Here is a 144,179-nt window from a genome sequence, read left to right on the forward strand (position 1 = left end):
TTGGGACTTTTAATTTATAAAACTAGTTGTTTGGCGTTTGCTTTTGTTTTTAGACAAAAGCTCGCTGTTACCCAGCGTTGAGTACAGTGGCATGATCATATAGCTTACTGCAACCCCAGACTTCTGGGCTCCAGCAATCCTCCCACCTTTGCCTCCTTACATGGTAGGATTACAGGCGTGAGCCACTGTGCTAATCCCGTTTTGGGGTTTGTTTGGTCTCTGATTTTGCAGAAGTTCCCTCAGTGTCTCATGCACAGGCCTCCTGTACCTTAAGTGATATGAACTGCAAATGTTTATGTATTATTGGCTTAGCAACCAGAAGACTCATCTGGTCCTTACCAGAAAGCACAAACAACTTCCTTTTCTCCCAGAAAAAGATGCTGCATTCTTTTTCTAGAAGTACCATCTAGTGGCCAAAGTTCAAAGTATTATTTAATAACAGGTGGAGACATTGTTTTAACATAGTTTAAAGGCTAATTCCAAGAAATTTTGGAGGCTTTGGAATTAATAATTACATGTTAGACAAAACTTGATGTCACATACTAGTAGAAGGGGTAAAGGTTTGAGATGAGTTAGAAGTTGGTCCTTGTTAAAAATTCTTAGCTACGGGCAGTGCCTGTGGCTCAGTGAGTAGGGGGCCAGCGCCATATACTGAAGGTGGTGGGTTCAAACCCAGCCCCAGCCAAACTGCAACAAAAAATAGTCTGGCGGGCGGCGCCTGTGGCTCAGTGAGCAGGGCGCCGGCCCCATATACCAAGGGTGGCGGGTTCAAACCCAGCCCCGGCCAAACTGCAACAAAAAAATAGCCGGGCGTTGTGGCAGGCGCCTGTAGTCCCAGCTACTCGGGAGGCTGAGGCAGGAGAATCGCTTAAGTCCAGGAGTTGGAGGTTGCTGTGAGCTGTGTGACACCACTGCACTCTACCGAGGGCAATAAAGTGAAACTCTGTCTCTACAAAAAAAAAAAAAAAAAAAATAGTCTGGCGTTGTGGCAGGCACCTGTAGTCCCAGCTACTCAGGAGGCTGAGGCAAGAGAATCGGTTAAGCCCAAGAGTTTGAGGTTGCTGTGAGCTGTGATGCCAATGCACTCTACCAAGGGTGACAAAGTGAGGCTGTCTCTTAAAAAAAGGAAAAAAAGCTATGTGGCATTGGACAGCCCCTTCTCCTATTTGCTAATGTAAATTGGGGATGCTCATCTCCTAGGATGATGTGAGAACATATAGCATACTTCCTTTCCTATTGAAACTGTACAGACCACTTTAAAGATGATAGATTGAAGATGGTGGTTCTTACCTGTAATCCTAGCACTCTGGGAGCTGAGACAGCTGGATTGCCTGAACTCAGGAGTTTGAGAGCCTAAGCTAGAGTGACACCCGGCTATTTTTAGAGAGGTGGGCCCCTGTAGCCAGCTACTTGGGAGGCTGAGGCAAGAGAATCACTTGAGCCCAAGAGTTGGAGGTTGCTGTGAGCTTCATGATTGCCAGGGCACTCTACTGAGGGCGACAAAGTGAGACTGTCTCAAAAAAGATGGTAGTTTTAGACGATCTTTTGGGGGAATAATTTCTCCACGATGGTGGCTGAGTATCAGTGCCTTCAGCACATTCTCTTCTCGAGTGAGGCTGCTTTGGGCAGTAATACTCAAGCACATCTTGCCTTCTTGCTTCAGGAAACCCAAAGTGAGTAAATTAGAAAGCTTGAAAATTCAGGTATGTAAGGAGTACAGAAGACTTTCAGAAATGGTTGGCTCTTACAGCACCCAAGAAGAGTACATCCTGGGGGCACAAACACCAATGTCTTAAATCCCTCAGCAGTAGTAATGTGGACTCTGATTCTCACCAGCTTGGCTTAGTGAAGAGCCAGCTACCTTTTAGGTTCCTTCAAAGCCAAAGGCAGTGTTGGGGGCACTTCTGACTAGTCCTATCTGAGCTCGTATTGGCGTTTGAGAGACTCCTCCTGTGCAGCTCTCTCTTCCCTCCTCCTCCTCCTCCCCCTCAGTAACACATTATCTGTCTGCAGAGAAAATCTTATCTCGTAGAGAATGGGGTTTTTAGCTTTTCCTACTGTAACTCATCAATAACTAGATAATGTTCTTTCAATTTTTTCCCTATTTGAGTGGATTAGAGAATAATTACTATGCTCATCCAGTATATTCCCTCGCTTTTCCAGAGGCTTCATGTGATGATAAAGATTAGCCATCAGGAGACACCAATTATGATATATAAAGCTCAAATTTCCAAATTTTGGAAGAGTTTGTGATGTTATACCAAATTTAACACAAGTAATTTGGGACAGGCTGAGAATAGTTTCAGGCAAAATGGGAATTAACACCAAGAATGTTTTTAATGAAAAGTGGATTCCACTTTTCATTATTGTGCTACTTCACCCCAAAGTTCTCCAAGAGCCCATAGTAGGTGGTGAGGAAGGGAGCTCAGATCTCTGGAGCTGTGGCAAGGAAGGGTGTGACTGAAAGGAGGATCAGGAGGGTCTGGTCTCCCGAGCACTATCAACTAAGCGGACTGTGGGTTGAACAAGCTCTGCGGCGTGAGAGCTGGCAGCTCAGCATTTCACTTGATTCCGTGTCCCATGAAAACAATGTTATATTCCAAAGTGATTTACCATCAATTCTTAATATTAGAAAACCTTAAATGAACCAATAAAAATTCTATTCCTTTTTTTTTTTTTGTCTGTGACAAGAGTCTCACTTTGTTGCCCTGGGTAACATGCCACGGCATCACAGCTCACAGCAACCTCAAAGACTTGGGCTCAAGCGATCCTCTTGCCTCAGCATCCCGAGTAGCTAGGACTACAGGTGCCTGCACCACGTCAGCTATTTTTATTTTAGAGACATGGTCTCCCTCTTGCTCAGGCTGGTCTTAAACTCCAGAGTTCAAGCAATCTACCCACCTCAGCCACCAGGCCTGGCCTAAAATTCCTATACCTCTAACTCTGCTCAATTTGCAGTTATTGAACTACAAATATTCTGCCGAGTGTGGTGGCTCATGCCTATAATCCTGGCAATCTGTGAGGCCAAGGAGGGTGGGCTGCTTGAGCTCAGGAATTCAAGACTAGTCTGAGGAGCTGGGCACCGTGGCTCACGCCTGTATTCCCAACACTCTGGGACATCGAGGCATGTGGATTGCTTGAGTTCATGAGTTTGAGACCAGCCTGAGCAAGGGCAAGAACCCGTCTCTAAAAAATAGCTGGGTGTTGTGGGAGGCACCTGTAGTTCCAGCTATTTGAGAGGCTGAGTCAAGCGGATGACTTGAGCCCAAGTGTCTGAGGTTGATATGAGCTGTGATGCCATGGCACAATACCCAGGGTGACAAGAGTAAGCGAGAGACTCTGTTGGCATGTTATCCAGGGTGATAGAATGACCAACAGAGACTCTGTTTCAAAATCAAAAAACCAAATGAAATTATCTGACCTTAATCTCAATTTTATCCCAAACTTTCTATGTCCTCATCTGTTAAATGGGGGAGAGGTGGGGAAATTAACAAATAATTAAATTGTTTATAGATACTATGTGTATGAACATAAATTGTTGTCAATTTCCTGGTGCTCCCACAATTTACAACTAAGATCAAGATTTTATATTTATCTATGAAGCCAATCCCTTGTCATCTTCATACAAAATACAGACAACCTCTGTAAATTGACCACCCAAGGGACTGTCGGTGGAGGAGGTAACGGGAATAACTTTTATCAAGAAAATCCTAACAGTTTGACATAAAACTAGGGTACTAAATTCAGTTATTACATGTCTGAAAATTAGGCCAACTTAAGGAGATGGTCAGGGTAGGGAGGTGGTCAACTATGAAGTTCTAACTGTAGTTTCATTCTTTCTCTCTTCCATTCCTCGTACTTACACGTGAATTTGGAGTGTAAGATCATAAAACAGTCGGCCCTACTACAATTTCAAAAGTCAGATGTTGACTGGAGAACACTGTTGCTCTGCTTAACTTGAACTAAGTCAGTGGGCTAAAAATACATGTTATCTACATAGAGGTCTGAGCGTCCCCTAACAGTCTCATTAAGCCCATTAAGATGAGAATTTACTGCTTAAACAGGAGGAGTCACCGTCCACCATTGAGAAAATAACCATAAAAGAAAAATTGTTCCTATGTCTAAACCCTACATTTCTCCATCACATTCAAATCTGTTTCATGTTTTATTTTCAGTAAGCATATTCTTAGGATTTCTACTGTTTCCCTTAGTTGAAAAGGTAATGCCTAAGCAATCAGGAACTTGTACCTCTCCACAAGCAGAAAAAAGTTACAAAAACGAAGGTGAAGGACAACTTTTTATTGCTACCAGAGGCTTTTATCATCAGTACATGATCTGACTGTAATACCTTATTCACAGACTGCAAAGGGAGCTCAGGATTCAGAAGTCAATTAAGAGAAATAAAGGTAAGGAGGCAAGGTAAATAACTTTTATCGAGAAAATCCTAGCAGTTTAACATAAAACTAGGGTACTAAATTCAGTTTTTACATGTTATAGACTCAAATCATGGAGCTGCCCCAACATCTAGACAGTCTCTCTCACTGATTATAAATGAGTGAAAACTGAGCAGTTACAAAAATCTAATTTTAGTGGTTACAGACATTTCTTTGGTGAGCACCTGGATATTAACTTTATCACAAATTCTTTTATACAAATGTCAAAAATGCATTTGAAAAATCTAAGAACACCCTAATTACATGCCACTTTTAAAGACTTCATTTTAAGACAGACAAAAATAAAAACAGTAATTGTTTATAAACTGTGGAAATTGAAATGAGACAAACAAAAATCAACGTGGTAATATGAGACCTTTTTCTATTACCACCTCTGATTCATACTGGATAATTCCAAAGTATTCTTTTCAGATTCACTGGAATTTGAATCATGGATTACACCTGGCTGTCACATTGCCCTAATCTGTTCGTTAAATTGCTAAAAAATAATTTTGGGGGTCAGTGGAAGTCAATATAGATCAACATGCATAAAATTCATTAAGTACTCAATGAAGAAGCAAGCAAAAAAGAGGAAAATTATATCAGGACACGGGGGACAAGTTTGCTAGCTATGAATTTTGGAACTTTAAAAAAAACATTAAATGTGAATTTTTAACATGGGGCATGCTACATTACATTTCAGCAGAAAAAAGTGCAGCTGAAATAAACTTTATTTTTTAGAAAATGTTGCATCTTTTGGATTTTTTAATATAATTTTTTTTGGTCTTTAAGTGCTTAAATGATGTTGGATTATAATTATCTGGACAAGTAAATAAGGGGTTTTTTGGGTTTTTTTTCCCGGTTCACTTCCAATCAGCCTGGTAAGGTATATGTCCTTCTATGACCTTTCCTGGTTTTCCTTGTTCTCATCCCCAGGGTAGTCTACCTTTGTGTGCGTTTGATGGTAACACTTCTGTCGTACTGTTGAAACTACATGACAGAAACAGGCTGCAAAGGTGGACAAGGGGAAGCATGTCCCTCTTGTCTTGATAAATCAGTGCCACACACAGAACCCACATTTTCTGAAGCACTGTCTTCATTATAGAGCCGTTTGATTCCATCATAGAAGTCATCCACTTCCATCTCCTCCACTTTGCGTTTAGCAGAGGTATGCTTGCACCCACTGGCAGCTGGGAGATGATGGTAGAAGGCTGCTGTACCTCTGACTGGCACTTCTGGCTTGCTGTTGTCCTTGGAGATATTGGGGCCTGGGACAGAGGAGGAATGTAATCTAAACACTCCTTTGTCACAGGTCACCAAGGTGTGCTTGAGGGGACGGTAGACATAAACGGAATTTAGAGGCAAGGAAGACTGCAGAGTGGAAAGGTGATGTGCCACCAGCTCCCGACAATGGATCAACTGGGAGCTATCCATCTGGGCCAGGAAAAAAAACACACCACAAAGTTGATTGTTAATTAACTTTTAGTAGGCTGTTCTTCGTCTGTGCTGGTCACTTTTCCTCCCTGTGCCCTCGACCCTGTTCCTTCTTTTCTCTCCCCACATCTTCAAACTCATTGCTTTTTCTGGACTGTCATCTTCTTAGAAATTATGTACAAATCTTTATTTCTAATATAAATCTGTCTGGAACTTAAATTCTGTATTTGCAATTGTTTGCTGGACACTTACAGGACAGCAGAAACTTTTCTATTTTGTTCATTGCTATGTATCCAATGTCTGCTTTTTCAGTCTATTCCCTTAACTTTACCCTTGTTCATACTGCTTCTACCTATTAAAATTATATTACCTATTTAGCCATCACTTCCAGGAAGCCTATCTTGACCATTTAATTATCAGGAATCACTTTTTTCCAGTTTTGGGTATTTTGTAAGTATTTTGAACTTTCCCAGACCAAGTCACTGGGAATCACGTCAGAAGTAATTTTGCCACAATCTCACCAGACAGATGCAAAAATTTCCTACACTAGAAGCAGAAATCCAGAAGGGATATATGGCCCCAATGGCCTTGTCACAGGTCTCATTACAAAGATACAAGACCTGGTGTTCCTACCTGACACAGGTAAACTTAGCCACAACAGAAATAAGTCCTGAAGAACCAGGAGCCATCCATGTTTGAGCCACATGGGTTGGTTATTAGTCCAAGTTGGTTTTAGAGTAAAAGAACTGCTAGAACCAGTCCCAAAGTCTCTACTAAGTTTTGCCACCTTACTTGTTGTTTACTATCTTGCCCATTGCAACTCAAATACTATATGGGACTGAGACTTAAGAAAAAAAATCACCATAGTCTCAGTGTGTAGATCATAGATTTCTCAATAAATGTTTGTGGAATGTAACTATTAATATATGTATGTGAGAGAATGCAAAAGTGGTTTTCAAACTATGTTTAAATAGCTACGGAAGGGAAAAGGCCATGTTCTGCACCCTGGCATGTCTCTGACCTAAATACATATTACCAAGTATAGTTCTCCTCTTCCACACTGTTACTTTTTGGAGGACTGTTTGTATACAAAATTTGTTAAGTGAAAAAGGGACAAAGAAAGGGTTCTACTTCTAAATGAAACTGAAAATGAAACTAGAATTTTTAAGGTTTGCATGGTAGAAAGTACTGGTTCTTTTTAGTTTTCTTCACTATTAAGTAGCTCTATGTGGCTTTAAGAAAGTCTCAAGTTCCCTGAACTGGACCTACGGAGGAACTGAATAATAGGGTTTCCATGAAGATTCTGTCAAATCCCAAGTTTATAATATAATACTTCTTCAGTTAAGGAGAAAAAAAATTTCAGTGAACACTTTCTTCTAGCATCAGAAAAATTACAAAAGATTCTCCAGTGTTCATCAGAACAGGTTCTCCAAACTACAGAATACACATGCTATTTACAACATTCTTTTTACTTATGCTTCAATATCTGTCATTTCTTTTGACACTAACACGTCATTAGCCAATTTTTTCTGTACTAACTTGAGAAAAGTCACAGAGACCAAATTAGGAGACACTCAGATGTCATTTGTTCCAACAATAGCAAAAAATGTAATATGTGTGTACTTCAAAAATCTTAAAGTAATTTAAGAAAAAGGCCAGAATTTTTTTAAAACCATCTAAATTTTACAAGGAAAAAAGGGACATCTAGCCTACAAGCTGATCATAAATTTTAAGTATATACTTCCCTCACATTTACTCTTGTCTATTTTTTCACCCAGGCTGAGGCACAGTAGTACAATCATAGCTCACTGCAGCCTTGAACTTCTGGACTCAAACGATCCTCCTGCCTCAGCCTTCCAAGTAGCTGGGACTACAGGCCAGAAGTCTGAGACGAGCCTGGGCAACAAACATAGTGAGACCTTGTCTCTACAGAAATAAAGTTAGCTGGGCTGCTGGCTAACTTTATTTCTTTAGAGACAAGGTCTCACTATGTTGCCCAGGCTGCTCTCAGACTTCTGCCTCAAGCGATCCTCCTGCGTCAGCCTCCTAAAGTACTAGGGTTACAGGTGTGAGCCAGCATGTCCAGCCCTTGTCTACTCCTAAGAATCAGTTGCCACGACAAGATTAACAATTTTCTTAGTTTTATAACTATTCTGGTAACCCTATGTATTCCACTAGAAAAATTTTAAATGGGCATTATTTAATTAGACTGACACCTACCTGTGCTTTCTGCAGCAATTCAATTGTAAGAGGAAGCCAATCTGGAATAAGTTTCTCCATTTCCAAACTAACCATGGCCAGAGCAAGCATGGATCCTTTGAATTGCAGAAGTCGGCTGCAGGCCACACAGTGAAGCAGCTGCTTGGTGAGGACTGCCAAGTGCTGAGACGGGCTCAGTGTGGGCAAACTGAGAAGGAACTGAGGCCTAGTTGACACTGCAATGGCATGAAACTGAAAATCACAAAAACATCATTTTTATTTAAATGTCTAGGAAATTCTATATAGAAATTGATAAAATCTATTTTAATTATATCAAAATAGATATAATCGATTTTGAAGTTTATCACATTTTAACTTTAGTAACTTGGCATATTCTAATTTCTCCTTGGCTAATCTCAATAGTTTTCCTTTTCCTAAAAATCAGTATAAAATAAATGAGTATGCAACCTATTTTTCAAATTACTGAAAACAAGACTACATATTCAAATAAGAAACTAAAAAAGACATAGGTATATTTACAATGTGAAGAAAATCCAATGGTGTTGCTGTGTGAAGATCCCAATTCAACTTATCCAGAATAATTCTCTCCATTCTCAGAATTTCAGATGAGGAACATCCACAGAAACTGTCTCTTGCTAATACCTTCAGTAGTGGAATTCTCTATCCAAAACAAAGGAAAACAGAGACAAAGAGAAGACAAAGAAATAAACTCATTTCAATTTTGGTTTTAGCAAACCAAAGGCACATTCATAAACTGAGAGAAATTCTCACAGAACATAACCAATCTTGAAAGAATTACCTCATCTTCCTCAACAGTCTTGGCAGCTAAGAAAAAACAGCTGATTGCAATACAACTCAAGTATTTTGGATGGGCCTAAAATTTGAAGAGGGGGGGAAAAAGAAACTTTAGTGGTTTTTCAACTTTTTATCACTTTTAAAAATTAGATATGCACGTAAGACAAGTATGTATATAATTCTATGGAATTCAATTAATTTGATGCCCACTGCTGCTCTCTAGATCTGAGCTAATTTTTAACATTATAACTCTAAGCCATATGATAGTCTACAGTAATATTCCATTGCTTGTATTCCACTAAAGCCAACATTAGTTGAATATCCAGAGAAAAACTTGATTTTAGAAAACAAATTTTTATTAAACAGTATTTCCAAAATTTAAAAATATATAATTTCGTATTTGTAAACATGATTTTTTAATTCTAGTTTCATTTTCTTTACCTAACAAAATGATCAATAAGATAACATACAATGTTAGGGTAATTAAAGAGAAAAAAGAGAATATAAAAATAAAGCTATCAGTGTGCTTCAAATACTCTAAAAAAATTATAAGATGCTAGATGAGTAAATACTTCCTAATTATTAAGTCTCCACACAAATCAATATATTCATGTTCCATGATAAGAATGAAAAGGATGGGGGTGGCGCCTGTGGCTCAGTGAGTAGGGCGTGGGCCCCATATGCCAAGGGTGGCAGGTTCAAACCCAGCCCCGGCCGAACTGCAACAAAAAAAAATAGCCGGGCGTTGTGGCGGGCGCCTGTAGTCCCAGCTACTCGGGAGACTGAGGCAAGAGAATCGCTTAAGCCCAGGAGCTGGAGGTTGCTGTGAGCTGTGTGATGCCACGGCACTCTACCGAGGGCCATAAAGTGAGACTCTGTCTCTACAAAAAAAAAAAAAAGAATGAAAAGGATGGCTTGACACCTGTAGCTCAAGTGCCAGCCATATACACCAGAGCTAGCAGGTTCAAATCCAGCCCGGGCCTGCCAAACAACTACAACCAAAAAAAAAAAAAAAAAGCCAGGAGTAGCGGGCACCTGTAGTCCCAGCTACTTGGGAGGCTAAGAAAAGAGGATCACCTGAGCCCAAGAGTTTGAGGATGCTGTGAGCTATGATGTAACAGCACTCTACCAAGGGCAACAAAGAGAGACTGTTTCGAAAAAACTTCACTGTCAGGGCGGTGCCTGTGGCTCAAGGAGTAGGGCACAGCACCATATACCAGAGATGACGGGTTCAAACCCAGCCCTGGCCCAAAAAAAAAAAAAAATTCACTAAGATCAATGCTTTAACAAAAAGGTAAATTACAGTATATAATTAGAAACATTTCCAAAAATTTTAAACAATAGTTCTGCTTCTCCACGAAAAGTTTTCCACTTCTTTCCACATTACAGAATGTTACTATAGCCTCTGGTTTAACATATAAACACTCAAACAACAGGTTATGTATAAACAGTATCTTAAAATACGTACCTTTACAGTAGCTAAAAACCTGTCCAAAAGACTGCTAGCCAAAGCAAATGTTTCTGGGTAAAGGTTGAACTGGTACTTGAGCTTGGCCAACCACTGAATTACTTCATCTCTCTGGGATGGAGAAACATTCTATAAGGAAACAATTTTTTTAAAGTTAAAAGTTTCAGGTTATTATCAAGAGTTATGTTTATAATTTTCTCTCATAAAAGGTTAACAAATACTACAAAAATGTATTTATATGTTAAAAATGTAAGTTTACTCAAAACCATCAAATTTGAGCTAGATGAAGGTAAAGCTTTAGATACTGGTTATTATTGCATTTAATATCAATATGCAACATCCTCTTACTCTTGATTATAATCTTCATTATGCCATCTCACCAAATATATACAGCTCAATTACACTGAGATGTTTGTGGAGATTACAGTATTTCAAGTTAAGTAATACTATTATCAACTGATAATAATTTTGGAATTAAATTTTCCCAATTCTTAAGAAAATATAAATTTCTTTTTAAGACAGCAAACAGACCAGGCGTGGTGACTCACGCCTATAATCCTAGCACTCTGGGTGAGCGAGGTGGGGGGACTGCTTTTGCCAGTGGCTCTCAACCTATGTTTGGGAGTCACCACCACATGAGGAACTGTATTAAAGGGTCGTGGTATTAGGAAGGTTGAGAACCACTGGCTTATGCTCACAAGTTCAAGACCAGCCTGAGCCAGAGCAAGATCCCTTCTCTACTAAAAATAGAAAAACTGAGGGCTCAAGCCCAAAAGTTGGAGGTTGCTGTGAGCTATGATGATGCCATGGCACTCTACTGAGGGTAACAAAGTGAAACTCTGTCTTAAAAAAAAAAAAAAATTAAAAAAGACAGCAAACAGTTATTAACTTATCTTAGGAAATATAAATGGACTCTGATAACAGAATGAGAGCACATTAAAAAAACCAAAATCAATAGTAGTAAATGAAAGATATCAAGGTTAAAAGATGAATTATAAATTTAAAGATGGTAAAAAATATTGAAGAAGAAATTATCCAGAACTAAATTACTATTTGAAAAGAGTTCCACAAACACAAAACATTGTTTTAATCTTCTTATATATTACTTTTAACCAGTGAGTACAGGCTTAATTTTTAGAAGGTACACACTTTAAAACAATAATGACAATATCTTTACTTTTTAAAAAAACATTCTTATTATGGGTACATAATAGTTGTATATCCTCATAGGGTACCATGTGATGTTTTGATACGTATGATGTGCATTAACCAAATCAGGGTAACTGGGGTATCCATTACCTCAGTCATTTATCATTTCTTTGTGTTAGAAATATCCCAATTTCACTCATTTAGTTATTTTAAAATATACCTTATTGTTGGTAATAGTCACTTTGCTGTACTATCAAATATTGTTCATTCTATTTTTGTACCCATTAACCATCTCCACTTTACCCCCCGACCCTTCCCAGCCTCTCGAACCATATTTTCTGTTTCCATGACATCAACTCAATTGTTTTAATATTTACTCCCACATGAGTGAGAACATGCAAGATTTGTCCTTCTTTGCTTGTGTTTACGTAACACAATGTTTTCCAGTTCCATCCATGTTGTTGAAAATGGCAGGATTTCATTATTTTTGTGGTTATATAATATTCCATTGTGTGTGTCAAAAATTTATTCATTTGTTAATGGATACTTGTATTGTTTCCAAATCTTGGCTATTTTGCTGGGAATAGTCATGGAGGTACAGATATCTTTCTGATATACTAGTTTCTCTTTTGGGGGGTAGTATATCTAGAAGCAGGATTAATAGGTCACACAGGAGTTCTATTTTTAGCTTTTTAAGGAACATCCATCCTGTTCTCCAGTGGTTGTACTAATTTACCTTCATTACCAATAGTGTAAAAGGGTTCCCTTTTCTCCACATCCTAACCGACATTTACCTCTTGAGTTTCAGAGACATAATTAAAAAAAAAAAACTAGTAATCTACTAAAGCCAAATTAAACAGATCCTCTAGAGTATTATCTAGTAGGTAAACACAACAAAGTACAGAAATGACTATGATTAGTGAGGGTTCCAATACAAGTGATTTCAAGCACTGCAATCTTTACCATCATAACCATTTTTGATGGAAATTTCTTCAAAAATCTATTACAGTCACGAGTCCCTTGATGACAGGAAGATGTGTTATATGATTTCATCATTTCATGAACACAAGAGTGCACTTAAACCTTGACAGTATAGCCAACTGCACACTTAGGCTAAATGGTATTGGCTATTGCTCCTAACCTATAAACCTGTATGTATGTTACTGTACTGAGTAGTGATAGACAATTACAACACGATGGTATTTGTATATCTAAACATAGAAAAGGTACAGTAAACAGTATAGTATAAAAGATAAAAGTGATGCACCTGTACATGACACATGGATGGAACTTGCAGTACTGAAGGTTGCTTGGTGGGGGAGCGGTGAGTGAATGTGAAGCCTAGGACATTACTCCACACTACTACGGATTTTAAAAACAACGTACAATTAGGTGATACTAAATTTATTTCTTTTAATTTCTTTCTTCAATAATAAATTAACCTTAACTTATAACTTTTTGGCTCTTTTGTAATAACACTTAGCTTAAAACACAAACACATTAGCTGGGCATTGTGGTGGGCCCCTGTAGTCCCAACTACATAAGAGCTGAGGCAAGAGGCTCACTTGAGTCCAAGAGTTTGAAGATGCTGTGAGCTGTGACACCATGGCATTCAACTCAGGGTAACAGAGTAAGACTCTGTCTCAAAAACCCACAAACACATTGTATAGCTATACAAAAATATTTCTTTATATCCTGATTCTATAAGCTTTTTCTATTTTTTTTTTTTTAAACTTCCGCAACTTTTTTGTTAAAGACTAAGACAAAAACATACATAACAGCCTTGGCCCACAGGGTCAGAATCATCAATATCTCTGTCTTCTACCTTCATTTCTTGACCTACTGGAAGGTCTTTAAAGGCAATAGCATGCATGGAGCTGTCATCTCCTGTCACAATGACTTCCAGGACTATTTCCTGAAGGATTTCTCTGAAGTTGTTTACAATTAACTTTTTTTGTTTTTCTTTTTAAAAGATGACATCTCGGGTGGCGCCTGTGGCTCAGTGAGTAGGGCGCCGGCCCCATATGCCGAGGGTGGCGGGTTCAAACCCAACCCCGGTCAAACTGCAACAAAAAAATAGCCGGGCGTTGTGGCGGGCGCCTGTAGTCCCAGCTGCTCGGGAGGCTGAGGCAAGAGAATCACTTAAGCCCAAGAGTTAGAGGTTGCTGTGAGCCGTGTGACGCCACGGCACTCTACTCGAGGGCGGTACAGTGAGACTCTGTCTCTACAAAAAAAAAAATAAAAAAAAAAAAAAGAATAGAAGATGATGTCTCATTATATATCCTCCTCTTAGCTATTTAAAACTATATATTATATATAATTAACAGTCATCCTGCAAGTGGTGTTGAACACTGCAACGGCAACATTCCCATGAACACGAATAATCCATTGTGACATCACAATGACTATGGGGATAGGAATTTTTCAGCTCTGTTATAATCAATCATATGGGTCTTAACTGTGGTCCATCATTGACCAAATTGCCATTATGCAGTGTATGAATGTACTTACTTATCTCACTCCTTATTAAGCAGAGCCTATAGCTTCCTGATTACTAAGGTCATGAAATTCTTTCACCATACAAAGATGCATTAAGAGCCACTAAAGTATAAAGGGATGAATACAGCAACATATCTCCTCAAACAGGTATCTTAGTTGACTTCTTTTCTCCTTTGACTTTTATAATCTCTGCTACTATAACTGATAATCTCTCTTTTGCTCTTAATTCTTCTTTTTTCACTTCCTATCACTTTACTTTTTAGCTTCGGCAAGACAAAGTGTTCTTTTGCGTTTGCCAAACCAACTAATCATGCTGATATATTTTTCCATCTAGCTCTAAACTCAGTTACAACTAATGTTTTTAAAGGTTAACTGCCTTACATGCACACTATTCTATCTAGTCAACTCCCTTTGCCAAATAAAGAATGACACTACAACGCATAAGAAATACTAGCAGGAAAATAAGATAAACACAATTTACGATCTCTTAAATAAATATCTCACTATTAAGCTGGTGAATGAAAAAGGAAAATCCCTGTCTAAACTCCAAAACTAAAAATCTTACGGTAAGGAGACGATCAGAAAACGTCAATAAAACATTGTAAGCATTAAACAGATACATACACAGGTTTCTAGGGAGCACACCAGAAAGGCAGGTGGCCCAGTAAAGTGAAAGCTTCTCAGAAAAGACAACTAACTTGTACATGTGCTGCCGAAGCAAGCACAAGACAACTAACTTGTACCTTAAAACCTAAAAAGTAAAGGGAGGGGATATTGTTTGTGGTGAAAGAAAAAAAAGCCACCTTTTTGGGCTGCCGAAGCAAGCACAAAACAACTAACTTGTACCTTAAAACCTAAAAAGTAAAGGGAGGGGGTATTATTTGTGGTGAAAGAAAAAAAAAGCCACCTTTTTAAGCTGTGAACTTTACTCTGAAGGATAGAAATGATGGCAACCTAAAGGCAATAACTTGTAGTTAAGGTCCTCAGACTTGCAAATAAAAACATGGTGGGAGAAAAGAATACATTTTATGAGTCAAAAAGGGAACAAGAACTTCAGACAGTTCATGTGACTAAAGATATGAGCTTGATGGGTTCTGGGTGCAGCGTAGCGAGAGAATTTACAAAGTCTCAGGATACACAAAAATTGAGAAATGTAAAATCCACATGGACGGAAAAAAATGAAGCCCTTCCAGCAATACCAATAAGCCCAGCAAGTTGAAACTTGCACAGGTGAATCAGAAAGTATGCCGCCAACTGTGTTTTTGGGAAGTGAAACAGACCATAACATAGTCTGTCTTGAAACTTACGTAGTGACCTACATATCCTATACACTATACTGTCCAGTATGACAGAGGAAACTGGAGTCAGGCTATTAAAGCCAGGAGTTGAATCCTCCCTCTCACTCTGGAGTCTGAAAAAGACAGCAAACACCACTGTGTGGAATTATGACTTCTCTAGGAGGCCGGAGGAAGCAGTCACAGACTTCCATTTAGGACTGAGATCAAGCAACTCCTAGCACTAGTTCATTAGTTCTATAATATCCTGTATTTCCATAGAGCCCTGAAGTGCTACTTTAAGATTTTCTTCTGGCCTAGGGTCCAGAAAGGTCTCTGGGAATTAAGGTGAAGGCAGACATGAAATTAAATCCTACCAAGACGAACTTTTTTTTTGCTGCCAAAAGAGGAGGTAGCAGTGACGGAGGAGCCCAAAATGAACTTTTATATAAAATGCCAGAATAAGGAAAAGTAATGTTAAGTAAGCCAGCCAAACAAATGAACAAGAAAGTAAATTCACACAAAGAAAGGTGGTGATAGAATTGATGAAACTGGAGAGGCTTTTGGGGATTTGAAAAGAACAATGATTCCAGAGTAGCTATGAGAAACAAGAATACCACTAACTCCGCCTTCAGGTCTGAGATACAATTTCTTCTGTATCTCAGGTCTGAGATACAGAAGAAAAAATCTGAGTAATAGATTACACTGAAGTCATTATTTGATGTGGCCTAAAACAAGGAACACAAACATATAAGTGTAATTAAGAATCATACAAGACAGCACGTAACAGAAGGGAACACAGTTACATGGAAATAATGCTGTCGTTGTTATGATAACTAAATGTAAAGCACACATACAAAATATAAAAGGCACTCAAATACTAGTTTTCTTCTCCCTTCACACCTCTAATGTCAAAAAATACAAATTATATACCAATAATATATATGAATAATTCTTTTAAACATTATACAGTTAGTCCTGAAAGATCATGACAGTATTTTTTTTTTTGCAGTTTTTGGCCCGGGTCGGGTATGAACCCGCCAACTCCGGCATTTGGGGCCAATGTCCTACTCCTTTGAGCCAGAGGCACCGCCCATGACAGTATTTTTGAACTTTAATATATATTATATTCAAATTTTAGAATACAACCAAGAAAGCATTCGCTCCATAGCCAGTCACCATCACTAGCCAAAACAAGCAATAACAAGCCCCAAAGGTAACAGAACAGTGAAGTAATACTTAGTCTAAGATGACTTTCCCAAATCTAATTCAAATGTATACTGAACAGTAATATGCATATTATCAGGATAGTGTTACAAAGAGTTAGTTCTGTGCCTAAGCAATTCTATTTATCTAAAATAAAGAATGAAAGAAGAGAGAGAGTGTGCCCCCCAAATAGTAATTCTTGATTTCATCAAGGAAACTTTTTCCTCATATGAATTGCTCAATAAGGTTAAGAGAATTCAGAAATTTGGTTGCACAAATAATCCCAAAGAGAATGCATAATAGATTAACACAGGCTACATGTTGTGCTACATTTACTGGTATATTTTACATGCTACTAGTCTCTTTATTAAAACACAAATCCTCCCTAGCTTAAAACTCTAAAAAAGTTTAACATTACCTAAAAGACTGAGTACAATCTCCCAGGCACAGCACAGAAAGGTTATGACTTATCTTCAGCCTCACACATCTTCCACCACTTTGTCTTAAACCTCATACTGGTAAAATAATTTCCATTTACGATTCTTTCTTGTGCTATGCTACTTTACACTACTGCTCCTCTGTTCACGTTGTTCCTTCTAGTTGGAACGCACGTCCTTTTCTATTTCACCTGCCTTATATCCTTCAAGAGCTGTTTCAAGGCTCATTGCCCACCTCTTTTACTGATAATTCAAGCTAGTACCTTCCTGTGCTCCTCTATCATCTCTTGCCATACTTGTTAAAATTAAATTTGAGAACTAAAACCTGTTAAAAATTAAATTTATGGGGCGGCGCCTGCGGCTCAGTCGGTAAGGCGCCGGCCCCATATACCGAGGGTGGTGGGTCAAACCCGGCCCCGGCCAAACTGCAACCAAAAAATAGCCAGGCCTTGTGGCGGGCGCCTGTAGTCCCAGCTACTCGGGAGGCTGAGGCAAGAGAATCGCTTAAGCCCAGGAGTTGGAGGTTGCTGTGAGCTGTGTGATGCCATGGCACTCTACCGAGGGCCATAAAGTGAAACTCTGTCTCTAAAAAAAAAAAAATTAAATTTATGGCCATCATGAAGTAGGTAGGAGAGCTACCATACACTACCCCTAAGAGTAACTAGGAAAGCTATAAACAACTACCTGTTTTTAAAGGTACCAGAACTGCTAGGACAACCTTGGAGAAGAAGCCAAGATTTTAGAGAGGAGGTAATAAGATGAGTCAACATTCTGTGACAGCTTTTCCTTCAGGGTATTTGCCCATCCTGTGAGTAGGGCAAGAGACTACAGTTGAGTCCAACAACAAAACTTTTAGGACCTTATAGGGCTAGAGACAAAATTTGGAGAGTTGAGGAGCCAAGAACCTACTTGAGAGGGGTAAAGTCAGAGATCTGCAAGTGACAACCAGCTCATTTGCCCTTGATATTTTTGAATAAAATTCTGAAGGTGGACAGGACGGGGACCTAAGAAGGTAAGCAGAAAACCCCCTGAAGGACTGGGCACGGCAGATCATGCCTATAATCCTAGCACTTGGGAAGCCGAGGCGGGTGGATTGCCCAAACTCACAGGATCGAGATCAACCTGAGCCAGAGCAAGACCTCATCTCTAAAAATAGCCGGGCACGGTGGTGAGTGCCTGTAGTCCCAGCTCCTTGGGACTAGGAGCTGTGAGGTTGCTGTGAGCTATGACGCTAAAGCGCTCTACTGACGGCGACAAAGTGACATCTAATGATCTGTCTCAAAAAAAAAAAGAAAGAAAGAAAGAAAGAAAACTCCTGAAAACCAACAATGAATTCAGGGGACAGTTCAACACCTCTCAGAAATAAGAGGTCTTAGTTAACACTACAAGCTCTCAGTTGGAACCATTGGCTCTCCTTTAGGAACTGCTGAGGAAATCAGAGGTGAGGAAGCCATACCCAACTGCAACTCAGTCCCTCCTTGGAGTAAAGTGCTTAGTCCACCACCCATTATGCCCAGCAGAGAGAAGAATGAACCCTCTATGAAAAAGGTATCATCATCTAGAGTCTCTACAATTTTTCATACACAATGTTCAGCAATAAATCAAACATTACTGAATCAAACATTATCAAAAAAGTGAAAATAAAAAGGAGAAAAATATATCTAGATCTTTATCAGAAAAAAAACCTAATACAAAGAAAATAAATGAAAACATGAAGAATTTCACTAGAAAAAATGAAGCCTATTAAGAAAGAAAAATCCAGGCTCAGTGAGTAGGGCGCCGGCCCCATATGCCGAGGGTGGCGGGTTCGAACCCGGCCCCGGCCAAACTGCAACCAAAAAATAGCCGGGCGTTATGGCGGGTGCCTGTAGTCCCAGCTACTCCGGAGGCTGAGGCAAGAGAATCTCTTAAGCCCAGGAGTTGGAGGTTGCTGTGAGCCGTGTGACGCCACACGGCACTCTACCCGAGGGCGGTACAGTGAGACTCTGTCTCTACAAAAAAAAAAAAAAAAAAAAGAAAGAAAAATCCAAAGGGTGGCTCGACACCCGTAACACAGTGGTTACAGCGCCGGCCACATACACCGAAGTTGGTGGGTTCGAACCCGGCCTTTAAGATTCCTTAGAGTTCTAAAATTCTAATAAAAATTATTATTATTATTATTATTTTTTTTTTATTGTTGGGGATTCATTGAGGGTACAATAAGCCAGGTTACACTGATTGCAATTGTTAGGTAAAGTCCCTCTTGCAATCATGTCTTGCCCCCATAAAAAAATTATTTTTATATAAACAGTTTGTGGCAGGGTTTTACCTTTGTAAATCAAAAGCACTTGAGCAAAATAAATTGAGAATATCTGAAAGTGTGTCACTTTGACTAGTTTTCAATTTTTTCCCCAAATATTTTTATAAAATGAATATGATTTTGAAAATACTATTACATAAAAGAGCTTTTCTACAAACGCCAAGAACACAGTAAGGTACCTGAATGAACAAATGTTTACTTACTGTGTACCTATTTCATGGCAGTAAACAAAAATGACATAACCCTACCCTTTCAGGGAAAACTCCCAAATCACCACATTGTAATACTGCATAACCTAAAACACCACAGGAGGAACCGAAGTATTTGTCATTTATTCATTCATGCATATAAAAAGTTTCTTGGCCACTATTTTCTATCTCAATCATATTAAGTACTAGGAATTAATAATATGTATAAAAGACATCTTATACAGTGAGCTTTTTTTTTTTTTTTGAGACAGAGCCTCAAGCTGTCACCCTGGGTAGAGTGCTGTACCATCATAGCTCACAGCAACCTCCAAGTAGCTGGGATTACAGGCGCCAGCCACAATGCTATTTTTTGGTTGCAGCTGTCATTGTTGTTTGGCGGGCCCAGGCTAGATTCGCACCCGCCAGCTCAAGTGTATGGGGCTGGGGCCTTAGCTGCTTGAGCCACAGGCGCGGAGCCTACCGTGAACTTTTGGAAGCAGATAAGCTTAATAATTATTTGTAAAAAAAAAAAAAAAAACAAACCTGTAATTTACACAATAAAAGTATAAAAATTTCTAAAGGAAAAGGCATATAACCAACAGTTATGGAGAGGTCAGCTAACTACAGCTGACTCCAACATTGGTATTACCTGAACAACTTGCTTGACCTCTTTATAAATATTAATAAAAGGAAGAGCAATTTTTTGGTTCACTAAAGACAATGGTGTGAAGATGTTCAGCCTCTGTAGCTAACTATATATCTAAAATTAAGAAGGTTTATGTGTTCACTTAGGTAGTGCATATACTAAAACTGGAATGCTAAAGCAGCTATGATTAGCAAATATAAAATAAAAAGGAAAGCTTACTACTGTATTAGGCTATGAGGAAAGAGAACAAACTTATCTTCCTAAAGCTGTAACGCAGGTAACAACAAAATGTAACATGTAAACAAAAAGTTAAGGCTCAGTGCCTGTAGCTCAGTGACTAGGGCACCAGCCACATACACAGGAGCTGACAGGTTTGAATCCAGCCTGGACCTGCCAAACAACAATGACAACTACAGCCAAAAAATAGCCAGGCGCTGTGGAAGGTGCCTGTAGTCCCAGTTACTTGGGAGGCTGAGGCAAGAGAATCACTTAAGCCCAAGAGTTTGAGGTTGCTGTGAGCTGTGATGCCACAGCACTTTACTGGGGGTTACTGGAGGTGACAAAGTAAGACTCTGTCTCAAAAAAAAAAAGTTAATTCTTTTTTCAGAAAGAGACAGGATGTTCCCCCAAACAGAGTATATCCTTTAATGGTACATATTTCTCCAATGCAGTACCAAGATACTCTAATATATGGCAGTAGAACACTAATTTCTAATAAAACTTTCCTATCTTAATAGAGAAATCATTACCTGATTTGTAGGCATTTTCGGCACATTCACCTTCCACATCTGGGCTTCCCTAGTGATTGCCTTTTCCAACAGGAAAGATAATCTCTGGTTTTCCAAAGGTCCTGGAAACTTCATGATATCCTTTGGATCTGCCTGCCACCCAGCTTGATGTAGCTACCTATAAAATCAAATATGTTTGTTTAATTATAGAATAAGTATCACATTTTATATATATATATAAAATGTTAGTACTTTTAAGCAATACACAACAAAAATAAGAATGTTATAAAGCAGTATAGGATTTTATAGGTCTTTAAAATATTGTATATTAAAATATTACAGTAATAATTAGTTATCTAAACCATGATATCCACTAAAACTGGAATGCTACAGCAGATATGATTAGCAAAAATAAAATAAAAAGGAAAGCTTACTACTGTATTAGGCTATGAGGAAAGAGAACAAATCTATCTTCCTAAAGCTGTTACGCAGGTAACAACAAATTCAGTTAGAAAGAGAAAAACAAGCCCATATAACTGATAGAATCTTTGGACTCTGATCAAAAAATATTACTGTGTCAAATTATCAAAAATTTTTGTCGGGCGGCGCCTATGGCTCGGTCGGTAAGGCGCCAGCCCCATATACCGAGGGTGGCGGGTTCAAACCCGGCCCCGGCCAAACTGCAACCAAGATAGCCAGGCATTGTGGTGGGCGCCTGTAGTCCCAGCTACTCAGGAGGCTGAGGCAGGAGAATCGCCTAAGCCCAGGAGCTGGAGGTTGCTGTGAGCTGTGTGAGGCCACGGCACTCTACCAAAGGCCATAAAGTGAGACTCTGTCTCTAAAAAAAAAAAAAGAAAGTGGCTTTCTCCCTAACCAATTATAAATCCCTTTGAAGTCAATTATCATCTTTTCACTATTCACTGTGCCCACAGAAAGTACTTTAGTACTTTGATAAAACATCAATAGTTCCAGTTTCAGCCACTGGGGTTCAAAACAAAAACATGCAACCCCAAAACAAAACAAACCCACAATGTCTAATCTCTCTTTCACAAGCCAATCCTTCCAATGTTTGAAAGCTGCTGTCATGCTTACCAGTTCATCTTTTTCATAGCTGAAAAACTGTTTAACAGTTCCTCACAAGACATTATGGCTCTTCTAAATTAGAACCAGTTTTACTATAAAAGTAGTCTGAAGTCATCAGGTATTTTTTTAAGGATGCAACTATCAATCAGGTAAAATGTACTGTCAAAACAAAACCTCTTAAGACTTTCTCAGGTACCCTGTTAGCCCAACTCCCCCTACACTTGCCCCACAATATTTTGAGCAGGTGTTTGGTGCTTTTGGTATACCCGTGTTTAGAACCTTAAATATATTCTTCCCCCCACAAAAAAACTCACCTTGTTAAATTCTACCCCTACTGCTGACATGTTCTGAGATCCGATTTTGTTGCCTTGGTACTTTTCTCAGATCGTTCACAGTGTGTTAAACAGACTCTCTATAATTTCATTTAATGCAGGCATAAATATTAACCTTAGAAATGGAATGTAAACTATATGACCATCATTCAAGAAGTATTTGGAAGAAACACCTATCCTGGATAGAGATTTCATAGGTTCTAAGGTTTCTTCCAAACTCTTGTCAAAAACCTCAAAGTTAAGTAATTTTTTCACACCTTTAAGTACGCCCAATTAGGTCTACCAGCTGTCTCAACACACCCCAATTACTGGCTGTCACGAGTGATTACTTTTCCTTTTCGAGGTTTCCTTTGAAGATCATTTTTTGGAAGTATAGATGGGATCAGAGGAAGAAATGTACGGCAGAATCATGTAAAGAGGGGCGGCACCTGTGGCTCAAAGGAGTAGGGCACTGGCCCCATATACCGGAGGTGGCGGGTTCAAACCCAGCCCATGCCAAAAAAAATAAACTGGAAAAAAAAAAAAATCATGATCTATGTGTATATGACTTAATTAAAAAAAAAAAATCATGTCAAGAGGAGTAAGGCCAGGTTCAAAGGATTTCTGTTCAATCTCCCACAAATAAGGCCTAAGCTTAGTAAGACCTTCAAATATTTAGATGCTATAACTCAATATTTAAAACATAGGAATTTGGTTCAGTGCCAATAGCTCAGTGTTTAGGGTGCCGACCACATATACCAAGGCAGGCGGGTTCCAGCCTCACCCAGGCCTGCTAAACAACAATGACAACTACAACAAAAAAATAGCCAGGCATTTTGGCAGGCACCTATAGTCCCAGCTACTTGGGAGGCTGAAGCAAAAGAATCTCTTATGCTTTGGTCAGAGACATCACAAGGGAAATCTGAAAATACTTTGAAATGAGTAAAAAATGAAAACATAATAACATAATCAAAACTTATGGGATGCAATAAAAGCAGCAATTAGAGGGAAATTAACACCTGATCCTGGGGCTTTGGGACCACATTCTGCATCCCGGAGTCCAGCCCCTTGACCAAACCCAAATTTCACAGACAAATACCTTTATTAAAAGGATTTGTTCCGTAAAGTTTCCATTGGTCAAAACGCTGCACTCAAGGATCCAGAAGGCCACATGAGGCCCCAAGTTCACAAGTTCCCTACCCCTGTATCTTCTACCATAAATTAATAAAACAAAAGAGCAAACTGTACCTGAAGTAAAACAGAAGCAAGCAAATAATATTAGAAAGGAAATTAATGAAGTAGAGAATCAAAAACAATAGAGAAAAATCACTGAAGCCATAAACTGGTTCTCAGAAAATATCAAAATTGGCAAACCTTTAGCTTAAAGTGATCAAAAAAAAAAAAGATTAATTACTAAAATCAAGATTAAATAGGGGACATTACTACCTACCTTACAGAAGTTTAGAAAAATTACAAAGGAATTATATACAAATAAACCAGATGATTTAGATGTAATGGACCAATTCCTAGAAATACAAACTACTGAAGCTGACATAAAAAGAAATAGAAAAGTGGAGCAGTCAAATAATAACTAAAAAGATTCAATTAGTAATTGAAAACCTGTCAAAGAACACTCCATGTCCAGGTGGCATCCTGATTAATTTTACCAAACATTTGCAGGAAAATTAATATTCTTTATAAATTCTTCCAGAAAAACAGAAGAGGAAATCTTCTCAACCCGTTCTATAATGCCAGTTATCATCTTCCCACCGTTACCAGATAGGCACTGCCAGAAAACTTTGGACTATTATCTCTTCTTAGTATCAATGCAAAATTCCTCAACAAAATCTCCTCAGCAAATTGAATCCAGGAATATAAAAAGAAGTGCACACTATAACCAAGTGGGATCTGTTCCAGGAATGCAAGGTTGTTCTAACATTCAGAATCAATTAATTTCATACATCGCATCAATAGGAAAAAAAAGTATCATTCTTTGCTCACACTAGGGAAATGTACCTAAAAACAGGAAATAAAATTTTCTTAAAGAAAAGGAACATAAGTAATGCAAGTAAAAACACAAAAGACAGGCCGGCCCCATATACCAAGGGTGGTGGGTTCAAACCCGGCCCCGGCCAAACTGCAACCAAAAAATAGCCGGGCGTTGTGGTGGGCGCCTGTAGTCCCAGCTACTCGGGAGGCTGAGGCAAGAGAATCGCTTAAGCCCAGGAGTTAGAGGTTGCTGTGAGCTGTGTAAGGCCATGGCACTCTACAGAGGGCAATAAAGTGAAACTCTGTCTCTACAAAAAAAAAGAAAAAAAACACAAGACAGACATGGGATAACTATGAGGATGTTCCAGATAAAATGAGGCTATAGGCTTGGTGCCTGTGGCTCAAGCGGCTAAGGCACCAACCACATACACCTGAGCTGGCGGGTGTGAATCCAGCCCGGGCCTGCCAAACAACAATGACAACTACAACCAAAAAATAGCCGGGCATTGTGGCAGATGCCTGTAGTCCCAGCTACTTGGGAAGCAGAGGCAGGAGAATCACTTGAGCCCAGTAGTTGGAGGCTGCTGTGAGCTGTGATGCCATGGCACTCTACCCAGGGCAACAGCTTGAGGCTCTGTCTCAAAGAAAAAAAAAAACAAAAAACGAGGCTATAGAGAAATGTAAGTATAATACCTGACCCTCAACTGGATCCTCTATTGGGGAGACATTAATGCTATAAAGGTCACCATTGGGTCAAATGGCATAATTGGAATGCTAAATTTATTAAAATTGAAATTTAAAATCAATGCTAAATTTATTAAAATTGAAAATTTTGATACTTAAACTAGAGTATATTCCTATTTTTAGGAAACAGTGAAAATTTTAGAGCATCATAATGCATCCCCATCAATATACATGGGGAGAAAAAGCAAAAGGGGTAAATGTTAATAAGCCTATTTTCTAATATGTAAAACAGTGAGTTAGATGAGTAATAAATTTTGCTACGAAATACATTTAAAATACAATTTTATTATTTCTTTTTTTTTGAGACAAAGTCTCAAGCTATTCTCTTGCCTCAGTTTTTCTTTTCTTTTTTTTTTTTTTTTAGAGACAGAGTCTCACTTTGTCACCCTCGGTAGAGTGCTGTGGCATCACAGCTCACAGTAACCTCTAGCTCTTGAGCTTAGGCAATTCTCCTACCTCAGCCTCCCGAGTAGCTGGAACTACAGGTGCCCGCCACAATGCCCAGCTATTTTTTTGTTGCAGTTTGGCTGGGGCCAGGTTTGAACCCACCACCCTCAGGGTATGGGGTCGGTGCCCTACTCACTGAGCCACAGGCGCCGCCCAGTTTTTCTATTTTTAGTAGAGATGGGGTCATGCTTTTTGCTTAGGCTGGTCTCGAACTTGTGAGCTCAAGCAATCCACTCGCCTCAGTCTCCCAGAGCACTAGGATTACAGGGTGAGCCACCACATCCAGCCATAATTTTCTTGTTTTAGTAACAGAACTGTACAGTTCTATTTTGTTCTTGTATGCTCACTATTGGTCACATCCAGAACTTTTGATGCTTCTTTAGAGAAGTCTCTAGGAACTAAAAAACAAAGACTGATTGGCATATTCCACATACATCTAATTTTAATAGTTTTATATTTCTCTAGTGCTTCTTTACTCCTTTCTCCATGCTTATCAAATAGCATGATGTCTGAGAGTTAACAGTTTATAAAATACTTACTGTACAGCATAAATTGCTATTTACAGATATACATACAGGGCCTCCTGCTCTTCGAAGTAAAAATGTTGCACTGTGCTGGGTGATATAACAACCTTATCAACACATAATTATTGTGTTTATCATCATCATCATGCTAACTGTATTAATAATCCTGTGCTGGTGCTGACTGCTAGATCTTAGTTCCTCTTCTGAAAGGAGAGATTCAATGTGACCATATAAAACTTCATGTTCTACTATTTCGTCCTTGACTTTATGCACCAGCAGGAACAAAATACAGGTACTTCTAGTTCAAAAACAGTGTGCTCTTTCCCAATCTCCCTGCCTTTCCACACACTGTTCTTTCAACTTGAACTGTCCTGTAGCTCACACTCTCCTTCTTAAAACTGCCATCCCATCAATCTGTGAACAGGACGCTCTGGGATAACAGTTGTGCCCACCTTCCTGCATCTGTACTTGGACAAAATTCTACTTTTACCTTCACTGCACTATGAAAATTTGTAGACCTGCCTTTCCTACTAAAGACAAGTTTCTTGACAGCAAGCAATATGCAGAGTTTAGCACTATGCCTACTAAGTATAATAGCTGACACCTGTTAAGCATTTAACAGGTAAAAGCATTGAGAGCTTACTATTTCCCAGCTATCGTCCCGAGTGCCATGCCATATTAATTCATGTAATCTTCACCCCACCTTATTAAGTTGTATTAGGAAACCCATTTTAAAGATGAAGAAACATACACAAGATGAATGCTCATCTTTAATATTTTATACCATCAATAAAACATGAACACACTCTTAGCTTCAGATCTTAAGCGACATTCTAGATTGCCATTCTACCTACCAGCATGCCACACCACCCTTTGAACTCGTATCTGTAACAGCACATCATCTCTAGTGCACCTTCCCAACAAAAGCTGATTCTATTACTCTGCCCTTCATCAGGATTAAGAAACTTCTCCCAGGGTGGCGCCTGTGGCTCAAAGGAGTAAGGCACCAGCCCCATATGCCAGGGAGGTGGCGGGTTCAAACCCAGCTTTCAAAGGAGTAAGGCACCAGCCCCATATGCCAGAGGTGGCGGGTTCAAACCCAGCCCCGGCCAAAAACTGCAAAAAAAAAAAAAAAAAAAAAAGAAAAGAAAAAGAAAAAGAAAAAAAACTTCTCCCAGTCCAGGAGCTCAAAATCTCTCATCCCTGAAGTCCCAGAATACCATCTAAAGTTTGTCCAATTCTTTCCTAATTTATATGCCGGTTCGTTTCTATTTCTTCTGGAAAAGCCAGAAGCAGGTAACACTGTTGTCCTTTCAACAAACTCGTTGTCTAGGCCACACGGCGCACGATCAGACTGAATTCCGGCCCGGGGATTCCGTGTTACCTAAGGGAAAAGTTACCCACCCGTGTGGAACCTCAAAGTTTCCACGTCTGTAAAGTGACGCCCCTCCTAAATGCCAAGGAACCGCACACCACTTAACAAAGTGCCTGGCAGACGATCAGCCCGGCCAGCGGCGCTGTTACTTGTCGCGCTCTGCTGCTCCAAAGTTGGGTGGCTCTGCACGTACAGAACCAAATCTAAACAGGTCACCTGGACATTCAGAGCCCTTCAGGGCCTGCACCCACCCCACTCCCTCCCCCCACCGCCCACTACTCGGGGACAGCCAAAAGGGTCCGCGCGGAGCCCCCCGCCCAGCAGGGGCGCCCTGCCCGCCCTTCAGAATTCCGGTACTTATGTGCCCTTCCGGGTGCACCCCCCGCCCACGATAACGCCCGCCGGGCCCCCCAGCGTCGCTGGAAACTGCCCCGCTGCCGCAGCCCCGCGGGAGCGGCCACGTCCGGGGTGGGTGTGTCCTCTTCTTTGTGTATTAACACGGCTCGCAAAGGCGACGGCGCGCAGCGCAGAGGAGGTGACTGGCCGCTGCTACCAAAAAGTTACTCGCCGACGGGAAAATCGGCCTGAAAAGAACCGACGCGGCCGTCTGCAAACTGGGCAGGAGCCGGGCGGTTTCTGGCAGAAAAGGACGAAGGTGGGGGGTCGTCCCCTAAGTCTCCCGCGGAGGGGACGAGCGCGCAGCGCGCGACCCCGGGCGCTTCTAGCCCGGCGGCGCGCGGAGAGGAGGGGACACCGCGCCCAGCCCCCCGCCCCCTCACCTTCTCCTCTTCCTCCTCCTCCTCCTCCTCCTCCCCCGCAGAGCTGTAGGCCTCACAGTGGTGACGCGGGGTCATCCGGCGACCCGCTACCGCCTCATTCTCCTCTGCGCGGCGGCGGGGCACGCGGACGAGGACGGGGCGGACCGAGGACGGAGAAGAGGAGGAACCGGACGGGGGTCGCAGGCGCTGACGCTCGAGCCGGACACACGGCTGCAGCCGCTGGGTCAGTCAGCGAATTAGTTCCATGATGACCCCGGGCCTCAGGCCGCCGCCGCCACCGCCGGTGCCGCTCCTCCGACCGCAGCCGCTCGAGCCCGGGTGGGGAGGGGGCTCCCTCTCGCCATAGGGCGGCGGGGGCCGGGGAGAGGCGGGGGGTGAGACCGGCTCTGCCCCTGCCCGGGGGACGCGCCTCCTAGGGGAAATGGTGAAAGGAAAAGAAGGGGGGGAAAGGGGGAAAAAAAAAGGAAGGGGAAAGGGGGGAAAAATAAGAAAAAGCGAGACAGAGGCGCTGCCGCGTCCGCTCGCGGGGAAGGCTGGGGAGGGAGGGGAAGGGAAGAAGAAGCGCCGGTCTCCTCGGCTCCGCCCTCGCGGACCGATCCAAGAGCTCTCGTCCCTTGTAAACAACACTGAGCTGGAGTGTCCACCTTCCCCTTTTTATTTCCCCCCGCTTTGAGGTCCAACAAATGTACAGAGAAGTCCTCCCAAATGCTGGGCTCATGGAGACCGGCTGTAGAAATCTTTGGTACTGGGGTGGAAGGAGGGAAAGCATTGTGGACTAAGAAAAGCCAAAGATGTGTGGACTCATTTTCCTTGCAGAGGCGGACGGTTTGCTTCACCTCTTGGTGACGTAAGAGCCCCTTGGTGGCTGGAAGAGGCGTGCGGTGCCTGGAGAGTGCGCTGCGCATGCGCCCCTGGGAAGACGGACGCAGCTGGGCGCTGCGCCTGGGGGCAGGGCTCTAGCGATCTGCTCCTCTGGTCAGACCTTGAGCTACCTGGTTTTAGCCAACCTAGCGTGTCTACAGGGCTTGTAGAAGGATTTGTTGTGAAGGAGCTGGTGATCTATTGTGTAGAGATCTTCGATTCTTTGTTGACCTGGCGAAAAAGCATGTGTTCTCTTCTTAGCGTTGACATCTAAATAGAATTCCGGGTTTTTTCGCTCCAGGTCATGTTAGTGGAGGGAGATTCTAAAGCATTTTAGAAATCGGAAAATTGCAATAAAAAAAAAAAATCGGAAAATTGGTGGGAATCATATCCTGGGTGGTTAAAACGTCATTTTAAACCAGACCTGCGGATGGCCGGGAACCTGCTTGGTAACGCGCCAGGGGAATTCTATGCACTTAGCACATCTGAGGATTTCAGAGTAGGTTTATTATACTACTGTGAGGTGACAGAAACGTGTTTTGTTTGCTGTTCTGGTAGTCCAAATGGTAAATTTTTTGTTCATCTTTTAATTGTTTAAAAGTATGTGTTATAGAAAAGTTTTGAAAGAGGGGGCTGGGGCTCAGACTCAACCGTTTATAGTAGTCTCGTTTGTTTTTTCCATTTCTGCCTTTATGTGCCTGGTTTCACAGTGAGCGAAAAATATGTTTGGAGGGTAGTCAGCGATCACACTCTAGCAAACTGGGAGAAACCAAGACGGAAATAACTCTTGCCTTCATGGAGTTTACAGTCCAAGCAGAGAATAGCCATTGAGCTAATTATCACTGTCTAAAATCACCCATGGGGCAGAGCCTGTGGCTCAAGTCGGTAAGGCGCCGGCCCCATATACCAAGGGTGGCGGGTTCAAACCCGCCCGGCCGAACTGCAACAAAAAAATAGCCGGGCGTTGTGGCGGGCGCCTGTAGTCCCAGCTGCTCGGGAGGCTGAGGCAGGAGAATCGCTTAAGCCCAGGAGTTGGAGGTTGCTGTGAGCTGTGTGAGGCCACGGCACTCTACCGAGGGCCAGAAAGTGAGACTCTGTCTCTACAAAAAATAAAATAAAATAAATAAATAAATAAATAAAATAAAATCACCCAGGACAGTGATTTGTTTACTTGTGCATGTGTCTCTTCCCTAGAATGTAGGTCACCGAAGGCAGGGAGGGGTCTTGCATGTTTCTATCACCCTGTATCTCTGCATATAAAAGACTAAATATTTGATTACTGACTGAATAAACAATTACCAGTATCAAAAGCACTAAGATGGAAAATTACAGGCTGCTATGGAAACACTCCTAGCCTAGTTTGGGATATCAGAAAAGGTTTTAATGAAGATGTGACATTTAAGATGAGATTTGAAATCACTGGGCAAAGAATGATACCAGTGGAAGCAGTGTGTGCAGACTCCGAAGCTGAGACATTCTGAAAACCTCTGAAAACTGAGGCTGGCCCTCAGACAACTGCAGGAGGGTGAGTTGAGGCCAGAGGGAAGGCAGGGGACAGATTTTGTAGGACAGTAGGGAATAGGAAGCCCCCGAAGCATGTCAAGTGGGTTTTCACTCCATGTAACCTTTCTCAGTATTACTACATGGTCTTCATTCAATATAGCCAACATTTTTCTACATACTACTTTGAAATTGTAGCATTTCTGCATAATAGTGTTGAAAGTATAACAATTCCATTGTTGAACCATAAAAATGCTTCTAATTTTCACTCCTATAAGAATAATATAAATTCCAGTTTGGCACCAGCCACATACACTGAGGCTGGTGGGTTGGACCCAGCCTGGGCCTGCTAAAGCAACAATGGCAACTGCAACAAAAAAATAGCCAGGCGTTGTGGTGGGTACCTGGAGTCCCAGCTACTTGGGAGGCTAAGGCAAGAGAATCACTTAAGCCCAAGAGTTTGAGGTTACTATGAGCTGTGAAGCCAGAGCACTGTACCAAGGGCAACATAGTGAGACTCTGTCTCAAAAAATAATAATAGTAATAATAATAATACAAATTCCACTCCTAGGCACTATATACTCAAGAGAAATGAAAAAATATACATCTCTACTAAAAACTTGTACACAAATGTCACACCAGCATTATTCATAATAGCCAAAAGGTGGAACTGCCCAAATGTCCATCAACTGATGAATGCATAGGCCAAATGGGATATATCTATACCATGGGATCTTATGCAGCCATGAAGAGAAAGCACTAATATGTGGATGACCTTTGAAAACATTAGGTTAGCCCGTAATCCTAGCACTGCGGGAGGCCAAGGCGGATGGATTGCTTGAGCTCACAAGTTCCAGACCAGTTTGAGCAAAAGCAAGACCACTGTCTCTACTAAAAATAGAAAAACTGGGCTTGGTGCCCTAGCTCATTGGTTAGGGCACTGGCCACAAACCCTGAAGCAGGCGGGTTCCAGCCCGGGTCTGCTAAACAATGACAACTGCAACAAAAAAATAGCCGGGCACTGTGGTGGGCACCTGTAGTCCCAACTTCTTGGGAGGCAGAGGTAAGAGAATCGCTTAAACCCAAGAGTTTCAGGTTGCTGTGAGCTGTGATGCCTACTGAGGGTGATATAGTGAGACTCTCTCAAAAAAAAAAAGAAAGAAGGACCCTGAGGGCAGAGCTTGCCGGGGCAGTTCTCTTACAATGGCTCCCCACGGCCCATAGCTGAGCGCTATTAGCTCCATCCGGCTCAGCAGCTCAGTCTGGGGCCCTAGACAATGCCCAAAGTTCTCCGCACTCCTGCTCAAACTCTCCCCAAGGCAGTTCAACTGCATGCCAAGTCCAAAAACACCGTAACAGTTCACAGGCCCTTTTTGGATATGTGCCATACTGGTTTTTGCCATAGCAATTAGTGGGAATCTTTCCAACTTCTTAATTCATCTGGGGCAGAAGACATACCATTATGTGCCCGAATTCCAAAAAGGCATACTTTTTTGATGCACCAGAGATGGACCATCTCCCAGCACCTACAGCTACTCCAAACCAAACAGTCGTGGCTGCTAAGTCCAGCTAGTGAGGAAAGATCCTCTCAGACACCCTCTCCTTGGTGAAGTTTTTCTTTAAACTTCTCCAGTTCTCAATTACATTTTTTGGAGTGTAGTTCTTTTGGACATGGCATCCTCTACAGGAAAGCAAAATGACCAGAGCCAGCAGGAAAGGTGATGGAGGGGCACAAACCCCCATGTCTGGATGATACCTCATTGAAGCCTACTCACCTATTTGACAAACAGAAATTAAATGTTGCTCAGAATGTGAAAAAAAAAAGAAAGAAAGAAAACATTACACTAAGTGAAAGAAGCTAGTGACAAAAGACCACATGTAAGATTTCATTTACATGACCATCAAGAATAGTCAAATCTGTAGTGACAAAGTGGGTTAGTGGTTGCTCAGGGCTGGCAGTGGGCGTGGGTTTGGGGGCTGATACTATAGGGCAGGGGTCCTCAAACTTTTTAAACAGGGGGCCAGTTCACTGTCCCTCAGAACGTTGGAGGGCCGGACTATAGTTTAAAAAAAAAACTATGAACAAATTCCTATGCACGCTGCACATATCTTATTTTGAAGTAAAAAAACAAAACGGGAACAAATACAATCACACCGCCTCATGTGGCCCGCGGGCCACAGTTTGAGGACCCCTGCTATAGGGCATCTGATTTCTTTGTCTTATTTATTATTTATTTTTTTTTTTAGAGACAGAGTCTCACTTTGTCACCCTTCATAGAGTGCACACACCTCACAGCAACCTCCAGCTCTTGGGCTTAGGGGATTCTCTCACCTCAGCCTCCCGAGTAGCTGGGACTATGGGCGCCCGCCACAATGCCTGGCTATTTTTTGTTGCAGTTTGACTGGGCCGGGTTTGAACCTACCACCCTCAATATATGGGGCCTGGCGCCCTACTCACTGAGCTACTGGCACTGCCCAAGGCATCTGATTTCTTTTTCAGGTGAGGAAAATGTTCTAAGATTGATAGTGATGATGGTTGCACAACTCCATATTCAAGAGTACCCCTTATCTGAAATGCTTGGGATCAGTAGTGTTTTAGATTTTAGAATTTTGGGGGGTTTTGGAATATTTGCAATATATGCTTACTGGTTTGAGTATCCCTAATCTGAAAATCCAAATACTCCAATGAGCATTTTCTTTGAGTGCCATGTTATCACTCAGAAAGTTTTGGATTTTGAAGCATTTTGGAGTTTTGGATTAAGGATACTCAACTTGTACTAAATGCCATTGAACTGTACACTAAATGGATTAACTATTAATTGTGTGGTATGTGAATTACATACATGTATTAATAAAGCTGTTACTCAAAAATTGAAATAAAGGACTCAATTAAATCTTCATGTATAAACTCTTTGGGGTTATTGCTGGGTCCAACAGTATTTACATTTTTATGGCTTTTGAAGAATACCCATTTGCCAAATTGCTTGGCAATTAAAATGTAACCAGGAGTCTTTAAGAGCTCCCATTTAATTATATACTTACCCTTTTTGAAGATAAGGTTTATTAAAACTGCCTTACTGTCTGTAAGATTGCCAATGACAGTTTAATCTATAATACTATAAATATAATTATAAGTAATTAATAGGCAAGTAAGGGTAGTTCCAGTTACCTGAACAAAAAATATGGACCTTCTTGTTCTTAACTATTTAGTTTTTAAGACCTTACTTTAACTCAACATCACTTTTTTTTTTTTTTTTGAGACAGAGCCTCAAGCTGTCACCCTGGGTAGAGTGCTGTGGCATCACAGCTCACAGCAACCTCCAACTCCTGCGCTTAAGCGATTCTCTTGCCTCAGCCTCCCAAGTGGCTGGGACTACAGGTGCCCACCACAGTGCCCAGCTATTTTTTGGTTGTAGTTGTCATTGTTTAGTAGGCCCCTGGGTCGGATTTGAACCCACCAGCTCTGGTGTATGTGGCTGGCACCTTAGCTGCTTGAGCTACAGGCACCAAGCCTCAACATGGCTTTTATCTTAATAACTGTGATATTGTTTAAATTGCTTTTACAATGAACAGTAGTTATCAAAAAAAGGAAAAGTTTATGAAATCTGAGAAAATAAGAGAACATTAATATCCATGAATTGTTAAGGAATTTATATTTTTAGAAATGTTTCCATTTACCCTAAGAAGTAAAATTAGACTACCATTCTACATTGGTGTTTGAGAATAATAAGTAATATATAATGATGACTCGCTATGTACCAGGCATTATACCAAGTACTTTCATTGCATTCTCTTATTTTTATTTCCACAGCACTCCTATGTAACTGGTATTTTTATTGTCTCCATTTTCCAGAAGATAAACTGTAAATAAAGTAACTCCCCAAGTCTGGTCAATTTAGAGAGGCCCAGCCAAGATTCAAACCCAGCTTGACCTACTCCAAAATACAGTGTGCTTTCCGCCACTGCTCTCTACTGCCTCCTGCTGGAGATATTTCTGGCTTGCATTACATTTTAGAACAAAAATAGTCACCTTATGGTTATTTTTGGCATACCTTTAATCTTAGAACAAATATATATGTATTTTAAATGTAGCAAGTAGTTATAATTTGTGTGTTTAAAGAGTTGACTTTTACTGGAAAAGAGTTTTAGACTTGTTTTATTTATTTATTTATTTTTTTGTAGAGACAGAGTCTCACTTTCTGGCCCTCGGTAGAGTGCCGTGGCCTCACACAGCTCACAGCAACCTCCAACTCCTGGGCCCAAGCGATTCTCCTGCCTCAGCCTCCCGAGCAGCTGGGACCACAGGCGCCCACCACAACGCCCGGCCATTTTTTGGTTGCAGTTTGGCCAGGGCCGGGTTTGAACCTGCCACCTTCAGTATATGGGGCCAGCACCCTACCGACTGAGCCACAAGCGCCACCCTTAGACTTGTTTTATTTCAGGACTGGAATATTAAGCCTGGAAATAAAAACATGCCTAGATTCAGATACAAAGTGGTGGGGTGTAAGGAAGCCTCTGGAAACAGCTGTTGTGATACAGGCTCAGGAAGTGTAAAGTGATACCCCTTCAGAAATACAGGGCTACCACTGAGGGGAGGCAAGGTGATGAACACATGGCTTGCTGTCATGAACTCTTTCAAAAAATACAATTGGAAATGTGTAGTTTACATTGTTATGACTAAAGAAGACAAGGTTATTTAATGTTTAATGACAGAAATTTCTAGTCTCCTTTGTCCTAAATGGAATGTTTATATAATAGTCCCACCAGACAATTTATGAAGATACTATCATGTAGGAGAAATATGAAAGCCTGCAGCAACAGAGGAAATTATTTACTGTCCTTATAATCACTTATTTGCCATCTGCCTACACTTAGGCATTCTGTAAGCTCCTAACTGCTCTACTGCAGCAGAACTTTAGAGTAAACCTCCCAGACTAATTGTGAAGACATCTAGAGGGCAGGGTGTGGTGGCTCAACCTGTAATTCCAGCACACTGGGAGGCCAAGGCAGGAGGACCACTTGATCTCAGGGGTTCAAGACCAGCCTGAGCAAGAGTGAGACCCTGTCTCTACTAAAAAATAGAAAAATTAGCTGGGTGTTGTGGACTACACCTGTAGACCCAGCTACTCAGGAGGCTGAGGCAGGAGCCTTGCTTGAACCCAGCAGTTTGAGGTGCTCTGAGCTAAGCTGACCCCACAGCACTCTAACCTGGGCAATAAACAGAGTGAGATAAAAATAAAAAAAAATAAAAAATAAAAAGACATTGAAGGAAAAGGAGTCCCCATTCACCAAAATAATATAAAGAGCTATAAGTGAGGAGAAAGTGCTCCAAAAACATCAAAAATTCTAAAATAAGAAACATCAGCTGTTTGCAGACTTTGTCCAGCTCTGAATGTGAACTGGCTTTGGGTTTCTCATGTTTAGAAAATTCTCACCAGGAGGTTTGGTTTGGTTTCATGCTTTATTAAGAGGAGCCACAGAAATTGAATAGCAACCACCTACTTGAAATTTGTGTCTGACAAGCCTTCAGTAGAAACATTTTGTTTTATTTTGGGTTGGGTGGAAAAATACCCCATGAAAACAACAAGATTATTTTACTCTTTTTGAGAATGGTTTTGACTCCTTAAAGGACGAAGTTATAACAAATTTAGTTTAAAGATATCTTTATTTTTTTTTTGTTTTAGGCCCCACCCCCCTCCCTCCATCCCTCTTTCTGCTTCCTCCCCCCCCCCCCATAACCTTGTTTAAAGATATCTTTATTGTGATCTAGGGTCAGGTAACATTTTATTCCATAGAAGTGTCTCAAAAGAGCTCAGCGGAGAGGTTGTCTGCCTAGACAGGGAGGGACTGAAGAAAGCAGATGGCTGGTTTCAAAGTTACTTTCCTGTGAAGGCGGGACAAAGAGAACAAAGGAACAATAGCTGATTGGTTGATATCAGTGTACTTCAGGTTGAGGATTAAAGAGGCACATTCTTAGAGTCCCAGCTACACTGGAGGATGCCTTCAGCCCAAGACTTTGAGGCCAGCCTGGAGAACATAACAGATCTTAAAAGATCTCCCCATCTCCTAAAAAACAAACCAAAAAAATAGGGGGCTGGTGCAGTGGTTCACACCTGTAAAGCCAGCACTTCCAGAGGTGGAGGCTGGAGCTTTGCTTGAGCCCAGGAGTTTGAGACCAGATGGAACAAGAGCAAGACCCTGTTTCTTTAAAAAATAGAAAAATTAGAATTGGCCAGCGTGGTTATGCACACCTGCAGTCCTAGCTGCTCAGGAAGCTGAGGCAGAAGGATTGCTGGAGAAGTTTGAGCTTGTGTGAGCTGTGACGATACTCTTGGCTAGAGTGAGATCGTGTCTGTCTGTCTGTCTCTCTCTCTCTCTCACACACACACACACACACACACATACACACACAGAGAGAAAGAAAGAAAAGAAAACCAAGCAGGGAGGTTTATTATCATGCTGATTGAAACTAACCCATTTGGGAGATTGGCTGTTTTCATGACTCCTGATTTCTCAAATGGTCAGATAGCAGTTTAGGTTTGGTGACAGAGAACTTGAGCAGGGATGACTCTATTTTGATTTCCAGTCTTATCTGTTAGGGCTTTAATGTAGGAGTTTATTCCAAAACAATATCTCTTATAATTTTTATTTAACAGAATCATGAACCAAATTTAGTAAATTTTATAAAAATCTTTTTTATAAATATCTTATGTAATCAGACTATCAACACACTTTATTTCTCATCAAGTGTTTATTGGGGGAGATAAGTAGAGAAAGGTAAAACTCTTCCAAAGTTTATTGTTAGTGTCCTCACAACACATGTGTACAATACCACTTATTCTCAATAAAGGAAAAGAATTACATCTAGGGAATTATCACAACATAAATTATCTACAATCAGGGTTTCTGAGACTTTATTTTGGAAAAAGCAGGCCGCTTTTATTACTGAATGGTGACTTATCCAGTATTTGAGTCTGAATTACATATGGGACTAAGCACAACAAGAGATTCTAAGGTGAATAAAATATAGTCCTGCTTGTAAAAAATGCATTCTTTAATTCAGCAATATTTACTAGCTATCTGACCTTGGACAAGTTACTCAGCTTCTCTATAACTTGACCTCAGATTCCTGTTCTGTAAAATGGGGGCAATAATAATAATATATCTCGGGCGGCGCCTGTGGCTCAGTCGGTAAGGCACCGGCCCCATATACCGAGGGTGGTGGGTTCAAACCTGGCCCCGGCCAAAACTGCAACCAAAAAATAGCTGGGCGTTGTGGCGGGCGCCTGTGGTCCCAGCTACTCGGGAGGCTGAGGCAAGAGAATCGCTTAAGCCCAGGAGTTGGAGGTTGCTGTGAGCTGTGTGAGGCCACGGCACTCTGCCGAGGGCCATAAAGTGAGACTCTGTCTCTACAAAAAAAATAAATAAATAAAAATAATATATCTCCTAGAGTTTTTATGAGGATTAAATGGAATATTTGCCAAAGGTTTAGAACACTGTATGACACATAGGGAAAACATTAATTTTTAGCTTAGCAATTATAAGAGGCCTTGAATGGTCCACTCTCTAGTGCTCATGATTTTGCAAGGGAAATAAACACACGAATATTGTTTCTGTAAGTATTGCAGTAGTCACATGTAAAACGCTCTGGGGAAACAGAAAGGAGAAAATCCATGTTGGTCAGGAAAGGCATTATAGGTTTGAGTTGAGCCTGGTATTAGTGCAACAAATTATCTCAAAATTCACTTGCCTAAAACAACAAATGCTTATTATCTCACGGTTTCTGAGGCTCAAGAAACTGTACTCGAGCTGGGTCATTCTGGCTCAGGGTCTTTCATGAGGTTACAATGAAGATGTTGGCTGGGACTGAGGTCGTGAAGGGGCCAGAGAATCTGCTTCCAAGTTCAGTGACTGCTGGCGGGAGGCCACTTCATAGGGCTGCCCAAGACCAGGCAGCTGGCTTCCCACATAAGTAACAGGGGCAGGAAAGCGGAAGGAGAGAGAGATAGGAGCTGCAACTTCTGCTGTGTTCAACAGAAGCAGCTTGCCAAGTCCAGACTATACTAACAAAGAGGGAATTAGATGCAAAGGGAGGAGGGAGGAGTAGCAAAGAATTTGTGAAGCTACTTTTATTTTATTTAGAGACAGAGTTTCACTCTTGCCCTCAGTAGAGTGCTGTAGCATCACAGCTCACAGCAACCTCCAACTCCTAGGCTTAGGCAATTCTCTTGCCTCAGCCTCCCAAGTAGCTGGGACTACAGGCACCCGCCACAACGCCTAGCTATTGTTTGGCCAGGGCTGGGTTTGAACCCGCCACCCTCGGTATATGGGGCTGGCACCCTACTCACTGAGCCACTTTGTCACCCTTGGTAACAACCTCAAACTCTTGGACTCAAGTGATCCTCTTGCCTCAACCTCCTGAGTGGCTGGGAATACAGGCACCCACCACGATACCTGGCTAGTTCTTAAATTTTTTAGTAGAGATGGGGTCTCGCTCTTGCTCAGGCTGGTCTCGAAATCCTGAGCTCAAGCCATCCACCCTCCTCAGCCTCCCAGAATGCTAGGATTACAGGGTGAGCCACTGTGCCTGGCTATGTGGATCTATTTTTTTTTAGACTACCACAGGTATGGAAGGAAAGGTAAGGTTTATGTAAGACAGGAACAAATTTTTTTTCTTTTTTTTTTTAGAGACAGAGTCTCACTTTGTCACCCTTGGTAGAGTGCCGTAGCATCACCACTCACAGCAACCTCCAGCTCTTGGGCTTAGAGAATTCTCTTGCCTCAGCCTCCTGAGTAGCTGGGACTACAGGCGCCCATCACAATGCCTGGCTATTTTTACCTCTTTTTCTTTCTTTCTCCCTTTCTCCCTTCCTTCCTCCCTACCAATTCCCTCCCTCTCTCCCTTCCTTCCTTCTTCTTTCCACAGACAGGATCTTGCTATGTCGCCCAAATTGGAGTTGTGCAGTGACTATTCACAGGTGCAATCCTAGCACACTCAGTCCCAATCTTCTTCCTGAGTAGCTGGGTCCAGAGGTGTGCACTGCACCACACTCAGCTTATTCCTATTTTAAAGATGAGGAAACGGACTTAAAGAGGTAAAGTAACTTTCCCAGTATGTACAGTGGTACATGATAGATCTAGGTTCTAAATCCACATCTCTGACTACAGAATTCATCGTTTTTATCACTATTGTGTTAGTCGAGGTTCTCTAAAGAAACAGAACTGACAAGTGGGTGGGTGGGTGTGGGTGTGGGTGTGGAGAAAGAGATTTATTTGAAGGAACCGGCTCAGTCAGTTGTGGAGGCTTGGTAAATCCCAGATCTGCAGAGTAGGCTGGTAGGCTGGAGATCCGGGGTGGGGTGGGTTACAGTCTGGAGTCCATAGGTCATCTGCTGACAGAATTCCTTCCTGTGCAGGGAAGATCAGTCTTTGTTCAGTTAGGATCTTCAGCTGATTGGATGAGGCCCACCTACATGGACCACACTGATTTAAATGTTAATCTCATCCATTAAAAAAAAAACAACTTCACAGAAGTTCTAGAATATGTTTTACCAAATATCTGGGCCCCCTGGCCCAGCCAAGTTGACAGATAAAATTGCTATCATGGCTCGGCACCTGTGGCTCAAGCGGCTAAGGCACCAGCCACATACACCTGAGCTGGTGGTTTCGAATCCAGCCCGGGCCTGCCAAACAACAATGACGGCTGCAACCAAAAAATAGTCCCAGCTACTTAGAAGGTGGAGGCAGGGGAATCGCTTGAGCCCAGGAGTTGGAGATTGCTGTGAGCTATGATGCTACGTCCCTCTACCCAAGGCAACAGCTTAAGGCTCTGTCTCAAAAAAAAAAAAAAATTGCAATCACGCTAACCTCTACGATAGTGACAATTTGGAGTTCAGATTGCAAAGGGCCTTGAATGCCTGTGTTGTTCTAAAGCAACTCCATCTTGGATGCTAATCCACAGGCTGACTTCCCATTAATCTCAGTCCTTGGAATGCCTCTAATATTCCTTCTGAGGCAGGTTCACCCTTCCCTGTGGTGTAGAAGCCCTGAGTCCTGGTGACTGGTGGCTGTCCCAAGCAGGGCTTCTGTTTGTAAATCTCCATTTGTCAGCCTCTTTCTTTAGCTTCTTTGCTTCCTTGGCCCAGAACAATGTCATCCTGAACAGTTTCTTGGTTTTAGGAAAATTAACCAGTGGGTCCCTCTGAGAGACACGACCTTGGTGGGATTGACATCTGACATTGGTGGGATTAGGCAGTCTACCTGGGAATATTTGCCTAAAGTGCTTGATCTTCAATCCCGTTTTGACAAATGACATATCAGGCTTTATATACATTATATATTTCCCTTCAATACTTTTCCTTCCTAGTCCACGTACTTTTTAATCATTAGCGTTTTTCATACCATTCATATATTTTAAAATAATGACTTAGATTTCAGAAATAATTTTCTCTTTATTTATTCTCCCCTGTTTGGACTTTTTTCCTCTTAACTTTTTCTTTCTCTTTGGGGCCTTATTTCAACGCTTCTTTAACCCAGGCTTTCCACCTCAGTGAAATGCGGATTTAGCAAGGAAGACAGAAATGTAGGTGGGAGCTGAAGGGTCCAGTTTGGAGACCAGCTGCACTAGGTGAGTCCAAAGTTATAAATATTGTTCAAGCTTCGTTTCTTTGCAGAGGGTGCATAAAAGAAAAGCTATTAATATTTCGACTTTGCTACAGAGCTATTTCTCTCTGTAGCTAACACAGGAAAACTTAACATTTTTCTTGAATACTCAGAATTTAAAGTCACTTTGATCCCAAGCCTGCTGTTTTGGACAGGAGTCTGTGGTGTAGAAGGACAAGAACCAGATAATTGGGGGTGGGTTAGAGAATGTCATGAGATTGCCCGAACATCCTACTTGGAGAGAGCGGGGGAAGTAAGATGTGGAAAACCGGAAGAGAAAAAGGTACGACATGCTGGAAAGAAAAGCAGAGCTGGACTCAGAATAAATGAGGACTGAGACCTCCTGGTAAAAAAAGCACAAAAGAAGGAAAGAGGATCTGGGAGCTCGTTCTGTGGACGGAATATCTCATCCTTACCTTCCTCTCTGACGAACAGCATGATAGAATTTGTTAGTTTCTTTCTCTTTTTTTTGTATTTAATTTTAATTTTCTTTTTTTCCTCTTACTAAGTCATATACACATAGACCATGAATACATTTATGCATTTGTGGGGTACAATGTGTTGATTTTTTATACAGTTTGTTAGTTTCAAATCACTAGGTAGTTTGGTGAATTGTATTAGATGAGCAGAATTTGTTGGTGAGTGAAGACCTTAAACCATGCAAGGGAGATGGTAGTTTCCTTAAAAAGGTGCTGCTCTGTGTCAGCTCAACACCTCCCTGTGTTATGCTGATAACCCACCAGCTCAGTCCAGCATGGTCTCCATCTTCAATGAGGCTGGAAGAGGGCTCCGTAAAGAGCATGGAGGGACAAACAAAGGTTCTACAAAACCAGGGTTTTTTTTTTTTTTTTTTTTTACTAACATCTACACAAATATGTCATTGACGTAAAGGAGATTTTGATCATTTATCTTTCTATCTTCAATAAAATTAAACTTAAGCCATCTTGGAAAAATAGTTTTTCCTATTTTATCTTGAAAGATTTGCAGGGAAGGTGTTCTATAAATTCTCTAAGTAATCTATCTCCAAAGGAATATTATTGTTCTTTTAATTGCATTCAGGAAGGTATTCTTAACATTTACTCATTTGAACTATAGGGTAGAAGAAATTGAGATTCAAAGATCTAAACCATACAAAACAACTCTTTGGATCAACCCATGTAGAAAATGATTAGTTAATTCTGACTTGAACTTTATATCAATAACCACTTATATTTTGGGGAAAAAATTATACATATTCCCAAATTCACTAAATTATAAGATAATTTTCATTCCAGAATTAAAAATGTCTTCTGAACACTTGAGGATAAAGTTGGGTAAGGAGGAAAAAATAATGATGGAGAAATATGATGAGCAAAATCAATCATTAAGGGCGGAAACTACAATATTCTATGGCAGTGATTTTCAACTCGTGTGCAGTAACAGGATCTTAGGTGTGCCAGGAAAAATTTTTAAAGGTCACTAATTAAATTATTTTTGAAAGAAGTTCAAAGCATGGTAAGTATATTCTTTTTTGCACTCTTTTTTAAATCAACATAATTTAAGTATGCCACAGAAGTTTAACTATGGGTTCAAGTGTGCCATGAGATAAAAATTGTTGGAAGAAACTGTGCTATGAAATCTCCTTCTCACATATCAGATATGTTCTATTATTCTTCTTGGAGAGGGCCACTAATCAATTGTTATAGGTTTGTTAAAACTTGGCCTCTTAACTGCTATCAGAAATTTATAATATGCATTTAAACAGGTAATAAATATTAAATAACTGATTTGAATGCCAAGTCAGTTTTTTTCACCCAGAGAATCATTGCATAGAACATAAAAAAAACTTCCTCTGACAGCTACTCTGATATGCATTATAATATATGCTTCATTTTCCTTACTAGAGAAAGTTACAGTTAAGGTCACAGAAACTTGAGCTTGTCCATATGAAAACAAACAAACAAAAAACCAACTGCGTTAGTAACAGCATTGCTCTTATACTTACACATAGTATATTGCTATTTGTTTTATCTTTCAAATATATTACTGTTTTGCTCCTAAAATTGTTCAAAAGCAGGCGGTTGTTCACTAAGTTCTCATTAGTCACTGAATTAAAACAATTTATAAAAATGAGAATGTGGGGCGGCGCCTGTGGCTCAGTTGGTAAGGCACCAGCCCCATATACCTAGGGGGGCGGTTCAAGCCCGGCCCCGGCTGAACTGCAACCAAAAAATAGCCGGGCGTTGTGGTGGGCGCCTGTAGTCCCAGCTACTCGGAAGGCTGAGGCAAGAGAATCGCTTAAGCCCAGGAGTTGGAGGTTGCTGTGAGCTGTGTGATGCCATGGCACTCTACCGAGGGCCATAAAGTGAGACTCTGTCTCTACAAAAAAAAAAAATGAGAATGTGAAATCGCATATATTGGCTTTCATAAGTTTGATACATGTTAAGCAAAAGAACCCAGAAAAAATGTAATTTCCTAAACTGACAAAGCTAGAATCCTTTAACATAGTGTTAAAATTATCCCCAGTGTTTGGAGTTAAAGGCCAACATTAGGAAAGATTTTTTTTTTTTTCAGTAGAGATTCTTTTTTGCATCAAGAGTCAAGCAATTTACATTAAAAAATTTAGAAAAGTTTGCGTTGCAATCCAATTGTATAATTCATCCTCATGGTCCCTAGCAGCTGGAGGGGAGGGGTACAACTCGGGCAGTCAGTGTTCCAACAACTGGACTTGCTGGCTCTGAGCCCCTGTGTCAGCGCCAGCGCCCCAATCTCGCAGTCCTTCCTGCCCTCACAGCTCTCCATTTCCTTGGCAGATCCTGGGAGAGTGAACGCGATATTCTATCTCTGTGTTTTGTGCCTGTTGCTTTGGCCCAGCTGCTTCCTGGCACTCTTCAGATGAGTACTGACCTTGGCATGCCCCTCAGGGGTCACTGCCTCACAGTTTGTACTTGCCAATCATCACAGGCCCCTGTCCGATTGGGTCCCTTGGGGTCAACACCTGTGTTACTCTGGGTGATGAAGAGTAGGGTGAAGTGGGCTCCTCTCTCTGCTGGTGTTGCTAAACAGTGGCCTTGCTTCCTATGTTTACAGAGCTCTCGGTGTCACATTTTATGTTGACACATTTCCTTATCATTCTTAGCTCTTAAGCTCTTGTCAAATTCTGTGGTACTGAGTCCAACATCATTTAATGTGCTACTACTTTATCAATCCCTGTAAGGTCCCTGCCCACTTCAGATCACCCCAAAGAAATGAGGGGGTAACACTGTCCCTCCCCTGCACCTTTCCAAAGGAGCCTCCTGTGAGTTCCAAAGAATTCTCTCTCTCTCTCTCTCTTTCCTTAGAGGCTCCACTGGCCTGCTCCAACTTGCTCTAGAAATAAAGTGCAACAAATCTCCAATGTTAAGTGTAATGTTTACTTTTTTTTGGAGACAGAGTCTCACTTGGTCGGCCTGGATAGGGTGCTGTGGCATCATAGCTCACAGCAACCTCAAATTCAGGGGGTTGAGCAATTCTCTTGCCTCAGCCTCTTGAATATCTGGGACTACAGGCACCCACCACAACACCTGGCTAGTTTTTTTTTTTTTTTTGGGGGGGGGGGTTTGGCTAGGGCTAGGTTTGAACCTGCCACCTCTGGCATATGGGACCGGCGCCCTACTCCTTGAGCCACAGGCGCTGCCCTTTTGTTTTGTTTTTAGAGACAGGGTCTCTTTCTTGTTCAGGCTGGTCTTCAACTCCTGAGCTCAAGCCATCCACCCAGCTAGGTCTCCCAGAATGCTAAGATTACAGGCGTGAGCCACTGTGCCCAATTTGTAATGTTTACTTTTTAAAAGAGAAATTCAGTTTCTGTCACTAAAGAAGGAGAAACATAAAATTCTATTCAATAAGTAATGAAAAGATACATTTAACATGTTAAGAAAGAGGTAAGGAAAGTCATTGTACATGAAGATTACATTTAAAATTAGTCTGAATTATTCAGTTTCTAAGGTTTTTTTTGTTTGTTTTTTTTTGCAGAGACAGAGTCTCACTTTGCTGCCTGTAGAGTGCCATAACGTCACACAGCTCACAGCAACCTCCAGCTTTTGGGCTTACACGATTCTCTTGCCTCAGCCTCCCGAGTAGCTGGGACTACAGGCACCCGCCACAACGCCTGGCTATTTTTTGGTTGCAGTTTGGCTGAGGCCGAGTTTGAACCCGCTACCCTCGGTATATGGAGCCAGCGCCCTACTCACTGAGCCACAGGCGCCACCCCAGTTTCTAAGTTTTATCTTCCTTATCAGAAACATTTTTTATTTGGTTATTCTACTCGTTTCTTCAGCATTAACTGGGTTTGTGGGATCTCTTATGCACAGTCGATTGCTTTTTTTCTCAAGCCTCTTTTCTGAGTAGGACCTGCAGAGAAGCTGCAGGGAGGAATTATTTCCAGGGATGATGTATCCTGGCCAAAGCAATATCATTCCAATATCATTCCAATGAAATTATGCCTTTCAGTAGAATCCCCTTTTCTTTTTCTCCCAAGAGTATACATTTTTAAGAGTAAAATTTAAGTACCATTCTGTTTTTAAGAGCCAGCATGCAATAAATTCTCCTTCAAAGGAATTCTCCACTTAAACACAATATTGCAGTGTGTGGTTCAGACTGGTGCCAATCAGTGAATTTTGCAGGACATGTTTACTGGGGAAAGCTGGAGTTGTGTGGCCCTTTCTTGTTCAATAAGCAAATATTCAAATAGTTACTGCCTCAAGCTGAATTAAAATATCCAGCTGTCCTCAAAATCAGGAGATAACATTACAAATACGACTATGCCTACCGGGAAATGTGCAGGGATCGTAATTTTAAGAGAAAATTGGGAATAACTATGAAAATATTTTGTGTAACAAGGTTAGAAATTTCTGTATACATCTGGAATGAAATTACCCATGAAGTCACAAGGCATCTAATTTAAGGATATTTTTTATCTATTCCAATGTCAGATTGAGTTTGTGCTCGATATTCTTCAGGATTTGACTAAGCCAGAAGGAAGCAAATGTTCAAAACCCCATAGCCTAGTCTTCCATTTTCCAGCGGTCTGGTGTGCAATTTTTCTGACACAGTAGGATCGAACGCTCCCTACTGCTTTTCTAATGGCTCTGCCATTGCCTGCGTATGTGTGTTTCCCTAAATTCATGTGCCGAAGCCTAATCCCCAGTGCAATGGTATTCGCAGGTGGGGACTTGGGGAGATGATTAGGCCAAGAGAACAGAGCCCTCATGAATGGCATTAGTGCTCCATTATTTTTAAAATATTTTTTGAAACAATGTCTCACTCACTCTGTCACCTAGTCTGGAGAGCAGTAGCATCTTCACAGCTTACTGCAACTTCACACTCCTGGTTTCAAGTGATCCTCCTGCCTCAGACCCCTGAGTCGCTGGGAATGTTGGCATGTATCACCGTGCTCAGTTAATTTTTCTATTTGTTGTAGAGACAGGAGGTCTCGCTCTTCCTCAGACCAATCTCAAATCCCTGACCACAAGCAGTATTCCTGTCTCAGCCTCTCAGAATGCTAGGGTAACAGGCACAAGCCACCATGCCTGGCCTGGATTAGGACTCTTCTAAGGAATGTGAGAGAAATGATCTCTCTCTCTCCCCCTCTCTTTCTCCCTCTCTCTCTCTCCCTCTCTTTCTCCTTCTCTCTCCCTCTCTCTCTTTCCCCCACTCTCTCCCGGCCATGTGCAGATGCAGCAGGAAGCCGGCTGTCTACTACCCAGGAAAAGACCCTCCCTAGACATTAGATCAGCCAGTTCCTCAATCATGGGCTTCTCAGCCTCCAGAACTGTACAAAGTAAATGTTTGTAGTTCAAGCCACCCATTCCATGATAATTTTGTTACACTACCCTGAACGGACCAGGACAAACTAGAATTTTAGCCATTAGATTTTACTGGGTTTTATATTTTTAGAGCCCCACCTTCCACAAATGATTTCTTCCTCAAGGGAAAAATGATAACACCATCAATACCAAGAACACCCCCCACCGAGACTGTTTTGTGCACGTATCCTCCCTGTTTCCTCTCACCTTGGACCTCCTTGCCACCGTCCCTGTCCTCACGGCAAGCCCTCACTTCATTCTGATGTTGGAATAAAGTGCTCTCCTTCATTCTAAGATCCTATTAAGACAGAGTGGACCTCTCCCCCACCCCACCCCCGGTCCCAATGCTGTTGATTGCTCTTGCTCCAGGTTTACTGTGCAGCGATGGCCCTGTTATCTCTCTGGACACGTTCCGGGTGCTCTTCACTTTTCCCTGGGTCCCAGTATATATGTAGGGACTCACCCGAGAGGCCTGCATCATTCTAGCCTGGGCATGCACCAGTCACTGGGATACTGTCAAGGCTGTTGAAACAAGAGACTCAAAAATATAAAGATCCTCAAACGGAGATTCTGTAGAGAATCCAGCTCCTTCCGTCTTGTTCCTTTCCCATCCTTAGGAAGTTGGCTTCACTTTTGTGCATGAAAATATCTCAACCCCGCATCCTCATTCCAGCTCACTGAAAGGAGAAAAAGAGTGATCAGAGCTCCTGACCCAGAAGTTGTATATGTCGCTGGCACATACATTCGGTCCCTTTACTGTGCAATCTTTAGCTGTATTTGGATCCAGGTTTTTTTTTTTTTTTTTTTTTCTGTAGAGACAGAGTCTCACTTTATCGCCTTCTGTAGAGTGCTGTGGTGTCACACAACTCACAGCAACCTCCAACTCCTGGGTTTAGGCGATTCTCTTGCCTCAGCCTCTCGAGTAGCTGGGACTACAGGCGCCTGCCACAATGCCCGGCTATATTTTTGTTGCAGTTTGGCTGGGGCCAGGTTTGAACCTGTCACCCTCGGTATATGGGGCTGGCGCCCTACCCACTGAGCCACAGGTGCCACCCTGGATCCAGCTTTTTAGTGGTATAACATGAGATAAAGATATTGAAAGATAATCAGCAAACTCAACCACCTACTAAAATTATGCAGAGTTCTTAAAAATAATGGTTTTTTTGAGACAGTCTCACTCTGTGGCCCTGGGTAGAGTGCTATGTCATCATAGCTCACAGCAACTTCAAACTCTTGGGCTCAAGTGATCCTCTTGCTTCAGTCTCCCAAGTAGCTGGGACTACAGGAGCCCACCACACCTGGCTCATTTTCCCCTTTTCCTTTTTAGTGGAAATGGGGTCCTGCTCTTGTTCAGGCTGGTCTTGAACTCCTGAGCTCAAGCAATCTGCCTGTCTCAACCTCTCTGAGTGCTAGGATTAGAGGCATGAGCCACTGAGCCTGGCTTAAAAAAATATATATATGTATTTTTAAGACAGAGACTTACTATGTCACCCTTGGTAAAGTGCCCAGGCATCATAGCTCACAGCAAACTCACTCTTGGGCTTAAGCAATTCCCAAGTAGCTGGGACTACAGGCATGCACCACAATGCCCAGCTTTTTTTTTTTTTGTTGTTATTGTCATTGTTGTTTGGCAGGCCCAGGCCTGGTTCAAACCCACCAACCCCAGTGCATGTGCCAGCACCCTAACCACTGAGCTACGGGTGCTGAGCCTTCACAGTAATTTTTTAAAAAGCAATGAGGTAGCATTTGGTGCTTTGGTGCAGCTCTTCCATCCTAGTTCCTGTGAAATTTCTATTAGTATTTAGAGCAAAGGTATGGACATAGTAGATAAAAAAGAAAGACTTTTTAATCTGATCTCTATGCTATTGGTATCCCTGTGTTGAGTGTCCCTCCAAAATGTGTAACCTGCGTTGACACTCTAACATACTAAAGATCTAACTAACACCAGCTAGACAAGGAAGCTGAATGCAATCTCCATATTATTAACAATAATTTTTAATTTCTGATTGCCCTTCACATTACTCTACGTCAGTGGTTCTCAACCTTCTTAATGCCGCGACCCTTTAATACATTCCTTATATTGTGGTGACCCCAACCATAAAATTATTTTTGTTGCTACTTCATAACTGTAATTTTGCTACTGTTATGAATTGTAATGTAAAAATCTGATATGCAGGATGTATTTAGGCGACCCCTGTGAAAGGGTCGTTCAACCCCCAAAGGGTTCACGACCCACAGGTTGAGACCCGCTGCTTCATGTAGCCAGGGCATCTTTCTGTGGGGGCCTCATCACCCTCGAGGCTTGTTCAGCCTCAGCCTACTGTTGCTTTGATTCCACCTTCTGAGCTTGAACTGTCTACTTGGATTCCACAGGAAGCCCTGCAGCCTCGAGCGTGTTCCACAGGATGTGTGCTTCCTTCCTTCACTGCTCCGAAATCGGGGACTGGTAAGGGCACAATTGTCTTAACTAGGAATCTCTGCTGACGGGAACAAAAACTTCCCCAACTCAGCACTCCGGGTGTAGGCAGGAAGGGCACTTGGAGAAGGGATTCCGGGCACATCAGAGCACCCAATTTCAGAGCGTAGAATCCTGTGTCATAGGAAGCAGTCATCCGACAGCTGCCCTTTCTGCCATCGGATGATCTCCCAGCTCTGCTTTCCCGGGTATGTCCATTTGTTCCGTCTCTTCTAGTCCATTCTTTCTGATTTGTCCGACGTTTTTGAGGTTTGCTTCCCCATACATTTCACTTCCCCAAGGCTTTGGTTGGCATCATGTTTGTCCCAATGCACCAGCGCCTCAGAGCTTCTCTGTGCAACATAAACAGCCTCTGTGTCTTTATCTTAGTTTAAATTCTCAAAATAGAACATTTAATTGACTTATTCTAAATCAGGTGTCTATCCCTAGTTCCATCAGTTGTGACCACGATGTTGGGGTCACCTGAGACTAGCGTGACCGTGGGGGCTACACACAGAAGGCAGATTCTTTTACAAAGCATTGGAGGTGGGAGCCAGATGGTTGATATACCTAATACAGACATAATCTTTTTCGTATTTTTAACCTTATTCCAAATTTGGGATGATTGTAGTCAGTCCTGGAATAGTAGTATGTGAGTTAAACATCTGGTCAGTTACAAAAATACCTTGTTTGGTACCAAAGGGCACCACAAGCCAGTTGTTCTTATGACCAGGTAATCAGCTGCCTCTTACTCTCACATTCACGCTCCAGGAGTGGGGGCTGCAGACCTTCTGTGCAGGTGTCAGGGTCTGGAGATACGCTGCGTCCAGACCTCTGGTTTCTGTCTTATTTTGGACACAGCTGCTTCACATTTCCTTTGGAAGTCTTCTGTGTTTTCCATCACATCTTATTGAATCACAAGTAGGTATCTTTTTTTTTTTTTTGAGACAGAGTCTCACTATGTGGCCCTCAGTAGAGTGCTATGGCATCACAGCTCACAGCAACCTCAAACTCCTAGGCTTAAGAAATTTTCTTGCCTCAGCCTCCCAAGTAACTGGGACTACAGGCACCTACCACAGTGCCTGGCTATTTTTTGTTGCAGTTGTCATTGTTGTTTAGCAGGCCCCGGCTGAGTTCGAACCTGCCAGCCTCGGTGTATGTGACTGATGCTGTAACTACTGTGCTATGGGCATGGAGCCAACAAGTAAATATCATTTAGAAATACAAAAATATAGATTACAACTTTATCTACAGCAGGAGTAGATTGAGGTTTTGTGGTGCTTGAAGCTTATATAACTTAGGAGACTTTTAAAGAGAAAAGAATATAAAATTATCAAGATAAAATTAGGTGTGAAATTGACTCATTAGAAATAAAACATAACAGATATGTGGCATCGCAGCTCTCAGCAACCTCAAACTCTGGGCTCAAGGGATTCTCTTGCCTCAGCCTCCCAAGTCGCTGGAACGACAGGCACCAGTCACAACACCAGGCTATTTTTAGAGATGAAGTCTCACTCTGGCTCAAGCTGGTCTTGAACTCGTGAGCTCAGGCAATCCATCCAACTTGAGCTCCAGAGTGCTAGGATTATAGGCGTGAGCCACTTCGCCAGGCCCACAACAGATATCTTTTTAAAAAGTACCTCTTAAGGGTGGTACCTGTGGCTCAGTGAGTAGGGCGCTGGCCCCATATACTAAGGGTGACAGGACCCAGCCCCAGCCAAACTACAACAAAAAAATAGCCAGGCATTGTGGCGGGCACCTGTAGTCCCAGCTAGTCTGGAGGCTGAGGCAAGAGAATCGCCTAAGCCCAAGAGCTGAAGGTTGCTGTGAGCTGTGACGCCATGGCACTCTACCAAGGGCCACACAGTGAGACTCTTTGTCTCTTAAAAATAAAAAAGTGCCTCTTAAATTTGGGCATAAAGATAACATGACAATGTTATTAAAATACAGATTCCTGGGTCCACCCTAGACCTACTGAAAGAGAGGTTATGAGGTGAGGCCTTGGAATCTGCCTTGTAGTATACAGCCCTAGGATGTCTGAATACATTTCAAGATAAACTAAGAGCTTGGGGCAATTAAAAGATGTTAACAATATTCTCTCTCTCTCTCTCTGGTACATCGGTCCATTTACGTGAAATTTCAATTGTCACTGTGTGAAAGAAGAAATACAAATTGTATATACAAAGTCTAAGTGGAATGTGTCATGAAGTTACTACACATAGTCTTACTTACTTAAGATTATAGGCGTGAGGTTTCTTTATAACCGGAAAGAATAAGCCGATACAGGGAAGGAAAATCAGAAGCCTTAAAAGTTGTGGATTTCATAATATTTCAGTACATTTTCATCATTTGGGAGAAAAAAATGCCCAGTGAATACTGTTTTTCTATGCCACAAAATAAGAAACATATGAATACTAAATGCAGCTTAAGATAAAAAGGAGATTCGTTCTTAGAAATTACTCCAAATACTACAATTGTTGCATTCTATAACATATTCTGCATGTTTCTTAACATGCTTATGGTATTTGTCAGGAAAAAAAAGAATTTCAACACACTCTTTTTTTTTTCTTTTGAGACAAAGTCTTACTTTGTTGCCCAGGCTAGAGTGCAGTGGTGTCAGCCTAGTTTACAGCAAACTCAAACTCCTGACTTCAAGCAACCCTCCTGCTTAGCCTCTCAAGTAGCTAGGACTACAGGTGCCTGCCACCACATCCAGCTAATTTTTTTATTTTTAGTAGATGGGGTCTAGCTCTTCTTGCTCAGGTTGGTCTCCAACTCGTGAACTCAGGTGATTCACCTGCCTCAGCCTCCCAGAGTGCTGGGATTACAGTCCTAGCAAATTCATTTTCATGATTTAATTGGCTTATATTAGTAATTAATGAATGGGTAACATTTCACCTAAAATTAGAAAGGTGCTTCCATGAGCTGAACAGAGGGGCAAGCTTTATAGCTAAAAAAGGGCTGAGGGAAGCAGAATCAAGGAATAAAAAGGGAATCAGGTTTTTACAAAGTTACTTTCCTTACACAGTTGAAACACAGGAGACTTCCCTACCATTCTGACTCAGGTAACCTGGCCCAGAAGCTTTTGGTTTCTGTAATCTCCTATCTTTCAAAAAACTGGCCTGTTTTAATTTGATTATGTGGCATCTAGCCTGAGCGATTTCATTCTGGTTTGGTCTGGTTTGTTGGAGCTCATGTAGGAACTTGGTCCAAAACAATAGCCTTCCAAAAATGTAATTTAACACACACACAGATTTAATAATAGTGTAAATAAACTTTGAGTCAAGAATACTTTTTTGAGTGAATTAATGATTTTATCACATTAACTTATTGAAACACACATATATGAAGAGATGACCCACATATTAACTTACAATAGAAAATAAATCAATTAATAGAGTTTACTAAATTAAAATACTGAACTAATTTGACAGCCTAAACTGTAACGCACAAGCAAAATCTCTATGGAATTCATATTTACGTATTAAAACATCGCTGAGTTAGGGGAAAAAGTAAACCTGATTTTATAACCTTAGGAAAATATTGTTCAGTAAATTTAGGGGACTTCCAGAGATCGCAAATGGAGGAGGATGGAAAACATAGGATTTTCACACTTTTTTGGTAATTGGAGTTCAAACAAACTCTTGGGTCAAAAGCTGCCTAATTTCTGTCCAAAAGACTGGTTCCTCTCAACGAACCGAGGGTCCAGGTCTTCCTAGACCCAGAAATTGAAGGGTAGAATTTTCACCTCAGGGTTGAGAATCAGAAATCAGATTCTAAGGGGTGGGGGAGGTGTGAGTCAGCCAAGGATACAGAGTTCTCTAGAACCAAGCTTTCTTGGGACATGAATCATGTTTATTTTAGACACAAAACTTTCTAACTCCAAATGGGGAAGAGAAAAATCGTTCTTACTTTATAAAGAATGTCACTCAGCCAGGATGTTAGGGAACAACTGAGTCGACCAAGCCCTGAGGCCCTGCAGCTCGATCACAAACTTTCCCTTTTTCAACTGCTATTGATGCCTGCTTGTCCCTGTGCCAAGATCAAGTTCTCAGTCCTGCCATGGTGCTTACGGACAACGGCATGTCTGAGGTGAGGCTGCATTCTCCATTGAGTTTGTACCCCTTCTCTAGCTAAGTCCGTATGTCCCTGGAGGACCCTTGGGACTGCAGCCCTGGTGGAGGCCTTCTCCAGAACCTGTCATTAGACAACACCGTTGCCCTCTGCTTCCTGGAAAGGTTCCTGCTTGGGTTTCCCAGCTGTAACATGACTTGTAACTTTATTATTTAATTGCCAATTTGAGCACACACAGATGGACTATTTAAACCATAATAACCCTAAGCTACACTGGGTGGGGTTGTGTTTATCTGTGCGCTTGGATTTTAGCATAGTGTTGTAAAGTTAAATTCAAGGCTTTCAAACAAAAATTTCCAAATATAGTGGCAATTCCTGCCAAGTCCCTTTTGGACAGTACCCATATATTTGCCACTATCACTTTTAAAATTGGTTTCCAATGGAGTAATATGATCTGTCTTCCAAAACAGAAACCCGAGTGTGTGGTAGCCTTCCTATAGAGCAGGGTTTATTTCTCAGCTTCAGACTTCTTTGTTTAAGGGTCATCCTGTCATCCGATTGGCAGCACCCCTCTTTTCCTTTATGCCTGAAGCTTGCTAAGTGCTCTGGCAGCCCAGCCAGCAGCCAGCCGTTTGGTTTTGTTTCCACTTTCACACAGGGAGCTGATCGCTGGCCTTGTCCTTTTGGTGAAAAGCTTTGAGTTCATTTTCCCTTTAGGAGTTCTTTCATCATTTCCAACTTCTGAATCTGGAGCTCTCAGCAGGCTAGAAGCAAAAACTTGCTCACTCCTTAATTTCTACTTTTTGTTATGTTCTCTGAGTTACTCCATATCCTTCCATTTGTACTATAGTAGAACTTCTGTAAATTGTCCACCCAAGGAACTATAACAAATTGGTCAGCATATGGAGGTGGTTGACATGAGGCCATTTCTGGTCTATAAAAATTAAGTCAACTTAAAAAGGGAGTCAGTGTAGGCAGGTGGTCAACTGTGGAGGTTCTACTGTATTTTCTCCCTAAAGTCTCCTTCAATTCAGGAAATGGCAACTCTATTCTTCAGTTGCTCAGGCCAGAAACCCTGAATTTATCTGCTGACCTGCAAGAAATAATAATGGCAAATGTATGTAGGTAAAGAATTCAATTAAGCCAAATGCGAGGACTGTAACACAGGGAACACTTCCAAACTAAGTTTGGAAGATGCTCTGAGTTGGCTGTAAGGGCCAGATGAGGAGGCAGGCGTAGCAAGGCAGCCTCAGCCAGGTCGTATAGAAATACCACTGGCCAGCAGAAATAAGCTAATGGATGACTGGCTAGAGGCTACAGCATTTCTCAGAACAGAAATTATCAGACTGTGATTAACCCAGTTCCTGGGATTCTTTACATAAGCAAGAGGTGACCAGGAATTTTAGGGGAGTAATTGTGGTCTCGGGCCCATTCTCCTGTGGCCATTGTAATTTAGTTAATATTTATTTGTCCAATTTTATTCTCATCTCCCTCCTTTTGATCAAAAGCACTGATGATCGATGAATTATTTTGGAATCCCTCTGTACTAGGAAGGCTCATTCCCAGAGAGTAATGTCCCCACTGAGGGATAGGAGATAGCTGGGACTGGTGAAGTTATAGGGCCAGTGGCAACCTAGGGACAGGCTTGAAGTCAGTTAGGCCTTAAATTATATTGCTTTAGTCATACGTTGAGTCGACTCTAGTCATTAGGCAAGCATGACTTCAGTTTCTGTTGCTGATTTCAAACAGGTAGAAACACAAATCATGGCCAGAAAAGGTGGTTCTTACAATCCTACCACTCTGAGAGCCGAAGTGGGAGCATTGCTTGACGTGAGGAGTTCCAGACCAGCTCCGAGCAAGAGCAAGATCCATCTCTACTAAAAACGGAAAAAATTACCTCACAGTTCTGTTTCCACAGGCATAGTGCAGTGGTGTTATTGTAGCTCACTGTAACCTCAAACTCCTGGACTCAGATAAATTGCTGCTTCAGCCTCCCCAGTAGCTGGGACTGCAGGTGCACACGACCACACCATCTAATTCTTCTATTTTTAGTAGAAATTGGGTCTCACTCTTACTCAGGTGGCTCAAACTCCTTGTTTCAAGCGATGCTCCTCCCTCAGCCTCCCTCTCAGCCATATTTACCTTTTTTAAATGAAAAACATGAATCCATAAATCTAAACCTTTAACTTTAGCTGTGCAAGGATTGGTTAGAAGTGCATGACATGGTCTCTTCCATCAAGCTTGAAAGGAATCCTTTATTTGGGGAAATGTCCCCAGTACACAAAATCTTCAGGTTGTAGTTCACGACTCAGCTGATCTTCATCTCCTGGGAGCAGGCTATAAAAAGAATCTTTGACTAATTTATCAGTTTTAGAAAGAAGTGTAATAAGTCTTTGGCAATAGTAAAGGATTTTTCCCTTTAATAATGTTGGTTTATATATCCTTTCATCCAGACACCTGGGTCTCCCTGCTTATTGTTTCAAAAGGAAAAAGTTAGGTTTTCCAAAGAGGATAGATCTTAGGCTGAGAGACACCAGTGGAAGAGCCTTGGCCCATATAATATCAAAAGCTCGAGTTAGTTTTGCAAGTTGGGTTTTGATTATGTCATTGGTTAGCTCCACCAACCTCAAGGAATGGGGATGCACAGTGGAAATGATGAAATATTGGCTATATGATGCAAATAGATCAAATTACTTGGCAATAATAGGCAGTAAAATGCATACCTAGGTCACCATGGACCTCAGAAGGAAGGCCCCAAGAAGGACTGATCTGTTCTAGTAAAACTTTTCATATAACCTGGGTGGTGTCTCTGTGGCATGGGAATGCTTTAATCCAACACAGAAACATGTAGTTCATAACTAAAACACACTTATATCTTAGATATGACAGCAGTGAGACAAAATCCAGTTGCCATATCTCACCAGGCTCTCATGGTAAAGAAAAATGTCTCTGAGATTCATGGAGCAGATCCCAGGGTTGGGTCTGGGGTAAATAGTGCAATGAAACAGACATTTGAGCAACTAACTTTAGGGGATGGTTTCCAATGACATCATTTTCCCCATGTTGTCATTTTATCTGGATTCCAATGAGTTAACTCATGAACATACTGTGTTATCAAAAGGTACCTGATGTCCTGGGGGAAGGATTGTTCAATCATTTTGTCCATACCATAACATGTGTCAGTGGAGAATACCCCTTCCTGGCTTTTCCAAAGGTTTGGTTCCTTTTGGGGAACCTTTTCTTGTGCTCTTTCAACAGGGTTCTAAATGGTGTGTGTACTTGCAGAGACATTCCATGGATGGGGCTCAGGCAGGAAATGTCCTTTAGTGCCATATTTTTTGCCACAATACCAGTGAAATGATTGCCCCTATATGGAGATGTTTAGAATATCCATGAATTTTTATAACAGTCAATGATTCAGGCTTTGCATAGACTCTAAGATTTGCTGGCCGTTCTTGATGGGTTGCTCTGAGGAGGTCGAAACTCCACGTTGCTCCAAATCACAAGCTGCTCCAAATGTGTGTCTGCTATCAGTGTAGACGTTTGCAGTTTTATTTTCTGCCAACAGACATGTTTCAGTTAGGGCAATCAGTTCTGCTTGCTGAGCTGATTTTATTTCTGGAAGAGGGCTGTCTTCAGTGATTTCAGCAAAGCAGAAAATAGCTTAACCTACATGGTATTTTCCCATATCAGCCCTAAGATCTGAGCCATCTGTAAATAAGACAAGATCACATCAGCATTGTCTATAGGGGTCTCTTGTAGGTCCAGTATGGGTTTAAGAAGTGGATCAGTCAAGACTGTGAGTCACGGGATGCGTTGCTGGACGGTGAGAGCAGCAGTGTTAAGGTTTTTGCAACAAGAAATGGTAATGTGAGGGGAAGGCACAGGAGGACTTCATATGAAGTGGGTGTGCTAAAGAAAAATCTGGCTGTGGGGAGAATTTAGCAGCGTTTCCACTGAGTGAGCTGCAGTAGCCTGCAGGTCTTTATGGTCCTCATTGTTTTCAGTTAGGACACCCAGAGGATTTTCCTTATCTTCATATAAAAACAAGGTGAAAAAGGAGGCTGTAGGGGCGGCACCTGTGGCTCAAGGAGTAGGGCGCCGGTCCCATATGCCGGAGGTGGCAGGTTCAAACCTACCCCCGGCCAAAAACCACAAAAAAAAAAAAAAAAAAAAGGAGGCTGTAATTAGGGTGCCCAGGATGGGAGCAATCATAAGACTATCTTTAATGCTGTGCATAGCTGATAGTCCTTCCAGGGTCTACACAAGAGGATTTGGTTTAGCTGTCTTTAGCAGGACATATTGAGGCTGAGCCATTAAAGAAAAATTGGATTAAAAAAAAAAAAAAGAAAAGAAAAATTGGGTATCCAATTCTGACAATACTTGGCCAGACCTAGAAAGTCTTGGAGTTATTTTTTAGTAGAAGGTTTAGGGAAGGCCAGAATGCAGAATCCCTTGATTCTGTCCAGATTTATTAGCAGCTTTTCTTTGGAAATTAAATGTGCCAGGTATTTTACTTGGCTTTGGCAGAATTGAAGTTTTTCTTTAGAAGTCTTATTTCTCTGTAGGACTGATCGCTTTAGGAAGTATATAGACTGTCATGTCTAGAAGCCAGGAAGTTTGGGGAACAGAGAAGGAGGTTATCTAGATCCAGCTCGTATCAGAGTGTAACCCCTGACAAGTCCAGACCAGCAAGGTCAGATTTCAACATTTAGGAAAAGTAAGTTGGACTCTCAGTGTGTCTTTGGGGCATGACAATCCAGGCGAAAGTGTATAGGTATTAACTGTCTTTATCCACCAGAATGCTAAAAAAGCACTGCCTGGATCAACAATAGCAAAGGCCCTACTCACTGTGGGTACTGCTGATAAGCAGGTATGGGACTCAGGCACCACAGAATGTCTTGGAATTACCATACTGTGCTTTGCTCTCATATTTTGTACAAAACACCACCCTTTCCATTTGGTTTCGTGACCGGACAGATTGGTATATTGCAGGAACTAGTTCAAAAGGATAATTAGGCCCCTTTTTATAGAATTCTGAATTATGGGCTTTATTCCCTTGATTGTACCTAGTTTTAGGGGGTATGGGCTTAATATGTATTAGGTAAAGATTTAGATGGCTTTACTTCAACTTCAATGGAAGTGGCTGAAATTATTTTTCCAAGGTCTGTGGATTATGACTGTGAATAATCTGGTAGTGTCTTTAATGAGTTGTTAATATCCCTTGGTTCTGAAATGTTTCACTGAATTTATATAGTAATACTTCTCAATGTCTCTGGGTTGAGTTTGAATCCCTATGCCTTTGTGTTCCATATTCAGAAACATTTCTCCCTTTTGGGAGAAGGAAATCCATGCATTATAAATCAGAAAAAAAAAAATCTCGATTTATAAGGTGTATGAGAGTCAAAGAAATAAGCAAAAAGAAATGAAGACCAGTAAGTGGCCTGGGTTATAATTTCAAGGTTGAGACTTATGAGACTCATAGGTTGGTTAGACACCCTCACCATTTGAATGGTTGGTTTTGTTACCCTGGGGAAGGGGGAAGTTTAAGGTGGTGGGGCTGAGAACACAGAGAGGGGACCAGTGTCAGTGAAGGCCCAAGTCTGCTCTCCATTTATTAACATTTAGTAACATATTTCTCCGACGGTGTTAGTTAAGGAGGAAATGGAAAACCTCTGTTTTGATACTGGGAGCAGTTTAGGTTGTTTTTATCTTTTTCACTCAGTCTTTTCAGCTCCTTTTTTATTATTTTTGAGACAGAGCCTCAAGCTGTCGCCCTGGGTAGAGTACCTTGGTATCACAGCTCACAGCAACCTCCAACTCCTGGGCTCAAGCGATTCTCCTGCCTCCACCTCCCAAGTAGCTGGGCCTACAGATGCCAGCCACAACGCCTGGCTATATATATATATTTTTTTTGGGGGGGGGGGGGGGAGGGGTGCAGCTGTCGTTGTTTGGTAGCCCAGGCTGAATTCAAACCTGCCAGCTCAGGTGTATGTGGCTGGCACCTTAGCCGCTTGAGCCATAGGCGCAGAGCCCTTTTCAGCACTTTCAACTAGTTAAACTTGGTTGGCTTTTAGTCCTGTTGTTACAAATTCCAAATGAGTAATACCCCTGATGTCTAAAAAGGTCAGCAACATTGTTTTGACTCTTGATTCGGACTGACGGGGCTCTTTTGGTCTTGGAGAATTGGCGGACTTCACTGTGGTCTTGGCTGCTTGCTCAGGGTCGTATTGGACCATCACCAGTGATAACATGGCCCAAAACATTGTCTTGCCTCTCCGAAAGGTCTTGGCAAACCTCGACTCTCCTTTGTTTTTGTTCATCTGTGAGCTCCTTCAGGACCATTTTTACACACGTCTTTCTCATGGTAAGATTTTCAGTTAAGATTTTCCTGTTTCTCTATTGATTTTTACTTGGTCTGCTACATTTCCCATAGTCAGCTGATGATTTTAATGTACCATTTGATGACTTTTTGTAATGTTTTCATCATTTCTACTCCTTACTGACTGCCTTGACCTTTCTTCATCAGTGACGCTTTCTCTTCCTTCAGAAAAACATTTAATCCCTCTGTACACTGCTGTATCTTCACGGCATCATTCCCATAAAGTTGGACTAACGTGTCCCTGATTTCACTTCAACTCTTGCCAAGCTTAGCAAGAAATTGAATGTTTGTTGCTCTAATTCAAACTCTGACATTCTTGAGACCTCACACAAAAACAGGCAGCAACAATAACGAACGCCACTCAGCAAGACAATGCCACACGTTGATATGACCATAGCTGTGAGACACGGATATACCGAAGTTGTGACACCTTACCAAGCTGTTTGAGCAGCGCTGCCAACCTGAGGGCTCAGTGGCAAGCTCAGCAGCTTCACTGTCAGACCTCATATTCACACAGTGGAATACATTTAGTATTCAACACTATTATTTAATTTTATGTAATTTAATATTATTTAGTGTATAAACAATACTATTTAGAAATACTGTCATTTGTGACAACATGGATGAACCTGGAGGATAGTATGTGAAGTGAAATAAGCCATAATGCACATGATCTGTGGAACTGATTAAAGATACACAGGTGACCCTTAAACAACATGGATTTGGACTGTGCGGGTCCACTTATACATCGATGTTTTCAACCAAATGCAAATCCCAAATATAGTATTCTTGGGATATACTGAAACCCATGTACAAAGAGGGCCGACTTCTTATCATATAAGTGGTTTCTATTGTCCAACTATGGGACCTGAGTATGCACAGATTTGGGTATACTTTGGAGTCCTGGAACCAATCCCCCATGAATGTCAAGGGATAACTGTACTGTATAATTATGATTAGATAGAAGGGAAAAAGTTGAGAATGGGCAAATGAACAGAGACAGAAAATAGACAAGTGATCACCTGGCTAATTTTTATGCCTCTGAACTTAAAAGAGTTTAATCCAAGAGCAGCAGATATGTAAAGTAAAATATTACAATATACTCTGATAAGTGATAACACGGGAAGATTATTTAGCCCACGAGTTTTGGATTTGCCTTGATCTTAGTACATTTTCTAGCCTTGTTCGGTAATAGCCCTGGAATGAGAATTACATAACCTCTCTCAGTTTCTGTCTCTACATTTGCAAAATGGAGATAATAATAGTACCTATTTATTAAGGTCCTTAGCAGAATTAGATGAGTGTGAAGTAGTTAGAGCACGCCTGGCATTCCATAATTATGTGTCCCTCCCTCGGTAAAAGGAATCTGCACACATTCTATACATACTCTTCAGTGGGAGTGTGGAAGATAGAGAGAATCATCTTGTATCTTAGTCCATTTTCTGTTGCTGGTAATAAGACACCTCAAAGTGGGTAATTTATAAAGAAAAGGAGTTTAGTTTTCACAGTTATAGAGGCTGAGAGGCCTAAGGTCGAGGGGCTGAATCTGATGAGGGCCTTGTTGCTAATGGGGCCTCTCTGCAGAGTCCTGAGCTGGCGCCGGGTGAGGGGCCGAGTGAGCGAGCTCAGGCCTCTTCTAAATCACTAATGCCACCCCTGTGATGCCACACTCATCCATCAATTCTCTGATCCAGGAGGGCTCTTGACCTAATCACCTTCTTTTATTAAAGGCCCCACCTCTCAGTGCTGCCACGTTGGGAATTAAGTTTCAGCAGGAGTTTTGAACAAACCATAGCACTAGATCAGGTGTTCAGGAAAAACTTAGGTGAATCTAGATTTTAATTCTTGTGAGAAAGTTGAATTTGAATAGGGTCTTCAAAGATGTGAAGGAATTTTCCAGGTTGTTTTGATTTGGTTAGAATGGGAAGAACATGGAGAAATTCCACGAGGCTGGAACAGTAACACAGGCAAATTGTGAAGGTAATTGTGCCTATGCAAAGGTACTAGGAACTCCCCAAAGGCTTTGACACTGTGCAGGAGATTTCTGTTATCTGAAAAATTGGGTTTGTTCAGCTGGCCAGTAACAAACACAGGTCTCGGGTAGTAGGAGTGTTCCTGCTTCTAACAAGGAGAACACCAAGAGTATTCTCTGAAGCAGTGTCTCCCCCAGGGAAAGCGGCATATAGTTTTAGTTTTTTATTTTATTTTTTATTTTTTGCAGTTTTTGGCCGGGGCTGGGTTTGAACCTGCCACTTCTGGCATATGAGGTGCAGGGGAGTGGTTCTAGGTGTGACGGGTCATCATGCTAGCACGTGGGTCTCATGTATGGTGATGAAAGTTCACCTCTGTAAGCTAAGTGGCAGAGTCTGTCAAGGGCTAGTTTTAGCTGGCTGGGTGCCTGCAGGCCTCATAGAGTTTTGAAAAACAAGTTATAAAATGAGAAGCTGCAAAACAGGGTGGTTGCTCAAGATGGTTGAATTTCTATGGTCCCTTGAGACCCTCCCTTCCTGCTCACATTTCTAGAGCTGCAGGCCCACGAAACATTATCTGCATATTAAAAAAGTACACAGACTCAGATACATGTTATGATTCTTATAGATACTATTCTAATTAGTATAATATTAATTTTTAAGGCATTTCTGAAATTCTAGTGACTTTTTAGCACTTTATGTTCTATCATTTAATGAGTCTTAAAATAATTACTATAAACCCTATGCCAGATATCAATTTTTTTTTAAATATTTTGAGACAGGGTCTCACTCTGTCACCATGCATAGAGTGTCATGGAGTCATTGTAGCTCACAACACCCCAAACTCCTGGGCTCAAGTAATTCTCCTGCCTCAGCCTCCTAAAGCAGCTGGGACTATAAGTGCCCACCACCACACCCAGAAATTTTTCTATTTTTAGTAGAGATGGAGATCTTGCTCTTGCTCAGGCCGGTCTTGAACTCCTGAGCTCAAGGGATCCTCCTGCCTCTGCCCCCCAGAGTTCTGGGATTACAGGTGTGAGTTCCTGTGCCCAGCAGCTTCTCTTTTATAAATTACTTTTGCTGTCCACTTTTTGAAATTTTAGTATTTTTAGGCCAATATATTAATATTAACACTTAGTTATATTTATTTCTAGAAAGGGTAATTTTTAAGCCATAACTACCTCCCTCTGGCCACCCTCCCTTTCTACTTGACTTTCTCTGCTACCAATCCACACCCTTTCACGTGAATGCCAGCTAAGGGTAACATTGCACTAAGAAAACACAAAACTGGGAACGTAAGTGGGCTGTTACAAAGCAATTCAAATATATGGTGGGCTCGGTGCCTGTATCTCAGCGGCCATAGAGCCAGCCACATACACCAGAGCTGGTGGGACTGAACCCAGCCCAGGCCTGCTAAACAACAATGAATGACAACTACAACCAAAAAATAGCCGGGCGTTGTGGCCGGCGCCTGTAGTCCCAGCTACTTGGGAGGCTGAGGCAAGAGAATCGCTTAAGCCCAAGAGTTGGAGGTTGCTGTGAGCTGTGACGCCACAGTACTCCACTGAGGGCGACATAATGAGACTCTGTCTCAAAAAAAACCCCCCAAAACCAAAAATACGGTGTACTTTTAAAAAACAAATTAGTTATTTGTAGATCATTCTTATCTTTCTTCCTCTCCATTAGTTTGATAGATCTAATTCTCTCGATGGTTTTTACTTTAGGTAGTTTGAGGCTATCGTAGTTATGTTATACGTGGTGTTACCAGCAAAATGAATTTTCCATCATTATATCGTCTCCTTTACCTCTAATATATCTTTTTAAATCTTACAGTCTACTTTATCATAGTGATGTCAGTCTTCTTTTGGTTGGTATTTGCAAAGTCTAACATTCTTTGTCCTTTCATTTTCAACCTTTCAGTAGCCTTATGCTTTAGGTGTGTCTTCTGCTGTGAGTCAGGATCCTGGCAGGAAATTAACTCAAGACGTTAATCACAGAAGGAATTCTTTAGAGAAGTGTGGGTAGCATTAGAGGAACCAATACAAGGTGATAAAATGTCCAGCCAGGAGTAAAAGTAGGAAAAGGCTTTATACCCAGAGCCCTCAGAGGTCTGGGGTATAAAGAGGAGAGAATACTCTGGAAACCCGGAAGAACGGGAGAGAGGGCCCCTGGCAGGAGTTGTGGTCTTAAGTAGAGACGACACAGCTACTGAAAGTTAGCAGCCGGCCAAGAGGGAAAACAGGGGGGAAACACCCTACTTTCTCCTCCTACCCTGGTCCGCTTCCACCTTTGGCCAAACCCAGTGCAGAGGAATTAAAGGGCAAAGGGGCTCAGGAGAGACAGGCACAGGAGGCGAAGAGCCAGCACATGGGTAAAATGCTCAAGGCTGGGTTTTGTCCTTGCTATCCAGTCTGATCATTTTTTAATTTTTTTTCTTTTTTGTTTTTTTCTTTGAGACAGAGTCTCACTCTGTCATCCTCAATAGAGTGCCGTGGAGCCACAGCTCAACAGCAACCTCAAACTCTTGGGCTCAAGTGATCCCCTTGCCTCAGCCTCCCGAGTAGCTGGGATTATAGGCACCCACCACAACACCCGGTTAATTTTTTTTTCTTTCTATTTTTAGTAGAGACAGGGTCTCACTCTTGCTCAGGCTATGTGCCTGGCCCATTAAAAAAATTTTTTAATGGAGCACTTTATCTGTTTACTCACATTATTAGGGGTAGGCACAGTGTCTCATGACTATAATCCTAGCACTCTGGGAGGCTGAAGGCGGAGGATCCCTTGAGCTTAGGAGGTGGAGATCAGCCTGACCAAAAGTTAAGACCCTGCCTCTATTAAAAATAGGAAAAAATAGCTGGGAGTTATGGTGGGCGCCTGTAGCCCCAGCTACTCAGGAGGCTGAGGAAAGGGGATCGCTTGAGCCTAAGAGTTTCAGGTTGCCGTGAGCTGGGATCACACCATGACACTCAGCCCAGATCAACAGAGTGAGACTCCATCTGAAAAAAAAAAGAAAGGTTATCAATGTAGTTTTACAATCTTTTTTCTCCTGTCACGACTGCTTTTTTGGTTATTTGAGCAACTTTTCTCCTTCCATTTATTCCATCTATATTCCATTTCTGTTATTTTAGTGGTTGCTTTAGGAATTTCTCATGCGCTATCTTTAACTTCCTCCTATCTTTGAAACCCTTTTACTCTCATTACCTCTCCTCTCACTTATAGGCAAAAACTGTTCTATGTATATTTAATACAGGAAGATGTTATTATTTGTTGTTTTATGTAGTCAGTAGAATATTTACCTACTTTCCTGGCTCATCATAATTCTTGTATTTTACAACTTTCCGTCTCAAATAACCTTCCCTTTTTCAATCTCTTGGAATGTCATCTGTTGAGACCTGTTAGTGATAAACTCTTTAGCCTTTTCTTGTTTCTGAAAATGTCTTTGTTTTATGCTCATTATTGAGTGACATTTTTGCCAGATATATAATTCTAGGTCGACATCTTCACAGACATTATTCGCAGCCTTAGGGATTTTATATATTTGTTGAGAAGTCTGCTGTCAGCCTACTTGTCACTCCTTAGAAGGATAGATTTAAAAATATTTTCTTTGATTCTGGAGTGCAGCAGTTTCACTATAATACATGTGGATTTCTTCTTTTATATTCTGGTTGGGATTCATGGATTATTCTAGAATTCTTGACTGATGTCTTTCTTTTGGTTCATAAAAATAATCTGGTCTTATTTCTTCAAATATTGCTTCTGCCTCATTTGTGCTTACTCTTCTCCCTTTTGGAATTCTGAACAAGTATACATTAGAGCTTTCCTCCATCCTCCATATTATCTAACCTCTTTCATATCTCCCATCACCAGAACTCTGCATTCTACATACTTTTCTCAGATCTTCCCATTCATGATTTTTTCCTTTAGCTGTGGCTCATCTTCTGTTTAGCTTGTTTATTGAATTTTAAATTATAATGCTTATATTTTTCATCTTTAGAAATTCGAGTTGATTTCATTTCAAATCCACTTAGACATTTTTATAGTCTTTTCCTTCAGTTCATGTTTTTGAACCATCATTTTATCCATTACACTGTTATGGACTGGATGTGTATATCCCCCCACCAATCCCCAAGGCCAGATTTAGTGTTGAAATCCTGATCCCTAATGTTATTAGGAGGCAGGGCCTTTGGGAGGTGATTAGATCATGAGAGTAGAGCCATCATGGGCTCCAAGAGAGCTATCGCACTCTCTTCCTACCATGTGAAGATACAAGTTGTCAGCCTACAAGCTGGCACAGGCCCTCACCAAAAGAAGCCAACCATGCATTGCAGACGCACTAAGCATGCTTCTTTTTTATGTTAAATAATTCCAACATTTGAAGGCTTTGGGGTCTGATTCTTCTGTTGGTTGTTTCTATGGCTCTTTATAATTTTTTTGTATTTTGTGATTCTCGTGCTGCTATTCTTTGGAATTTTATCTGGGAAAAAACTTTGAAGCCTGAGTTGAAAATGGGATCTTCCAAAAAGAATCTGCGTGTGCTTCTGCATAGTATGGTCCAAAGATGGTGACAACAGTATTTTCTACCCCACGTACTCTTCTTGGAGGACTTGACACTCCTGCCATTGAGGAATGGGGACTATGTACCTACTCCTTGGATCTGGAGGGTCTACGACTAGGACAGAATGAGTATATTTGACTTCCAAGCCTGGGAGATAAAGGCAATACAGTTTCTTCCTGATTCTCTTGGGAGAATTTGCACTTGGAACCAGCCCTGGTGTGAGAAAGCCCATGCAGCCACATGGATGTCCCATGTAGGTGTTCCCCCCAAGAGCCTCAGTTGACATCCTGGTCATATGGGTGAGCCAACTTTTAGATGACCCCAGCTTCCACTGCCTCTCACCCCTGTCTGTAAGCCTTCTCGGATGTTCCCCAGATACCGTGAAGCAGAGACAAGTCATTGGTATAGTACTCCTCCCTAATTCTTGACCCACAGAATCCATGAGTGTAAGAGCAGAGCTATGGTTTTATGTTGCTGAGTTTGGAGACCTGGGGGTTACTACTGAGCATCACTACTATCCACTCTTCTGCCAGTTACCTGGGGAAAGACCGACCTAAGACTGCTTCAAATTAAGTTCTAGGTTTAAGGGGTTTGGAACAACAATAGTAGGCTCAAAACCAATGGATCAGCTTCAGTTTCTGGGCCAACCTACTGAAAGTCCTTGTGTGATTTCATAGGCCCTCCATCTCCTGAAGCATTGTGAGTGTTGAAGGGTGAAAGTTCTTCAATGGGCTGAACAGACTGTTGCTCCACAACTAGAGATAAAAGGTTTTCAAGGGAAATCTCAGGTTATGGTCATTTACTGAGAGAAACTCATTCCTACACAAGTGTGAACAGTTAATCACGTGACAGAGAATAACTCACTGATAGGAAGGCTTTCATGGTTTTGGGACGAGTAGGACAGGAGTAGGGAGAGGAGCCTAAGGTTCTCTTGTCTAGCTGGGCCTCTGTCTGCACTGTTTGGTGGTAAATATGGAGGAGACTTGATCACAGCATGGCCTCTAGACCCCATGGTGCCACCAGGGTTGCTGAAGCAGAGTTTTTGAAGCCAGTTTTGTTACTGTCTTATTCAGTTGCAAGAGACACCAACAGCTAATAGAAAAGGTCATTTCCACAGAGCCAGTGAGCTGCTCTCTGCGGAATGCAGGCAGAATAACTTCCTTGGTTCATCATGGCTTATCCATGAGAATGGCCGCCCTACATTTTTTTATGAGTCAGCAGCACTTAGTTATTAGGTCCTATCTTATTTTGTCTTGCATCCTGCCTCCTTCCACATGGCATTTCAGGCTGCTTGGAGGAAATACAGTTTATCAACATGAACCATTCTGGTTTTCCAAAGGAGTTTTGGGTCTTGCTGCTCATCACAGGGAGGGAGCAGAAGGCTGAGGCTGACCCACTAACCCAGTGGTTGGAATTCACACTGTCAATCTGCCAGTGTCTCAGAGGGAGGCCTGGGGTCTGTCAGCAGCAGAAACCAGCATTTGGGCGAATCAGATCATGTCAGTCCAGTAATTTACTTTGTTTACCCTGTTTCACTGAGTCATTTTTAAAAGGGCACTTAGTAAGCCAAATACATCTTTCTATAAATGGAGGAACATTTGGAGTAATTTTTGAATTCATCATTGTGAAGTCTTCTCAAAGTTGTCCGAAGGCTTTCTTCGTAATTTAATTTGGGGGTGGGGTGGGGGGAGCGTCTCATTTTGTTACCCAGGCTAGAGTGAAGTGGCGTGATCATAGCTCACCATAAGCTTGAACTTCTGGGGTCAAGCCATCCTCCTGCCTCAGTCTCCCAAGTAGCTGGAACTTCATGTGTGCACTGCTACAACCAGCTAATTTTTTTTTCTTTTTGTAAAACAAGGTCTCAATATATCACCCAGTCTGGTCTAGAGCTCCTGGCCTCAAGCAATCCTCCCTCCTTAGCCTCTTAAAGTGCTGGGATTATAGCTATGAGCCACTCTGACTGACCCTAACTTTTAAATTTTTAAAATTACACATGAAATACATTCTTATTGCAAAAGACAACACCATGGCATACAGCTGCAACATACATATCAAGGTCCACCTTCATAAGGTTTTTTTTTTTTTTTTTGGCTGGGGCTGGGTTTGAACCCACCACCTCCAGCATATGGGGCTGATGCCTTAATTCTTTGAGCCATAGGCACCACCCAACCTTCATAAGGTTTTTATGCCCCCTTTTCCAGCATGCAGGCCCTCCGTGGTTCTAGGAAGTGTGGAGGAAGCAGCTCTGGCTCCAGGCCCCTCCTCCCGTCTCTTTCTGCATCCTCCCTGTGTCCCTCAGCAGAGGCTCTGCCACGCTGCACGATAAACAAACCTTCACATCTCTCTAAACTCGCTCGTGCTTCAGGGTGCTCAGCTTTTCAGGGCAGCTCCCTTCCAAGCTGCAACTGGGGGATTCAGGTTGCTTTCATCTTAACATCTACTCTGTGTGGAACATAAAGCTTTCAGGGGCTGGACATGGTGGCTCACGCCTGTAATCCCAGCACTCTGCAAGGCCAAGGCAGGTGGCTCACTTGAGGTCACAAGTTTGAGGTCACAGCCTGAGAAAGTAGAAGACACCCGTCTCTAAAAATAGCTGGGCCTTGTGATGCGTCTCTGTAGTTCCAGCTACTTGGGAGACTGAGGCAAAAGGATCACTTGAGCCCAGGAGTTTGAGGTTGCTGTGAGCTATGATGCCACAGCAGTCTATCCAGGGTGACAGAGTGAGACTCAGTCTCAAAAACAAAAAAAACCCAGAAAACAAAAAACAACTTTCCAGGGCATGGGAGCAAGGAAGAGAGAGAAAGAGAGCTCACACTTGCCCTCAGTTGCCTTCAGCTGGAAATGACCCACATCACTCCTGTCTTCACCTCTCTGGCTAGAGCTCATCACGTGGCCCCAGTTTAACTCCCAGGGAGGCGCGACGATGTCTTCCCACACCCCAGGAAGAGAGGAGAAGCTGTCATGGTGACCACTGGTAAGTTTCTACCCTGTTGCCCCTCTTCCTGATGCCCTAACCCAGCACCCATGCACTCCTCAGTGATGACCCCAGTGTCATGCGCTTATCGTTTGTGAATATACCTGTACCCATTCCTGAGGACTAACCACAGCAGTGAGTTGTCTGAGACAAGTTAGAGGCGCAGAAAGGAAAAAGTTCGGACAGTGCGGGGTAAAGTATGGAAAGGAACTAATTTTTTCAATAGATAAGATCCTCGTGCTTGGAAATGGAGACGTTAACCTGTCTACCATCTGGCCCTGCCGTGGGATGGTAGATGGGGTAATGGAGCTCTCCATCTGCTCCTGCCACTGTGGAACAAGGGTGCTGCTGCCGTCCTCACCCACGAGCAGCTTTTGTTTTTTCCCTGAGCTTTATTGAGTTACAACTAACAAATAAAAAGTGTACATATGTTTAAGGTATACAATTTGATGATTTGATACACATAAATGTAAAATGATTTCCACCATAAAGTTAATTGACTTATTCATTATCTCACATAATTACCCTTTTATTTTAGGGTTAAGAACACTTGAGATTTAAAATATTACCAAATTTGGCTCAGTGCCTGTAGCTCAGCGGCTAGAGCGCCAGCTACATACACCAAAGGTGGTGGGTTTGAGCCCAGCCAATGACAACTACAACCAAAAAATAGACAGGCGTTGTGGCAGGCGCCTGTAGTCCCAGCTGCTTGAGGGGCTGAGGCAAGAGAATCACTTAAGCCCAAGACTTGGAGGTTGCTGTGAGCTGTGATGCCAGGGCACTCTACCGAGGGCCACATACTGAGACTCAAAAAAAAAAAATCTTACCAAATTTTAAGAATACTATGCATTAATGAGTAATTACTATTAACCATGCTGTGCATTAGATCTCTAGAATTTATTCATCCTGCGTAATTGAATTTTTCTATCCTTTGCCCAACACCTCCCTCCATTACCCCCTGATAACCACCCTTCTACTCTCTATTTCACAAAATTTGATTATTTATTTATTTATTTATTTGTTTGTTTTGAGACAGTCTCACTCTGTCACCCTTGGTAGAGTGCTGTGGTGTCACAGCTCACAGCTCAAACTCTTGGGCTCAAGCGATCCTCTTGCCTCAGCCTCCCGAGTAGCTGGGACTACAGGCACCCAGCTATTTTTAGAGGTGGGTCTTACTCTTGCTCAAGCTGGTCTTAACTCCTGAGCTAAGGCAATCCACCCACCTCGGCCTCCCACAGAAGTTCGACTTTTCAGCTCTCAGTATAAGTCATATACGTATTTGTCTTTTTGCGACTGGCTGACTTCACTCAGCATCAGGTACTCCAGGTTCACATGTGTATTAATAGTTGCAAATGGCAGGATTTCTGTCTTTCCTGAATACTATTCCATCTGTGCATGTTTATTAATGTATATTTATACACACCCACATATAGTCCACATTTGTCAATGGACATTTACCTTTATCTCAGCTATTATGAATAATGCTGCAATGACCGTGGGAATGCAGATATCTCTTCAAGATAGTGATTTCATTTCCTTTGGCTATACTCCCAGGAGAGTGGGATTGCTCAATCATATGGTACTTCTATTTTCAATGTTTTGAGGAACCTCCATACTGTTTCCCATAATGGCTGTACTAATTTACATTCCCGCCAACACTGTACAAAGGTTCCCTTCTCTTCACACACTTGTCAACACGTTATCTTTTGAATCTTAACATCTAAAGAGGGGGATCTGATTTCTACTTACTCCCTGAGAGAATAAATAATATAGGGAATTTCTTGACATACGTGGGGCCAGGTGTGGTAGCTCATGCCTGTAATCGTAGCACTCTGGGAGGATCACTTGAGCTCAGGAATTCAAGACCACCCTAGGGAAAGTGAAATCCTGTTTCTACCGAAAATAGAAGAATTAGCCAGACACTGTGGCAGGTGCCTGTAGTCCCAGCTACTGGAGAGGCTGAGGCAGGAGGATCACTTGAGTCTAGGCTTTGGAGATTGCTATGAGCTGGGCTAATGCCACAGTACTCTAGCCTGGGCAACAGAGTGAGACTCTGTCTCAGGAAAAAAAAAAAAAAAGGACGGTGCCTGTGGCTCAAGGAGTAGGGCACCAGCCCCATATACTGGACGTGGCGGGTTCAAACCTGGCCCTGGCCAAAAACTGCAAAATAATAATAATAATAATAAAAATAATAAAAAGACTCATCTTTCAAGGTTGATGAACTTTCTGTTTACTTGCATCCAACGTATCCCAGGCCTCTTCATCCCACCCCAGCTTCCTCTCCATGTCATGTATTTAGTGATTTATACTCAGAGCGTGTACTCGCACACACACACACAAGCAGAGTCAATTTCCGAAATTCTCTCTTTAAACCAGGGGCTTTACAAGACCTCTCTCCTTTTTTCCATCAAGTCCGAATGTCTTCAGCTCTGGTGGAGCCAGTTGATTATTTATGAGGTAAATGGTAAATACCTGGCATAACTTGTGGTTATAAAAGCATTTATTAATTCATAACTTAATCTAGATGTAATTTATGAGCAAATGTTTTAATTGGACCATTAACTCTATGAGAGTGTTTGGGTCTATATATCCTGTGCAAAAACATAGTTGCACTTTCTTCATTGGTCCCTGCCCCCTAATTTTCTATGATTTAATGCCTTCAGTTACATAGTTTCAATACCATGATATGTTGAGCAACCTATCACCATCTCTCCAAAAAAAACCAAATAAATAAACAAACAAACAAATAAATAAAGCTTCTTGGGCATAATCCAGCCTCTTCTGCTCTGAGGACATGAATGGTTTGATGGCTGTGGACAGGGTGAAAGTGGTAAGTACATAGTTTCTTCAAGTCTAGGAGAAAGTTTGATGAAACCTAAAGGTTTAAGAGGCATTCAGAGGGGCTGCGTGCACTCTTGCTAAAGGTTACTTTGGTAGTAACCTTATCAGATTCCACCCCTCAGATCCCTCTGCCTGCCTTCACTGTACGTCCATATCGGATGGGGACAGTTTGGTCATGAGTGTCAGGTAGATAGGCAAAAATGAGCTCACCTTATCACCTCTCCTCTCTCTATAGCAGTGTGTGCCAATCAAGTGTTCTAAGATTCCAGAAGCATGTTCTCTAAACATCAGAACTTCCAGACTCCTATCTCTGGCAAGAACGTGCTTTGGATAGTTCTCATACACAACGGCTTAATATAGAAAATAAAGGCATGAAAAATGTTGTTAACGTGAAGTAAACCGACCATTTATTCTTCTCTCCGAACACTGTAGGCTTTGAGAGGCCTGGTGACTTCACTTGCACACCCAGAAAGAGAGAGGTAACTCCAGGACCGCTGGGTTCTCACAGTCTTTCTACCTCAAGGTCGCACTTCCTTCCTCTGTTATAACTGATATGCAGAGAACATTATAGAAACAGCTGGGATGTGACAGGGTAGGACAGAAAACAGCACAGTGTTGCTTAGTGAGAGTACAAAATCAAATCTGAATGTAGATGGCTCTTCAAAGAAATTGCTTTGTAAATTGGATAAGTAGTTCTCAATATGTCATCTAAATAAATGAGCCAATTCATTAAAACCTACCATATGCTAGGCACCGTGATAAATCCCAGGACACAAAGAACGCATGAAGTAAATTTCCTACTATGAGATGTTAAAAAGAGGAGCAATGTGGAGCTCTGTGGTAGGTCCCCAGTGCAGGTCAGGGGGGCTGTGCTTGAGCTGCTCAAGGGCCTTGGCAAACAGCTCACACCTGTGACTTTCTCCAGACGCTTGACCTTGGCTGAGTGGAACCACCTCAATGGAGACTCTTGAGATGTTACACTCTCTACTCTCCAAGGTGACAAGGACCAATGGAGACTCTTGAGACGTTACACTCTCTACTCTCCAAGGTGACAAGGACCAATGGAGACTCTTGAGACGTTACACTCTCTACTCTCCAAGGTGACCAAGGACTGACTCATTTCCTCTCTTGTACACTCTTTCCCTCCCACACCACACTTCAGCTGTGTGTATCTTGTTCAGCTCTTTCCTATCTTGCTCCTTCCCTTCCTTACAGATTTTAGTAAAGAGAGTACATTCCGTGACGCACGAACAGTAGAACCCACTTCTCAGGCTCTGCTCCTGTGACACCCAACCCCAGATGCCAAACAGTGTTGTTGGAGGTTACAGAACGGTCTCGGAGACACATTGACTAGGGAAGGGTCTGTAACATCATACAGGCCTATAAAATTTTTTTTTTTTTTTGAGACAGAGTCTCACTTTGTCACCCTCAGTAGAGTGCTGTGGCATCACAGCTCACAGCAACCTCAAACTCTTGGGCTTAAGCGATTCTCTTGCCTCAGACTCCCAAGTAGCTGGGACTACAGGTGCCCGCCACAACGCCTGGCTATTTTTTGTTGCAGTTGTCATTGTAGTTTAGCAGGCCCAGGCTGGGTAGAACCCACCAGCCTCGGTGTATGTGGCCGGCACCATAACCACTGTGCTATGGGTGCCGAGCCTCTATTTTTAATTCTAAAGACGGAATAATCTAGTTGTTCAATGTGATCTTTTGGTTAATATTTGAGGGGACTAGACTAACATCACAGGATGGCACATACGTACGACACATGAATCATCCGTGTTTATAGCACTTTCCCACAGTTGTGTGTTTGAAAACCATTTCCGTCAAAAAAGTCTCCCCAAACTCCTTACAGTATGGGGAATAAAAACTACAGGGTGTCCTAAAAGTTGTCATACACAGTGAAAACGGGAAACCATAGCTAAAGGCACCTTTACTTATAAAATATTCAGTATAAAATTTTACAAAATATTTACCATAATATTCTCCACATGTTGGCCACCTCTTTCTACGCACACACACACTCACACATGAAATCTTCTCTGCACTCATGGTGAACACATTCTGAGGCATCTGTTGTTACACACAGATGCAGGTTTTTTCATTTTTCCCATGTACGGAGACTTTTGAGACACCCTGTATGTGAGAGGCAACTGGTAGCCTTATAGTGCAAGCAGTCCTACTTAAACGTTCTAAGACGTTGGGAGACTCAGCTACTGTGTTCCTTATTCATGTGTCTTGACAAATTAGTGACTACAGAATCATGTACAACATCAATGCAAACTTTCTTACTGCCAGAGGGACTCACTGTCACACGCTGTCCCTCTCTAAGCAATCACATTCTCCCTCCAGCTCCTTTAGTAGTGAAGGCATAAATATGCATGCTTACCATCTTACATATTAATACAGGGTGACAAAAAACTCGTGTGCAATTTTAAATAGCTTAACATAGTAAATTGCACATGAACTTTATGGACACTCTGTATCCTAGAAAAAATGTCAGAGTCAGGTTCGAACCCAGCCTGGGCCAGCTAAACAACAATGACAACTGCAACACAAAAATAGTCGGGTGTTGTGGCGGCCACCTGTAGTCCCAGCTACTCAGGAGGCTGAGGCAAGAGAATCGCTTAAAACCAAGAGTTTGAGGTTGCTATGAGCTATGATGCCATGGCCCTCTCCCAGAGGCAAGAAAGTGAGACTCTGTCTCAAAAAAAAAAAAAATTAGAGTTATTTCCTAAAGGTGCCTCTGCTCCCAAACTATTAGACAGATGTTGATTATTTAAAGAAAGAGGCAGATCCTAGGGCAGTAACCTAGAATCAACAGAAGTTGCAAATAAGTAGAACAATATCTGACCTTCAGTGTGGCCAGCTGCTGCTCTGAGAGCTTTGCAATATTGTTTGAAAGTCGCAATAACCACATGAGCAGATAATATCATCTTCATCTTGCATATGCAGAAACTGAGGTGTAAGCTACTTACCCAAAGCCTCCCACCTATTGACTGAAGAAGTTAAACCTAGGAAGTCTGGTTAGAGTCCACAGTCTAACCCAGGGGTGTCCAACCTGCAGCCCATGAGCCTTATGCTGATTTTGTGAGAACTTTTTTTGTTTATCCGTGGTATTGGGTATCATATATGGACCTTTTTTGTTTGTTTGTTTGTTTGTGTTTTTGTATTTAATGTGTGGGCCAAGGGAACTCATATTCTTCCAGTGTGTAGCAGAGGAAAAAAAAAGGTTGGATACCCCCGACTAACCAGTATGGGAAATAGATTCAAAGCTTAAGATCTTCTGGATATAGATTACACCGCCGACTGAGTGAGTGGAGGGCCTGAGAGAATAATTTATAACCTCATCTTGGTTACTGTACCATAATCACAGATGGCTTTTTAGATTAAGTAGGTCAGTGTCTAGGACTCTGCTGCATCTTAAAGGAAAAAGGGAGATCAAAACATTGGGTAGTACTTATGAAAATGTGTGTAAATAGCAATATTTCCTTTTAGAAAATAGTTCTTTTTTTTTTTTTTGTGGTTTTTTGGCCAGGGCTGGGTTTGAACCTGCCACCTCCGGCATATGGGACCGGCGCCCTACTCCTTGAGCCACAGGCGCCACCCATAGAAAATAGTTCTTACTGGGTGTTTACATATTGCATCTTAAGAGGACACACACTGCAAATTTTAGAAAACTCTCATTTTTGAAAATTCCCTTAGAGTGCATTAAAAATTGAACTTGTTCATTCTTTAGAGTTGGAAGTCATCTCACGAATGTAGCCTCTATAGGATTTTGCATGTCTCACCTCTGGTTTATAAAGTTATTTATTATGCAAAGAACACAGTATGATGGGTAGGATGTGAAAACACAGAGATAGTGGTTACAAAGTGGTCTCGAAAACATAAGATCGCCAGGTTGGAATGGAAACAAAAGGGTGGCGCCTGTGGCTCAATGAGTAGGGCGCCGGCCCCATATGCCAAGGGTGGTGGGTTCAAACCCAGCCCCGGCCAAACTGCAACAAAAAAATAGCCAGGCGTTGTGGCGGGTGCCTGTAGTCCCAGCTACTTGGGAGGCTGAGGCAAGAGAATCGCGTAAGCCCAAGAGTTAGAGGTTGCTGTGAGCCGTGTGACGCCACGGCACTCTACCCGAGGGCGGTACAGTGAGACTCTGTCTCTACAAAAAAAAAAAAAAAAAGGAAAGGCCAAGTGCTACATTTTAGGAGAAAAGGATTATGTTGTCAGCAGCAAGGTGACAGCCTGACCTACTGTGTCGCTTTTTTCTTTTAGTTGACTCAAGGTTGCTGCTACCAGCAAATCAATCCTCTAAAATAAGAAATTATGGGGCCAGGCATGGTGGTTCACAACTGTAACCCTAGCACTCTGGGAGGCTGAGGCGGGTGGACTGCCTGAGCTCAGTTCCTGAGCAAGAGTGAGACCCCCACCTTTACAAACAGCTGGGCGTTGAGGTGGGCACCTGTAGTCCCAGCTACTTGAGAGGCTGAGGCAAGAGAACCGCTTGAGCCCAAGAGTTTGAGGTTGCTGTGAGCTGTGACACCACAGCACTCTACCAAGGGTGACAAGTGAGACTCTGTCTCCATAAAATAAAAAAAAAAAGGAATTATTTCTAGTAAACATGTCTTATTAATATTTAGAAAGGTTAATAGTATCGGAGCATTAAAGCTCAAACCCGGGTTACTTTTCTAGCTGTTTAGCGTGGAGGAAAAGACTGATATGTGACAGATTGGATTTTGCTTGGGTGAAAGGTGAGAAATAGGTCTGGAGAATGGAGTCTTGCGTGGAGGATGGCAGGCCCAGGTGCAGCGACAACTGTGGGCTCTGAGACTGTTAAGACACAAGATGGGAGAGATCTGAAAAGGAAGAGAGCTCTCAAAACACATTTGATACGTGCATTATTTGCCACAGACATGTTTGGGAACCAGCCAATTAATAATGATGTTCCACTTACCTGCCCCCACCCGGTGACCCACGGGGATAAGCCCAACCCCTCTCACCCCACATTGCTCCACTACCATTTCCATTTTGCATAAGGTAGTTCATGGACTCTGCCCCTCAGCTGCAGCTCATTGTCCCGAGTGACTATTTTACCCCAGTTGGGTAAATCAGAGCACTTTCCCTACAAGGTGGATGAGGAACAGAGGGAAGGAGGAAAAAAGAAAAGAAGGAAGATTGATTCAATTTCCCTGTGAGGTAAACCAGTAATCTGCAAACTCAGGAGCTGGGGGTGGCCTTTTTCTGCCAAGCACACAGGGAAACAGGGTAAGCTGGGGTTGGTGGACAGAAGAATGTGGCAGTTCCGCAGAGAGAAACACAGATTAGAGGTGCAGAGGAAGTCAGGGGTGCTCTTTCAGAGGCCCAAGCCTTCCTTATGCTTCCTTCTACCAGCTACCCCTGTAGTCGAATCATAGATTCTCCTTGTTTGCTTAACTTAATTCAACTGGATTTGGTTTTTGTAACTAAAAGGTTCCTATCTGGTTACACTGTTTTTTTCTTATCTTCCTAATGCTATGTAGTTCAATTGTTTTTCTCCTTTTGAACCAGGAGGAAAAAGCAACAAATTCTTTGACTATACAGATCTCTTGGGCTTGTGGTCTCTGTATGGGTTATGAAACATAAAAAGCATGTCAGCTGTTATCTCCCCTTGCCTGTGGTATTTGAAGCATCATTGTTACACATATTTAAATTGAGAAATAACAGTTTGAAATTTAGATAATGGTCCAGCTGCGGTGGCTCGCCTGTAAACCCAGCACTCTGGGAGGCTTAGGTGGGTGGATTGCTTGAGCTCGGGAGTTCCAGACTACCCTGAGCAGGATCAAGACCCATCTCTACTAGAAATACAAAAATTAGTAAGGTGTGGTGGCAGGCTCCTGTAGTCTCAGCTACTTGGGAGGTTGAAACAGGAGGATCACTTGAGCCCAGGAGTTTGAGGTTGCTGTGAGCTAGGCTGACACCATGGCATTTTAGCCTGGGCAACAGAGTGAGACTCTGTCTCCCAAAAAAAAAAAAAAAATTGAGGTAATGATTTTTGCCATAATGGTCCTCACTGGGTAGAGTTTCAATGGGACCATTATAGAATATGCGAAAGCATGGAGCTGGGTGCCTTCCTCAGAAAAAGTTAATCAGGCTCCAATGGACACGACGGAGGCTCACTCAAGTTATTTTTAAAAAACAGTGAGGTTTGGGGAAGGAAATACAGACAAAAGGGACTTTCAGCTGAGCGTTAAGGCCTGGCACCGCAACTCTAAACTCTGAATTTTCCCGACGGCCATTCAGCATTGAGTAGCTGAAAGTGGCTGGTCCCCAGGGCCACAGCGACTGGTCCCCTCTGCGTCTCTCTTGCTGCTTCTGCCTCTGTCGCTCACCGTTTCTTCCACCTCTTTTCTCTCCCTCACTTTTTTCACCCATTGGGCTTCCTTTTTTGTAGCTTCAGCTTATTATAACCTGTATGCATCATAGCCCTGACCACCCCCATTTCCTCTTTAGGTATTTTCCTCCCTCCCAGCTCCTATGCCACCTACACCTGGCTTTGTTTTTTTTTTTTGGTTACTTCCTCTTTTAAATTTTTGAGAGAAGAAGTCTGATTTCTCTAGTTAGTACCTGTTTTGGAAGCACTCCTGCATTAATGTTATCATAATATCCTGGTTTCTACAAGCCATATTGGATGTCCTCATTCCAAAGTCCTGGCTGGGTGGTGATGGGGATGGAGGCTTTATGAAGGTCTGTGTGGTTTCCTGGTAGATCGAGGCACCCGGAGCTGAGCCGTGCCCCAGAGGAGGGGCTGTGGATATGAGTTTCTTGCTTGATACAGCTCTCAATGTATCTCCTTTCTTCTTTTTCTTTCTTTCCTTTTTGGTATGCAGCATAGAGACATGGAGAAACATTTTTCTAGGAGAGGAAAGAAAGGTCCAATCTTTCACATGTATGTACTCTTCCTGTGCATGCAGACTTCCCAGGGGGCCACTTGTGGCTTGGTATTTTTTCAGTGTTCTTGTGTAGCAGTTCTCAAAATGTAGCCTAGGAGTGTCTGGGGAGACCCTTTCTGGAATCTGATTTGTTCCAGAAATGAGACTACATCTAAGTAACAATTGCAATCGGAATCACCTAATTAAGTTTACAATAATACTTGTTTATTCTCCAAAATCCATCCAACTTCTGCCTAGGCCAAACAGGCAAATTCAATGGGAATGTGATAGGTATCGCTGCCCCTGCCTCTTGTCAAATCTTTAATGGTGGAGCTGATCTCTAAGGTTTCATGAGGGATAAAATGGCATTTGGTTTCCAATTCTGGTAAGGACAGAAATTCCCAGGGGCTACCACTTGACCCATTTTTGCCATAATGGTCCTCACTGGGTAGAGTTTCAATGGGACCATTATAGAATATGTAACAGAATGACCCCCCCAACCCCCCGAGTAATCCACCTGGGTGAGGACAGCTGGGTTCTGTATCAACCCATTCAGTTATGGGCCGAGGGCTGTTGTCATATACGGGAAGAGCAGACTCTGGAGGCCAGAGAATGACAGAGCACCTGCAGCATCTGATACTGTTCTTTGGATGGGACCATTTCTGAGTTCTGTTTTGTTTTGTTTTGTTTTTCTGAGACAGAGTCTCACTATGTCACCCTAGGTAAAATACCGTGGCATCACAGCTCGCAGCAGCCTCAAACTCTCGGGCTCAAGTGATTCTCTTGCCTCAGCCTCCCAGTAGCTGGGACTACAGGCGCCCGCCACAATACCCGGCCACTTTTTTTTGCAGTTGTCATTGTTGTTTTAGCTGGCCCAGACTGGGTTTGAACCTGCCACTTTGGTGTATGCAGCTAGCACCATAACCATTATGCTACTGGTGCTGAGCCAAGAGTTCTGTTTTTAACATGTTGGGAAGTTGATGATAACCAGCAGGATGTTAGATTAGTGAGTCTGAAATTCAAGGAAGATAGTTCTAGGTCCTTCTCTATATCCTTATGGCCCTGTGCTTAGCTCTATCACAGTATTTATTGTGTTTTATTTGAATGACCTAGTTATGTGCTTGCTTTTTTTTTCCTTTTGACCAAAGTATAAAGGGGCTGTATCTTTTTTTAAGTGTCACACAGTAGTAGTACGTGGCACACAGTAGTTGCAGTATAAGTGTTCATTAAGCTGAAGTGAATGTTTTTCTCCTCATCAGTGTTCATGTATGATTTCAAAAACCCTTCCAGATGTGGTATAGTAACAAATGATATATAACCAAGACAGTGTCAGATGCATTTTGGACACTAGCCCTATGCCTAGCAAATCTTAATCAGTAGGGACAATAGCTCTTCTCAGATCAAGTTGGAATAGTTAGAGTGTAATTAACTTAAAGTATGCTAAAAATATTTTTCTTATTTTAGGATATGATATGATGAAAATATGTTTAATTGCCTTCCACCCCAAGTAGTGCTAAGTCATTTACGGACACTGTATACAGTGCCTAGAACTTAAAAATTGATTGCTAGTGGTGGTGCCTGTGGCTCAAAGAGTGGGGTGCTGGCCCCATATACCGGAGGTATTGGGTTCAAACCCAGTCCTGGCCAAAAACTGCAACAACAGCAACAATTAAAAAAAAAAGATTTAAAAAATTGACTGCTAATATTTATACAGAATTTATATTATTTCGTGAGAACAAAAAATAGTGAATTATCGGTAGTGAAACACTGTTGTTTCTTTTTTTTCAAATAGGGAATTGATTATCACAACAAACTCATATATGAAAAGGAATACATCGCTTGGTCTGAAATAGAATATGTTGATATATTTTAGAATCACTGAAACCTCAGGCACATTAAATAACAGGAGTTTGACCCAGTACCTGTGACACTGGTTGGGATAAGATCAGACATTACCATGATTCAGTGGCTTCCAAGAACACAGTCCTATGTAGTTATGGAGAAATAAAGCAGTAACTACTAGGCTTACATGAATGTTTTTCACCATGCCACACTGTACAATACACCCCCAATTTTATGCTTTTCAAGTGACTGTTACCTTAGTTCTTTGTTTTGTTTTTTAAAATGGAATCACAGGAAGGGTTAACGTTATTTGGAGCCAGAATTGTCCTGTACAGCTGTCTGGTTTCCCTGGCATGTTGCAGATCTAAATTTGGGTCACAAACAGCTTGGAGAAGTCCGAGCTCAAGGGCTGTAGGGGAAATTAAATTGTGTCTGTGAGAGGCAGCACATGGCTGTCCTCCATAATGACCCACTTTGTTCACCTCTCAGGACAACATGGAAAAAAGACAGCCGGGTGGCAACAGCCAAAGCCATTTAGTTGTAGAAATGGGTGATAAGGAGGTGCAGAGTACAGATCTGCAAACCTGGGTGATATAAAAACAAAAGCAAAGAGAAAGAAATCGGTCATTGCTGAAGTGTCCTTGTGAGAAATCAACAGGCAATATTCTTATTCAAATGTTTTATGAACATACCATTCATCGAATTATACTGATGTTGATCCTTGGGCTTTGCAACAAGCAAACAATGTGAAATTTTGTTTATATTGTTTGTGTCTAGGTTGGTTCACTCAGTTACTTAATAAGGACAAGGTTCAGTTTTCATGTTGGCCAGCTGGCTTTAGACAGAGAAAGATCTCTTCTTTTGCTGTATCCTGTACACTGACCAGTCCAGGTTTCTCCCAAACACAGGTTGTTTAATCACAGTTTGGAATGATCTATCATAATTATTGGAAGAACAACTCAAAGCCATTTTTCTCTACTTACCCTTACCACGCCCTTATTACCTCTTCCCTGTGCTGAAGCTCTCCAACTGTGTTATTTCATTTAATCCTCCTGAAGCTGCCATTTTCAGGTGGAGAAACAGGCTTTGAAAAGTTAAGTAGCTTGGAGTGTAGTCACACAGATAAACAATAAAGCTGAGATTTGAGACCCAGATAATAATTTACATTTTGGCATTTTATGGTTTACTAATTGCATTTGCATGGTTTCTTTCACAGTAATCTTCCCAGACAATCAGGCAAGATAATCAGGAGTTATTATTCTATTTTCACAAATGTGAGAAGGGAGGCTCGGAGAGGTCATTCAGCAGGTGTCAGAGCCGGCAATGAAATCTAAGTGTGATACTAGGTTTCAGGATCTTTCAACTGTTAGCTCAGTTCAGGCATATGTGCATTTGTTGTGAAGTTAAAGTCTGTATAGTACAAAATGAAGTGTAGATTTCATAATTGCCTAGATGATTCATACCCAACCATTTTGTTTTTGTTTAATGAAATTAAGACCCTAAATGAAATGTTCCCAACGAAGCATATAGAATGCTTTCAGTATTAGACCCATGTACAGTATCTCTCTTGTGTTTTTAGAAAGCTTGTGTTCTCCGTTACTTATTCCATTATGTTTTCTAACTGGTGGAACGAAACTTTTTGACAAGTGAAGTATATGAAAAACATTGCTTTCTTCTCTCAAAATTATTACCTAACAGACTGGGCATGGTACTCACACCTATAATCCCAGCACTTTGGGAGTCTGAGGTGGGAGGATCAATGGAGGCCAGGAGTTTGAGACACCCTGTCACTTTTCTTTTTTTTCCCACAGTTTATTTTATTGTGTTTTTTTTTTTTTTTTTTTTTTTTTTGTAGAGACAGAGTCTCACTGTACCGCCCTCGGGTAGAGTGCCGTGGCGTCACACGGCTCACAGCAACCTCTAACTCTTGGGCTTACTCAATTCTCTTGCCTCAGCCTCCCAAGCAGCTGGGACTACAGGCACCTGCCACAATGCTGGGCTATTTTTTTGTTGCAGTTTGGCCAGGGCTGGGTTTGAACCCACCACCCTCGGCATATGGGGCCGGCGCCCTACCCACTGAGCCACAATCGTGGTTTTTTTGTTTTTTGAGAGAGTCTCGCTTTGTCACCCCAGCTAGAGTACAGTGCGTCATCATAATTCATTGTGACTTTGACCTCGAGCTTAAGTGATCCTCCTGCCTTAGCCCTTCCCAAGTAGCTGGCACTAAAGGCACATGACACCACAGCTAGCTAATTTTTCTAGGTTTTGTAGAGATAGGGCCTCACTGTGTTGCCCAGGTTGGTCTCAAACTCCTGGGCTCAAGTGATCCACCCACCTTAGCCTCCCAAAGTTCTAGAATTACAGGTGTGAGCCACCATGCCTAGCCAAGACCCTATCTCTCTCTCTTTTAATTAAATCATAGCTGTGTACATTAATGCAATCATGGGAAGACCCTGTCTCTTAAAAAAAACAATTATTGGATAACAAATGCATTTGCCATTTTTCTTCTTAAAATTTTTTGATTAAAATCATAACTGTATACATTTGTGGGGTACAATGTGATGATCTGATATGCAATGTGGTGTGATTAAATCAAACTGATGAACGTTGCCATCACCTCACTTATTTTTTGTGGTAAGACGTTTAAAATTTCCTCTTAGTTATTTTGAAATATACCCTTGTATTGTGCACATTAGGGGAGATCTCACCTAATGCCCTTTCCCTTCCCCTCCCTTCTCCCTCCCTACTCCCTTTTGCTAGACTATATTTGTGTTTTATCATTCATATAAGTGTGCAGGTGTTTATATATTGGTTTCATAATGGTATTGACTACATTGGATACTTTTTCCCCATTCTTGAGATACTTTACTAAGAAGAATGTGTTCCAACTCCATCCAGGTAAACATAAAAGATGTAAAGTCTCCATCTATTTCATGGCTGAATACTATTCCGTGGTATACATATACCATATTTGTTAATACATTCATTGTTTGATGGGTGTTTGAATTGCTTCCATGATAGTCATATTCTTTTCAATGTAGTATTGTTTAGTAATCATTTTAATTTTAACTAAGAATAATATATTTGACTAGTAAGAAATGACTTTCACTCTTTTTTTTAGAAGTAAGACTTAAATTTTTATCTTTACTGTTTGTTGAAAGTGCACAAATACACAATTTTTGGCTTTAAAAGCATCAGAATTTGGCTCGGCACCTGTAGCTCATCGGCTAGGGTGCCAGCCACATAGACTGGAGCTGGTGAGTTTGAATCCAGCCCAGACCTGCCAAACAACAATGACAACTACAACCAAAAAATAGCTGGGTGTTGTGGCGGGCACCTGTAGTCCCAGCTACTTGGGAGGCTGAAGCAAGAGAATCACGTAAGCCTAAGAGTTTAGGGTTGAGAAGACCTGTGATGCCACGGTACTCTACCCAGGGCGACAGCTTGAGGCTATGTCTCAAAAAAAAAAAGCATTAGAATTTGTCTTGAAATTGTCTTAACAGGTGAATGTTTTATATTTTAAAACAAAACTGGTTTTAAATTGGTGGTGATGGTAGGAGGATGACAATCTGTTGTAGACAGAAAAGATAATTTTTTTTTTTTGTAGAGACAGAGTCTCACCTTATGGCCCTCGGTAGAGTGCCATGGCCTCACACAGCTCACAGCAACCTCCAACTCCTGGGCTTAAGCGATTCTCTTGCCTCAGCCTCCCGAGTAGCTGGGACTACAGGCGCCCGCCACAACGCCCGGCTATTTTTTGGTTGCAGTTTTGGCCGGGGCCGGGTTTGAACCCGCCACCCTCGGTATATGGGGCCGGCACCTTACCGACTGAGCCACAGGCGCCGCCCTAATTTTTTTTTTTTTTGAGACCAAGTTTCACTTTGTTGCCCTCAGTAGAGTACTGTGGCATCACAGCTTACAGCAACCTCAAACTCTTGGCGTAACTGATTCTCTTGCCTCAGCCTCCTGAGTAGCTGGGACAACACCGGGCTATTTTTTTTTTTTTTTTAAGAGCTAGGCCTGCCACAACACCTGGCTATTTTTTTTTTTAAGAGACAGGTCTCAGCTGGATTTGGTGGCTCATGCCTATAATCCCAGCACTTTGGGAGGCCGAGGTGGGCGGATCGCCTGAGCTCATGAGTTCGAGACTGGTCTGAGCTAGAGTGAGACACCATCTCTTAAAACAAACAAACAAAAAAATAGCTGGGTGTTGTGGTCGGTGCTTGTAGTCCCAGCTACTTGGGAGGCTGAGGCAAGAGAATTGCTGGACCCCTAGAGGTTGCTGTGAGCTATGACGCCAGAGCACTCTACCAGGGGTGACAAAGTGAGACTCTGTCTCAAAAAAAAAAAAAAAAAGAGACGTCTCACTGTGGCTCAGTCTGGTCTTGAACTTGTGAGCTCAGGCAATCCACCTGCCTCAGCCTCCCAGTGTGCTAGGATTAGGGGCATGAGTCACCACACCCAGCCAGAAAAGATAAATTTAGAGTTTTAGGAAATTTACTGAAGCCCAATTTCTGCTTGGATAACTGCATATTTTAGCTCACTTTAAGCTATGTATTTTTAATTTGATTTCTATACAGATTGATAATTAAACAAATCAGTGGCTCCAAATGATGACCTTGTGAAGTGAATTACTATGGTTGAATGACAGAATCTTAAAACTCATTTTATTCACAGATGAAAATGTCTGAGGAGGCACCAGGCTCTTTCCCACGTGCACAGGCACAGATACACGCGTATAACACACACGTGGGGAGGGAGGAGATTTCAGAACATTTTAACCACAGCAGTATTATATTTCCTTGCTTCCAATTTTTGTGTTAATAAACATTATATAGTTGTGTGTTTCTGTCTCTATGTGTATTTGTCTGAATATAGATGCTTCTTGACTTACGATGGTTTAACTTGATTTTTCTACTTAAAGATGGCGCAAAAGCGATATTCATTCACAATGTCCCTTAATTTATGGTGGAGTTACATCTGGATAAAAAAATTTTTGAAAACTCACTTTCAACTTACCATATTTTCAACTTACAGTGAGTTTATGGGAACATAGTACCATGATAAGTTAAGGAGCATCTGTATATGTTTATGTGTGTATGTATGTATTTATTGGTTTACAAATAGAAGCAAAGCTTTCTTCTACCTGTGTAAATAAATCATTGTTATACTTTTAATTGCAGTTGTCTTTAACTTTATGTATTTCCCAAAATCAAGCAGATAATTTTTATTGCATATCTGCTCTGCATATAGCTCTATTTAAAGAGGCGGATACAGAAATAATAACCATCTTGGCTCTTGTTTTTAAGTGTTACGAAAATATGTGACTTGTTGCTTAGAAGGCGTTCTTACAGGAGTTCTTACAGAGAGCTGATGGGAGTGGAAATTCATTCAATTGCTTGGAGTGTAGTATTTTTTACACTGTCTATGTATATAATACATAATAATTATGCAGCAATAAAAATCACTACGGCTATAGGCAAATATGGATGAAGCTGATAAATGGTCACAGAAAAAGATACTCAGTACGATTTTACTCAGTTTACAAAGTTAGAAAACTAACAATATATTATTTGGGGCTATACAAAGTAATCTATTTTAGAAAGGAAGGGAATGAATGATTATGTGAATATTTGATACTGAGGCTTTTTTTTTTTTTTTTTGTAGAGACAGAGTCCTACTTTATGGCCCTCGGTAGAGTGCCGTGGCCTCACACAGCTCACAGCAACCTCCAACTCCTGGGCTTAAGCGATTCTCTTGCCTCAGCCTCCCGAGCAGCTGGGACTACAGGCGCCCGCCACAACGCCCGGCTATTTTTTGGTTGCAGTTCAGCCGGGGCCGGGTTTGAACCCGCCGCCCTCGGTATATGGGGCTGGCGCCTTACCAACTGAGCCACAGGCTGAGGCTATTTTTAGGAAGAGAGCGTGGAGAGGGTTGAGAGGCTTCAGATTATACTCCATTTGTTAACTTGGCTGGTGGCCATACAGTTACTTCTTTTATTGATGGTCTTTAAACTGGACATATGTTTATACTCTCTTGTATGTATATGTCATGGTACAACTTTTACAAATATCAGAAACAGGAATCAGAAGACTGTACATTGCCACAATAATATGAGTTGCATTCCACCGTTTGGTTACAGGTAATTTTGTTTTTCCTTTCCACATTTTCTGTAATGTGTTTTTATTACTTTCATAATTAAAATGAAAAGTAACCCTTTTGTAGGGAAATGGCAATATTCTGACTTAGCTTACATAAGTCAAAAAAATATAACTTGAGGTAATTTTATTTAGTATAATGGGTTTCACAAATATTTAGGGAGTGGGCCAGGCACAGTGGCTCATGCCTGTAATCCTAGCATTCTGGGAGGGCAAGACAGGAGGATTGCTCGAGGCCAATGTTTGAGACCAGCCTGGGGAACACAGCAAGACCCCATCTCTACATCAATGTAGAAAAAATTCACCAGGCATAGTGATGCACATCTATAGTCTCAGCTACTATGGAAGCTGAAGCAGGAGGCTGGCTTGAGTGTCCAGGAGTCTGAGGTAGCAGTTAGCTATGATGACACCGCTGAGCTCCAGCTGGGACAACAAAGTGAGACCACGGCTCAAACACCTACACCTACACACATTGAGAAGCACGAGTGTTAAATGGACATCCTGCAGGTGGAAGTTCTACCAACACGTACTCCTGAGTAGCTCAGATGCTGTTAATTGGTTCTTGGGGTGAAAACTGCTCATTCTTAAAAACGTATATAAATCACATTCTGAGCTGCAGGGAGGAGACCCTGTAGAGACAGCCAACGATCTCCTCCATTGTGACTTTACCTGATCTCTCTCCCTGTCCTGAGATAACTGTTCTCCCCCTGTTATGCTGCTATCCTGTGTACACATGGCTATTGTCCCACATATCACACAGTAGTATTGTGATCGGTCACCTTCATTCTAACTGACTAGGCTCTGAGCTCTTTGAAGACAAGGTCTAAATCACGGGTGCCCAACCTTTTTCTTTCATGCAGCACATTGGAAGAGGAAGAGTTGTCTCGGGCCACTCACTAAATACACAAACACTAATGAAAGCTGATGAGTAAGAAAAAGGTCCATGGCTTGGCACCTGTAGCTCAAGTGGCTAAGGCGCCAGCCACATACACCAAAGCTGGCAGGTTCGAATACAGCCCCAGCCTGCCAAACAACAATGAAAAACCATAAAATAGCTGGGCATTGTGGTGGGCACCTGTAGTCCTAGCTACTTGGGAGGCTGAGGCAAGAGAATTACTTAAGCCCAGGGGTTGGAGGTTGCTGTGAGCTGTGATGTCACAGCATTCTACGCAGGGCGACAGCTTGTGGCTCTGTCTCAAAAAGAAAAGAAAAAGGTCTGTGCATTATTTTCACAATATCCATCAGCACAGATAAGCAGAACAGTCCCCACAAAATCCCCATGCAGCCCACAGACCGCAGGTGAGACAGCCCAGATAGTGACTTTGTATTTTTTGCCTCCACCACTGTGCCTGGACTAGACTAGCTGCTCAGGACAATTTTATAAACTGAGCAAAAGAAACAACAGCGATCTTAAAATGCAGTGGGGGCTGCATTTGTAAGATACATGGCTACAGAAACCTGAATATTCATGGAAGCCAATCTTCAAGCAGAATGCGTAAGTTTCTGTCATGTTTACATATAAGATCTGGAGATAGGATATTATTCTGTCCATCACAAAAACTTACAAACATTGTACAACACAGTAAACTGGATAAGTTGGTAACTTCTGGCACTTGACAAGAAAAGTTTCCTCCATGTACTCTGTTTGTGGCACCCCTGGCCATCTCTGCTTGCTCTGTCTAGCATGGGTTGTAAAGCTCCAACCTGCTATTTTTAGCAGTGAGTTACCAGAGGGCTTTGACTTCCTCTTAGAATGATGCTTTGTAGGTTCTGAGAATATAGTAGCAGAACCAGCCACGGTAGAGCCATCAGAGTATATGCTGATTACTGTTTTCTGTTGCAAAGACTTTAAAATTGCTTCCTTGTCCTAAGACCCAAAGGTCTGCAAAATGGCCCTCATCAGGACCACTGGCAAGACAGTAACACTTTCTTTCTGGAACCTAAACAGTTGCAAACTACTGACAGGACATTCTCACATGACCGCTCGAGTCTCTAGACTCCTTCCCCAGGCAGAAAAGAATCTTTTTCCTTTCCCTACTGGCTGTCCTGGGATTTGAGGGCTGAGACTGTGTCCGAACCGTGGGCCAGCTTTGTTAGAAACATGTTAGTCTGAGACAGAGAAGGCAGTGACCTCACTGATCTCCCTGCAGAGTTTCCCTTCAGATTAGGTTGGCAGAGATAAATCTAAGATCTATCAAAGGTATATTCCTTTTCTGTTTAAAAAAGGAAAAACATACAAATATATAGGTGAATAGTTCCCTAATCTTCCTAATAAAATATCCAATCTATATTGCCTTGGCTTAAGCTAACCTAAATTTCTGAAGCAACCATTTTAAGTGAATTTAATAGAAAATACAGTAAACCCTCCATAGTCGACCACCTCTTTATGTTGACCTAATTTTCATAGACTGGACATCCACCACATGTACAAATCAATGCAGCAGACCTAGTTCCTTAGGTTGACCACCTCCATGTGTTGACCGGTTTGTGACAGTCCCTTGGGTGGTCAGCTTACAAGGGGTCTACTGAGTGGTCAATTGAATCAGGCTTAGGTCCAAATCATAGTTTTATTCTCCTTCCTGAGTACCAGAATCACCATGTAAAATAGTGATTATGACTATGGGTGCTAGAGTCAGACTACCTGAGTTTGATTCCACCACTGTCTAGCTGAGGGATCAAGTTATATACACTCTCTGGGCCTCTCTTTCTGCACTGTGCAATGGTACTTGCCGTGTGTGTGTGTGTGTGTGTGTGTGTTATGGGAATTAAAATTATGTCAGTACACATACATCCCTTAGTACCATGCTTGGAAATTATAGATTACAAGTGAATTTATCAAGAAGCTAATGAAATTTAGGTTCAGGTACCCTCACTTGCCCAAGTTTTCTCCAAGTTGTCAGGAGGGGTCCTAGCAGAGTGTTCATGTGACGGTTAGTAGTGTGTCAACTTGATTGGGCTAAGGGATGCCCAGATAGCTGGTAAAACATTATTTCTGGGTGTTTCTGAGCGTGTTTCCACAAGAAAGTAGCAATTGAATTGGTGGACTAACAAAGAAGATCGACCCTTACCTGTGAGGGCAGGCATCATCCAATTCCTTGAGGTCCTAAATAGAACAAAAATATAGAGGAAGGGTGCTCTCTCTGCCATGGCCATCAGTGCTCCTGATACTCAGGCCTTTGGACTTGGGCAGGGACTTATACCATCGACTCCTGGTTCTTGGGCTATGGACTTAGACTTGAACTATAGCACCCTCTTTCCTGGGCCTCCAGTTTGCAGACAGCAGTTTGTGGAATTTCTCAGCCTCCATAACTGCATGAGCCAATCCCTCATAATAAATTTCCCTCTCTATACAGTCAAACATTGCTAAATGACTAGGATGTGTCATCAGTCAATTTTGTTGTGCAAACTTTGTACAGCGTACTTAGACCTCAGTGGTATAGCCAACTGCACTCATAGGCTATGTGACACAGCCTATTGTTTCTAGGCTACACACCTGTGCAGCGTGTTACTATACTGAATACTGTAGGCAACTATAACACAATGGGAAGTATTTATGTCTAAGCACATCTAAACACAGAAAAGGTACAGTAAAAATGTGATATGCTAGGGATACTCTTGTATATGTGATGTGTTGACTGTTCTGTAGTTATGCTATGAGTAACTGTCCATAGTATCTACACACATCCTATTGGTTGTTTCTCTGGAGGACCCTGACTAACACAGTTCACATATATATTTTTTTGAGTTTTGCAAAAGTAAGAAATTTTAACTGCAACCAGGCCGTTCTATCTCTCCATGTCAAATTCAATTGTACAAATGTCCTGTGTGTTTAGAGGTGCTGGAGTATCCACCAACATTTTGAGGATCTGGCTAAGGGGAAATGGGTTTGGACATATGCCTTTTTTTTTGCAGTTTATCACTTTATCAACCTTGGAAGAGTGCTGTGGTGTCACACAGCTCACAGCAACCTCCAACTCCTGGGCTTAGGTGATTCTCTTGCCTCAGCCTCCCGAGTAGCCAGGACTACAGGTGCCCACCACAACACCAGGCTATTTTTTTGTTGCAGTTTGGCTGGGGCTGGGTTTGAACCTGCCACCCTTGGTACATGGGGCCGGCGCCCTACCCACTGAGCCACAGGCGCTACCCTGGGCATATACCATTTAAACTGAAATTGGGGAAAACATTTTAGGATGTTTCAAAAAAAAATTGAGAAATTATGGACTGCTAATTTGGATATAAAAGAAATGTGGGCTCATGCCTATAATCCTAGTACTCTGGGAAGCCAAGGAGGGTGGATTGCTTGAGCTCAGGAGTTCCAAACCAGCCTGAGCAATAGCAAGACCCTGTCTCTAAAAATAGCTGGATGTTATGGCAGGTGTCTGTAGTCCCAGCTACTTGGGAGACTGAGGCAAGAGGATAGCTTGAACCCAAGAGTTTGAGGTTGCTGTGAGTTAGGATGCCACAGTACTCTACCTAGGAGGACAGACAGAGTGAGACTCTGTCTTAAATAAATAAATAAATAAATAAACATGCGCTGTTGTGTCATCTATGAGTGCTTTTATTAAAAGAGTTAAGAGATGATTTAGGTGTGTTCAGACATCAAAAAACAAACTACATTAGACAAAAAAAAAAAAAAATTCCCAGCTCATCCCCAAAGCAATACTTCCTTAAAAGAAAGAGAGAAAGTTTTAGCAGAAGGAATGGATAGGGTTTTGGATTGTTTGATACTTTAGTTAGTAAAGAGGAAGGAATCATCAGGTCATGTTAACAAATAGAAATTTCTTGCTGATTTGCTACAAAATACTGACATTAGCAAAGAAGAGAGAAAACTTAGTATGTCCTGGCGCAAGAGGGAAACAGAAGACAGCCTGAAAAGCGAGTGTGTCTGGTTTTCACTGACCCCTGAATTGTTACAGCTCATAGCCAGAAAAAGCTTCATGAAGCTGTTCCTAAATCAGAAATTAAGCATGAAATATACTAATGATGAATTATAAAACTGAAACTTTTTTTTTTTAATTGAGACAGAGTCTTCCTTTGTTGCCCTCTGTAGAGAGCCTTCAAATTCTTGGGCTTAAGCGATTCTCTTGTCTCAGCCTCCCAAGTAGCTGGGATGACAGGTACCCACCACAACGCCTGGCTATTTTTTTTTGTTGTTGTTTGTTTAGCAGGCCTGGGATGGGTTTGAACCCACCAGCCCCAGTGCATGTGGCCGGCACCCTAACCACTGCATGTGGGTGCCGAGCCAAAACTAAAACCTTTTAAAATATTAACAATTTTTTGATATTGCAAAATTTGACCAGCCATGTTAGAGGGAACTAAATTTTTAAAAGTTCTCTATAGAAAATTATAATATTGTTATCAAATGAAGATATGATCAGAGAATATGCAGCCAAAGATATTGGCAAAAAATTTTATAGCTGTGTCAGCAGATAGCTTATTAATAAAAGCTATCATGGCACTTCCCAGAGTTTTGATGTTTGTGAATATAAAAATTTTATTTTCCAGAGATGCTCACCACATTACCTCTCATGCCAAATGCTCTTACTATAAGGTGACTGACACGCCTCTCACTGAGAGGTGGAGAGTGTGTTCCCTCTCCTTGAGCCTGAGGAGACTTGTGACTGTCTGAAGGGATGTGTAGGCAGAATAAAGGTCTCTCAAAAATGTCTACAAACTCCTTCCCACAACCTGTGAATATGTTAATGTTATGTGGCAAGAGGGAATTGAGGCTCCTAATTAGCTGAACTTGAGGTGGTGAGAATGTTCTGGATAACCCAAGTGTGCACAGTATAATCACCAACGTCCTTTTTAGTGGATGGGAGAGGCAGAAGGGTCAGAGTTGGGAGAGATTTGAAGGTACTGTGATGCTGGCTTTGAAGTGGAAGGCGGGACCATCAGTCAAGGAATGCAGGTGGCCTCTGGGCACAGGAGAAGGCAAGGACGTGTATTCTGTCTAGCGCTTGCAGAAGGGCAGCCCTGTGGACACCTGACTTTTAGCCCAGGGAGACCCATTTCAAAACTCTGACCTCCAGAACTAGAAGGCAGTGCATGTGTGTTGCTTTAAGCCTCTACGTTTGGGGGCATTTATTACAGCAGCAATGTGAAACTAATACAGAAGCTGTATGACAGTCGGCTCAAAAAAGGAGATCTAGAGTCCACCTGGTTTTCTCAGGGGCTGTCACCGTGCCACAAGGAAGTGGGAAGATCAAGTGGAGAGACCACATGTGTGAGTGTGCTGACTACCAAACTCAGCTGAGGCACCAAGCCGCAGTCAGGACCAACCCAGGTGTGGGAGTGGGCTGCCGGCTGACTCCAGCTCAGCACCACCTGACCGCAGCTTCACAGGAGGCTCTGCACCAGGACAGTGCGCTGAGCTCGGCACCTCCAGCACTGTGGTGATGACAATAAAACTGTTCCTGTTTTGAGACGCTAAATTTTGGATTGATTCATTGCATAGCAACAGATTGCCAGAGCAGTGAGTATATCCCAACTTCTAAAAATTTACTATTCATCTTGATTTGTTTCATTACAAATATCCACTTTCATACCTTATTTTGTAAATACTACTTCTCCTAAAGACCTCTTCAAATAGTAAAGTTTCAAACCCACTCCCCCAAATCTGGTTCTATGCCTGCGAGTAGTCACAACTTATTGTTCAGAATGTGGTTGAAAACATAATAAATATATGTAATTAAACAGACCTGGAGAACCTTTGATATAAACCAATCTTTCTTCTTAGAAGTTAAAAAAAAAACACCCTCATTTTGAAAACACAAGTTAAAGCAAAATTAAAGCTTATGATATGTATTTGTATCACTTTTAATGTCCATTGCCTTTTCACAGGAGATCAAAATAAGAAATCATGACTTCGACAGACAGTAAAACTTCTTTTGGGAATAAAATACAGTTAACAGATGCCTCCCAAAATTTCCTTTGCCCACAGTGTCAACTTTACATAGCTCCATGATGTCAAGACAGGAAGTATCTGAGTTAGGTTATGGTTCTTGGAACAAATCAAAAAAAGAATAACGTGTTATGTAAATAATAACGTACAATGTTACCGAATATAGTCTGGGCCACTTAAAATGTACTGGCTTTGGGACTGACCCACCATTTGAGGTAATTAGTTCAGATTTCAGGAATCGCCATGTTCTCAGTTCATTGTCCTTTGCCAGCCTTTCTACATCACATCAAGGCTACTTCATTTATTTTGGTTGACTTTCAGTGCTATAGGAGAGCACCAGATAACAAAGTAAGGAGTCCGGCCCAGAGTCGCTGTGCGGCCGGTTCTCGGGTTTCAGAGACAGTTTGCACAAGCCTTTCTTGCAGGCTAGTAGAGGCCGGAGGGGCTACAGGCACTGGCTGGAAATACTGGTCCTTTTTCGTTTAGTCATTCAGATGGTCTCTACAGTATTGGTAATGCCCACAATTCCAAAGCTGAGCTCATCAACATCTGAATCTTGACTGTGTGGTGAATATCACCAACACTTGCACAGATGGTCTTCCAGAAAGATAAGAACGTGCTTCGAGCATTAATGTCAAAGGCAACAACATACTTATATGATAAACGATTGTAAAATGTTGGGCTTGCTGGTGTCAGACAGATCTGAGAAGATCTTGTCCATGAGAAAGTTAGAAAGGAGAAAACAGGAGATGCCTCACTGACCGATTCTGTCGACTGCTTGAAAAACGATTTTTTATATAAGTCGTTTCATTCTTCCAGGTTCTGATTAAAAACCCAAGCTCTGTGTTGCACTCTGAATCATTTCAAGATGGCACCTGGGTTATATGTTTCTGCTTCCTCCTGTTCCTGTCTCTGCAGCTTCTGCTAGCAAAGTTAATCTAAGCAGGGGGTTTGGGGCTGCAAACCCCTTTACTGACAGAAAACAACACAGCAGGGAGGCTAAAATGGTGAGTAGACTCACGTCAGCTTTACCAACCCGGAGGCTGCCCTTCTCTCCTCTCAGGGATGGTCCCCACCACATTTCTTTGATGAAGTTAGAGTTAATCCCTTCCTTTCCCTTCATGAAGTCACAGCATTGTGAAAAATTCTAATAGCCTAGAAACACATAGCTAATTTCACAAGCATTGGTATTTAATTGTTCCATATGAAGCATACACAATTACCTCACCCCCCACCCCAGGAGGATCTCCTGGGAATGCCTTGGAGAATTATTCAAGGAATTCAAGGTGTATTATCTCTAATGAGTAGGAAAGCTGGGGCTCAAAGCCATTTTGATCCTTGGCCCTATACCTCCTATATAACAGGGTGTATTTGGGGACCTTGTTTTATTTATCCATTTTTGGTTTGGGGTTTTATTTGTTTGTTTTGAGACAGAGTCTCTCTGCCACCCTGGGTAGAGTGCCACATGGCATCACAGCTCAGGGCAACCTCAAACTCTCAGGCTGAAGTGATCCTCTTGCCTGTTTTTCATTTTTAGTAGAGATGGGGTCTCGCTCTTGCTAAGGCTGCCTCAAACTCCTGAGCTCAGGTGATCCACCTGCCTCGGCCTCCCAGAGTGCTGGGATTATAGGCGCTGGCCACTGTGCCCGGGCTATTTATCCATTTTTGTGTCCCTGGTGTCTAGTACCATGCCTGGCACTTAGTATGCATTTATTAAATGTCTGTTGAATAAAAAGCTAGGATTTATTGTTTCTGAGGAGCAATTCTGGATGTCTGGGAAGTTGTGGGAATAGTGATGCCTTACAAAGTGCAGGGAAGAGCCTGGCAGGACACAGGCCCTCTCCTTCTGGGTTTAGGAGAGCCATCCTAAGACTAGGGCTGGCTCTTACAGGTAGAGAGGACAATTTAATTAAAAAAAGAAAACAGATGTTCAAGAAAGCCTGAGTATGAATCATTCAGAGAAGCACCACAGAAACCCCTTGGGAATGCCCTATTTTCTTTTCAAAGGAGAAGTGTATTTGCCACTGGGTTTGAAGGATACCTCTCAGGAGTCCCAGGTTCACTGAAGGAGGCATTGTCTGTGTGGGCACTCCCTGCTAATCACCTGTCCTGTGCGCACCTTCCAGTTTCAGTCTCATGTGTCACCGAGGACAATGGGCTCCTTGTCAGAAGTCATGGTGTTACTGAGAAGAGAGTATCACTCTGCTCCACTGTACCCCTGCCACTGTGCTGGAGAAGATCAAATATCTTAAAAAGAAATTGCTTTGGCGTTCTTTTTGGGGGCTGCCAGGTTCCGATCTCCTTATTTCCTAGGAATACATGTCGCAGGAAAGTGGCCCTAAGGAAAGCTGAGGAAAGGCTAGAAGGTAGCTAATGGGTAAAGTCTGATTAACCAACAGGGAATAATGCCTCTTTTTAATAAATAACATCTTCAGCTCTAGTAAAGTAAGCCAGGATGATAAGAACAAATAGCATCAGAAGAAGGGCTATTATTTAAAAACAAAACAAAACAAAACAGCAAAAAGCAGAGAACAGCTGCATACCCCCTTGCCCCCAAGGGCATCACTCTTAAAAGGAAGTATTTTGAAAAAAGAATGATGTAACTACTGGACTCATATTTTAAATGATTGTTTTCTTTTCATCTTAGGTAAGTGGACTAAAGTGGAGAAAGGGCTCCATCTTGGACAACTTGATCAGTTTTTTTCTCCTGTGCTGAGCAGGGCCAGCCAAGAGCAGGAAATTCAACACCATTTACAAAGCTTTCTTGTCTTTCTCTCAGAAAACTGTTCACATCATTCAAGAGGCTGCCTATAAAAAAGACACACAAAATACCTGTTACGAAATATCGTATAGTACACATTTTGTAAAATTTTCTAAGATTTAGTCATCTAAGGAAAGAAGAAAGGGCTATTTCTAGATTTCTTCCTTTTTGTCTTATATTTTTAAAATCTTCTACCACATAATATCACATTGCTTCTTTCATGTCACTTATTTTATGACTTAGGTTCCTTTTCCACTCTTGGTCTCTTACTTAAAAAAAAAAAAGTTTCTCGTCTCTGTCATGTTTTGGTTACAAACTCCCCTTTCCCTCATGGTGGATGTTTTGGTCCAGCTGCTTCCTGTAGCTCCATGGACTCTGTCCACGGAGCCTCTTTACGCTCTGTACAATGAGCTGTCAGCTATGTATTTTTACTCCTAGCTCTATTCTCCTAGTTCAATTTCCAGCAAGATGATTATGTTGAATAAAAGTAATTGCTTAAATATTGTTTGAAAGATCAAACTGTAACCTGTACATAATTTGAAAGTAGTGTGCTAATTTTCCAAAACCCTCAACAAGGCCACACCTCTCTGAAATAAGAGTATTAGCTCTCTGGGCTCCCTTCCCCCAGCTGCTCTGTGCTCCTGACTGATGGCTGTGTTTAGTCCTAGCTAACATGCAAAGGGACTTTCTAAAATTCCTTAGCTTCTCTGGAAAGAGAAGAGAGCTGAGGCTAAAGGTATGCTCTGTGCCTTCCCATATTTCACAAGTAACAAAACAATGCTCAGGAAACATACAATAGAGCAGAAAAGAGAAATCTGTTCCTAGGGGCTATCTGATTATTTAGATTAGAACTTACCAGTTCTGTTCACTATTCACTAATTTAGAACGGAAAAAAGTAAACAAACTATAAAAGTTCCAGGGGCGTCAACCCCTCTCCCCATATTCCTTGTGAAAGTTTCTTTGGCTTAAGGCACCTGGTCTGTTTTGCCCTGCCTAGGGAGAGGTGCCACCAATAATAATAACGCTAAGTATAATGAACAATAAAAGATAAATTTAAGGGCAATGATGGACCAAGAAGCTCTGGGAATCTATGTTAAAACAACAGTACAAACTACAATCTCTGAGGTATGCTATTATTAGATATTTACATACCCTTACAAACGTGCAAAGTTTTTATTGGAAAGTCCCTCCTTGGAATTTTTAATTAATTAGAATAGTATAGCAAAACCTCCGCGTACTCACCATCCAGCCTCAACGACTCTCTGAACTTTGTGCTCATCCTGTTTTACCTATCTACTCCATTTTTTCCACCTTGGGTTGGGAAATTTTAAAATAAATATCAAAACATGTAACATTTATTGAATATTTCGACACGTACACCCCCAAATGTCAGAATAATTTCTTTGGTGATTGTAAATGAACCCACAAGACAAAATAAAGGAGGATCATAGAAAACTCTCCTGTAGAGGAAAAGGTTATCACGAAGGTAGGTCATCTAGCTGTTCGAGCTCTTAGGAGAGGCAAAAAGAGCGAGGCATTCCCCCGGGACAGGAGGAGCTGGCCTGGAGGAAAGTACCCCAAGGACAGGTACCCAACGTCTTCAAGGCCTCCATCCCAGGCCTGCGCAACCCAGACCCCAGAGTTGCTAAGGCCCTAAGGAAGACGGAGGCGCAGGATACGGCGAAAGCCAATCAGAGGGCTCGAAGGCCAATCTCTTAGCCAATCCAGACTCGAGACTGAATCAGGGCCTCAGCACTTGGCTCGCACCCAGCCGCATCCAATCAGAGAGCCGGCTACTTTGGGCGGACTTTTCAAAGCATTGAAAACAAAATAAATCGGGGACCTTTAAAAGGTGCGCTGCGACCAAGAAGGAGTCTCCTTCCGCTCCTCAACCATCTCGCTCCTTTCCTTGCCCTTTCGCATTAATCGCGGAATAAACCGACGCCCCGATTGCGCCTTCCGCCCGGGAACCTGACGGGAGGACAAGCTTGGCAAAGCCCAGGGGAGCTAGGAGGCCAGAAGGGGTTGAAAACAGCCGCCTAGTGGCGGGACTCTTTTTCAAAGGCTAGAGGAAGTAGAAGATCCCTCCGCGGGGAGTCACGTGCCCCGCCCCTTGGGGGCGTCGAAAACTCAAAACAAAAATCAGGGGTTTGCAGGGGCCTCCGCAGAGGTGGAGTTGCCGGTCTGGACGGCCGGCGCGGCGCCCCTGCACACCGCGGGCGCAGGAGCGGGATGGAGCCGGGGCTGTGAGGCCGAGGCGGCCGCGGCAGGGAGGAAGGGTCGGATGCAGGTGCAGGGGCCCAGCTGAAGCGGTCGGTCCCCGACCTCGGAGACCAGCTCGGACGCCCCGCCGCGCCCAGACCCTCCAGACCGCGACGCCGCGGGCCGGCGGAGGCGCAACTCCGGCGCGGTGAGTGGGCAGGCCCAGATCGCTCTGGGTTTCTTTGTTCGTGGTCGGGACTGCGGGGGGGGGGGTGTCACAGAGCCCTGGAGCTGCCCTCGCCCCAGCCCTATGGGACTTGGCGCCGGCCGCGGAGAGATGCTGGAGGGGCGGATGGAGGGGGCGACGGGGCTAAAAGGCGATGCTCCACCCCGCGCCCTCCTTCGTCATTTTGTCTTGGAGGCTTGCCGGGGTGGCACTTCTAGGGTTGCGGAACTGGGCATCACTCGGCGGATGAGTGCTGTCCGGGCGCGGGGTGGGCTGGACTTCTGTCCCCAGGCCCCAAGCTGGGAGGCCCGCCCCAGCGCCCCGCTCTTTCGCCCTGGGGCGCCTGCTACTTTGGCACGTCCGGAGCAGGCGCCGCAGCAGCCGCAGCAGCCGCAGCAGCCGCGGCCTGGGGAGGCCCGGGGCCTCGACCAGCGTGAGGGGCTTCTGGAACTGGGCTCCCGGGCGGGGCGGGGCGGGGCGGGGCTCCGGAGTCTCCTCCTCTGGTTCTTTGTTCGGTCGCGAGACTTCTCCTCCCCTCCCCCCTATCGTGCAGCTCCCTTTCCGCAGAACCCGCGGCAGTCGCTGCCCCCTCCCCCTCCCCCGGTGCAGTCCCCAGAGCATAAATCCCTCCCCGCGCGACTGCAGGTGGGGCAGACCCTAGACACCGCCCGCGGACAGTTTCCTGTTTGAAAAACCGCAGGCGGGTCTGACCCAGCGCTGGCCGGTGGCGGTGACCACGGCCCCTCCCCCTGCCACACCTCCCGGGCAGTGGGGAGGATTACCTCGGGGTTCCGGCGGACGTGATCTGTCCCCTCGTCCGCTTCTCGGCGGGGTGTGCTGGGGCGCCTCTCTCTGGAGGTACTGGCCCCCGTCCTTTCTGCCCCCCTGTACCCCACCCCTGACACCACCCCGCCCCCCAGTTTTATGTTAAGTGTGGTATCTTTGCTGCAGATGAAGGATTTGGGGGCAGAGCATTTGGCAGGTCGTGAAGGGGTCCAGCTCCTTGGATTGTTGAACCTCTACCTGGAGCAAGAGCAGAGATTCCAACCTCGAGAAAAAGGGCTGAGCTTGATGGAGGCTACCCCGGAGGTAAGGTGGCAGAAAAGAACTTGCTCAAGCAGTTGATGGGGCTAGGAGGAGATGACTTTTTAAATCCCAATTGCATCACAACTGCAAAGTTTAAGACCAAAATCGGTCTTCCTGGAGCACCAAGGTAAACATTATTACCCGGTCCTGGTTTTGTTTCTTTGCAAGAATGAGAGTAGTGATACTGAAGAGAAGTGTTTCTGCAAATGTAGCGTCCCCAGCTTGCTGGTGGAAGGCTCCTTATGAATTGAGCAGTTCATCCATGGAAATACCTCTGCATATGAAATATTTATAGTAGGGTCTTACATAATTTTAAGGAGTAAACAAGGAACCCTCTGTCTTCATTCTAAGGGAATTGAATTATATTTGCTATAATCCTCTGGATTGTGGCAACGGTTTACCTTAACATTGAATTGCTGAAGTGCTTTTATGATACATATTTTTAAAAGCAATGATCTCCACCTTGTATCTGATGAAGTGTATAGCTTTAGTTAAGTGATGCCAGTCTTCTCCCAGTATTCTTGAAGATTAAGGCAAAAAAATTACCTTATTCTTTGAATCTGTCTTATCCTTCTATGTAGTTCTAAGAAGATTGTAAACTCTGGCTCTTGTTTTTTATTGCAGAATGATAACACTTTGTGTCCAAGATTGAGAAATGCCAAAGTAGAAGATTTAAGGAGTTTAACTAACTTTTTTGGATCTTGCACTGAAACTTTTGTCTTGGCTGTTAATATTTTGGACAGGTTCTTGGCTCTTATGAAGGTATTTAATCATTTTTACTAGTACATCTTTGTATTTCCATACCCAATGCCTAGCACCCAAAGGTTCAATAAATATTTATTGAGCTAGTATAATAATACCCTGTATACATAAAGTTTATAATATTCAGAATTATTTGTAGTCTCTTATTGCCAGACTAAGGGACTGTACAAATTAAGTGTATTAGTGTATTTTAAGTTAGATTCTGCTATACTTCTTAAGTACTGTCTCTTTGAAGATGTAACAAAAGGGAGACTACTGTTTTTTAGGTTTTTGCTCTGTATAGTTCTTAAAATAAGATTTTCATCTCCCATCATGTCTCTCTTGGAGCCCAGATGTTTTTAGTACAGAAATATGACAAAGTGTAACAGTGTATTAAAGGTGACCCGCTATAAGTCTTTTCAAAGCAGGGAGCCATAGTCTTATTAACAATCACCAACAACTGTTAGAAAAATGCATTGATTCTTCTGCCAATAGGATCACTGTCAGCTGCTGGGTCAGTTTTCAGGGCACTGAAAAGGGTGGCCATCTGTCCGTGGCAGCTTTTACATATGTCCTGCTCTGCCTAACTGATGGGATATTTCTCTTCGGCAAATTATATTGAAATATGGAATGACTCCTACAAAATTTTGTGTAAAAAGTTGAGTAGAGGGCGGCGCCTGTGGCTCAGTGAGTAGGGCGCCGGCCCCATATGCCGAGGGTGGCGGGTTCAAACCCAGCCCCGGCCAAACTGCAACAAAAAAATAGCTGGGCATTGTGGCGGGCGCCTGTAGTCCCAGCTGCTCGGGAGGCTGAGGCAAAGAGAATCGCGTAAGCCCAAGAGTTAGAGGTTGCTGTGAGCCGTGTGACGCCACAGCACTCTACCTAGGGCGGTACAGTGAGACTCCGTCTCTACAAAAAAAAAAGTTGAGTAGAAAATATTATATTTTATACAAAGAAGTAGTATACTTTTTTGGTGTCAAAAGGCTTAATTTATATTTGGGGAGACTGTACTATTATGAATTGCATAAGTCTGAAATACAAAACATAACTCAGTGCTGTAAATCTAGCTTTTGAACCTGCATGGAAGTTGTTTTTCCTCCTGCATTTAAATTTAAATTTAAATTAAGTGAACAAAGTTTCAGAAAGCCTTTTTTTTTAAAGGCAGGTTAAAGAAAGTCTAACAGTCGTTAGTGAAGGGCAATTACATATAAGGGAAGATTGTGTTCTGTCTTAAGAGTAGGAACATCATTACAATAGTCTTTTAAGTGTCATCTTCACTAAATCAAAGTGACAGTTGTTAAAAGAAGCCTTTTGTTCTTTGTTTTTTTAGGTGAAACCTAAACATTTATCTTGTATTGGAGTCTGTTGTTTTTTGCTGGCTGCTAGAATAGTTGAAGAAGAATGCAATGTTCCATCCACTCATGATGTGATCCGGATCAGTCAATGTAAATGTACTGCTTCTGACATAAAACGGATGGAAAAAATAATTTCAGAAAAATTGCACTATGAATTGGAAGCTACTACTGCCTTAAACTTTTTGCACTTATACCATGCTATTATACTATATCATACTTCAGAAAGGTCAGTGGGATTAAGAGTAACGGTTTTGTAGTTTGAGCTTTTGTTTTGGCTAACAATGAAGAATTAGAGTGCCAGTGACATTTATATTTTTACCCCCTTCAAATGTTTAACTTGGACTTTTCTCGACAAGTCTTTAAAGCCATTTAAAGCCCCTAGGCAAAGGACGTGAGAGAGATTTCCAACTTGGATCTTCCATTTGTCAGAAGCTCTGGGACTTTTTACTCCTTCTGTATTCCTTTCTGTCTAATAAAATCCTGTCTTACCACTGGGAGGAAAAAAAATAAAGCCATTTAAAGTCAGGTGTGGTGACTCATATCTGTAGTCCTAGCACTTTGGGAAGCCAACGTGGGATGATTGGTTGAGCCCAGGAGTTTGAGACTGGCTGGGCAATGTAGACCCTGTGTCTACAAAGAAAAAAAATTTTATAAAAAAACATTTAAATCTTTGAAAGTTTAATACATCCTTATTCTTTTTTTGGATTATATAGGAAAGAAATACTGAACCTTGATAAACTAGAAGCTCAGCTGAAAGCTTGCAACTGCCGACTCGTCTTTTCAAAAGCAAAAGTAAGTCAATTTCTAGCTTATGTATGGCTTACAGTTTCTTATTTTGAATTAAAAAAAATTTCTTTTCTTGTAGCCATCTGTATTAGCTTTGTGCCTTCTGAATTTGGAAGCAGAAACTTTGAAATCCGTTGAATTACTGGAAATTCTCTTGCTAGTTAAAAAACATTCCAAGGTAATATCTTCAGTCCTTATTCTTCAAAGCACATTTCTTTCATAATGTTTCATTTGTTTCTGTGGTGACTTAAACATCAATACTTTCTGGGGTTTTTAACTTTTACACCAATTTTCTTTTTTTATCTCAAGTGTTAAAGTTCTCAACATGCAGCTTTGATCCAGATAACATTAATTTAGAAGGGAACTTGGTTACCTAGCCCAGCTTCTTTCTGCATGTAGGTGTCCTTTCTATAGTATTCATACCTGTCAGATGTTTTTGTTACATGAATACCTTGTATAATGCTTAAGTCAGGGCTTTTGGTGTGCCTATCACCAAAATAGTGTTCATTGTACTGGGAAGTCATTTTAGAGTAGGCTTACAGATAGAAAGTCTAGGTGATAGTTGCAAGCCGGAGTAAGGCTATCAAACTCGAACCATGGTTTTGGAAGCCAAGCGTGGAAATGAGGCAAGGAGACAGGAATGACCAAAATTTAGACCTAATGGCAGAGAGAATGTTGGCGTAATTGGCAAGAAATTTGGAAGAAGTTAATTTTAGGTGGTGATATATCCAGGTAGGTAGGTGTCTAGCAAGCATTTGGTTGTCTGGAATAAAATCTCAGAAAATAAGCCACAGTTAGAGATTGAGAGTTGGAATTTCTCAAAAAGAAGCAATGATTGAAACTGTAAAAACTTGTGGAATCTTTTGAGTAGGAGTCACTTGAAGCTCTTTCCTCCAGTAGAGCCAAGTGAAGCAAGGTATATCCTGACAATGAGGAACACTGTCAGATTGGAAAGAGGTTTTAAGAAGGTGGTCAGAGGATTGGATTTTGAAGAGAGGTCCAGTGTAATGAAAATTGAAGGGGGTCACTGAGTACCTCAGAGCTAGGGTAGTAGAGTAGTGAGAAGGGAGAATTAAGAAGTGTAACCTGGCTTATTGTACCCTCAATGAATCCCCAACAATAAAAAAATAAAAAATAAATGTTAAAAAAAAAAAAAAGAAGAAGCTACATCCGAAGGGCGTTAAGATTATAGCCGTGTTAGGTGGAAATGGAGGCTAAGATGATGTGCGAACAAGTCTGTGAAAGTATATGCAGTGTGAAGTATTGTGTCTATAACATAGGTAGCTTTATGGCTTTTGTTTTAATCATGATTTTATTACTTTTAATCTGAACTTTTTTTTTTTTGTAGTTTTTGGCGGGGGCTGGGTTTGAACTCACCACCTCTGGCATGTGGGGCCAACGCCCTACTCCTTTCAGCCACAGGCACCGCCCTTAATCTGAACTTTTTATTGATAGTGGTATCTGAAACCTCTTCAGTGAAAATTGATTCCTTGAAATAAACTGGGGCACTACCTAGTGGAGAGGGACTTTTTGGGACATTTCTTTCATATTGGACACTTCCCCTTTCATTTGTGTTGGGTGTCGTACTATAAATGTGCATTATTAGGAATCTAAGCAATAAATTGCTTTCTGTAACAATGTTTCTATTGCAAAAGGAATGTTAAGTTCCTTTGCATTCAGACTATTAAACAGTATAACTTGATAATTGGTCTGTTGACAGACCCAGAGTGTTTTCTTAGAGTAGGCAAAGCTTTCTATGTATTGAATCCTATATAAATTATACTTCTGGTTCTCTTCCTCTTGGTTTCCAAATTTTGTCAGCACATTGTAATCACCTGGGGAGCTTTACAAACTCTTGTTGCTGAGGTCACGTTCATTATCAATTAAATCAGAATATCTGGGGTAGGAGCCAGGAGTCAGAGTTTCTTCATAGATGATGCCAAGTTGCAGCAAGGTTTGGGAAGCACTGTTGTAACTTCTTCATTAAAACATTTCTTTTCAGATTAATGACACTGAGTTCTTTTACTGGAAAGAGTTAGTTTCTAAATGTCTAGCGGAATATTCTTCTCCTGAATGTTGCAAACCAGATCTTAAGAAGTTGGTTTGGATTGTTTCAAGGCGCACAGCCCAGAACCTCCATAACAGCTACTATAGCGTTCCTGAGCTGCCAACAATACCTGAGGGGGGTTGTTTTGATGAAAGTGAAAGGTAAGCAGGTTTCTTCACTAATTATACTTTCTCAGACTAAATACCACTTATTTTCAAGACAGAACTATTGAATAGTAAAAAGTAAGGTATCAGAGAAAGCCTCTACTAACTTTTCTTCAGGCCAGAATTAACCAGAAGTAGTTTCATTAAGACAGGTAATGATTTATGTGGCCTCACCCCAACCTATTAAAACTGCTGGTTTTTCATCTTCATCCTCATGTCCTTTGCTCTTTATTTATTTATCCCTTTATCTTTGGAGATAAAGTTTAGTTAAAAAAATAAAAATTAAAAAGAAAAAAACCAAAGACTGAAACAGCATTTTGGACTGTTTAGTGTTAGTGTGAATTCCTACTGTGGTGCTGTAAGGAAGAGACTGGCACCCCAGGCTGGAAAATAAAGGGAACCACCAGCACTCACGGGGCAGTCTCCTACAGATGGTCTTACTCTTATCCATTGTCATTGTCTTATTCAGAGTTTAATTATTTTTGTTTATAAAGTGAACTGTTTGATTTTACTGAATTTTGTGCTATAGAGATAAAGGACCAGAAGTTTCATTTTCATAGCTTGTTAGTATCTTGCTTTGATATTTGAGAATATCAGCGATGCCATTATTGATGCAGAAAGACAAGTTAACAGATGGCATGATAGGAGAGACATTGTCTGTAGTCAGCATTTATCGGATTTAAAATATTTAGCATTCTTTTGGCTGGGCATGGTGGCTCATGCCTATAATCCTAGTAGTCTGGGGGGCCGAGGCAGGTGGATCTCTTGAGCTTAAGAGTTGAAGACCAGCCTGAGCAAGAGTGAAACCCTGCCACTAAAAAAAAAAAAAAAAAATAGCCTGGTGTTGTGGCGGTCACCTGTGGTCCCAGCTATTTGGAAGGCTAGGCAAGAGATCACTTGAACCTAAAAGAGTTTGAGGTTGTCACAACAACCTGTGAGCTGTGATGCCACTGCACTCTACTGGGGGCAAGAAAGTGAGACTCTGTCTCAAAAAAATAAAATAAAATATTTAGAGGTATACAATTAGTTGCTGATAGTTATTCGCTGGTCTGAGAATAAGAGTTTGGCAATTAGTAATTTGTTTAAACTTCTTAAAGTCTGCATTTTCTAATGAGATTACTGTAGACTTCACCATATAGTCTTTATAAATTAAATTTTATCTCTATAAAGTTTAAATTTTGAACATAAAAATCCTAACAGAACTATTCATATGGCAGTTTTATTTTGCTTATAGAACATTTAAGTGTATGATTCATCCTAAAAAAAAATTTAAATGTATTTTAAGTAATTGTATCCTCTTGTGTTTTTCCTTTTAGTGAAGACTCTTGTGAAGATATGAGTTGTGGAGAGGAGAGTCTCAGCAGCTCCCCTCCCAGTGATCAAGAGTGTACCTTCTTTTTCAACTTCAAAGTGGCACAGACACTATGCTTTCCATCTTAGGAATCTGGTTGTTTTGTGTCAGGATTTATACCTACAGGTTTCAAAGCAATAAGTGGGGGAGTAGGTAGTTTTCTGGTTCAGACCGTATCTAGACAGGAATTACACAGACTGGAATACCTACCTTCTATTTATTATTCAGATCAGATCTGGCCTATTTTCATATTTATCCTAAGCCATCAAATGGGTTAGTGCCTCTTAAATAAGTAGACCTTGGCACTTTATTTTTCTTGTTGATCTTTAGCTACTTGGGGGAGGAGGGTAGGTGCTTATACCTTCAATTTATTACTTTTCAAAAGGATTTTTAAAGCTAAATAATGTAACTTATCTTGAACATTTTATAACGTCTTCAGGTGTCTTTTCTGTACGCAGACTGGAAGTGTGCAAGAGCTTCCTTAGCAGGGACAATGGGTAAATCCTTAAGTGATTTATCTTAAATTTCCCCCTCCCTCCTTTCTCAGACCAGAACATACTCTTAAATGTCAAATACCATTTCCGTTTTGTTTTTTAAATGATCAGTGTCTATCCGATGCAGATCTTATAAATTTAGGAATTATAATATTGCCATTTCTGTGAATTTTAGTATGTAATGTCTTTATTGAGGTTTCTGCTAAAGCAGATATAATTGACAGGCTAAGGCTGTTAGTTGCATTTCTAATGCCTAAGTATTGTCAGACTATAGTATTATTTCAATACGTTATTTAAAAAAATCCATAATCTGCTAGTTTTTTTTTTTTTTTTTTTTTTTTTTTTTTGTAGAGACAGAGTTTCACTCCATGGCCCTCGGCAGAGTGCCGTGGCCTCACACAGCTCACAGCAACCTCCAACTCCTGGGCTCAAGCGATTCTCCTGCCTCAGCCTCCCGAGCAGCTGGGACCACAGGCGCCCACCACAACGCCCGGCTATTTTTTGGTTGCAGTTTGGCCGGGGCCGGGTCTGAACCCGTCACCCTCGGCATATGGGGCCGGCGCCCCACCGACTGAGCCACAGGCGCCGCCCCATAATCTGCTAGTTTTGCATGTATCTGTATGAAAGCAACGCAGGAAGTTGAACACAACTAGGTAGCTATGGAGTTGGTAAGTGTTGAGCTAGTACTACATTTTATCTCATTTTCTTATATTAAAAAATGTCTGCATGATTATATTTTATTTTCTTTGTAATTGACATTTCAAAAATAATGTATTAGCATATGGGTGCCAAGATTGAGTATGAAGTGAAAATAGCCCAAGTGTTTGTGGTATTATCGTTTTAAGCAGATCTGTGTGGTGATACAGCCATAAGAATGGGAATGTGTATCCTCTGTACACATAAGATTTTGTACAGAGAATTTTTAATTTTATAAACTGTATATGAAAATGTAAATCTTTAAAAATGTACATAAAAATACTGTATTTTTTTAACTGGTGTGTGTGTGTGATACTCTAGTCATTGCATGTAAATATAATTTATTGTGTATTCTGAATTACAAATCATACATGACTTTTTTATTGGTAAGTCAGCATCCTTGGATGTTTTCAGAAGTGACTCTTTTTGAAGTGATAATAGATTATAATTCAAAATAAAATAATTAGTGAATTCTTGTTCGAAATCACATCTTAATTTTTAAGCTTTCAATGAAAGTGCTTGCTGTATTTCAGTGAGGATCTTTCCAGTGAGGCTGGAGTGGTTCCAGGGTAAGCTTTTAACTGTCTACCAGAAGTCCTCTAGGTAATAGTTCCTCACTGGTTTGGCCCTTTGCCTTGGAGATAGAGCAACTCCTATGAAGCAAGCTCTCTGAGACTGATGTATTCCCAGAATAATACCTATTTACAGTGAAAGACAACAGTTACCAAGTACACCAGACTCTAGGTTGGCAGATGAGTACGATCTCTTTCTGGAGACAAACCAAATTCTAATCTGAAAGTTGCTTAGGGAACAAGCTGTGAGGGGCCCTGCCAGATGTTGGCTTTTGTAGGCCTCTTTTTCTGTCTCAGGTAGTTCTGCAAATGACAGTCCTTTTTTCCCCTGATAGGTTCCCTATCATCTAGTTTTTATTTTTGTAGACCTCTTTTTCCTACTTGGTTAGGAAATGAGGCATCTGAATAATGGTTTTCTTGTAAGACCTATGGAGATACAGGCATTAAATGCATGTTTTCCTACCCTCCCAGTGGAGAATCTAGTTGAGGATGACCCTTCCTCCTTTATGAAATACTTTTACTAAATTCTGCTTTTAGATTTTGATTTGTTGAGATGCAAGAATTATTTGTGGCTTTCTGAGTCTTGAGACGGTCTTCAGTTCCTCCAGAGTTGTATTGCTTTTATTTATTTTATTTTATTTTTTTGAGACAGAGCCTCAAGCTGTCACCCTGGGTAGAGTGCTATGGCATCACAGCTCACAGCAACCCCCAACTCCTGGGCTCGAGTGATTCTCTTGCCTCAGCCTCCCAAGTAGCTGGGACTACAGGCACCTGCCACAATGCCTGGCTGTTTTTTGGTTGTAGTTGTCATTGTTGTTTGGCGGGCCTGGGCTGGATTTGAACCTGCCAGCTCTGGTATATGTGTCTGGTGCCTTAGCCGCTTGAGCCACAGGCGCCGAGCCTTGTATTGCTTTTATACTACACATTCTTTCTGGGTGAATCTCTTCATGGCTTCATCTTTTCTCCTTTCTGGTTTTCAGAATATTAAGTCCATTACTCTTCACTGAGCTCCCAAACTATTTATTCAGAACTGGCCATGCCACTTGGAAGTTTTTGATTACTCCCAAACCTACTGTTCCTGTATGTCTTTCTCAGAGAATTAAGAATTCCTTCTACTCAAATTGAAACCTTACATGATATCCTCAGCTCCTTTTGCCTGTTTACTGGAGGTTGCTACCCTATCATCTATATGATTTAATTTGTATGGTTGTATCTTTTTGTTCTTTAATCAGTCCCTGGCTTGGTTAAGATCTGCAGTATATTAGTACAGTTACGGCAGTATCTGCTCTTGAAGCCTCCAGGCTCAGTCTTGGTTTCTTAACTTGCTGCCTATATATTTTAATTAATTAGTAATTTATGACAGAGTCTCACTTGTCACCCTGGGTGGAGTGCCATTGTGTCATAGCTCATAGCCAGCTCAAACTCTTGGGCTTAAGCCTTTCTCTTGCCTCAGCCTCCCAAGTAGCTGGTACTATGGGCGTCTACCACAATGCCCAGCTAGTTTTGTTTTGTTTTCTATTTTTAGTAGAGACAGGGTCTTGCTTTTGCTCAGGCTGGTCTCAAACTCCCTTTTTTGTTTCTATTTTTAGTAGAGATAGGATCTTGCTCTGGCTCAGGCTGGTCTCAAACTCCTGAACTCAGGTGATCGACAACGCCACAGCCTCCCAAAGTGTTAGGATTATAGGCATGAGCCACCAAACCCAGCCTGCATATCCTTTAAAAATAAGTAAATTTGACCATCTCTTCTGAAAAATTGTTCAGTTGTTTCTCCTCAATCAGAAGAAGATCTACTTCATGACAAGATTTGGCAAGTCTCTGCCTAATCTGAACATTGCACCTGTCTCTAGCCCCTGCCCTCTTTTTTTTTTTTTTACTGTTTCCTAAAACTAAAAGATGTGTGTCAAGAAAGCTAGTCGTGGCAACTATATAGAAGATGGACTTGTGTGGGTAGGAGGAATCTTGCCAAAATCCTAGAGGTGAGAAAAGACTGCACTAAGGCAACAGAAGGGGGTGGGGTGGTGAGGAAGAGAGGTGGACATGGAGAGGTTCATTGTTTCTCTTCAGGCGTTATTGGGAGGCTCACAGACAAGTCCAGGAGCTGGGTGGTTTCCTCCTCATGCCATTCAGTAGGGAGCTTTCTCGTGGCTGTGATGAATCAAATTGAGAAGAAGGCCCTTGCCCTGTTCAGAACAGAAGGTGAGAAGGCCACTTGGGCTTAACTTGCCCCCTTGGCAACATATTTGGCTTTTCGGGTTCTGCCCCTCTGATTTCCTAGCTAGGCTGTGTGCACTGAAGTATTGTGCCTGGGCTGTGGGCCTCCACCACTTGACCCTGCTCCTGCTCCCTTCCCCGAGGAAGTCAGAATGGACAAATGACATATTTTAACTACCTGTCACACTCAGGGTTTATACACAGGCTAACTATAGAGGCATTGGTTGCAGAACACTGCAACAATTTTAATCTTGTCTAGGATCTGCCTTTTTTCTTCAATTCCTTTCAACTCTAGATTCCAATATGGTGTTTCCCCTGGGAACCAATCAGCTCATTCTCATCAACCCACAGATTCATGAGAAATAACAAATCATTGCTTTAAGCCACTAGGGCTTGGGGTGCTTTGCTCCACGGCAATAGATAACTTGAGAGGGATTGCTTGTTATTCATGGTCCAAGGGTGATTATCTCTGCTGAGACTGTAGGTGGTTTAAAAAATACTATGCTTATCTGTAGTTCCCATTTTCTCCCTATAATTGATTTGAATTATTAGTATAGTAACAAGGAATGGACTTCAAAAATGTACACTGATCATATTCTCCGTCTGATTCAAATTCTTGATGGCTTCTTACTGTTCCTGCATAGAGTTCAAACTCCTCACCTTGACTCACCAGACTCAGCCCAGCCCCGCCCCATGCCCTGCCTCCTCTCTTGACCGTCTACAGGCACAGCCTTTCCAGCTCATTGCATCTCAACTCCTCCCACTGACCAAGCTTTCACTCACTTCGGAGACTTCATACACAGTTTGCTCTGGCTGGAACACCCTGTCGTCCTCCTCAGAACCCCACTTCATCACGGAGAAGTCCTTCATTCATGCACCCATCAGATGATCTGGATGCCTGTCCCGTGCCAGCACCATGCCAAGTGCTTGCTGAGTAATGCAAACAACACACAGTATCCCTGCCCTTAAGTAATTTACAGTCTAGGAGCAGAACCCAACAATTCACATCAAATATTATAGTTTTTAAAGGTTGTGATCATGTTTTCTTCCAAGAAATCTTTCGGGAACTGTTTGACTTTCCTCTCCTTGTCAGTGCTGTATTTTCATAAACCCTGTATTTTTTCTTATTCCAGCAGTCAGTGTCTTGCTGGTCTGTCTGCCTTGCTCACATAACCTGTCTGCTCTGTTTGTCTTTCCTGTTCTCTGTTGAAGGCCCAGAACTCAGCAGTCTCTGGCCCACGCTCCTGCGACTATCACTGGTAACAAGTAACTTGACTAACTACTTCATATGTTCCAGGAACCTTACCTGAAATTATAATCCACACCACAATGCTGTTAGACAAGTCTTACTATTAGTCCCATTTTACAAAAGAAGAAACTAAGGATTAGTCAAACACCTTGACACAACTAGTAAGTGGTAAGGGTGTAATTCATACCAAGTCTGCTGACACTCTGCTCTCAACATGATGCTAAACTACTATCCCGAAGTCGATGTTACTCACCAGTTGTTGAATGAATGAAATACAAATTCTTTTTAAAGAAAATCCTATACATAATGCCAAAATAAATCACAGTTTTCTCCTGTTGTTTAACAATTTTTAAGTGCTCTTACCCATAGAATAGGAAAGTGGCTAAGATTTAAAGTATCTTTATTTACTTGGGAGCCAGACCAAAACATTCATGTAAAAGTCCAAGGCAGAACAGTGGTAGAGAAGATAAAGATGCACTAAAAGCTGGGGATTTGGGGGCGCTGGCCACGTGCACCAGGGCTTGGGGGTTTGAACCCAGCCCTGGCCTGCTAAAAAAAAACAAAAAACAAAAAAACAAATAGCTGGGCGTGTGGTGGGCGCCTGTAGTCCCAGCTACTTGGGAGGCTGAGGCAAGAGAATCACTTATGCCCAAGAGTTTGAGGTTCCTGTGACCTATGATGCCACAGCACTCTATTGAGGGCGACATAGTGAGACTCTGTCTCAATAAAAAGAAAAAAAACCTGGGGATTTTGCTGGGCTCACTGGCCTGTGCCTGTAATCCCAGCATTCTGAGAGGCCAAGCTCAATCCCTTGAGCTCAGGAGTTCAAGAACACCCTGAGCAAGAGTAACACCTCATTTCCACTAAAAATAGAACAATTACAGGTGTTATGGTGGGCACTTGTAGTCCCAGCTACTCAGGACTGAGGCAGGAGGATTGCTTGAGCCCAGCAGTTTGAGGTTGCTGTGAGCTAGGCTGATCCCACCTCATGCTAGCCTGGGTGACAGAGTAAGACTGCCTCAAAAACAAACAAAAAATAACAACAAAAACCTGGGGATTTTAAGTTACCCTGGAAACTTCTTTGTACTCAAGTCTGTGGATCTTTCCCCACCCCTGTTGTTTTACACTTAGATTATATTTTAAACTTTATTATTCTGGGTTCCCAGACTCACGAGTCATTCTGTGTTAATGGGGGTGGAGCTCTGGAACAACAGAGGGCTGTTTTGCTAAAGGCTTGCTTGCCCTTTGCCTGTTTTACTATTACAGCAATCATCTTACATGTACTCATTTACTGCTCTGGGATTTTCCCACTAATTATTTCACGTGTCTGGGCTTTATCCTCTTACCTAAATGCTAAGCTTCTTTTGAAAAGAGACCATCTACTCTGCTTCCTTTATGCCCTCCCAGGAGCCTACCATAATGCTGGGTAAACCCATATGTCGCAATTTTCTGCGTGGATCACACCTGACCATGTGTTTTCCATTCTTGGTTGCAGTGATTCGTAGTTTGGAAAGGTGAACTTCCAGGCGCCTGAGGACAAATTCACCCTTTCTAAAGTTAGGTTTTCAAATCGTTAACAGGGCATGTGGGAGGCCACAGCCCACTGCTCCAAGTGTGCATGCCTTATCCTGGAGTAAGACGCAGCCTGTGAAGGATGCAGGCTCCATACCAGCGTGTAAGTGGCTTGGCCACTTCCTACCCACCCTGACAAAGTGTTAAGCAAAGTGTTTGTGCCTCAGTTTCTTCATCTGAATGAAGGGGCTGATAACCATGGCTTCCTATAAGTGGCACAGAAGTATACTGCCTCGATGCCCTAGCCGCTCATGGTGCCCTTGGCAGGCCGCCTTCTGCTGATGGCTCCTCTGGGGATCGCCTCAGTGACAGAGCTCCACCTCATCCAAGGTCATGCCCTTACCTGGAGGACCCACATCTAAGGACTGACTGAGGTGGGAGCAGGAAGAAAGGCCTGTTCACTTTGGTTCAGCACAGGACAATCCCAAAGGGTCATCCTGGCCCCAGAGCTCCTGGTGGCCACAGCTGTGACTGGGCCTGCATGGCCTTCCATCCAACCTGGCTTCCTGCCATAGGCAGCAAACAGGTCTCCATTCCCTCAAGGGCACTTTCTGACAAATGCTGTGCATCCTGAACTTGGAGGCTGCTTCCTGGACACGGAAGGTTGCCCAAAGCACTGCCTGGTGGGGTTACCGTGTGCATTACATAATATGATACATGGTAAAGCTTTTGGAACAGTGCTGATAGGCACCAGTAAATATTGGCTGTACTAATTATCATCCCACTTTTGTCACCTTCCTAATACTCGATCATTTATTCAACCATAACTGAGGTACTGTGATGTGTAGGATCGTGTCATAGGTGCTGAGAACACAAATAGCAGTCAAAGCAGTTACCCTTGAGGAGCTCGTAATCCAGCAGGAGAGGCAGAGGTAATATGGAGGGTAAGAAATCCAGTAATAGGAGGGCTGGGCATGGTGGCTCATGCCTATAATCCCAGTACTCTGGTAGGCCAAGGTGGGTGGATTGCCTGAGCTCACGGGTTCGAGACCAGCCTGAACAAGAGCAAGAACTCATCTCTCAAAATAGCCGGGGGGCGGCGCCTGTGGCTCAAAGGAGTAGGGCGCTGGCCCCATATGCTGGAGGTGGCAGGTTCAAACCCAGCCCCGGCCAAAAACTGCAAATAAATAAATAAATAAATAAATGGGTGTTGTGGCAGGCACCTGCAGTCCAGCTACTTGGGAGGCTGAGGTAAGAGTATCAGTTGAGTCCAAAAGTTTGAGGCTGCTGTGAGTTGTGAAGCCATAGCACTCTACCCAGGGCAACAAAGTAAGACTCTGTCTCATAAAAACAGTACAAAACAAAAAAAATAATAGGAGTATGTTCAGGGGCTATATTGGAGTCCTGGCTATCTCTGCATGTTCTCCCGATCCTCTGGATGGAACTAGTGATGTCTGGTTTCAGCAACCTCGAATTTAGGGCCACCTGTGTCCTAAAATGTCAGGGTTTCAGGCAGCTGCCTGGGTCCTCTATTCTTGGAGTGCTCTTGGTCGAAAAATGACCAGATACCCCAAATAAGTCAAATGTGAAACAAAGCTTATCTAGGAAGAGAAAGACCGGTCTACAGAGTAAGAGAGTTTGTTCGCCATAGGCAGCAAACAGGCCTCTGTCGACACAGCAAGTAGGGAAAGAGGCTGTGAACATGGCCAGGGTTTCTCTTTTCTATTGCCTGGGTCAGCCTACCTTGTGATTCAGAGGGCATCTTGGAACCAGGGTCTTCCTGCACGTGCAGACCTCCCAGTGAGCCCATGGATGGTGTGTAGACCACAGTGTAGATTTAAGCTAATGACATGACCATTAGTCTTCAGGCTGTTCTAGGTCACCTTCAAGGCTCTATTGTTGTTCAGCTACAGAGCCCGCGACAGCCTTTCACAGTTGGCATATTATGTTCTGATTGGTTGATTGGTAGGATGGTCCCTCTGCCCCAGGTGTGAGTTTGGGACAAAATTAAAGTGGGCGGCACCACGATGGAGTCCTGCCCCCCGCAATGTCCTCCTTCCCAGGAGAGCTGTTCCTACCTAATATTTATAGATGGTATGTATGTAGTGAAATTGCAATCATTCAAGGGAGGTCCTAGTGGCCTGTCCTTTTTCTGGTGCCCCTTACCAGCTCATTCTGCCATTCTTTTTTTATTTTTTATTTGGAGAAAATAAAAAATAACAAAGGAACAATGATAGGAATATGTTTGGGGGCTCTGTTGGTGTCCTGGCTATCTCTGCATGTTCTCCTGATCCTCTGGATGGAACTAGTGATGTCAGGTTTCAAGGTGGCCATGCAGATACAGTGCCGTGGCGTCACTGTAGCTCATAGCAACCTCAAATTCCTGGGCTCAAGCGATTGCTTTAGTCTCCCAAGTAGCTGGGACTACAGGTGCCCTCTACAACGCCTGGGTAGTTTTTTCTATTTTTAGTGAAGATGGGGGTCTCACTCTTGTTGAGGCTGGTCTTGAACTCCTGAGCTCAAGGGATCCCCCCAACCTCAGCCTCCCAGAGTTCTGGGAGTACAGATGTGAGCCACCATGCTGGTCCATTCCTACTTTTTAGATTGTGTTTTCTTTAGCCGAACGTAAGTCTGGTTAAAACGCACATAGCTTCCAGGACTTACACTTTACTGGGCTGTAGAAACCATGGCACGAGGCAGGGTTTGAGCACCTATCAGCTGTGAGTGTAATTTCAGATAAGCTATGTGTGTTAGTTCAGGTCCCACGAAGCGGAACTGACGCAGGTCAGAGGCACAGCAGTTTGTTAGGGGCGACGCTTGTGAATGGGAGCAGCGAGGCAGCAGGGCTGGGCAGGGGTAGCACAGACCGTGTGGCAGATCTGACGTACTGGGCCCACCCAGGGCTCTGGAGCAGAACTTGGGCATTAGAAGAGCCCGTGCTGGTCAGACATGCCTGGTCTCACACCCTCCTGCTCAGTGGTTCGCTGGGGATGACTCAGGAAGGGCTTGGCTTCAGCACAAACGTTGAGGAGGGTTCTATAGCTGGAGGCTGTCCCACTACTGGCCCTTCTTGCTGTGGAATGATAAGTTCTTTCTGGAAGGTTCCACACCATTTAATTTCTCTGAGAACTAGTTTTTTAATCTGAAAAGGGGCTACTGAGAATGGCAAAAACTCTCAGCACAATCACGCCATTCAAACCTCTGAGAGACCTGACCAAACTTGAACATGGCTTCCGGCTGCTGAAGGCCAAGTCCCTGGGACAGCCCAGCCCCCTTCAGAGTTCCTGTCTGGAAAGCTCAGGGCTGTGAGGAGAATCTGCTGTCTGTTCTGCCCAACACCTGATGGCAGTGACCCTTCCTTCTTTCCTAGAGCGTTTATTAAAAAGGGCTTACACCAGTGAGTTCTTTCTCTGTCCCTTTGAGATGTATGTGTCTCTCCCACAACTCAGCAGTGTCTTTCTCAAGCCCTGAAAGCCTCTCCTTGGAAATGTAACATGGGGAAAGACAGGGCCCCTGTCTCCCAACTTCTGATAATCGCCAGCAACACAGCTGGGCAGATCGCAGCTACACTGACCAGCCTTTTGTCATGTCTCACCTGAGTCCGCTCATTCTCCCCATCTACCCATTCATTTCTCCCTTTTAAAAGAAATGGTCTCTCTCACCTAGGCTGGAGAGCAGTGGCCCAGTCATAGCTCATTGTAGCCTCAAACTCCCGGTCTCAAGGGATCCTCCTGCCTCAGCCTTCCGAGTAGCTGGGACTACAGGCACCCACCTCACTGCCCAGCTAATTTTTCTATTTGTAGCAGAGACAGGGTCTCGCTCTTGCTCAGGCTGATCTGGAACTCCTGATCTCAGGCTATCCACCCGCCTCGGCTTCCCAGAGTGCTGGGATTACAGGTGGGAGTCACCGTGCTCGGGCTCATTTTTCCCTTTAAAACACCCAGTCACCTCTGCACAAATCAGAATGGAGCCCAGTTTCTTCTACTGTCCCAGCAGGTACGGCGTGAATCTGTTTTCACTGCTTTAATGGCTGAATGGCTCTGTTTATCTTTGACAATCAATAACACCTACCAAGACCTCCCTTTCCTGCCTCATGGGGCTGTGAAGACTGAACAAGTTAATGGAGAAAATAAAACTGTGAAACTCTTTATAAATACAAGTCATTGTTGGTGTGAGGGTTTTGCATTTATTTCCCTGTGATGATTTAAAAATGCATCAAAATATATTTTTGTCAATGTATCTGCTTTGTAAAAATGTAAATAATACAGGAAGGGTGGGTAATGCTCACAGTGCTACTCCCCAGAGATGCCACAGTCAGCAGAATGGTATGTCACTTCATCTTTTTTTTTGAGACAGAGTCTCACTGTGTCGCCCTGGGTAGAGTTCCGTGGCATCACAGCTCACAGCAACCTCAAACTCTTGGGCTTAAGTGATTCTCTTGCCTCAGCCTCCCAAGTAGCTGGGACTACAGGTGCCTGCCACAACGCCTGACTATTTTTTTGTTGTAGTCATCATTGTTGTTTAGCAGGCCCAGGCCAGGTTCGAACCTGCCAGCCCCTATGTATGTAGCTGGTGCCCTAACCACTGAGTTACGGGCCTTATTTCATTCTTTTGTGCAAGTGTAAACCCAAAGTTTTTGCACAATTGGGATCCTATTCATAAACTCTTCTACCACCTACTTACTCATGTAACAATTAGGGGCGCACCATCCGTGATAATAGATACGGATTTATTTCCTATTTACGTAGCCCTGGGGTGTCTCATTGGACACTTGTGTAGGTGCCTACATTACTTCCAGCTGTTAAATATTTTTAATCAAACAGCAGTAAACATTCATGTGTATAGATTTCTGCTTCCCTATGTAATCATTTCTTCAGGATATATTCTAGAAGTGAAAATGTTGGGTCTAAGAGAATATACATTTAATTTTTATTTAGTGTTGACCTCTCTTGAAAGGGGATATGGATTACGCTCCCATCAATAATGCAGGTCACTGATAGTTTCCCCATTCTAGAGGATTTTGACAGGGATGCGGGAGAAGGACTCAGAAAAGCAAATGGGGTCATTAGTTTCCACCAGGGCTTAGAGCAGTGTTTTTCAATCTCTTTTATCTCATGGCACACTTGAACCTGTAGTTAAACTTCCATGGCACACTTAAGTTATGTTGATCAAAAAAGAGTTTAAAAAAAGAATATACTTACTGCGCTTTAACCTTCTTTAGAAAACAATTTAATTAATGGTCTTCAAACATTTTTTCGACACACCTAAGTTCCTCTCACGGCACACTGGCTGAAAATCACTGGCTTGGTAGACAATCTAATAGTCACCCACAAAAGAGAAAAACTCAATTCAAATCAAGTTGCGGGGAGGAAGGTGAGGGAAGGAAAGAGAGGGATTGGTGTGCTCCCACTTAATGGATACAACGTGAGGGTGCCAGACCCAACTACAAGAGGGACTCTAGCTAACAAATGCAAACATTGTAACCTAGTTGTTCCTACCCTCACATTAAACTGAAATAAAAAAGTCACTGGCTTAGAGGAAGGTATTGCTAAAAGGACAGGAGGAAAAAAACAAACCCCAAAACTGGGCTCAGAAGGTAACCCCTGTATCTGCCTCCTTTTAGTCCCAAGTTCCAGCTCACCTGCCATCTGCAACAGGCATCCCAAGCCACCAGAACACGGGGACTCCTTCCCATAGTGTGTGGCAGGCAAGCAACCCGGCAGCTGCCCTCGGGCCTGGGCAGGCCAAGCCCTTCTGCACAGGGTAGGAGAAAGCCCGGCCTGCAGCTACAGCTGCCTAGCCCTGCTCCTGCCCCGCCTTGCACATTAAAGAGGAGCAAGGTTGGAAGGCGATCAAAGGCCACTCGGGCTGCTAGCTCTAAGTGGTGCTGTGCCTCAACTTGGGAGCTGACATTCTCTTGGCTGCTCTCGGAAAACATCTTGTGCCATTTTCAGGTTAGGCAGCGGGGCCGGGGCGGAAGGCAAGGATAAGAGCAGGTTGCATTTTACCTGTCACACACCTGGGTTGTACTGGCTGCCACAGTTCTTCTCTTTTCAGTTTTTCCCTCAAATTGAAAAGATTGGAGTAGGTAACTTTTTTAGGGTTTCCCCCCATAAGACTGTTCTAAATCTCATTGTGTATGCATTGTAATGCCATGGATGTCTTGGTGATCCGTGTAGCAACAGCTGTAGTTTCCCCCTAGCTTCAGAGGCCCAGGGAGGCCCCTCCCCTTCACATCCCACAGTAAGCAGCTTTAGAGCCCCCTGTGCAGCTGCTTCACAGCTGTTGCCTGGATTTAGGGCAGCAGCCCTGTTTGGGGTTCAGTGATGGACTCCTTTCCGCAGGTGCTGGGGCCTGTGTTTTCAGCGGCTCAGCAAGCACCAAGTGGGCCCACAAAAGACGCTTTGCTTCTCCTTTGAGGCAGGCGCAGAACTGTGTTTGCTTACCCAGGACCAGCCCCAGCAGTCTCTCAAGGCTTTTCTTTCATGTTCAAAAAACATGGGAAAGATGGCACAGAGCAAAGCAGATTTAGCTATCCATTTCCTCAAGTCTTTTTTTCTTTTTTTCAAGTGACGAGGTTTCATTGTGTTGCCCAGGTTGGACTTGAACTCCTGAGCTTGAGGGCTTCTCCCTGCTCAGCCTCCCAAGCAAGTGGGACTATGGGTGTGCATCACCTCACCTGGCTTCATTTAATTAAATTTTTAATGCCCTCTGCTTCTGGTTCATTGAGGCCAATGAGATCTCAGAGGGCAAATAAACCTACTATATTCAAGGCCATGCAAAATACGCTCAGTAAATATTTGTTATTTTATCAACTTGTAGAAACTAGAGACGGCCCTGAAATGCTAAAGAGAGAGGCTGGCTGGACGTGTTGGCAGAGTTCATGGTGACAGCACCTTCATGGGGTCACCAGAGTTCAAGGTTAGAATCTCAGCTCTGTTGGCTCAGAGCGGGAGTCTATCACAGGCAGCAGAACAGCCTCTTGGTGAGGGAAATGGGGACACCACCTAATTCATTTGTACTGAGAATTTTCCTTCTTTGGACCTGGAATGTTTGTGGCTGCCATCAAAATGTGTTTTTTTGTGTGAGCAGAATACCTGAAAAACTGAAGGGTCATTAGAAGTCCGTGTTGGGAACAATGTAACCCAATGGTATGTACCCTATATTCATCTGAAATAAATAAAAAACGAAGTCCGTGCTGGGACAGCATGAGCGCAAACACGGGCCTTTTCTGAGCATTGCCCGCCTGAAAGTGGTGCCCCAGCCCGCCACCTGCTTCCTCCAGCTCATGGGATGGGACAGTCATTTTTATTTGTATTCTCCCCAGTCACTCATTTCTATTGCTATCACAGACAGTTAATACCATCCCTTACTTTTTGATTTGGTTACATAAGAATATAATTCCCGTATAGGAACTTTTAATCTCTTTTATTGAGACAGGGTCTTGCCCTATCACCCAGGCTGGAATGCAACGGCATCATCATGACCCACTACAGCCTCAAACTGCTGGGCTAAGTGATCCTCCTGCCTCAGCCACCAGAGTAGCTGGTCCTACAGGTACATACCACCATGCTGGCTGATTTTATTTTATCGATTTATCTATTTTGTAGAGATAGGGCCCAGGCTGGTCTTGAACTTTCAGCTTCAAGCAGTCCTCCTGTCTCACCCTTCCAAAGTGCTGAGATTATAGCAAGAGTCACAGGCAAGAAGTTGTAGCCTTCTGGAAGCCCTGAGGGCTCTGCAATTGTTTCCAAGACCTACTCTGTTACCCCAGAGGTACTTTAGTGTTAAGTATTTAGTATTGAGAATTTGGTAGTATTTTTCTAATAGACATCATAATTTGTAGCATTATAAAGATAGTTCAGAATTTCCATATACATGAAAAGAGCTTGGGCTGGGTGGAGAAATCTCGGGTGTTAGTTCTAGATCCACCCACAGCTGTCTGATCCAGGCAAGTGACTTTTCTGCTCTGGAGTTAATTTTGCCCTTTATGAAATGAGGGCTTCAGGGTAGGTGACTTTCTGAGGTCCCTTGGAGCTTTGCCATTCTCATTCCAAAATTAGACAAAAATTTCTAAACTACCCAAGACTCTTGTCTTCTGGGAGAGGGCTTCTTAAATCCTAGGTAAAGCAGTGTTATTATTTCTAGTTGTAATCTTTTTAAAGATTATATCCAGTCTGTAATGCAGTCAAGTTTGTCTTGAGATTTGCTGATTTCTGCTCTTGAAGGAGAAAACCGGTAACTGATGGTTCGAGTAACTATGGTGGGAAAATGGAATGGTGGGCTGTAATAAAGGGGACTGAGCACATTCAGCACAAACGCTGTCTGAAACCAGGGCAAGGAGGAAGAGCTCAGTGCAGATGCTCTGGGAATGTGCTGCACATGGAGCTGCTGTCGGGATAATCACCACCTGGGCAGCTCCATTGGTTCTGAGCCCTGGTGAGAGAGAAGTCATCTGGCCAGACAGCTATCAGCAGAGGGGATCTGAGGGTGGCACCAGACAGGGCAAGCTGCCTAGGTTGTCAGACAATCAGGCACACCCGTACACCCATGCTTAGTACCTAGTGCCTGTAGAGAGGCTATGCTGGCTGAAAATCTCTGAAGTTGTGTCTCTTGGAGCTTAATATATTTACCTTTTTTATTTGAGACGGAGTCTCACTCTGTCACCCTGGGTACAGTGCCGTGGCATCATCTTAGCTCACAGCAACTTCATACTCCTGGGCTCAAGCAATTCTCTTGCCTCAGCCTCCTGAGTAGCTAGGACTAGAGGTGCCTACCATGACACCCAGCTAGTTTTCCTATTTTTAGTAGAGAGGGAGGGGTCTCATTCTTGTTCAGGCTGGTCTCAAAATCCTGAGCTCAAGCAATTCACCCACCTTGGTCTCCCAGAGTGCTGGGACTACAGACGTGAGCCACAGCAGCGCCCAGCATATTTAGGTTATAGAAAGGGTCTGCTGAGTGATGTGCTCTCTTCTCTTGACATAAATCTCACCCTTCTGACTTAACTAGTCTCATTTAACTTAGAAACAGCTTCTTGGGAGAGTGCTGGCGTCTGGTGCATTGTTTGTGCCCAGCCTCTCCTGGAGAGCCTGTCACAGAGCAGATGCGCCATCAGGAAAGGCTGCACGGACGTGGAGCTACTCAAGGCTTCCGTAGAGGAAATTATTCTCTAGAACTGATGCTACTTTTGAAAATTATTCTTGTTTTGGATTAATATGAGGGTACTATGATCAGGTTACATTGTTTGCGTTTGTTAGGCAAGGTCTGAGTGGTAGTTGAGCCCTTCACCCAGGAAGTGTGCCAGGCACCCTACGTTGTGCCTGTTAGTTGAGAACACACCAAACTCCCTCCCTGCTCCCCTCTCCTCTGCTTGAATTTGTCTTTTTCTCTCATGTGGACCTATAGTTTTTGATCTTGTAGTTTCGAATATGTATTGAGTACATGGGATGCTTGCTTTTCCATTATTGAGATAGTTTAAGGAGAACGTTCTCCAACTCCTTCCAGGTAAATACAAAAGAGGTCGAAGCCTCATCTTTCTATATGGCCGAATAATAACGCATGGTACACATATACCACAGTTTATGAATCCATTCGTGGGTTGATAGGCGCTCGCGTGATTTCTACATCTTTGAGATTGTGAATCGAGCTGTGATAAACATTTGAGGGCAAATGTCCCTTATGGTAAAATGATTTTTCTTCTTCTGGGTAGAAGCCTAGTAATGGGATTGTGGGATCAAATGGAAGGTCTGCTTTCAGTTCTTTGAGGATTCTCCACACTTCCTTCCAAAAAGTATTGTATTATTTGCAGTCTCACTGACAGTGCATAAATGCTCCCTTCCCTCCACAACCTCTCCAGCATCTGCAGCTTTGGGACTTTGTGAGACTGATGCTATTTTAAAGGATGGTCTAGACATGAAAAGGATTGCAGTGATGCTTCTTCCAAACTCTGAGAATTGAGATTGTAAAATCAATACATAATGGAAGAGACCAGGTATTTAAAGAATTCTTGTTAAGGAAAAACAAAATAAGCAAACAACTGAGCAGGAAGGAACCAGAATGTCTTCTAGGCCCCAGGTTAGGAAAAATAAGGCTTGGCTACCTCACACCTAGTAGAATCAACATGGCTAAGAAAGGACAGGCCAGCAGAACTGGGAGGATTTGAATGGAAACAGAAAAACAGTGGTATTTCAGGCAGGCTTTGCCAGTGTGGCACCAGTGGAGGCTGGGGACACGGGTGTCCTTTCTGAAATGAGAGAAGACATCCAGATTAGGAGTACTTTAATGTGGAAATGGATTAGTCAACATAACCTAGTTTATTCTAATCCTATGTTCCCTTAGCACAAATATTATTTTGTTGTGGGGATTTCCTTATAGGTAACAAACTTCGGAGAACAACAAGATTGTTGAGGGTAATGGCCATGGCAGATAAACAGGACTAGGCAGGAAAAGTCCTCACATCCCTGCAGATCAGACACCTGGGAAAGGAAAAGGGGAAGGAAGCAGTGCTTAGCAGGAAGAGCTGCGGATGGTGATGTGAAGCTGCTCCCTGCTGACACCACAGGGAGCTCTGTGACAAGACTGCCATTAGAGGGGGCACACATGGGGCAGCAGAGCTCCTACAGTGTTGCTGGGGGAACCCCAAGACACCGTGACCTTGGCTCAGGCATGTGCTGTATCCTGCAGGCGTTGCGACTAGAAGGGGTCAGCCAACTGCTCTCCTCCCAACAGCAAGTTATTTCTGGAAGGGAGATCTCCGCACACCACTGCAGCTGCCACCCCATTCAAAGTAATTTCTGAGCTTGGCACCTGTAGCTCAGTGGCTGCGGTACCACTATGTACACGGGGGCTGGCAGGTTCAAACCCAGTCTGGGCCTGCTAAACAACAATGACAACTACAACAACAACAACAACAAAAATAACTGGGCATTGTGGCAGGTGCCTATAGTCCCAGCTACTTGGGAAGCTGAGATAAGAAAATCTCTTAAGCCCAAGAGTTTGAGGTTGCTGTGAGCTGTGACACCACAGCACTCTACTGAGGGCAACATAGTGAGACTCTCTCAAAAAGATAAATAAATATTAACCGGGCGTTTTGGTGAGTGCCTGTAGTCCCAGCTACTTGGGAGGCTGAGGCAAGAGAATCGCTTAAGACCAAGAGTTTGAGGTTGTGTGAGCTGTGATGCCACAGCACTCTACCCAGGGTGACAGCTTGAGACTGTCGCAAAACAAAACAAAACCAAAAACAAAGTCATTTCTGCATCTCCCCCCACCCAGTCTGGCTTTTCCCGTAGGAGGATGGCTGGAGAGTTAGAGGCTGCTTTCCAGGCCTTCCTGACAGTCAGAATGACCGTGTGACCCAGTTCTGGTAATGGGGCTTCTGAGAAGCTAACTGGATAAAGACAAAGCCTTAAGGAAAGCCAGTGCGTGCGCACACGCGCACACACACACACACACACACACACACAGAGCTATTGTTTTCTCCTTTTGAGTACGGTCTTGATATGGGAGTGGCAGCCCTCTTGCAGGCATGAGGCCATAAGCAAACATGTTAAAGGATGGAGATCCTGATGGCAGTGACAACACTGCTTTCTTCTTGTTAAATAAACAGTAATTAATGTTCTTCTGGTTTAATCTGTCATTTTGCTTTTTTCTGTTACTTGTAGCTAACTAATAATACATTTTATTGCCTGGTTCCCATACCTTAAAGCATTTAATAAGTTCCTATAAAATAGATCTTATTTTAGGATGGCATTCTGTAAGTTTGCCTACCAATTTCTTGCCTTCTTTTCATTAAATTGAGACAGATTCTCTCTGTTGCTTGGGTTAGAGTGCAGTGGCATCATCATAGCTCACTGTGACCTCAAACTTCTGGGTATAAGGGGTCCTCTTGCCTCAGCCTTCTGGGTAGCTGGGACTATAGCGGTGTACCACTACCCAGCTAATTTCTTGTTTTTTATAGAGACGGGGTCTCCCTGTTCCCCAGGCTGGTCTTGAACTCCCTCCACTCAAGTGATCCTCCCACCTAAACCTCCTAAAGTGCTAGATTTCAGGGATGAGCCACCCTGCCTGGCCTCAATTTCTTAATATTTTGTTAGGAGCAGGCAGATGCTTGTGAAATCAATTCACTGAGTGTTATGAGAAAACAATTTTGAGACTTAGGAAGCTGAAGACCAAACCTGGAGAAGGGTGCAGTGTGTTCACTTGGTTCCTTCCTGCACTTGTGCTGTCTGGTCTTAGCAAGAAGTTTGCAATTATTTAAGCCCCAGAACAAAGTGAGGTCATATGTCCCAGTTAGCAGTAACTTTTAAACATCAAAAGCCTGAAACCTGTGATCTGTTTTTTTTCCTTCAGTGGAGCCTGTACTGTTCAGGTGACTCTAACCTGTTGGATTAAGAGTAGTCTGTGGGACAATGGGACATACAGACGGAGAGGGGCTTGCTCCCTCCATCAGTGCCTCCACATCCCAGGCACATCCTCGCCCATCGTCAGGCTGGAAGATAGTCCTGGGAAAGGACATAGAACAGGCGAGTTGTAAACAACAGGTTAGCAGCAGCCGGGTGAGAACTACAGAGATGGGGTGAGGAGTGCTGACCGCACCGTCAGTCTGTGCCACTGGGAATTCTGGGCACCTGCCCCTTCCACATGAGGATGCTGGACACTGCAAGACCTGAGGAGTGTTATTTAAATGCAAAAATAAACCATTCGATTGTCTCATCTATCAATCTGTGGTGTCAGAAAAAGAGGGCGCACTTAAATTACGATAAATCAAAGACTGTTGCCAAAGGAGGGCATGTCGGGAAACCACAGGGATAGTTCAGTGAGCCAGGGCTGGAAACAGAGAGGCTATAACCAAATTAGGCCCAAAGAGGTGAAAGGACAGGGTTGTTGTAACCCAAAAGGAAGAGTTGTGTGGAAAATGTGACTTGAGAAGGTTTGTGATCTTCATCAAGAGGACACAGTTTGCCTGGCAGAGGAAGCCAAAAGAATAAGTGTCCTGACCTCCCTCCCACCAATCTCTGCCAGGGCTCCCTGCTCCCCACTTGCCCAACCAGAAGCCAGAGAGTTCCTGAGCCCGGTTGGCCTAGCCCACGGACACAGTGTCCTGGTGAGGGGAGCTCAAGGGAGACGAGTAGAGAGCAAGTCTGAAGAACAGCGAAGATGCCTCCTTCCCTGCCTTGCCTGTCCTCTGCAGAGATGGGGCTGAACTTCTCTAGGACCCTGGGGCTGGATCATCTGCTGATGGTGTCACTTGTTCCTAAAAAACTGAGACATTCTGAAAACATAAATAAATCGTAACTTCAAGCTTTCATGGAAGACTTGATATGGCAGGCTTTCCAAGAAGGTGCTGAGGAAGGAGTTTGTAAGCGTACCTTCAGCTGGTATTGAGAGAAGAATTCTCATTTCAACTATTATTTCATCCGAGAAATAGCATAATGAAAATATATAGGGAAATGAGTATTCAAGTATTAGTGGGGAGAAAGGAAAGCGGTACTAGGCAGGCAGCAGCAGCAGAGGTGGGGTGGACACTTATTAAGGAAGCCAAGCTCTGGAGCCACCTCACCTTGCAGCTCCCTGCCCTTCCCTGTGTCACGTGGATGTGGGCACCCCTGGCTGACAGAGACTGCACAGGCTGGAGTTCCACCTGGGCATGTAGATGCTCTGAACCAAGACAGGGTTCTGGTAAAAGAAGGAGTAGATACTGAGCAGGCAACCAGCAGCATCTACCATCTACCATCTTATAGAAAGATGCAGAGGTGGGAAGGAATTTACCCAAGAATTCACAGCTGACAAGTGATGGAGTTGGGATTCACACTCTGCCTCTTTTAACTCCAAAGCAAATGCTTTTTTGTTTTTTTCTGAGACTGAGTCTTACTTGGTCACCCTCAGTAGAGTGCTATGGTATCATAGCTCACAGCAACCTCCAACTCTTGGGCTCTAGCGATCCTCTTGCCTGAGCTTCCTGAGTAGCTGGGACTACAGGCACCTGCCACAATACCCAGCTATTTTTTAGAGACAGGGTTTCACTCTTGCTCAGGCTGGTCTTGAACTCCTGAGCTCAGGTGATCCACCTGCCTCGGCCTCCCAAAGTGCTAGGATTATAGGCGTGAGCCACCACACCTGGCCTAAGCAAATGGTTTTGTCTACTACCCTGTTTCCCCGAAAATAAGACATCCTCCGAAAATAAGACCTACTTACAGGAAAGATAAGACGTCCCCTGAAAATAAGACCTAGAGCATCTTTGGGAGCAAACCTTAAAATAAGACATTGTCTTATTTTCGGGGAAACAGGGTAGTAGACAAAACCATTTGCTTGTTTTGAAGTTATAACAGAAGGTGGGGGCTGGCTCCTTGCCTTACCATGTAGCATCAGAAGACTAGTAGTTTATCCCGTAGGGAAGGGTGGCTTTGGACATATGGAGAAGAAAAAACAGGATATTTGTAGGAGATGAATTAATTTCACTTAGAGGTGGGAACACTGGCTATTGGTCCCAGTTTTGCCACTGATTTATGACTTAGATAAGTGGTTTTTCTGTGTGGCCTTTCGTTACTGTCTATAAAATGGAATAATAATACCTTGTTGAAAATCACAGATGATATGAAATATAATAACAATGTTAATAAATGCTTTGATATCTGTGGATAAAGTGTTTTAAGGAAAAGTCTAAGATGTCAAACCAGTATTTTAGACCACAGTGCTCATCAAGGACATTCTAGAAAAAGGCAGAGGCCACTCTTCCTGGGTGTAGCAGCGAGATTAAATGCTGCCCAAATCCAAGTGCCTGGAGAAATTCCTGTTGGAAACAGAAGCCACAAAAAATAACTAATGCTTCCTCCTCTTTTCCTTCATTAAAAGAAACTGGCCTCCTTTTCTGAGCTGCTGGCCCTCAGGCAGGCCTGCAGAGAGGATTAAGTGGGGACAGGAGCTATTGCTGAGATCATCACAGGAGACCTCTTCTAACATTTGCTTCCTGAGGAAGTGCTGCAGGATTCCAAAGCTGCCACTGGCAGTCTCATTTCAAAGAGAAAAATGTGAAAAATACACATTGCGGCAGCTATTGTGATATGCAAGACTGCAGAATGGGGACCTAAAAATCAGGGGAGACTTGTGATAACATGTGTCCAGAGCTAGAAGCAACCCAGCTTCAGAAAACACCTTGATTTGTAGGTCTCTATTTAAAAAGATAGAAGCTCTCCCCGTTTTAAACACCACTGCACCTGGGCCAGCCTAGATCCTCTCCTTTTAGATGCTTCAACCAAATAAATGTATTCAGGGTACCTGCAGAAATGATCTAGAAATACAGGTTGCCTAAGTTTGAATTCTGAATTCAAACTTAACTAATTATGCAGGAAAGTTGCTTCATCTTTCTAATCTATCCCCTCATCTGTGAAATGGGATAGTAATGGAAGCTTTCTTGGGATTCTTTGATGCACTCCGCAAATCTAGCCCTGGTATTAGTATGCATCCATAAACTACAAGAATTACAGGGCGATGGTGTCTGCGTTCAGGGAGGTGGGAGCATTTGTACGTACCTGCTCTCTGTTTCTGTGTTAGAGAAAGAACGGAAGGCGGCATCCCGACAGTGGAAACATATGATGTTGGAGACAGAGCCGATTTGGGGGTCTTGCTGTCTCTCCTAGCACTGAGTCCTTTGTCAGCCACGCTACTCCCTGAGCCCCAGTTTCTCCTCTGTTTTACTAAAAGATATGTATTTCTTATTATTGATGTAAAATTCAACTCCTTCATTAGCTTGCATAAGAAATCCATCCCCACTGAGCATGTCATCTTTGATTTCCATGCTTACTATGGGTTCACAAGGTCATAGGGAGGGGCCAGAATTTTACTTGAAAAACCCACACTAGATTCATCTTTTTCCTAAGTCTTTCTCTCTGGTCCTCAGCCACTGTCCGTCTCCCACTCTTTTTTTTTTATTTTATTTTATTATTATTATTTTTTATTGTTGGGGATTCATTGAGGGTACAATAAGCCAGGTTACACTGATTGCAATTGTTAGGTAAAGTCCCTCTTGCAATCATGTCTTGCCCCCATAAAGTGTGACACATACCAAGGCCCCACCCCCCTCCCTCCGTCCCTCTTTCTGCTTCCCCCCCACATAACCTTAATTGTCATTAATTGTCCTCATGTCAAAATTGAGTACATAGGATTCATGCTTCTCCATTCTTGTGATGCTTTACTAAGAATAATGTCTTCCACGTCCATCCAGGTTAATACGAAGGATGTAAAGTCTCCATTTTTTTTAATAGCTGAATAGTATTCCATGGTATACATATACCACAGCTTGTTAATCCATTCCTGGGTTGGTGGGCATTTAGGCTGTTTCCACATTTTGGTGATTGTAAATTGAGCTGCAATAAACAGTCTAGTACAAGTGTCCTTATGATACGTCTCCCACTCTTAAACTTACCTGAGAACACATTCAGCCCCGCTCTCCTTGTTCTTCCTTTGCTTTTCCAAAAGCTTGGGCATCGGGCTATTGTTCTTTGATCACAAATGGCTGATCAAAGCATTTCTCCCTAAAACTGTGTCTCAGCAGCTGCCAACATCTTTTTTTCCCCTCTGATTATATTCTCGAACTCCTTAACCTTCAGAATGTGGTCATCAATTCTTTGAAGACAGACTGTGTTGGATGGTTTCCACTCGCCCTTCCTGATCTGCTCCCCCACTCCCCCACTCTGCTCTGTGCTGAAGAAGGCTGCCCTTACTCTGTGGTGACTGCCTTGCTGGTCCTTTGGCTCCTGGTTGGTTTGGGCATGAGTGGTGGTGGCAGCAGGAGGCTGGGGGAAGGGAGGGAGTAAGGTCAGGACATCTGTGCCCTTAGCTCCTACCTTTTCAGGTCACTGCAGGCTGGACACATCCTCCAGAGGCCGGGCCCCGTCAGCCGGCCCTCTCTTGGGTGACTGGGGGAACTGCCCCTTCCCTTTGTACCTCGGGGCTCCAGGTGGTGACAGTTCCTGCTGTGGCTGGCCCCAGGGAGGCTACATTATTTCTTAGGGATCTCCCTTACCCAGCTACACCTTTAGAAAGTCCCTTTATTCAACTCTCCCCAGTTCCCCCTTCTAAGCAGACTGTTATAGTTGTAGCAACCCAGCCATTTATTCATTCTTCCATTGCCCCAAAACCTTGACTGAGTTACCATTTCTGGCCAGAAGTTATCGTGGGAACTGGAGGTACAAAGGTGAACAAGACATTCTATTTTCCATGAGCTCAGGGCTGGTGAAAGAACAAATGAACAGACCGTGACGAAGCAGTTGTACTAAGAGCTGGGCTAGCATTTGTGCTTGGAGAGGCCGGGTGAGGTTCTTCACTTCTCTGTGAGGGACAGTCACGCTGAGAGTGTGTGTGTCCCCCAAATTCATATTGAAATCTTCACTCCCAAGGTGATGGTATCAGGAAGGGGGGCTTTGGGGAGGTCTTTAGGTCATGAGGGGAAGTCCCCATAAGTGGGACTTGTGGCCTTAGAAAAGGAACCCCAGACACTTTCCATGTGAGGACGCAGTGAGAGGCTGCCATTTCTGAACCTGAAATTGGCCTCTCACCAAACACTGAATTGGCAACTTGACCTTGGACTTCTCAGCCTCCAGGACTGTGGGAAATAAATTTCTGTTGTTTATAAGTCACCCAGTCTCTGGCATTTTGTTACAGCAGCCAGAATGGACTCAGCCAGAGGCCTAGCAGGGAAATACTTTCTGAAGAAGACAAAGCTTGTGTTGACCCTTGAGGGATAAACAGAAATTAGCCCAGTGGGTGGAGAGTGTGAAAGGGAGAAGAGGGTGCGCCAGAGGAGGCAGCAGCAGGGGAAAGACCAGGAGCTGCCCCACCAGGGGCTGGAGCACTCGTGGCATTCAGACCACAGGCCAAAGGCCTGCTGGAGAGCAAACTAGGATATGAACTAGGAAAGGCTTTGTGTTTTGGAAAGAGCTGTCTGGACGCAGTATGGAGAAGGGTCTAGAGAATGGCTCTGGGAGGTGGGGGCAAGAAATTAAGGTGTAAGCTAGCAAGCGGCAGAGTGGGTGCCCAGGGGGAGCCCTTGGGAGAAAGTCTCCATGGGGAGCCTTTTAAATACAGTACTTGCAGCTGCTTTCTCATTTTAAACAGGGGGTGTATATAAATATAGCCATGGCAGGGAACGGCAATAGCTCTGTACATATTCTAAATTAGGCTTGCACATTCTGCAGTTCAACATCATGTCAATGTTTTAAAAGATCACTTAAGTGCTATTATACACCTGTACATACAATACCACTAGCCCCATCCATATAATGTGAGTGACAAAGCCAATCTCCAGAAGGGCAGGACCACCAACACCGGCAGTTCCTCCCGCCGTGCGTGTGGAGGGTGGCCTCGGTCCTGTGCTGGCACACTGAGGAGGTGGGCAGGCATCGGGGCAGAGCGAGCGGCAGTTAGTTCTGGTGAATAACCTGCTGGACTTAGTCTCGCTCAGAATACGAGCTAAGAAGACTGGAACTAGAATTGTTCTCTGGACAAACTCTATTTCCCCTTCCTGTTTCCTCCTCTTCTGACTCAGGTTTGGGCTGGGGAAAAATGAGGCAGGAAAAAACAATGATGGGTAGATTAGAATTCTTTTTTTTTTTTTTTTTTTTTTTGTGGTTTTTGGCCAGGGCTGGGTTTGAACCCGCCACCTCCGGCATATGGGACCAGCACCCTACTCCTTGAGCTACAGGTGCTGCCCCGTAGATTAGCATTCTGAAGCAGTTTATCTCGGCTCAAAAGTAACAGAATGGAAGTAAAGCTTTGAAATAAACATCGGAGTGCTTTCCCCACATCACCTCTCTCTGTGTCTCTGAGGATAGCTCTTTGGCAAGAAGGATTTTGTCTTTTTTCTCTTGTGGGTTTCTCATTGGAAAAAAAGATAATAAGGCACAACAACAGGCTCTTCTGGCCCTCTACACTCACTTTATAGACAATTTTAGCCCTCAGAGCTCTTAAGAGCAGGGGCTTGAAATTTAAATAACCTGGGTTCAAATCCTGACTCTGAGAATTCGTCTTGCCAGCTGTGTAACTTGGGGAATGTTGCTTAATCCCTCTGAACATGAGCTTTCTAGTCATAACATGGGAATGAATATCAATTTCCATCCGATAGAGTTGAAAGGCAGATGACACGGACCAAAATGTGCAGAGCACCTAGCTCAGCCGAGGCAAAGGACAGGATGTCAGGGATGGTGCAGCCAAATTAGGAGTCCAAGCTGGACCTCCACATTTGTGGGTGTCATCTGCCTAGGCTGGGGATCAGTGGCGGCCTCAAAACAAGCCTTAGACATGGTCCAGGTCCCATCCCTTGGCCCTGAATTATGATGACCAGCTGTGGCATGCTGAGCGGCTTCTCTGCAGTGAAGATCGTCACGTATCTAATTTTGAACTAGCTAGTATTTGAGCTTTCTAGGACATCAAATGAGGAAATATGGGGATAAGCATGTAGGGAGGGAATTTCTCTTATTTGGTGAGTTTTAGTTTTACTGTGTCATATGCTATTTATTATTTGTTTATAATTTATTTCTTAATTTATGGCAGAGTCTCACTCTGTTGTTGCCCAGGCTGGAGTACAGTGTCATCATAGCTTACTGCAACCCAAGACTCCTAGGCTCAAGTAATCCTTCTGCTGCAGGCTCCCAAGTAGCTGCATTACATGTATGTCCACCACCCCTGGCTAATTTTTGTATATATACATTTTTGGTAGAGGTGGGGGTCTCTCGCTGTGCTGCTCAAGCTGGTCTTGAACTCCTTACCTCAAATGATCCTCCTACCATGGCCTCCCAAAGTGCTGGAGTTATGGGAGTGAGCCACTCTGCCCAGCCTATTTTGTGACTTTTAGATGAAGATTCTCTGACTTTTGGGCCTACAGAAGCAAGTTCTACCATTGTTGGTTCCTGGACATGAATGTGATATTGTTCCAAATTGATTTCTGCATCATTTATACATTTGCAGCACCATAGGAAAGTTGAGTTTTCCCTTTTGCAAAAGGCCTCTTGTGTTGGTCTGCCTAGTATGCCACGTTTTCTTCCTTCTTTCTGATAACAGAAAAGGCAATGCTGTGTAGCATGCTGGCTAAAGGCAAGGATTCTAGAGCCCAGATGCCTGGGTTTGAATCCAGCTCCCCTATTTGGGCTGTGTTACTTTGGGCCAAGTATTTATCCCCCTGTGGCTCAGATTCCTCATGTGGAACATGAAGCCCAACAACAGGACTGTTGTGAGGATGAAATGAGTCAATATTTATGACACTTGGAACAGATCTGAGGAATTAGGCGTGTTTGTGCCACGAGTTGCTCTAGTTGCTTTCCAAGCATAATATCGATCAAGTCTCACAACTGTCTTGTAAGTAAGCACCATTTTTATCTGTTTCAGAGCTTGAGGAAACTGAAGCTTAGAGAGCTTAAGAAGTGTGAGGTCACAGAGCTAGTTGGTAGTAGAGTTGGGGATTAAACCCAGGTTTGTCTGGCTACCTGTAAAGCCTGCATTCTTAACCACTACTTAACCTGTTTTCCATAGTAGGTGTCTGTAATGTTGTTATTAAGGGTTTTTTTTTCTTTATTAAATCGTAGCTGTGTACATTGATGCATTTATGGGGTACAGTGCGCTGATTTGACATACAATGTGAAATACTTACATCGAACTGATTAACACATCCATCACCTCGCTTACTTATTTGTTGTGGTAAGACAATTATACTCTTAATAGTTTTGAAATGTACCATTGCATTATGCACATTAGGTGAGGTCTCCCCAAATACCCTCCCTCCTCCCTTCCCCTTCCTCTACCCTCCTACCTTCTGGACTATAGTTACATTTTACCATGCGTATGAATGTGTGGGTGATTATGTATTGATTTCATAGTAGTTCTGAGTACATTGGATATTTTTTTTCTATTCTTGAGATACTTTACTAAGAAGAATATGTTCCAGTTCCATCCATGTAAACGTGAAAGATGTGAAGTCTCCTTTTTTCATGGCTGCATGGTGTACATATACCACAATTTGTTAATCCATTCATGGATTGATGGGCACTTGGGCTGTTTCCAAGTCTTGGCAATTATGAATTGGGCTGCAATAAACATTCTGGTGCAAATGTCTTTGTTGTAAAATGATTTTTGATCATCTGGGTATAATGCAAGCTAATTTGGCCTTTTTGGAAAGAAGTTTGGAGAAGACTCAAGGAACTAAAGTAGACCTACTGTTCCATCCTGCGAGGTTTTTCTTTTTTTTATTAAATTTTTTTTTTTTTTTAGAGACAGAGTTTCACTTTGCCACCCTTGGTAGAGTGCTGTGGCATCACAGCTCACAGCAACCTCCAGCTCTTGGGCTTAGGCGATTCTCTTGCCTGGGCCTCCCAAGTAGCTAGGACTACAAGCACCTGCCACAACGCCTGGCTATTTTTTTGTTGCAATTTGGCCGGGGCCGGGTTTGAACCCACCACTCTCAGTATATGGGGCCGGCGCCCTACTCAGTGAGCCACAGGTTTTCTTTTTAAAGCACATTTTCCTTAAGCACTTTGTTAATACCATCTGGCTACACTAAAAGAAGACTATCTCCTTTCTCCTGACTGCAGTTGTGTGAAAATGCAAGATGAAAGTGGGTTGTGCAATCAGAAACTGCCCAGAAAGCAATGGGGGCAGCCAGAGGATAACCAGGCTGGTGTGTGTCCAGGTCTGTCGGCCTATTGCCTTAGCCTTGGTTCCGGTCCAGCCGAGTCCAGGTGGCCTCCCAGCTGCTCCTCTTACCCTCCTAGCAGCAATGGGATTCATCTAGCTAAATTTGCAGCTTTTCAAATTCTTACTCTAAATTACCCCTAACAATGGAAAAGTGCCTCCAGGAACTCTTTAAAAGGCAGAGTTTAAAGCAGTCTGCAGTGAACAGAAGATTTCTTTGAAGGCTCATGCTTTCTTAAAATTTCATGAGAATTTTAGAATATATTTCCTTATTTTTTACTTTAAAATTTTTTTCTTTCTTTCTTTCTTTTTTTTTTTTTTGCAGTTTTTGGCCAGGGCTGGGTTTGAACCCACCACCTCCGGCATATGGGGCTGGTGCCCTACTCCTTTGAGCCACAGGCGCCGCCCCGTTATTTTTTACTTTTAAATACATGTTTTATGTAAGAATAATTTTATATTTAAGGGTTGAGGGATGAGAAGAGTTCCGTAGTCCCATCATCACCTAGTTTCCCCTGATGGTAACATACAACCATGGTACACGTGTCAAAACTAAGAGGTCAATGTTTGTACATTTCTAAGAGCTGTAACTCTAAACTTTATTTTGGATTTCAACCATTTTTTCACTAAAATGTTTTTCTGCTCTAGGATCCTGTTCGCAGTATGTCACTGCGTCTAGTCATCTCACCATATTAATTTCTTCTGGTCTCTGACTTTTTTTTGTGGCCTTGATGAACTGTTTTGAAGAGTGCTGGTCAGGATGTTGTAGAATGTCCCTCAGTCTGGCTTTGGTGACTTTTGATCATGAGATTGGGATTATGGGTTGGAGGAGGCACACCATGGGGTGAAGCACACCCGGGGCACCTGAGAGCAAGATGACTCATCACTGGGGGTGCCCTGGATGGCTTACCTTAACACTGCTGACCAGTCACCAGTTACCCCCCAACATAGTTTCTGCAGAAAGTCGCCAGTTAGCAAAGTGCTAACAGAGCAGCTGTTCTCAAATCATTTCTCCCAGTTGTCCCAATTCAGCCTATTTTATTCTTGGGTCCCCTCATCTCTCAGCTGCTTATAATATAGAATCACTTAGCACCTCTAAAGTCTTAAGATAGTGTCTTCCAGGTTTCCTCATTTTAAAGTTATTATTTTTCCCTTTCTCTGCTTTTTGGGAGTCACTAAAACTTGCTCACCTTCTGGAGGAAGAGGTATGGACATATGTTATTTGAAGGTTTCTGCAAGAAATATTCATTTCTTTTCCAAATCATTTTTATATATTGAATTGCTATTGTCTTAATATAAAATAATGCCTTTACTCTTGAAGTAGAATTGACTTTGCGAAAACATGTGCATCCTAAGGATATGCATACTCCCTGTTACGCAGTTTTCAAAGTACAGAGAAAACGCAAAGCCTCATTAGGTTACTTCCTGCTTCCCTAGAACCACAAACCTCAATGATAGTTGTGAAAGAAAGAATAAAAATAACACACACAGGCGAGGGATGGTGGTCATTAGCACTGTCTGAGATTAAGAACGTTTGACTTTTATACCATGTCTGACCAAGTAGCTACTTACTGGTTATTTCTTCTTCTGAAATTCCTTAAGGCACCCAAAACACCTTTCTTTCTTTCTTTTTTTTTTAAGTCATTTGTACATAGATCATGAATACGTTTATACCATTATGAGATTCAATGTGTTGATTATTCGTACAAATTGGAGTGCTTATATCCTACTAACAACATAGCCTTCATTTACCCAATTACAGCGTTAAGACATTTATGTTCTACATCTGATAGATCCAACTTGTACTTGCAATATGTTCCATAGGTGTGGTCCCCCTTTAACCTTCCATCGACCCACCCCCAAAACACCTTTCATGTTAAGATTTAAGTACGAGATGGAAAGTTGATTCAGCTACAGTTTGAAGATGACTCTTCTCAAAATACTCAGCAGCCTTTACAACCATAGTTTAAAAAAAAAAAAAAGATGATAGTGATACCTCTTTCTTTATATACATTTTTAAAAAATTTATGTATTTATTTGGCCAGGGCTGGGTTTGAACCCAGTACTTCTGGCATATGGGGCCAATACCCTACCCCTCTGAGCCACAGGCATCACCAGGATAGTAATACCTCTTTAAAGCAGGAAGCCTAAAGAGAAAGCCCCGGGGTATCAGAAGGCGTTGTTTCACCTGCCCACAGCCAGGGACCAATCACAGAGCTGGAGCAGCTCCTAGGCAGTCTCATTGGTCCCCACCTAAGAAGAAGGACTGGCTTTGAGTATAAAAAGGGAACTCAGGCTGGTTGGGGTTTTCTCTGCTGCGCATGGGTTGGGGCTAGTCATGGTGATTTGTTCTAGAAGTTCTACAGGCCTGCTCTGTTGTACAAGGTTCTTTTTTTTTTATTGTTGGGGATTCATTGAGGGGATTCATTGAGGGTACAATAAGCCAGGTTACACTGATTGCAATTGTTAGGTAAAGTCCCTCTTGCAATCATGTCTTGCCCCCATAAAGTGTGACACACACAAAGGCCCCACCCCCCTCCTTCCCTCTTTCTGCTTCCCCCCCTCATAACCATAATTGTCATTAATTGTCCTCATATCAAAATTGAGTACATAGGATTCATGCTTCTCCATTCTTGTGATGCTTTACTAAGAATAATGTCTTCCACTTCCATCCAGGTTAATACGAAGGATGTAAAGTCTCCATTTTTTTATTTAATGGCTGAATAGTATTCCATGGTATACATATACCACAGCTTGTTAATCCATTCCTGGGTTGGTGGGCATTTAGGCTGTTTCCACAATTTGGCGATTGTAAATTGAGCTGCAATAAACAGTCTAGTACAAGTGTCCTTATGATAAAAGGATTTTTTTCCTTCTGGGTAGATGCCCAGTAATGGGATTGCAGGATCAAATGGGAGGTCTAGCTTGAGTGCTTTGAGGGTTCTCCATACTTCCTTCCAGAAAGGTTGTACTAGTTTGCAGTCCCACCAGCAGTGTAAAAGTGTTCCCTTCTCTCCACATCCACGCCAGCATCTGCAGTTTTGAGATTTTGTGATGTGGGCCATTCTCACTGGGGTTAGATGATATCTCAGGGTTGTTTTGATTTGCATTTCTCTAATATATAGAGATGATGAACATTTTTTCATGTGTTTGTTAGCCATTTGTCTGTCGTCTTTAGAGAAAGTTCTATTCATGTCTCTTGCCCATTGATATATGGGATTGTTGGCTTTTTTCCTGTGGATTAATTTGAGTTCTCTATAGATCCTAGTTATCAAGCTTTTGTCTGATTGAAAATATGCAAATATCCTTTCCCATTGTGTAGGTTGTCTCTTTGCTTTGGTTATTGTCTCCTTAGCTGTACAGAAGCTTTTCAGTTTAATGAAGTCCCATTTGTTTATTTTTGTTGTTGTTGCAATTGCCATGGCAGTCTTCTTCATGAAGTCTTTCCCCAGGCCAATATCTTCCAGTGTTTTTCCTATGCTTTCTTGGAGGATTTTTATTGTTTCATGCCTTTAATTTAAGTCCTTTATCCATCTTGAATCAATTTTTGTGAGTGGGGAAAGGTGTGGGTCCAGTTTCAGTCTTTTACATGTAGACATCCAGTTCTCCCAACACCATTTATTGAATAGGGAGTCTTTCCCCCAAGGTATGTTCTTGTTTGGTTTATCGAAGATTAGGTGATTGTAAAATGTTAGTTTCATTTCTTGGTTTTCACTTCGATTCCAAGTGTCTATGTCTCTGTTTTTGTGCCAGTACCATGCTGTCTTGACCACTATGGCTTTGTAGTACAGACTAAAATCTGGTATGCTGATGCCCCCAGCTTTCTTTTTATTACTAAGAAGTGCCTTAGCTATATGGGGTTTTTTCCGGTTCGATACAAAACGCAGAATCATTTTTTCCAAATCTTGAAAGTACGATGTTGGTATTTTGATAGGAATGGCATTGAATAGGTAGATTGCTTTGGGAAGTATAGACATTTTAACAATGTTGATTCTTCCCGTCCATGAGCATGGTATGTTCTTCCATTTGTTAATATCCTCTGCTATTTCCTTTCTGAGGATTTCATAGTTTTCTTTATAGAGGTCCTTCACCTCCTTCGTTAGGTATATTCCTAGGTATTTCATTTTCTTTGAGACTATGATGAAGGGAGTTGTGTCCTTAATTAGCTTCTCATCTTGACTGTTATTGGTGTATACAAAGGCTACTGACTTGTGGACATTGATTTTATATCCTGAAACATTACTGTATTTTTTGATGACTTCTAGGAGTCTTGTGGTTGAGTCTTTGGGGTTCTCTAAGTATAAGATCATGTCGTCAGCAAAGAGGGAGAGTTTGACCTCCTCTGCTCCCATTTGGATTCCCTTTATTTCCTTGTCTTGCCTAATTGTATTGGCTAGAACTTCCAGCACTACGTTGAATAGTAAAGGTGACAGAGGACCACCTTGTCTGGTTCCAGTTCTAAGAAGAAAAGCTTTCAGTTTTACTCCATTCAGTAAAATATTGGCTGTGGGTTTGTCATAGATAGCTTCAATCAGTTTTAGAAATGTGCCACCTATGCCTATACTCTTCAGTGTTCTAATTAGAAAAGGATGCTGGATTTTATCAAATGCTTTTTCTGCATCTATTGAGAGGATCATGTGATCTTTATTTTTGCCTCTGTTAATATGGTGGATAACGTTTATGGACTTGTGTATGTTAAACCAGCCTTGCATCCGTGGGATGAAGCCTACTTGATCATGATGAATGACTTTTTTGATGATAAGCTGTAATCTATTGGCTAGGATTTTGTTGAGAATTTTTGCATCTATATTCATGAGTGAGATTGGTCTGAAATTCTCCTTTTTGTTTAGGTCTTTTCCTGGTTTTGGTATCAGGGTGATGTTTGCTTCATAGAATGTGTTGGGGAAGATTCCTTCGTCCTCAATTTTTTGGAATAATTTCTGCAGTACAGGAATAAGCTCTTCCTTGAAGGTTTGATAGATTCTGGCGTGAAGCCATCTGAACCAGGGCATTTTTTGGTTGGAAGATTTTTTATTGTTTCTTTGATCTCCGTGCTTGAAATTGGTCTGTTCAGGAGCTCTATTTCTTCCTGGCTGAGTCTAGGGAGAGGGTGTGATTCCAAATATTGATCCATTTCCTTCACATTGTCAAATTTCTGGGCATAGAGTTTCTGGTAGTATTCAGAGATGATCTCTTGTATCTCTGTGGGATCAGTTGTTATTTCCCCTTTATCATTTCTGATTGAGGTTACTAGAGATTTTACTTTTCTATTGCTCGTTAGTCTGGCCAATGGTTTATCTATTTTATTTATTTTTTCAAAAAACCAACTCCTTGTTTCATTAATTTTCTGAATGATTCTTTTGTTTTCAATTTCATTGATCTCTGATTTGATTTTGGATATTTCTTTTCTTCTACTGAGTTTAGGCTTAGATTGTTCTTCTTTTTCCAATTCCATAAGATCTCTTGTGAGATTGTTGATGCGCTCTCTTTCTGTTTTTCGAATGTAGGCATCTAAAGCGATGAATTTTCCTCTCAAAACTGCTTTTGCAGTATCCCACAGGTTTTGGTAGCTTGTGTCTTCATTGTTGTTATGCTCAAGGAAGTTAATGATTTCCTGTTTTATTTCTTCCTGCACCCATCTGTTATTCAACAGAAGATTGTTTGATTTCCATGCCTTTGGGTGGGGTCGAGCATTTTTGTTAGAGTTGAGTTCCACCTTTAGTGCCTTATGGTCTGAGAAGATACAAGGTAAAATTTCAATTCTTTTGATTCTGTTGATATTTGTTTTGTGTCCCAGGATATGATCAATTTTGGAGAATGTTCCATGGGGTGATGAGAAGAATGTATATTCTTTATCTTTGGGATGGAGTGTTCTATATGCGTCTATCAAGCACAGTTGTTCTAGGGTCTCATTTAAATCTCTTATATCCTTGTTTAATTTCTGTTTAGAGGATCTGTCCAGCTCTGAAAGAGGAGTGTTAAAGTCTCCTGTTATTATGGTATTATCAGATATCATATTGCTCAGACTGAGTAAGGTCTGTTTCAAGAATCTGGGAGCATTTAAATTGGGTGCATAAATATTTAGAATTGAAATGTCTTCTTGTTGTATTTTTCCCTTGACCAATATAAAGTGACCATCTTTGTCTTTTTTGACTTTAGTTGCTTTAAATCCACATGTATCTGAAAATAAGATTGCAACTCCTCTTTTCTTCTGAATTCCATTTGCCTGAAAAATTGTCTTCCAACCCTTGACTCAGAGCTTTAATTTGTCTTTTGAAGCCAGGTGTGTTTCTTGCAGACAGCAAATGGATGGCTTGTGTTTTTTAATCCAGTCGCCAATCTATGTCTCTTCAGTGGGGAATTCAAGCCATTAACATTTATTGAGATAATTGATAAGTGTGGTAGTATTCTATTCGTCTTATTTGGTGAGAGTCCATTGCTTAGTTTTATCTTTTGCATCAGTGTGGAGGTTAGGTTCTGTCCTTTAATTTCTGAGTTCTTACTTTGCTGCTGATCCATTGCGGTGGTCAGTGTGCAGAACAGGTTGAAGTATTTCCGGTAGAGCTGGTCTTGTTGTGGCGAATTTCCTCAATGTTTGTATATCCGTAAATGATTTGATTTCTCCGTCAATTTTGAAGCTTAGCTTAGCTTAGCAGGGTAGAGAATTCTGGGCTGGAAATTGTTCTGTTTAAGTAGATTAAAGGTAGATGACCATTGTCTTCTTGCTTCGAAAGTTTCATTAGAGAAAGTCTGCGGTCACTCTGATGGATTTGCCCCTGTAGGTCAACTGGCGCTTACTCCTGGCAGCTTGCAGAATCTTTTCTTTTGTCTTGACTTTGGACAGGTTCATCACAATGTGTCTTGGAGAAGCTCGGTTAGAGTTGAGGCGACCTGGGGTCCGATAGCCCTCTGAAAGCAGTGTGTCAGAATCTTTGGTGATATTTGGGAAATTTTCTTTTATAATATTCTCTAGTATGGCTTCCATTCCTCTGGGGCATTCTTCTTCCCCTTCTGGAATTCCTAGAACTCATATGTTGGAACGCTTCATAAAGTCCCATAATTCTGACAGTGAACGTTCTGCTCTCTCTCTCTTCTTTTCTGCCTCTTTTACTATCTGAGTTATCTCAAGAACTTTGTCTTCTACTTCTGAAATTCTTTCTTCTGCATGGTCTAACCTGTTGCTGATACTTTCCATTGCATCTTTAAGTTCCCTAATTGACTGTTTCAGTTCCTTCAGCTCTGCTATATCCTTTTTATATTCTTCATATTGTTCATCTCTTATTTGATTCTGTTTTTGGATTTCCTTTTGGTTATTTTCCACTTTATTAGCAGTTTCCTTCATTGTTTCCATCATTTCTTTCATTGTTTTCAACATGTGTATTCTAAATTCCCTTTCTGTCATTCCTAACATTTCTGTATAGGTGAAATCCTCTGCAGTAGCTACCTCATGGTCCCTTGGCGGGGTTGTTCTTCTTGTCTGGTTCTTCATGTTGCCTGGAGTTTTCTGCTGATTCTTCCTCATGAGTGATTTCTTTTATCTGTTTCCTTGCCCTAATTTTCCTTTCACTTCCTCTTGGTCTTTAAGTTCTCGTGCCTGTGGACTAAGGGTTACAGGACCAGAAGGGTGAGAAGGTTGAAGAGCAAAAAAGGGGATGAAAGAAAGGAGGACCGGGTGTTAAGAAAAAAAAAGAAAAATAGAGAAAGGAGAGGGGGTGGGTAAAAGGAATATTGACAAAAAGAAGAGAAAGACAGAGAGAGAGCAATATAGGTGTACAGCAGGGTACTTTGACACAACCTTAAAAAAACCCCACCTTCTGGGGGTGCCCAGTTGGGTGGCTCCCTTGAGGTCAGCAGCTCTTTGCTAATCTGATCAGACACAGTGCCCCACCTCCACCAAGTAGAGAGGAAAGACAAAAATGCTATAAATCAAACCAAAACAAGCAAACAGAAAACTTTACGGGATAAAATTGGGTGAAAAACCAAATAATAGTGGTAGAAACACTAGCAAAAATGAAGTTCTAGTTATTGAAAAAGGCAGCAATGGGAAATTATATTTAAACTAGAAAAATTGAGAAAGAAAAAGGATCTGTATGGAAAAGGTTGAAATTAAAAAACAAAACAACATCAACAACATCAAAATAAACAAAAAAACAACCAAACCAAAAAAAAAAAAAAATCACAACCAAAAACAAAGCAGTATGTATATGTTATTGAATATTGTCTGGGCAACACGTGGTCTTCTGGGGTATGAGATGTTAATCACAGTTCTGATACGACTGGAGGCTGCTGATTTCTCAAACCCCAGCAGGTAGACACCCTAAATGTCTCTTCAGCCCTCTTAAAAGGCACTTTGAACTTGTAAACTTGCTGAGCAGAAGCTTTCCCAGGAAAGTGCTTGTCACTGGAATCACTGCTAAAGTGACTATCCAATTACCCAGTGTGCCAAAACTGGTCTCACTCTGCTCCTGAGGGTTAGGGCTGCAAGGCGGCTCAGACCCCACCCTTAGGCTACTTGGTTGCTGTGTTACCAGCTCCCATCCGATTCTAGCTCTGCGACCCTGAGGGCAGAGCTTGCCGGGGCATATTGCTCACGATGGCTCCCTGTGACCCACAGCCAAACACTATTAGCTCCGTCTGGCTCAGCGGCTTGGACTGGGGCCCTAGACAATGGCCAAAGTTCTATGCACTCCCGCTCAGGCTCTCCCGAAGGCAGTTCAACTGAGTGCCAAGTCCAAAGACACCAAAACAGTTCACAGGTAAGGTCTTTCTGGTTTGCGGTCTCGCTGCTACTGAACTTACAGTTGCGGGTGGGTTTAGACGGATTGAACACACGCGACCACTTGCCGTTTTAGTCCTCCTCTTGGGGTCCAGACGTCTCTCGCTGACTGACTCCCTGTATCCTCTCAGGGGTGATGATGGGCAGATCCCACCAGCCAGAGATGCCTGGAGTCCTATCTCCCCAGACTCACGGTGCCCAGATGCAAGGAAGCTGTTACTCGGCCACCATCTTGCTCCGCCTCTATACCTCAATTTATTAATCCATTCATGAGTCGATGGGCACTTGGGCTTTTTGGAGAATACTTAGAGATCTAAAAATAGACCTGCCATTTGATTCTATAATTCC

The 144,179-nt window shown here is 42.5% G+C and overlaps 2 protein-coding genes, 1 long non-coding RNA gene and 1 other non-coding gene across 6 annotated transcripts; 3 read left to right on the forward strand and 1 right to left on the reverse strand.

The window, feature by feature from the left end:
• Positions 1-4,284: 4,284 nt before the first annotated feature.
• CCNI (cyclin I) lies at positions 4,285-28,582 on the reverse strand. Of its 2 annotated transcripts, XM_053589794.1 has the most exons (7): positions 28,029-28,582; positions 20,798-20,954; positions 10,351-10,479; positions 8,887-8,961; positions 8,607-8,747; positions 8,088-8,318; positions 4,285-5,867 (listed from the first exon to the last, which is right to left on the reverse strand). In XM_053589794.1, exons 2-7 carry the CDS (start codon positions 20,909-20,911, stop codon positions 5,424-5,426), a joined length of 1,134 nt encoding a protein of 377 aa, XP_053445769.1. In that variant the 5' UTR covers positions 20,912-20,954; positions 28,029-28,582; the 3' UTR covers positions 4,285-5,423. The 2 variants fall into 2 exon arrangements, with proteins under 2 accessions (XP_053445769.1, XP_053445847.1); XM_053589872.1 differs by lacking the exon at positions 20,798-20,954.
• A 20,817-nt stretch (positions 28,583-49,399) lies between these two features.
• LOC128588128 (uncharacterized) lies at positions 49,400-72,510 on the forward strand. Its single transcript, XR_008380718.1, has 3 exons — positions 49,400-49,537; positions 69,189-69,283; positions 72,360-72,510. It is a non-coding gene; the product is annotated as an uncharacterized LOC128588128 (long non-coding RNA).
• A 23,189-nt stretch (positions 72,511-95,699) lies between these two features.
• Positions 95,700-95,835, forward strand: LOC128593351 (small Cajal body-specific RNA 11). The gene has a single exon (XR_008382334.1). It is a non-coding gene; the product is annotated as a small Cajal body-specific RNA 11 (non-coding RNA).
• Positions 95,836-98,780: 2,945 nt separating this feature from the next.
• On the forward strand, positions 98,781-107,474 carry CCNG2 (cyclin G2). 2 transcript variants are annotated; one of them, XM_053589969.1, is made up of 8 exons: positions 98,781-99,101; positions 100,071-100,208; positions 100,830-100,967; positions 102,277-102,527; positions 103,015-103,093; positions 103,167-103,265; positions 105,090-105,295; positions 106,615-107,474. In XM_053589969.1, exons 2-8 carry the CDS (start codon positions 100,071-100,073, stop codon positions 106,736-106,738), a joined length of 1,035 nt encoding a protein of 344 aa, XP_053445944.1. In that variant the 5' UTR covers positions 98,781-99,101; the 3' UTR covers positions 106,739-107,474. The 2 variants fall into 2 exon arrangements, with proteins under 2 accessions (XP_053445944.1, XP_053446032.1); XM_053590057.1 differs by lacking the exon at positions 98,781-99,101 and adding an exon at positions 99,842-99,977.
• Positions 107,475-144,179: the final 36,705 nt, after the last annotated feature.

The sequence above is a fragment of the Nycticebus coucang genome, chromosome 1 (assembly GCF_027406575.1).
Source record: "Nycticebus coucang isolate mNycCou1 chromosome 1, mNycCou1.pri, whole genome shotgun sequence".
In the NCBI taxonomy this organism is placed as follows: Eukaryota; Metazoa; Chordata; class Mammalia; order Primates; family Lorisidae; genus Nycticebus; species Nycticebus coucang.

Coding starts and splice junctions, on each gene's coding strand:
- CCNI (XM_053589794.1), bottom strand. CDS start 20,911: ATGAAGTTTCCAGGACCTTTGGAAAACCAGAGATTATCTTTCCTGTTG. Junction 8,748..8,886: donor AGACTGTTGAGGAAGATGAG/GTAATTCTTTCA, acceptor TGTTTTGGATAG/AGAATTCCACTACTGAAGGT. Junction 5,868..8,087: donor AATTGCTGCAGAAAGCACAG/GTAGGTGTCAGT, acceptor TTCCTGGCCCAG/ATGGATAGCTCCCAGTTGAT.
- CCNG2 (XM_053589969.1), top strand. CDS start 100,071: ATGAAGGATTTGGGGGCAGAGCATTTGGCAGGTCGTGAAGGGGTCCAG. Junction 100,209..100,829: donor TGATGGAGGCTACCCCGGAG/GTAAGGTGGCAG, acceptor TTTTTATTGCAG/AATGATAACACTTTGTGTCC. Junction 105,296..106,614: donor TGTTTTGATGAAAGTGAAAG/GTAAGCAGGTTT, acceptor TTTTCCTTTTAG/TGAAGACTCTTGTGAAGATA.